This window comes from Hydra viridissima, unplaced genomic scaffold (assembly GCF_058129835.1).
Source record: "Hydra viridissima isolate aposymbiotic clone 2 unplaced genomic scaffold, HvirCarnegie_v1 scaffold_12, whole genome shotgun sequence".
Taxonomy (NCBI): Eukaryota; Metazoa; Cnidaria; class Hydrozoa; order Anthoathecata; family Hydridae; genus Hydra; species Hydra viridissima.
The window spans coordinates 2922824-3044719 of record NW_028324311.1 but is presented as its reverse complement, the minus strand read 5'-3'; the positions used below and the strand labels follow the sequence as shown (position 1 = coordinate 3044719).

General features: G+C 29.7%; 12 protein-coding genes, 1 long non-coding RNA gene and 1 pseudogene across 26 annotated transcripts; 5 read left to right on the top strand and 9 right to left on the bottom strand.

Moving 5' to 3' along the window:
* Positions 1-1440: 1440 nt before the first annotated feature.
* Positions 1441-11185, bottom strand: LOC145193720 (uncharacterized). Of its 7 annotated transcripts, XM_090068222.1 has the most exons (6): positions 8315-8444; positions 7995-8077; positions 5489-5883; positions 3908-4175; positions 3199-3692; positions 1441-3095 (listed from the first exon to the last, which is right to left on the bottom strand). In XM_090068222.1, the coding sequence occupies exons 3-6, from the start codon at positions 5871-5873 to the stop codon at positions 1852-1854; spliced, it is 2391 nt and encodes a 796-aa protein (XP_089924348.1). In that variant the 5' UTR covers positions 5874-5883; positions 7995-8077; positions 8315-8444; the 3' UTR covers positions 1441-1851. The 7 variants fall into 7 exon arrangements, with proteins under 7 accessions (XP_089924348.1, XP_089924347.1, XP_079927350.2 ...); XM_090068221.1 differs by lacking the exons at positions 7995-8077; positions 8315-8444 and adding an exon at positions 11069-11185; XM_080071224.2 differs by lacking the exons at positions 7995-8077; positions 8315-8444 and adding an exon at positions 8699-8818.
* A 1806-nt stretch (positions 11186-12991) lies between these two features.
* LOC145194548 (uncharacterized) lies at positions 12992-20938 on the bottom strand. The gene is made up of 6 exons (XM_090068226.1): positions 20722-20938; positions 20396-20551; positions 18923-19044; positions 18395-18486; positions 16080-16233; positions 12992-13391 (listed from the first exon to the last, which is right to left on the bottom strand). Exons 1-6 carry the CDS (start codon positions 20882-20884, stop codon positions 13314-13316), a joined length of 765 nt encoding a protein of 254 aa, XP_089924352.1. The 5' UTR covers positions 20885-20938; the 3' UTR covers positions 12992-13313.
* A 167-nt stretch (positions 20939-21105) lies between these two features.
* LOC145193836 (iron-sulfur cluster assembly factor IBA57, mitochondrial-like) lies at positions 21106-22160 on the bottom strand. The gene has a single exon (XM_080071366.2). The coding sequence runs from the start codon at positions 22158-22160 to the stop codon at positions 21228-21230; it is 933 nt and encodes a 310-aa protein (XP_079927492.2). The 3' UTR covers positions 21106-21227.
* Positions 22161-22247: 87 nt separating this feature from the next.
* Positions 22248-24423, bottom strand: LOC145193835 (ATP-dependent DNA helicase DDX31-like). Its single transcript, XM_080071365.2, has one exon. The coding sequence runs from the start codon at positions 24421-24423 to the stop codon at positions 22456-22458; it is 1968 nt and encodes a 655-aa protein (XP_079927491.2). The 3' UTR covers positions 22248-22455.
* Positions 24424-32596: 8173 nt separating this feature from the next.
* On the top strand, positions 32597-36519 carry LOC145193998 (RNA polymerase II subunit A C-terminal domain phosphatase-like). Its single transcript, XM_080071571.2, has 7 exons — positions 32597-32885; positions 33292-33381; positions 33468-33558; positions 34226-34351; positions 34430-34671; positions 34764-35116; positions 35324-36519. The coding sequence occupies exons 1-7, from the start codon at positions 32659-32661 to the stop codon at positions 36364-36366; spliced, it is 2172 nt and encodes a 723-aa protein (XP_079927697.2). The 5' UTR covers positions 32597-32658; the 3' UTR covers positions 36367-36519.
* A 4601-nt stretch (positions 36520-41120) lies between these two features.
* LOC149880768 (uncharacterized) lies at positions 41121-42777 on the bottom strand. The gene is made up of 3 exons (XR_016445332.1): positions 42582-42777; positions 41927-42046; positions 41121-41353 (listed from the first exon to the last, which is right to left on the bottom strand). It is a non-coding gene; the product is annotated as an uncharacterized LOC149880768 (long non-coding RNA).
* A 5647-nt stretch (positions 42778-48424) lies between these two features.
* Positions 48425-53440, bottom strand: LOC145194012 (eukaryotic translation initiation factor 2 subunit 2-like). The gene is made up of 7 exons (XM_090068056.1): positions 53292-53440; positions 52220-52474; positions 51912-51945; positions 50826-50887; positions 49183-49388; positions 48999-49084; positions 48425-48659 (listed from the first exon to the last, which is right to left on the bottom strand). Exons 1-7 carry the CDS (start codon positions 53310-53312, stop codon positions 48484-48486), a joined length of 840 nt encoding a protein of 279 aa, XP_089924182.1. The 5' UTR covers positions 53313-53440; the 3' UTR covers positions 48425-48483.
* A 527-nt stretch (positions 53441-53967) lies between these two features.
* Positions 53968-61534, top strand: LOC145194540 (UPF0489 protein C5orf22 homolog). Of its 2 annotated transcripts, XM_090068053.1 has the most exons (11): positions 53968-54118; positions 54387-54577; positions 56385-56594; positions 56878-57056; positions 57136-57177; positions 58372-58749; positions 59219-59537; positions 60036-60098; positions 60864-61040; positions 61146-61276; positions 61363-61534. In XM_090068053.1, the coding sequence occupies exons 6-11, from the start codon at positions 58406-58408 to the stop codon at positions 61493-61495; spliced, it is 1167 nt and encodes a 388-aa protein (XP_089924179.1). In that variant the 5' UTR covers positions 53968-54118; positions 54387-54577; positions 56385-56594; positions 56878-57056; positions 57136-57177; positions 58372-58405; the 3' UTR covers positions 61496-61534. The 2 variants fall into 2 exon arrangements, with proteins under 2 accessions (XP_089924179.1, XP_089924180.1); XM_090068054.1 differs by lacking the exons at positions 53968-54118; positions 54387-54577; positions 56385-56594; positions 56878-57056; positions 57136-57177 and having other exon boundaries at positions 57808-58749.
* Positions 54035-57450, top strand: LOC149880767 (protein-L-histidine N-pros-methyltransferase-like). The gene is made up of 5 exons (XM_090068057.1): positions 54035-54118; positions 54387-54577; positions 56385-56594; positions 56878-57056; positions 57136-57450. Exons 1-5 carry the CDS (start codon positions 54035-54037, stop codon positions 57342-57344), a joined length of 873 nt encoding a protein of 290 aa, XP_089924183.1. The 3' UTR covers positions 57345-57450.
* On the bottom strand, positions 59895-63029 carry LOC145194542 (dopamine receptor D1.L-like). Its single transcript, XM_090068055.1, has one exon. The coding sequence runs from the start codon at positions 62708-62710 to the stop codon at positions 61598-61600; it is 1113 nt and encodes a 370-aa protein (XP_089924181.1). The 5' UTR covers positions 62711-63029; the 3' UTR covers positions 59895-61597.
* Positions 63030-64976: 1947 nt separating this feature from the next.
* On the bottom strand, positions 64977-74186 carry LOC145193820 (uncharacterized). Of its 3 annotated transcripts, none has more exons than XM_090068051.1 (15): positions 73809-74186; positions 73409-73512; positions 72374-72877; positions 71712-71873; positions 71525-71615; positions 70838-71090; positions 70485-70560; positions 68775-68891; positions 68496-68639; positions 68088-68356; positions 67131-67260; positions 66344-66596; positions 65856-65963; positions 65613-65719; positions 64977-65465 (listed from the first exon to the last, which is right to left on the bottom strand). In XM_090068051.1, the coding sequence occupies exons 2-15, from the start codon at positions 73496-73498 to the stop codon at positions 65433-65435; spliced, it is 2337 nt and encodes a 778-aa protein (XP_089924177.1). In that variant the 5' UTR covers positions 73499-73512; positions 73809-74186; the 3' UTR covers positions 64977-65432. The 3 variants fall into 3 exon arrangements, with proteins under 3 accessions (XP_089924177.1, XP_089924176.1, XP_089924178.1); XM_090068050.1 differs by having other exon boundaries at positions 65297-65465; positions 66329-66596; XM_090068052.1 differs by having other exon boundaries at positions 65297-65465; positions 66329-66503.
* A 2734-nt stretch (positions 74187-76920) lies between these two features.
* Positions 76921-78070, top strand: LOC149880766 (uncharacterized; annotated as a pseudogene).
* Positions 78071-92163: 14093 nt separating this feature from the next.
* On the top strand, positions 92164-93927 carry LOC149880765 (uncharacterized). The gene is made up of 2 exons (XM_090067878.1): positions 92164-92855; positions 93204-93927. Exons 1-2 carry the CDS (start codon positions 92164-92166, stop codon positions 93925-93927), a joined length of 1416 nt encoding a protein of 471 aa, XP_089924004.1.
* Positions 93928-94872: 945 nt separating this feature from the next.
* On the bottom strand, positions 94873-118740 carry LOC145194208 (uncharacterized). 5 transcript variants are annotated; one of them, XM_090068553.1, is made up of 19 exons: positions 118637-118740; positions 118258-118394; positions 117666-117781; positions 109046-109175; positions 108744-108831; positions 107696-108542; positions 107393-107468; positions 106192-106308; positions 105489-105619; positions 105312-105387; positions 104751-104867; positions 104502-104645; positions 100560-100822; positions 100439-100474; positions 99794-99920; positions 97525-97774; positions 96626-96733; positions 95364-95470; positions 94873-95230 (listed from the first exon to the last, which is right to left on the bottom strand). In XM_090068553.1, the coding sequence occupies exons 2-19, from the start codon at positions 118321-118323 to the stop codon at positions 95198-95200; spliced, it is 2832 nt and encodes a 943-aa protein (XP_089924679.1). In that variant the 5' UTR covers positions 118324-118394; positions 118637-118740; the 3' UTR covers positions 94873-95197. The 5 variants fall into 5 exon arrangements, with proteins under 5 accessions (XP_089924679.1, XP_089924683.1, XP_089924682.1 ...); XM_090068557.1 differs by lacking the exons at positions 100439-100474; positions 118637-118740 and adding an exon at positions 114076-114125 and having other exon boundaries at positions 118258-118396; XM_090068556.1 differs by lacking the exons at positions 118258-118394; positions 118637-118740 and adding an exon at positions 114076-114125 and having other exon boundaries at positions 117666-117769.
* Between the last annotated feature and the right edge of the window lie 3156 nt (positions 118741-121896).

The following is a 121896-nucleotide window of genomic DNA, read 5'->3' as shown; positions in this document are numbered from 1 at the left end:
AATCCAGTTAAAAAAACATTGGAACGCCAAAAACTACGAATCCGCCAAAAGCTCGCAACAACAACAAAAGCAACAACAATAATAATTATAACAATAAAGATAACAACAATAGTAATCTGCAATGAATCAGCTGAGCTTTATGATAATTTAATAATGAATCGATTGTTTTTCAGTCTCAACCAGGAGAACGACATTATCATTAACAACAATCATCCAAGATGAGAAGCAGTTTCTGTTTAAAATATCGATTAGTTGTTAGACAAAGCTCAATGTCTGCTTTTTATCTTTTAATAAACTAAGGATAAACCGAGACAAGAAAGACGAAATTCTTAAGATATTATTCATATTAATAGGAATTAAATGATTTTTTTATTTATAGAAACCATTAATATGTTTAATTACTATTCTCCGAAATGTAACGTCTATGTTAACCAATAGTATTATGGGAAAACGTATCAATTAATTTTTTGAAGCAGAAAAAAAATATCGAAAGATTTAAAATGTTTAACATAATTGAACTAAAAATATTTTTACAAAAAGATGCAATGACAAATCTTCGTTTGATTTTCACCAATTTATGCCGTAAAATTGGTAAATTGGTTTTTAAGAGGGTTTTTACCTTTCTGAGCTTAACGTTTTACCATATTTGACTTATTTAGTGTGACATTCTTTTTTAAACTAATGAATAATTGGCAACCGTGAGCCAATCCTATAAAGCTGAAAATGCGCTATTTACGCAAAAAAAAAACAAAAAAACACAAAAACAGATTGCAGTTTACAAAATTTTACTTAGCAATGAAAAATTCTGTTTTTCAGCTTTATAGGATTGGGCCCATGTTTCTTTATACACAAGTTTTTTTGTCTTATAACTTAAATGTATCATTTTGTAAAGTTAATTAAGATTGGAGAACGTATTTTGTTTCAAGATTCTTTTGTCTAGCGTACAGTTTTTCCTTTAACTTATAAAACACTTAATAGACGAACTCGCGCTGCGTTCAAACCAGGGGGGGTCGTTTAAATTCTGAATGAAATTTAAAAACGCAATAATCGCATTCTTTTCAACTTGTTGTACGGAAATGGCTTAATTTGTTTGATCGACAATTTCGTCAGTGCCAAAAATCTAAATAAAACGGCGCTAAGTGCTAATCTGTATTATTTGCAGAATTAAAACTATGACGTAACGGCGTTGACTACCTTGAAACAAAAAATTAGTCTGCGTAAGAGTTTAATCGAAAGATGGTTTTATTTAAACAAAAGCTTTATTTGCTGCTAAGAATGTTGTAAGCAACTAATGTCTTAACTTTTGTTGGCATAAAAATTCGATAAAAGTGTATATTATAATAACTACAAAAAAAACTGAAAAATGATCGGCTAATCTATTCAAACGTTTTAATGATATAAATTTATTACTACCGAGAATCATGCAGAAAAAGCAAGCCGTATCACAATAAAGTTTATTCTAAAATCTGTTTTTTCTGGCCCAGTTACACTGTCACTAAAATGTTGATTTCTCTTTTTAATATAAAATAATAATCATACAAGTATCTAAAAACATCCGACAATAAAATAGCATATAAAAGCAACGCGAGTGGCATACAACCTTTAAAAATGAATAAAAACAACATCAAATATATTCACAAGTGTGCCTGTGAAATAGAAGGCTAATATATTTAGGGAAAAAAACAGACATAAATTAAAAGCTTCTTAACTCGTAGAACGTATGTTTTATTATTTTCCCTCAAAATTTCAATTACTTTTAAGCAGGAAGTTTCAAAATGACATTGTATCAAAACAATTCTAAAAGAATGAGACGCTTAATAGACGTTTAACTAAAAAAGTTTTAGTCAATCGCTAGGTTAATGCAATGTTTACATCCGAAATATTTTGATGTTCGTTGAAAGGTTCTGTATTCTCTTCGCAATTTTCATCTGTGCTGCTCTGCTTGTAGCCGGAGTCTGCTGATATAGAACGCGATGAACCCTTTTTTAACTGATTGGGCCATACATGTTTAGATAACCATAGCGCAGTCAACGAGGAATGAGAATGACAGTCTCCATCAGAAGAAGACTCGCTGTCTTTTTTTAAAGCTTTTGTAATTATAACTTGCTTTTGATTTCGAGGCATGACTTTTACACAATCGCATTGATTTTGAGAGCGTTTCTCTGTATTTTTTTCTAACGAAGATGTTCTTTCAGTCAAACTTATCTTTTGAGGAGTTTTTTCCTCAGTGTTATTACTGTCAATACAATTATTTTCTTGTGCTTTACTTACACCTAAACTGGAGTTTTTTTGAAGTGTTCCACTATCAGATCCTAAAGTAAATTCGCAATCATCTGAATTAGATATTGATGCAACTCCTTCATCATTTGAAGAACAATTAGACAAAATAGAATCTTTTTTCCCTGACACTGTGCATAAAGGAGTAACATTATTTGGATTAGAGTCATCTAAAGATTTGGACACAGTTTTATTCTTGTAGTTAAAGGATGAAGATAGACTTTCTTGAGAAACATTTACAGTTAATACAGGAGGTACATCCCCAATAACAGTGCGATAAAGCCCTGTGGAAGATTTAATAGATTGCTGTTCAGATATTGAACAACCTTGCTTAAACTTGGGCTTTGGATGATCTGTATGTAAAACTTGTGTTTCTTTTCCATCAACTTCCAAATTCACAGCAACATAAGGATAACAAACTTCTTCACCAGACAATAAACAAGCCCGAACAAAGACCATTTCAGAACATTCACTAGGCCTTCTGGGCAATTGAGATTCCAGGGACGCAGTTTGTTTTTTGAGCATAATGCGTGCATCAGGAAGAGAAGTTCTATCAAGGAGTAGAGATTTTGGTTTCAAGAAGTTTTTAGATTCATAATTATTCTGGAGAAGACTATTTCTTGACAAAATGGGGCTGACTGCACCAACAAAAACAGAACCATCTATAGCAGCATTTAGACCTTTTCTTTGTAAGAAGTTTTTGTCTTGGTATGTATCCTGATATACAGGTTCCTTTTTCAAATGAGATAAAAGTTTAGGTGAATATCCACCCTTTTCATTCAGCGATTTTTGAGTAGACTGGTTTGGTAAAATAAACACTGAAGACAAAAAAATTAAATGTTGAATTAAAAAAAAAAATCAATCATTGATCTATAAAAAAAAAAAAAAAAAATACAAAATTTGCTAAATTACTTCCATTACCTTTAAATGATGGGTGCCATGTGTACTTTGTCTCAACACTATCAGCAGTCTTAGCATGTTGAACTGCCACATCTGCAGCTGCTTTAGCACAATCTGCAACCTGCTTGGCAGCAATAGCCCGTTTAATTGCAAGGCTGACTTTAGAAGTTGCACAAGTAGAGGCTTCCATAGCAGCAAAAATATTATTACTGGTTTTTCCTTTAAAAAACGAGAGTCGAATATTTTTGAGCCGAGTTAGTAACAAACTGTCATTGAACCATTTACCTCCATTTTTTTTACCATCAGGACTAACAAATAATCCATAGCCATGACGCTTGTTTTGTTTCCAATGACCAATATATTGTGAACCATCATCATAGAAACATACACCAAAACCCTCTCTTTGGTCACGTTCCCAAGATCCTTTATAAACCTCAACTTTGTTGAAATTTTTACTATTGGTGCCATGTTTTGAAACGGCTGCAGTATTAGTGCGTAAAACAGTAGGCTGGTAGCTGGAAAAAATAATAAAATCTTAGATCTAAAATTTTATGAAAATTAACAATTTATTAACAGAAAACTCAATATAAAAGCCCAAGAGGAAACTTTCCTCAAAGACTAAATTTTATTTCTTAGTTAACCAAACTTTTTATCTTGTCTCAGTTTGATTGTTAAAAAAAATAAAAATAAAAAAAACACGGTGGAAAAACTTTAAAAATAATGTATATACCTCGCAAGATATGATCCTTTTGATAGATCAGATAATTCATGTTCAGCTTCATGTTTGTGGACTAAATCATTTTCAGCATTTTCATCAAAAGTCTCAAATACAGGACTTCCACAATTAGCTGTAGGTTTAGCAATAGTAGACAATGTTGGGTTTTCAACAAAAAGATGATGTAATGATGTTGAGCTGTCAAGAAACTGACTGATATCAGCATCAGCTCGCATACCAAAACCATGGCGCTGACCATCTTTCCATTGACCAGCATAAAATCCTGAATTATTTAGGATTATAAAATAAGACACTTTAAAAAATATAACATATAAATATTTAATACAATATTGTATAATAATTACTATATAAATAAAGATTTTTACTTAAAAACAAATAACTTTTTTGTGTCAGTTTTTAATGTCAAAATCAAATAACAAACTGTGATATTAAATTATTTTAATCAAATAAAAATATTGTTATTTATTAGCGCAATCTTTACAATAAGGCTTCTTAGTCCCAAAATAAATACTTACATAAAAACGTCATGCGTCAAGTTGTTTCTTTAAACAGAATCAAGTAGATGGCATTAAGTGATTAAAGTGCGTTTCTATTAAATGGCATTTTGTTTGTGTTTTACATTTTGTAAACATAATAGCTTTGTTTTTTCAAAAGTTTATAACATTTCAGAAGTTTATAGCATGAGAGGAAGAAACTTTTCTTCACAAAGATTTATTTATTTATTTATTATATATATATATATATATATATATATATATATATATATATATATATATATATATATATATATATATATATATATATATATATATATATATATATATATAGTTTAATATAAGAATATATAACCTAACCAGCTAAGAAATTTTATATTTGAAAAATTTACTATTACACACTATTTATTGGTTTAAAAAAAGTAGAAGTGTTTATAAGACTATTCATGTATAAAAAATCTGTGTTCAACAAACAAAATTTACCATACACTACAACTTTATTAAGTACAAGCAATTCTATTATATTTTAAAGATATATTGTTAGCAAAAAGCTTATTAACAACTGTCAAACAGTGAAGTCTTAAGTGGTTAATCCTATGCCTTCCTTCAATTCATTTTACTTTGTTTTCCCAGTACTTTGTTTTCCCAGTAACCTTTGGTGAATTTACAAGTATCTACCTAAATCCAATTTCAGTAGTTTAACGACAACTATTTAACAAGCTGATTTTTGGTATTAAGTAAAAATGTATCAAACTTAAACTGGGCAAATTAGTATTATTTCTCTTCAATGAAGCTCGATTTTTTTTTTAAAAAAAAAAAAGAAAAAACGAATAATAAAGAAAAAAGAATTAAATAGCTTCTATTCGGCGCGAATAAAGAAATTTGAAAATGCGCAGAGCGCTTCTGTTTTGGTTTTTTTTTTTCATCAGCTATAAATAAAACTTTAAAACTGAGATAATAATTGTTTAAATGATATAATTTTAATACAACGATTCCTGGTTTACAAAACCAGTAAATACAGCAGTCATTTTCGTCATTTGTTTATAACAAGAGTAATTAAAAAATAATCTTAGTTACGTACCACCGTCCTTGTAAATTTCAACACCATATCCATCTTGCAAACCGTTCTTGAAAGTTCCTTCATAACAAACCCGAGCGTTAGAAGTTGTCTGAATAACCCCACTTCCATGTTTTAGCCCATTCATCCATTCTCCGGAGTATGTGAAAACTTTCGTCTTTTCTTGGCCATATCCACATCTATATCCGTTTTTCCACTCTCCACTAAACGTTGTTCCATCAGGCCAAGTATAAACCCCTGAAACTTCACAGCCATTCTCCCAAAGACCTTCATATTTTCCTTGGGCAGATGGTCCGGTACAAACCCCGTGGCCATGTGCACTTCCGTTGAGCCAATCACCAACATAGTGACCTCCGTCATCAAATTCAAATCGACCTCCTCCAGTCATGGTTAATTAACTTTAAAAATAGAAATCAAAAAAATAGTTTTGAATAAATAATAAAAATGCAGTAAAAATTAATTTCTGTCTCTGTCAAATTTTTGCTATCACCAAACACTTTCTACGTATTGTTCGACGATTTTATGTTATATATATTAATTTGCTGATCAGATTGTGACGTCATGAAATATTGTCAATAAGAGTGAGGTGGGCTAAATAAAAATATTGAATTCCGTGTTATGTAAAAATAAATCACTTCTATCTCAAAAGTAAATTTTAATAAAATCGCTATAGGATTGTTCTAATACTGTTATATTGCATTATAGAGTTTTTTTTTCAGGCGTTTCTCTTGTGTTTGAAAGTTCGGCAAAAGAAATTTGCTTAAAAAAGTGTTTCTAACTAAAAATAATACGATAAACAGTCCCTACAATTTCTCGCGACAAAAGCCGAATTGCATTTCTTTCGGAGTTTTTTGAGGTTTTCATATATATCGGCTTTTGAACCACAGATGACAAGTTTCAATATCTGTTTAACAAATTGGGAACTTAATTATATCATTTTAGATAAAATATTTTTAATAAAAGCGAAAATAATAGTTTTAATTGAAACGGCACGTTGTTAACTTGTTCTTTTATTATGTTTTAAAATACCGCCTAAAAATTTTTTTGTTATATTTTTTGAGTTATGATTTTTTTGGTTTGTAATTTTGCTGCAATTAATTTTAGTCTACATTTTTACTTACGGAGCGCACAAAATGATACATTATAAAAAAAAAAAAATGATGAATCACACGAAAAAACGATACATCATACGAAAAAATGTTACACCATACGAAAAAATGATGCATCATGCGTATTTACCTTTTACCAAATGTTTTATAATTTAGTAAAGCTATTAATTTTTCAAAACTCTAGATGGCTTCTTGTTCCCTTTTAATTGGTATTAATTTTTTCTGCTGCAGCTCTTGTTATCACTGATCCTTGCTGTTTTCGTTGTCGTTGTTGTCCTCGTTATTGGTTTATTGATATATTAAAACTGCTATTGTTACTGTTGATGTTCTAATGTTACTATACTAATAGTTCTCCTTTTTTCCTTTTATAAGACCGGACTGTGCTTTTCATCATATCGGTTGCTCTTTGTGCAATGTTTGGTTGTTGTTTTGTGTTGCTTCGTGTTTAAGTTGTTTGATTTTTTTTTTTTTTTTTTTTTTGTCTAATTATGGATTACATTCCGCAGATAAAATCTTGAACTAATATATTTTCAATTACCAACAATATAAAGATGAATTTATATATAAATGCATACGTGCTTACAAGCTCATAAAATGACTTTGGTTTTTTAAGACAAACCTTTTTTAAATTTGTTTCCCTCTCAAGAAGCTGTGAACGCTTGAAACTCGATTTTAAAGTTTGTTTAATTGTTTGTGGCGTGCAAACACATGCTTAGGAAAATCCATTCTTCTCGCTTGCCTTTATTTTTGACCTCTTAAAATTCTTCTTCTTCGACACTTTTTTTTAAAAGTGTTTTTTCTGATTTTTATTAATTCCGTCATGACTAACTCTTCATTTAAAGTTTATAATTAATTTTTAAAGTTAATAATTAATTTTCTAATCTGGCTTAAAGTTCGAGTGTCTGGTTGAACTGATATATCATTTAGATAGTATTAAATCATCGGAAAAAATCTCATCAAAGAAACTTAATGCCTTAAGTGGTGCGTTCTTGTAAAAGAAGCAAATGGTGGTCTTGATGGTAAGAGAAATAAAGTTCTAACTCTTTTCAAATATCGCTATAAAAAGGGTAACAAAAATTAAATACACTTAGAATTGCGTTAAAACTAAAAAAAGAAAATGATTAGAAATGAAAAAACGAATACGATTACAAATGCAAAAGTACAACTTTAAAACCAAATTATAGAAGTAAATTTTTAAATGAAAAATCTACAGTTTAACAAAGGACCCTCTGGGATTGCTACGTTGCAAAGGCACTTTAAAATGAAAAAATGACTTAACTCCATTCTCAACCCATACAGATATTTTTAGATCTATACATATCAAGAAGGTGGCCTCAGACAACAGTATCAATTATCTTACAGATTTTTGCATAATGATAGATTTAAGTAATAAATCAAACCAAATTGACTTTAATCAACTTTTAAGTGGTGAAATGAACTGTCGAAAAATGCTGATCAATCGTGCTGACTTTTTTGCTTTAACCTGAATGACAGCATAATTTGATTGCAAATGAAATGTTAAGAAACAGATATTTTTTAATGAACAGTTTATAATAATTTATGTGACAGTCGTTTCGTCTTTAGCTAGCTTTCTAGATCAGTTTAGTCGAATTTAGATTTGCAAATAAATATCAGAAATTTTTTTTTTAAAACCACACAATAACAAAATGTAGGATCAAAACAAAATTATATCAGGTCTGAAAATATCTAAAGAATTTACCAAAAATCAAGCAGATTAGTTAACCGCAACTCTCATTGTATTATCACTTTCTCCGAAAATGTACTATTTGACCTAAATATCCATAAATACTTAAGTTTAATAATCGTACCAAAAAATTTCCATTAAAACGCGATTTAACAAAACACGACGACCGTGTCAAACATGAATTACTACCAAATCACATTGGATATCGCAAAGATTGTGTTTTATTTTCAGAAAAAGAAAATGTGTTGTGATCCGATCACGAATGTCACAAACAACGTGCTTAGAATTTGTGTTTGGCGCGAACAGAACGTGAATAGCCGCGGTTGTTGACAAGATTTTGTTGACAAAATATTTGCAGCTGCTTTTAACAAACTCGCTAATCTGTGAAAATTATATTACCTGAATCTCTCAAACTTTGTGTCTCGATCATTTAAAATTGCATTAAACATAGAGTCCTTTTTTTTTTTTTTTAAAGTAAAAAAATTAAAAAAAATAACTGTTCAGGCCAAGAGCTTCCGCTTATTTCTTTGAGTCTTGTAAAAAGTTATTTACTTAATGGTAACAACATCGAAAAGTCGAAGAAAAAAAAAGGTCGCAAACTTAAGCAGCTCAATTACTAAATCAATAAAAATATTTAACAGTTCTTGACTAGTGGGCGGATCTAAATAAAATTTTATGTGTCATAATGTTACTCTTAAAACTCTTTTTCTATTTTAGTTATTTTTTCTGATTCTCTTTTCGTTGATTTATGTGTAAGGGAATCGTTTTATCGCGGTTAAAACGTGTTTTTTTTTTTTTTTTTTTTTTTTAAAAAAAAAAAAATTCAATCGCACCCCAAACGCTCGCACGTGTCTGGTGGCATTTTTACGAATTTATATTTAAAACTCTGACATTAGTCAACACCAATAAACAATAAATTTACTAAACCAATATGGTAAAGATTAAGGGCAAAGTTTATGCTATTAATTATAATCTATGCTAACTAATATAATCTATGCTAATTTATAGTGTTACAATGTAAATCAACCATTCAAAAAAAATTTAAACTCTGTTTTTCCAGCATTTTTGTAAATGCTGCTCCAAAAATAACATTTACTTAAAAAAACATAATATAAAGCCCGACGTTTATCTGATATTTACGACTAAAATGTTCAAGCTTGTATCACTTTCGTTGGATTTTACTCCGTTGTGATTAAGTAAACATTATTATATAAATTGATATTCGACGCATTCATCAGGTAGATTTTTTGATTAACCAATTACTTTCGGACATATTTCATCAATGTTCGATTGGTTGCTTAGTAAAACACGATTTTCAGTGAGAAAATCAATACTTTTCAAGCGCTTGCGCATTCCTTTTTCTTTACTTTTACAAAATATGAAAGGTCACTGTTTAAAATGGAGAAAACTAGGATATCTTTTTTTTTTTTTTTTTTTTTTTTTTTTATGAGTTTGCAATGTGAAATTTGTTTTATAATAGTTTATGTCGTTTTTTTAGATTGATTTTATTTAGCTACAGCATTCTGGATTTCTCTACCTTCATAGAAACAACACTGTTTTTCTTTAACCCTAAAAATGCTTTTATAAAAGTTCTAAAAATAAATCCTTTGTTTGATCTGTTTACAAGCATTCAAAACTACTTTTGGATAAATTCCATAGCTAAAACTTTAAACTGAATTCCATAGCTGAAACTTGAATATCAAATAAGTTGATATTATTTGTTTACTTGTTTTAAAAAACTTCTTTTGCTCTCTACTTATTTACATTTTTGATGAAAAAAAAAAAAAAAAAAAAAAACACGTCGTGCGTGTAAGAAACGTAAAAATAAGTTCCAAGTCAATCAGTACACATTGAACACAAATTACAACAATCCTATATCTTCAATATCTCCAATGGCGCAATGTTCAAGCGCCAAGAAGTTAAGTTCCATGACAAATACTTCCCGAAGGATGGAGATCAAAAATGAAGATCGTGAGAGTGATTTTAACTTTATAACAGGTTGTTCTATCTTAAAAGTTATGTTTAGTAAGTCGAGTTGTTATTCTGAATTTGTAAAAAGTTGAGTTTATGCTTGCTATTGGAAGCATTTTAAAAAACTGCGATGAATGCACTGAAAATTTCAGTTATGAATATAAGAAGGAGGTAACACAAATTGTTGTTATTGCATTAGAAATAGAAAAAGGTTCCAATTTATTTCATATTTCCATAGAACCATTTATTGGTTGCATGAAAATATGCCTAGCTAAATGACAAAAAATTTATCATAAACTTGTCATTGTGTTTATGATAGGGGCACTAGAGTGCACCAAAGGGTATAGGAAGACATATCATGCCGAGCGAAAGATTCTTCCGTTGACCTGAAGTAACCTGTAAAGATTGTACTTTATTTGTGCAAGCTGTGTGTATGGAGATGGAAGGCATAGTCATTAAATGGGGAATGTATCCCTCCCTCTTATAAACACCTGTGTATATATCAACTTATATTATTTAATAATAACATATAATTCAATATATTTCTATTTTATAGGCAATTATAATCTACCAATTGTTTTTTCTAGCTATTTAATATAATAAATATAGTTAGGAATTAATAAATATAGTTAGGAATTCTAGAATTGTTGAAAAAACGTTCTTCATAGTGAAAGCATTTTTGTTGTTTAAACAAATAATTATTTGAGTTGTTTAGAATGAAAATAACAAAATTTTAATTTCAAAATAAGTTTAGAATTAAGAAAAAGCAGCGAATAAGTGGTTGTATAACCCACTTACCTTACGTAACCAAAGATTCTCCGTTAAATAACTGTCAAAAACGCGAAAGAAGCACATGTTTCAAAGATTAAAAATCAGCTTCCGACCGCAATTATAGAAACCACAAATAGATTTTTTTTGAAACTAACACGTGATATTTTTAAAATAAGCACGCTTCCTCCAACTTTATTTGATTTGTCTATTTTTACCTCTCCTATGTTTGTTACTTCTTTGAAAACTGCAATATAAATCAGTTGAAGGCGCCTGAAACTATTTTGTCTATTTTAGATAATTTATGAGTATAAATATTTTAGATAATTTATGAGAATAAAACCAGACGACAAGATAAAATTCCTAAGTCGGCAACTTCTGGTTGATATGATTGAAAAACAATGAACTTGTATAAGTCTTTAAGCAAAATCAATCAGCATCCGAAATTGCGATGAGTATTTTTTGCTTTATTGTAATGAAGGTAACTGAGTTAGACCGTTATTATAAACTTTTGTTTACGTGAAAACCGTAAACAATAAATTAATAAATCATTTTTGTCGACGTTGAAAAGAAAAGGTCTGAAATGAAGTAAATGTTTTTAAAATTTAGATTTGAAAAACGATTTTTTTAAAAAACAAAATAAACTTTTTGATGTAAAATATTTAGGTGGTTTAAAAATTTAAACGACTCTTTTGATAAGTATTTTCATACATACAAAATACATACGTATGGATACATATACACACAAAAGATTCATCATGGGATGATCTTTGTTTTGTTGTCAGGCAATTCCCCGAAGATTTGGAACTAGGATGATATACGGTATACCGATTCTTATAACGTTGTCATAAAAACATTTTGTAGTTTTTAAACTTCACTGAAAGTATCTGCAGTTGTTCAATTTTATTATTATTTTAGGTTATATTATTAGTGTAGTATACCGTATGAGTAACCAACGAAGTATTTTGTGTAAATATTCTAGAATTCCTAAGACGAACCGTATGAAATAGAACTCAAAACCCTATGAATAATTTTTATTTACTTCATTTACAGATCAGCTAAAATTTGGAAGAAAAAGAAGGGTTTATACTCTTACTTGACTCCCATTAAAATACAAGCAAGTTATGACCTTGAGCCGGCATACACACAAAAAAGCATTTTCATTTTAGTTTCGTAAGCTATAACTGTTTGATTTGTATGTGATACAAAACAAGATATCGTGTTTCGATTGCGACACGTTTGGTCAAGTTAATGACATTAATGCGATACAAAACTGAAGATTCCTGAAACGTATTTTCACTGGGAGAAATTTTGCGCGGTGTCCACTTTCGTGATTTTTCTCTCAAGAAATTCGTAGGAATTTATTTTTATAAAAAAGAACATTTTAAAAGACTTTGCTTTTGAAAAAACATCCCGAAATTTCACTGAAAACAATCATGAGTTTAATCATTAAATTATTGTTTAAAATAAAGACCATGAAATTAGAATTGTTGGCCTGTAGCACAGAAAGAACGAGAATAGGGTATGTCAGTTCGTTACTTTCTTCTCAGTTCAATGATTATTAAAAAAAAGAAAAGAAAAAAAAGGACATAAATCTCTTAAAGATTACTAAAATGAATAAACAAAAGGTTGCCGCAATACATTGGTAATTCCCGACAGTAGATAGCTTGATAAAACTCGTCTTCTTTTTTAAAAACCTGTTTACTGTTGCAGTTACATTTAAAAGATTCATTTGGACTGAGCTTCCTTTTTACGAAAATATTCTTTTAAAAGTCATTAGATCTGCTAAACTTGCGTGCAACATTCGATTGTTTTCACTCCAGAACTTTATTTACAGTTGCTTTCAATAACTCAACTGGCACAGAAATCTCGTTTAAAAACTATTTGAATAAATATAACAAATGAGTTGGCCAACACATGCCGAGAAAGATTTCATAAACTGCGCAGACAGTCTCTATGTAAAACTATTCTTTTCTAAAATAGATGCTTACAGAAATGCTTGGACATTTTTTTATAGTCTTAACAAATTTCAATCAACTTTTTTGCAGGTTCATGTAACAGTTAACATTAAAAAAAGGCAACAAGAAAAAATAAATCAATAAAAACTCAAAATTTAAATTTCTTCCAGCGTTGCTCATTTTAAGCATCTTAAAAACGCCACTATTAAAATTCAAAAAACAAGAACTTAATTTTCTATTGAAAACGAAAACCCACCACCTTCCTACACTTCTCTTATCGTATTTATAAATTTTTTAGCAGTCTTGTTAATCCAATTTTACTTTTTCATTTCCTCTACTTTCTTAGCGTAAAGCTCATCAATTTGGTTAATATGTGAATCGAGAAGCAATTGAATCTAGAATAAAATGATAGTTAAACGCAAGTTTAAGAATAAACACCTGAAATTCAAATTTAAAGACACAGAGAGGGGAGGGGCGGAGGAGGATAAGTTAAAACTGTTAAAGCTTTTTTTGATAGCCATGTGTAATTGGATGAAATTTCTCAATAAGATTAAGCATTGGTAATAACAAACAATTAGATTGTTGATAACTTTTAGTTTTCGCTAAAAAAACATTATTCATAAGCTCTTAATAGATATTATAATATAATCTTTAGTTAAAAAATCTCTTCAGAAAACCTTCACACGTGGCACGCATTTTTGTGGCATTTTATGACATTTCATCGGAGATTTCATTCAAAAGCTGCTTAAATTGTTAAAAATCCATACGTTTCAAACTAATCCTTTTTTCCAAACATTTAGCCACATGATAATCCAAGGAAGTCAAATCGGCAGAGCAGATTGCACTCAATTGATTTCAATTGAGTTTTTCACTTGCAAAACGCTCAGACTCCAATCTTTTACATGAGGACATTGGTTCGAATTAAAAAAGAAAGATATCTAAATGGATGGTTTAATGATCATATCTTAATTGATGGTTTGCAATTATTAAAAAACTAATGTTCAGTAATTACCAAAAAAATTTAAAGTTAAAATATTTAAAATTTTTTAAATCAAATATTTTAAAATTTTTCTCAACGACTTTTATGAATAATCAAGTAATTAAATTTTTATTATCTTTTATTATTTTTATTATTATTTTTTATCATTTTTGTTACTAAGTAATTTTTATCTATTATTATTATTTTTATTATCAATTATTATTTTTATCATTAAGTTTTTATTATCTTTTATTGCTTTTATTATCTTTTTTTAATTATTTTTATTACTAAGTAATTATTATCTATTATTATTATTATTTTTATTATTAATTATTATTTTTATCATTAAGTTTTTATTATCTTTTATTATTTTTATTATTATTTTTATTATTTTTCTTACTAAGTAATTATTATCTATTATTATTATTATTTTTATTATATATATTGTTAAGTATTTATTTTAGCAGCAGTTAGATTAGTAGTAGTAATTCTTATCATTAAATATTATTTTTTATTATTTTATTATTAAGCAAATATTATTTTTTATCATTTCTTTTATCAAGTAGTTATTTTAGTAGTAGTTAGTTTAGTAGTAGTAATTTTTATTATTATATAATCATTAAGGAATCATTAAGTATTTATTACACTTCCTACATATTTTGAAAACAATAATGTTCAAAGTAGTGCATAACGGCAATACCTTAACCATGGTTAAGCGATCTGCTTTAATTCTTACTTCATTTTTTAAAAAGTGTTTCTGACCCAAAATTGTTTGACATAGAAGGATTAGCATTAATTGCTGTTCCAAATACTACTACAACAATGATGCTAGATCAAGTGAGCAGTGTCAAATACTAATAAGCCTAACTTTCAATGCCAATATTATTATATGAGAATTATATGGAAATTGATTTAACAACTAGTAATACTGGTTTCAAAGATCAATCGAGAAGCTTGAATCTAATCTTTGGTTTCCTGCTTGCTTTCCAAGATTAATAGATTAAAAACTCAAAGAATTTCAAAAAAGTTATCAATAAAACTCATATAGCAAAAAAAAAAATGCAAAGAAGATTTTAACTTTTAAAGCTAAATTTTGTTCCAATCTATTTGCCAAATCTTTAAGTGCAAAACATCAGCATTTGGTTTTTCTGGTGATTATAAATAACAACAGAAAATGCAAACTTCATCAGTCTTTTAGAAAGAATTGAACCAATAAAAATTTATATACTTAGACATGCAAAGTTAAGAGTTCTGCAAAAGCATTTTAGACCTTCATTACAAACCATTAACAACACCAACATTGCATACCTTCTATAAAATCCTGTTTCGACTCTTGCAAATAGGTGATGCTAAGCTTGCACCATATGGGCTGGTAAAGAACATTCAACATCATATTATGACATTGAAATTATACTCAGTTCTTTTTTTCAGTGATCAGTAAAAAAATTAATAAAACTCTCTTGAGTTTTACTGGTTTACAGATGCACAGAATGATTCAGAATGATTACTGAATGATTACTGATGCACAGAATGATTACTGAATGATTACTAATGCACAGAAATGTTTACTTAATCATAAAACCTTGCACTGTGCACCATTTAACCTGCAAACCAGTGTACAAAATTGCTTAGAAATTTAAGATCAAGGTCTATGCACATATCCAAGTAATCTTAAACTAACTTTCATGAACTCACTTCCCTCTATAGTCAAAATAGGTTTATATGACCAGAATATACTACAGTTCTTTTCTCACCAGAATGCTTTACAATCACGAAAAATCAACTTCCAAGAGAAATTTACTGTTCATGTAATAAGTTTACTTAAAAGTATCTTTCAGGTTTTAGTAAAGGTAATTCCTCAATAATTATAGAGAACTAAATGGACAATCTAAACAGAGAAGAACAGTTCATATAATCCATTAAAAACCATTCTCTAAATATTCAAGAGAAATGTAGTCATTCTCTTAGAAAAAAAAGAGAACCAAAATCTCATAATAACTATGATAAGTACCATTAATCTCTCAAAGAATCTTTTAAACAAACAAACAAAAAACACAAACTATGAAGTTTATCCGTGCTGAAAGAGGAAAACAAATCTACTTACCATTTCTTCTATTTTCTTTATTGTATCAATACTGGCATTTTTTTTACGCAAATCAGTACTCGCTTTCTGACGAAGTTTACGAAGGGTAACTTTCACTTTTTCACCGCTAGCCTTTGCTAGCTTCAGTATATTGTTGCGATACTCAGTAGTACTTCTAAAAAAAAACAGAACTTGATAATTAATGTAGAAATCGAGTAATAAAATATTTCATTTGTTATGAAACAACCTATATTTTGATAACAATCTTCTGCAAAAATGCAGTATGCATTTTAGTTAAGAACTGGTAAAAATTTACCGGTAAAGCGTGATTTTTTTCTGGTAAAAAGTTACCGATTTTTTATATAATCACCGGTTTTACTGTCTGAAAAATTAAATAATGGAAGTGTAAATTACATTATTTTTAACAAAGATATTTATTTTTCAATGTTTTGTTCATATATAAGAAATAACCTTTCAGAAAGCAAAGATTATCAAGGAATTTAGCACTCATTTGTGACCTTCTCTTAGTAGCAAAGTAACCTGTAACACTAAATGCTCTTTTACTTTCAACAGAAGTTGGAGGAATTGTTTCAAGTGCCAATAGTTAAGTCTTTAAATTTTTTGTTCTTTCCCAATTACTTTCATACCGGTTGAACTTTTTGGACAATGACTTGAATTTATCAGTGCTAACCTTTCCAGCAAGAAACTGACTAAAGGTCTGATCTAATTCTTCTTCAAGTGACAGCTTCAGTTGACTCTCACAATTTGATGAACTGTTGTGAGAAAGCTCTAAGTCGGTAGTAATATTTTTATCTTTTTTATTACTGCAAATATGATTTAGTATTTCTTTAACTAATTTCACCAAGGTAGGCTTTGAAGGAACTGATGGAAGATCATCTGTTTTTCCTATTGAATCAGGTGATTTCGAATATCTAAATAAAGCAAGCAAATTGCTGTTGTCTTTCTCTGTATCATTTTAATACAGCTTCTTTTATGCTTCCTGTAAGATAGGAGTCATTATCTTCTAACTTGTTAATAATGAATTGGATAGCTCCATGTGCTTGAAGCAAAGTAGCTTCTCTACTACCAGTTTTTTTCGAAGCAACTTCTAATGGCTTAAGAATCAAAGCTATACTGTTCAAAAGTTCAATTTCATCACTAGTAAACTTCCAATCTCTTTAGAAACAACCTGAACAACTTTTAAAACCTGCATTAATCTCCTAATCATGATAATCATGCTATTCCATTTTATTTTTACATCTGTAATAAGAAATGAGAGATTTTTTGCCATAATTCTCTTGATTTTTACAGGGGATTTTCTTGCAAACTGACTTTGGATATAAGAACTTGAATATCTGGAGCCAAATGTCTAGGATACAATTCAGTCTCTTCTAGGACTAAAAGTACATTTGAATCCACATCATTTTCTTCTTCCTCCTCTACATCCATATCCACTTCTACCTTGATGTTATTGCTCTCTTCATCTTCTATTTCTACATGTTTCATATAAAACACATCAGTAAGTCCCAAGTGCCATCCATGTGCAAAACACAGTTCATTGGAACAAGGTAACATCTTTCCAAAATTGATCATAACAGATGTCCCATCTGTTGTGAGACAAACTACTTGCTTCCAATTTAAACTAAATTCATCTAGCTTTCCTGAAAGTAATTTTTTAGCCTCTTCAAATGGAAGGCTACCATTTACTTTGGTTAACCTTAAATTGTAAGATTTTCCATTCAGATGGGTATCAACATTTAGTAGCCTTTGATTATTCACACTTGTATATTCATCAGTCAAGCTAATGTATTTTCCATGTAAATCATGAGCTACTTTTTTTTCATTTCCACTGCAAAGTAACCAAAATATTCTGAAATTGTTTTGTGATCCTTTGGTAGATTAAGGTGTAGATTGATGAATGATTTTCTAATGAATTAAGAGTTAGCCTTTGTTAGTCCTGGGATATATTGATGCCATAATTTCTCTTTCCACAAATTCTGTCATCTTTCTTTGCTTTTTTACAGGTGATAATATATTTATCAGATGTTTTTTTAATATAATAAAATTTTTAAAAAATATTAGTAAAAACTGGTAATGGGATATAAATTTACCAAAAACCAGTAAACCAAAATTCCAGTAAAATTCCCAACACTTGTATATATGTAACAATAAAGATGCTATATATAAATGCTACAATGTAAAACAAATATGCTTTACAAAAGATAACATAAATATGCTACATTATATAGTGTTTATGTTACAAGATATATATGTTACAATAGAAACTCAAAAAAGTGGCAGCCTGTTAAATCTCACCATGAAATTTAAATACGTACGCAGGTGCAATGAATTTTATCATATCACCATCAATAGTTGGATTGAGATTCATTTCTGCATTTTGAAGGGCTTTTACTATAGAGCTTAAGATCTAAACAGAGCAATTGTACTCAGTTATCAACTAGACAAGAAATAAAAGTTTTTACATATAATATTTTATACCAGGGCTTAACGCTATTTTCAGTCCAAAGGAATGTTTTAAAAGCCTACATAGTAAGCTATTTAGAACCTTTATATATCTAGAAATATTACACCATTTTAGATTTTTTTATAGGTGCCTAAATTTTAACACTAAATTACCAAAATTAATGAGTTCTAGGAGTAATGTATTGGGAATAATTAAAATATTATTTCAAAATATTATTTCAAATATTTGAGAAAAAAAAATTAAACTTTAGGCATTAGAACTAAAAAAAACTCAATTTTCAACAAAGCATCAAAAAAATATTCTTTAAGCGAGACTAAAAAAGATACAAACCACTTGGGTTTTTTAGTCTAGAATATTTATATGGTGCTCTACCACTAACATTTTTACTTTCAACCATTGGCCGCACAATAAACTCTTTTTCTGTCACTGAAACTTGTGCCACTTTAGCTAATGGTAAACTTGAACCACTACTGTCTGCCACATAAATGTTGTCAACACATTCTGAAATAAATATAGTTAAAGTATGCTGCTTTTAAGAAACAATTTCTAAAAAAAAAATGTTTTAATGTTATAATTAATGTGTAAATAATTTATAAACCATAAAAGAAAGAAATATTGTAAAGGCAGTTTAGAATAATGGAGACTGCACACAGATTACATTTTCCTAAAACCTTGTCAAAAAATACTATTTGAAATCAACATTGCAATATTCCTCACAAAGAACATTGTAATTAAAAATCTGGTAACTAAAAATCATAAATACAATAGTACAAAAACAAATAAAGATAAAATAAATATCATAAAGTTCACATATGTCCAGAAGTCAGAGATGTTACCCTCAAATATGAATCAGAGGTTTGTAAAGAAATATTTTGAAAGGAATTTGGAACGTAGACACATGACACTGTTTTATTTTACAACACAATCTTACAAAATTTTTAATGTAAATAAAGCTGTTGTCCGGTTAAATAGGACTTCATGCTTCTCTTGACATAAACTTTAATTAGTTTTCAGAAAGAAAACCTTAATAAACTTTAACTAGCTTTTATAATGATAAACCATAAGTAATTTTGTAAGCAATAAGAAAATCTTAATTAGCAAAAGTTAGTAAAGATAACAAACCATAAAAGTTATCAAAAATAACAAACCATAACTATGTAATAAAAATAATTAGTACCATTGAAACTTAGCTAATAAATTTATTTTAATTTACTAATTTTAATCTATTTTAAATTAACATAAGGACAACAGGTAATGATAGGTATCTATATTAAGTTACTTTTTATTTATCCAGAAATTTAATACAGCGGTTTGGGAAGGTTTTACACAATTTTTTCCTTGTTTACTGAAAATTTAAATAGTGAGTTATTAAAATATGTTCGAAATTGGCACATTTATACCTTTTGGTGTCATAGTGATAGTCAACTTAAAAAAAATTAGCAATTTTACTTTTTTTTTCCATTTTAAAGTTGTGTAAAGTCACTCAATATTTATAGTAAATATACATATATATAATAAACACAAGATTTTTTGAAAATAAAAAGAAGCACACTAAACTTTTCTATAATATTTGGATATTGCATAGTTAGAAAATATTAGAGGTTTGACAGGATGTTGACATATTTCTTGTTTTAGATTTTCAAAATCATTTGTTTTATGATATCTAAATATTACAATAAACATGTTTACAACTTTTTATTACAGATTTTTTTCACTGATAAACCAATATGATTATAATTATTGACTGATAAACCAATAAGACAAAAAAAAAAATGAAAAAAATAAAAAGTTAGTCACCTACTTGTGTAAAGCCCAAATTATGTTAATGTTTAAAAAATGTTTTTTTTTTTACCTGCTGTAAGTTTTAAGGGATATTTTTGTCTGTACTCAATTTGAAGTTTATCAACTTTTTCCTGCATATTTGTTTTCAACTCTTGTAAGTTAAAGAGATCATCAGCAAAGTGCAGATCAATTTTTCCCCCAGTTGAACTCTTCTTTTTGGGCTTATCTTCAAATATTATGAAATTAGAAATAAAAGTTATGACCAACATCCTCATAATCATCACGATCATGATCATCATGATCACCAAGATTATCATAATCATCATAATCATCACAATCATGATCATCGTCTTTAAACTACCAAAAAAGATGTAAAAAAAACAACTAAAAAAAAACCTTTTGATGCTGCCATAAATGGCGTTGAATGCATCAATCTGATCATCACAACATTTGACCTTTGTCCATATACTTCATGCTTATTTACATTAAACATGCTAACATAATAGCTCAAATATACTCTAGATCTGCACACAGATCGTAGCTGTCGAAGAAAAATCATTATTGCCAACAGAGAAAAACTTCACATTTTTCTAAGAGGAAAAGTTAAAAACTTTTTAATTCCTTTTTTGTCAAGTGCGTAAAGAAATTTAAATACAAAATAAAAAAAGACTTTATACCATAAAAGTAGCTATTAATCTATTGTAACAATTTAGCATATTATCAAGTAATACTTATTTAATACTACTTTTTTTACACCAAATGTTCAACAACTACTATACTTGAAAAAAAAAACAATAACAACAGGTAAAAGGAAAAAGTATTAAAAAGATCAATTATTTTTATTTATTAAATATTATTTTAATTAAATGCATTCTTTATTAGATTTTAACTTATTTATATAGCTATTTATAATTCAGATTTTTTGGCCACCAGCTAGGTTTAAATGCAAAAACAGAAATGTCAGAATCCTTAATATGCAGTTTAGTTTTATCATCAAATGTCTCTTGCAGTCTCATTAAAGCAATTGCATTTTTTCCTGAAACACCCAACAGTTTTCCAACACGAGTATCTCCCTCATTGCAAACAGTATCTCCATCAGATAGAGAATGTATTCCTGACAACAATAATGGAACAACACGTTTTCGTATAACCCCTGTGTGGTGTGCACGTGCTACAAGTTCCTGTCCAACATAACACCCTTTAGTAAAACTTACACCATTAAGAAGTGCTAAATTATGTTCTAATGGAATACCATTAACAACTTCTGATCCTTCTGAAATTCCTAGTTCGTAACGACAGCGAGTGTAATGTGAAATCTCATCAACAGCATTTTCATCAACTTTTTTCATAGATAAACAGCGATAACCAAGCTTTGGTAGCCGTGGATCTACAATAACATGATCAAACATATCAGAATATACCAAAGATGAAGGTGTCAATAATGCATAAACATTTAAATCATCTCGATTTTCAATAAATACTTTAGATCGAAGTTTGTATTTGCTTAAGTAAGAAATCAACTCATCTTTAACAACAGCTTCACACTCCACTAAGTAACCATTTTCATTTTTATACAAAAAAATATCATATAAAATTCTCCCATGCACACTCAAAATCATTGAGTAGATGCAGTTTACTAGATCAGTATCCAACAATGCTACGTCATTAGTAACTAAACCTTGTAACAACTTTTTACTATCTTTTCCATACACTGAAACAACATAACGACTTTTGATAGGAACAATGTTTTTTTTTACAACTGTACTTAGATGTTGAACCAGAATATTTCTTAATTTAGTAGAAAATAAGTGCTTGCTACAAGTAGACAGTAGCATTCTAAATCAAAGTGAAAGATAGATAAACTTTTCCATGATAAGTACTTTATGATTTTTCTTAACTTTAACTTGAAAAAAAAAATTAAATTAACTTTACTATTGATTATTCATTACAATTTCAAACAAATATATGCTTAAATACAATATATTTAAAGAGAGATAGCTATGAAAAGTAATAAAAATAATAGCTGTTTCATTATTCAACAAATGCACATTTTTAAATAACTTCTCAAATATATGAACTTTTATATAAGAAAAACTGTTCAAGGTTGTTTTTGTTTTAATAAAAACAAGTTCACATCCTTATTTTTCTTTTTTTGGAAGAAAATTTTTTCTTCAAGTTTGCATTTTTAGTATCTTTTTTGGTTCTTGGACCAGATACAATTTCATCCTTCATTTTTAATAACTTCTGTTTCTTTGATTCTTTAAATATTTTCATTTCTTCGTCATTCTGTTGTTTTCGTTTAATACCTGCAGTTTGTATACCAACCTGATTTACAAGCTTGTTTGGTGCATCACGTAAGCCAAAACTTTTAGCAACATGTCCAAGATGTAAATGTTTTACATGGAAGATGTCTTTAACAACAGATGGATAAGTTGAGTAACTTTGAATAAAGGAGTTGTAAGCAGAAATAGCAACTTGCTTAAAATCTTTCAATTTAATACACTCAAGCTCTATAACATTCTGCAAATGAGTGACTTTTTCTTCTACCTTATTTTGAGTCTTACAAAAATATTTTTTGCCAATGAAATTTTTTAAAATACTAAAAACTTCAATTTCTTTCAAGGCAACAAATGAGTCATTTAAGAATTTAACATAACCGACCTCTGAAGGAAGTAAAAAGAGCAGGGATTGACCAGTTTCTCCAATTCTAGCAGTTCGACCAACTCGATGAAGATAATCTTCTAATTGAGATGGACAAGAATACTGAACTATCCAATCTACTTTTTTTATGTCTAAGCCACGAGCACCAACATCTGTGCAAAATAGAACTCCAAAACCTGATGCTTTGAATAAATCAAAATTTTTAAATCTTTCCTCTTGCGTCATGTCACCATGCAATATATGCACATTTTTAAATAACTGCTCAAAAGAATTTGGATCTATTTCTGCAAGAAAAAGTTTTACAGCTTCATTGTGAAATTGAACAGAATTTTTACTAGAAACAAATACAATAATCTTTTTCTTTTCCAAGAATACATTATCACAAATAAAACACAACAGTGTCACTAAACGAAGTTTAGCAGGAACTGTGACAAAATATTGTGTCAAAGAACTAGGGACAACATAACCATTAGATTTGTTCTTGAAGCCATCATTTTTACTAGTATCAACAAAAATATGATCTTTTAAACTTAATGAAGCCAAGTTTTCAATGTCCTTTGATAAAGTAGCAGATAACAAAACAGATTGTCTTTTAATACTGCAACGTTCATCCATAAGCTCTAAAATTTCTCTGATTGATTTTTCAAACCCCATACTTAAAAGCTTATCTGCCTCATCTAAAACAAAAAAACTAACTTTTGATACATTTAAACAAGATGTCTCTTTTAAATGATAATGAAATCGCCCTGGTGTTGCTATAATAATATTAATTCCTTTGCGCAACCTAGCTTTTTCTGACTTGCACTTTTCTCCACCAACCAACATTCCAGGGACAATTGAAATGCAACTTTTGCAAAGATTTTGTACAATATTAAAAGTTTGTTGCGCTAACTCTCTAGTAGGAACAAGTATGAGAGCATAAGGTCCATCTTGTCTTCCTATGGATGGTTTAACTTTAATCATTTTGTCAATGATAGGGATAGCATAACAAAAAGTTTTACCTGAACCAGTTGGAGATTTTATCATCGCATCCTTACCACTTAATAAAGGAGGTATTCCCATCATTTGAATCAAAGTTAAAGTTTTGAACTTAAATTGATCTTGTAAGTTTTTCCTTAATCTGTCTGCAATTGGTAAATCTGACACATTTTCAGAACTAAAAACTACCTCCTCTGTGCTACTAACAGTGCAACTTGAATCAATCTGTGGTATGTCTGGATTTTTATTAAACAATGAAGACACAGGGGTAAAGTGTGCTGGATCAATATATGATCGACTTTTTTTAGAATCTTTAGAGCTTAAATTATTTGAATTTTCAAAGTTTTTCTTTACTTTATGTACTTTTTCAACATTTTTAAACTTTAATTCTGTCTTTTGCCTATCTTTAGGTTGATATGGTTCCAAATTTAAAACAAGACCATCACTACTATCGTCCATATTGCTACTTATTAAAACTTTTATTTTTCTACAAGAAAAAAAAAAACAAAAAAACAAAACAAAACAAGAGTTAAATCTTTGATCAAATTATAAAATTTAATCTAAAAAGTTACTCTCTTGAATATCAAACAGTCAGAAAATAAAATCGTAAGCATTGCCAAAGTATAACCATACAATTAAAATAAATATTAAGTTCTAAGCATCGTAGCTGTTACCGTAATAGCTATTGTACTTTCTATTTACATTTATTATCTTAGAAACTTCTGCATAAAAATGTAGTTTCTAATTGGATTCTGAGATATAAATTTTTAAAGGATAAATATAAGATGAGAAAAAATAGCTTAGATCGGTCATATGCAACCATTTTGTAATCATGTGCCATATGGCATTTGAATATTTTTAAAAAAGGCAACTTTGGTATATGGAAATTAGTCCGTCACACAAAGGTTCGCATTTTTTAATCATTAAGAAATGTTTCGGCGTTTGGTTTTTTATTACTAAAAAGAAAATGCAGCCTAAGACATCTAAAATGTCTCTGAAATATATTTATTTTTAAAAAAGTTTAATAAAAGAATTATATTTCTAAACTTACTGAATAAAAAAGATTGTATCAATCCATCATATCAGTTTAAGTCTAGTCTTAGGAGACTAAAAAATCTGCATTCTACCAGCCCAGAGCTTTAACCACAATTTTGATATTGAGGGAGGGGGCGGAGGGGCTGGGGTTCCTTTGACTAAGAAAGTATGGTGTGTGTGTGTGTGTGTGTGTGTGTGCGTGTGTGTGTGTGCGTGCGTGCGTGCGTGCGTGCGTGCGTGCGTGTGTGTGTGTGTGTGTCTGTGTGTCTGTGTGTGTCTGTGTGTGTGTGAGTGTGTGTGTGTGTGTGTGTGTGTGTGTGTGTGTGTGTGTGTGTGTGTGTGTGTGTGTGTGTGTGTGTGTGTGTGTGTGTGTGTGTGTGTGTGTGTGTGTGTGTGTGTGTGTGTGTGTGTGTGTGTGTGTGTGTGGAGGGGGTTATGGTCAAGAAAAAATTTGAAAATAATAAACTTAAAATAAGTAAAACAAAGTTTTTAAAATTAATTTTCAAGGAAACAAAAATGCAAAAACTGAGTCAAAAAAAATGTTTATCTTGACAAAAAATTTAACTGAATTGACCAAAAGGATTATTCGTGTTTGAGATCTATTAATAAATTCATTTGCGATCTCGGCCAAATCAATTTTATCAACTGCTTCCTGGTGAGTACGAAAAGCAAGCAAAGTCATTGAGACGGGAATCTGTTGTTGTCGATCAAAAATAGATTTCGAGCCTTTTCAAAGCGGAGAAAGACCTTTCACTAAGAGAAATTGGTTGAAGGTTAAAAAAAATTTTCATCTATCTTTTTAAAAAAGATCACACAAATCTACCAATCCAGATTTGACATCATATACAAAGCTGTTTATCAAACACATGTCCATCATTTCAGCCTACATTTTGGGAAGTTCTGCTGTGCCTTTCTTATACACCATCATTTTTTTAACAACTTTGGCATTAAGTTTTAATCGATGTTCGACGGTCTTGTTTTCCCTGCTTTCAATTCCTATTATTTCATATGTTTTAAAACTTGTATAATTGACATACAATAAACATGAATTTGTCTTTACACAATAAGTTGGCATAACGAGAATTAGCTTTGTGATCTTAACAACTTCTGCTTTTACAACTTCAATTTTTATACAATTTTTATGCTTTTATGTAAAGCCTTTTTGGAGTGATCCAAACTCTTTAGACACGGGATGAAATCTCGATAGATATTTCATCTTGTTTCTCAAGATAGTGAATTTTTTGGTGTCGTAATCAAGTGATTTTTTGTAATATTTTGGAAAAGGGCAAAAAAAAAATATTTAATTTTTATCTAAAGAAAGAAAAAGTGATTTTTGTGTATTATTTTCACATGAATATGATACAAAATTTTATTAGAATAAAAGTGTTAAAAGTTATTGGTATTTGAAATAATATCTCTTTAAAAAAGGTAAGTTATTTGTAGATAATTAAATTTTTAAGTCTTAAATATATTAAAACATCCTAATATAGATATATTTTTATAGAATTTCGAAAGTGAAGAAACCCGACTAAATGGAGGCAACTAATTGCAGATTACTCAGATCTTAAGTCTGAATTAAAAATTTTTTTCAGCAACAAAAGTATAAAAATTTTGTTCTGTTTTAACAGAGAAAATATTCTCTGTCAAACACCTGCGAAGAGCATATTGAGATTTTTTTAAAAAAAAGTGAGATTTTTTAAAAGTGCTGGTGCTAAGTCTGCAGTAACACAGAGCTTAATCGGGTAGACAAGCAGTTCTAAGATATACACAGTTTCAGAGGGTTTGTGTGTCTACTTTGTAGCTGCAGATATTCTCTATATATAAAATTTAAAAAAAAGTATTAAAAAGTTCTGTGTAAAAGTGCACGAAGCTGGAAGTGCCATCTGAAACCACTCTTAGCGCAACTAATATTAAAATTTAGTAAAAATCATGCATCGAAACCATCAAAACAAAATGGTCTACATTTGTTGTTTATGGTTGTCAATTGATGAAACTACTGATGCTGTAGGGAGATATGTAGCAAATATTATTATTGGAATACTTTATTCCGACGAAGTTTAGCTTGTCTAGCTCATAGTTTATACAAAGTAAACGAGTAGAGCAATGTGAGCGAGCAAATACGAGCAAATACGCTCATCCCAATGTTAATCAACTTGTATCAAATGTAAAAAAGATATTAAAAAACCCCAATCAAGATGGATATTTAAAAAATATAGAACCTGGTCTTGCTTCAACATCCCACCTAATAATAAAACGATGGGGGCTTAGCTATCAACCGTCTATAATTAAACATACCGCCTATAATTAGATAATTAAATATATAATTAAATAATTAAATAAACTATTATTCAATCAGTTTTGAGAAAACTAAGCAGGCATTTCTTTCAATGTTCGATGAGGAGGTAACTTTAATCAAAAATTCAAAAAAAGTTTTAAGTGACGTGTAAATAAGAGCTGACTTGTTTGTCTCGACAAGTTAAAGATTTCTTGCGGCAACATTTACAAAAGTATAATCATTTGGGCAACTGCTTTGAAGCTAAAAAACAGAAGTTGCAAGTTCAATTAAAAATAAATTAAAAGTTATATAAAAAGAAATGGTTTTGACATGTTACAAAAGGACCAGGTGGTTAGCAAAGTTCATAAATCTAATCTCAATCAACCATGGACAAAAAAAAGTGTTTTAAATTGTGTTTAATGATGCCAGTGTTCTCTAGGGATTATTTCAGTGCCCTTTAGTCGTTTTTGATACAACCAATCGAATTAATCTTTAGCTGTAGTCTCGATTCCGAATATATTTGAATCAAAAATAAAACTGGTCGTTGTTATGAGAAAATAAAAAATTCTAAAAAAATATTTTTGTCCAACCACTGACAGTAATTTGGATATTCTTGTGAAATGTCTTTGAATGGTCAATAGGCCGGATCATAAAAATTAATTTTTTTTAGAATTTGTGAAAAGTGGCGTGATATAGTGTTGTTTAATATTTACAAAAAAAATATTTCTAAAGAATTGATTATACTTTGCATTTTTAAGTTTTAAGGTTTTATATGCTAAGTATATTTACTTTAGTACACGCATTACCTGAAACATGCATTTAACCCTTATACTAGATATAATCCCAAGGTTATGAAATTGAACCAAACCTATACCTACCTAACTAAATTAACCCTAATGATATGATTAACTCCAACGCTATTATAACTTTATATTATTATGTTATTATTATTATATTATTCTATTTTTATATGATTCTTTATTAATTTCTGCTTTTATCAACTGATTGCAGAATTTTCCGTCTCATCTTGTATATTTAGAAATTAACTGAAATTCTGATATGTTATAAAATTGTAAAACAATAATGATTTCAAGATCTAAAGCTTCAAAGAATCGTCATATACTTTTTGGAGAAGGTCGTGAATTACCCAATTTTTGCTTGCCAACCCACAAGCAAGTAGGCAAAGCATACTTGTCTGAGAAGAATTATGAAACTGAACCACTACGGACTGTTTGTAAGAGACTAGCAGAGAAACTTTCTCAGATTAAAGCACCAGTTCCTACTATAAGTCTTCGAGGCATAGAATTACAGCTGGAGAAGTACATAGGCAATGTTCAGAAAGTGATTCGATCAAAGTCTGCAACAGTCAAACAAGATGAAATAGAAAAAGATCTTGACACATTGTTTGACATTTGTTCGTGTAAATGCAAAGAACTTTCGTCTTGTTGCTGTCCAATGGTTCTGAAGGTGCCAGCAATTGAGCATGACTTCCTAACTGATCAACGCACTATACGTGTTGGCAGAATAGCTGGAATCGACAAGAAGGAATCCGCACGTGCTGAGAGGCGTTTAAAACGAAAATCTGTTTCATTATCAAAGGAAGAGACTGCAGTTAAGTGTGCCAGAGTCGTTGAAGCATCTGATAATGAATCAGATAATGAAACAGACAACAATTCTGACACCGAAACTTATTCCCCTTCCGTATCAGATGTCGATACCGAAGTCACATCTACTCGTCTGAAAAAACTGTTGTTTAAAAAATATTGCTCTACAAGCAGATGGTTTTGGCATATCAGATAGAGCAGTTGCCGCGATTGTATCAGCAACTCTGGTTGATTTTGGTATAGAGCATATGGGGCGAGTGGATCGGAATAAAATTCGCAGAGAACGAAAACTACTGAGAACATCCTGTAAAAATGCTGATTGTAGAATTACTGGATTGTATTTTGATGGAAGGAAAGATCAGACTTTAAAACTTGAGGGGGATAGGCAGACTGTGATTTCTGAGGAACATATTTCCATTTTATCAGAGCCAAATTCAAAGTATGTTGATCATTGTACGCCAACAAGTGGATCAGCCAAATCCATTGCAGATTCAATAATTGATACTGTTGACTGCACGAACCTTGTTTGTATTGGTTCTGATTCAACTAACGTTAATACTGGTTTAAACAATGGAGTTATACGCAGAATGGAAATTGAACTTGGTCGACGACTGCACTGGTCCATTTGTCTTTTACATCTGAACGAGCTTCCTTTGCGACATCTTTTTTACTCCTTAGATGGTGCAACAACTGGACTCCATTCATTTAATGGACAAATTGGCAAGTCTATTTCAATGTCTGTTAAGAAACCCATAGTCAGCTTTGCCATACTTGTTGGTGAACCTATTATATGCAATAAGTAGTTGTTAAGCAGTGATCAACTGTACTTTTTCGAAATTGTTAATGCGGTGAAGACAGGTGTTGTACCAGATAGATTTAATTCTAGAACACCTGGGCGACTAAACCATGCAAGGTGGTTGACACTAGCAAACCGTGTTCTACGCCTCTATATATCTACTGAAGATCCATCAAATGAACTAATACTTTTGGCTAAATTTATTGTGAATTCATATGCGGTTGTTTGGTTTAACATTAAGAAACATTCAAACTGCTGGAATGCTGCTCCACACTATTATAAAATGATAGAAACATCACGATTTCTTCCTGTGCGTTATCGAATAATTGTTCAGCAAGTTTTGAAGTGCAATAGCTACCCGGCTCATATCGAGAGCATTATTCTGGCTATGCTCAAAGACAACCGTCAAGTGATCCGTAAGCTTGCGTTGAAGAGAATTCTTCGTGCTCGTGAAGATGACATACCAAATCAAAAATTTCAACTCCCTGAGATACGAATTCAAGCGACTAGTTATGAAGAACTGATTGACTGGCAAACACAGCTCCGCTTGGAACCTGTTCTGACAAAACATTTTCCAACTGTACAAATATTGGCATGGCTTTCGTCAGTTGAAGACATAGTTATTGACATTGAGCCATTTCCATGTCACAATCAAAGTGTTGAACGTGTGATTAAAATTGTGACTGAATCACCATCTAAAGTTTATGGTCATGAAAATCGTGATGGCTATATTCGCGTTCAACTGGAGCGCCGCAAGTTGATGCCTCACTTTGACACAAAATCTGAATTTAAGAACATTTAAGTATAGTTTCTAATCAACGTTTGCTAATGATATATTGTTTTGACTGTTCAAATAATTTGAATTTTATTATAAATTCAATCAATAAATTATGTAACAAATGAGCGTTTTTAAGTTAATTTATTTGAAAACTTCAAAGGTAAAAATACAAAGTATAGCAAAGTAGTAGCGAAAAACGGTTTGCAGCATTGCATTCAGCGTATTTTAGAGCCAATTACTGGAAATTCCCGAAGAAATTTTCCAAATTTTTTTAAGTTATGATCCGGCCTAATGGTCAAAATCCTAAAAGTTTCCTTGTAATTTTTAACGTAAAAGAAAAAACTTTTTTTTATAAATTTTATCGATTATATCGATTTTATCGATTATCACCAAAGAATAAATTTTCTTGATTAGCGTGTAAAAATCAACGTCTATTAAAAATATATATTTTTATATAAATATAAATCGATATAAAGAAATGATAAAAAAGACTAAAACGATATTAACCTTAACAATTCATATGAAACGTGGATGGGATGTATCAAAAAAGATGCTGTTTGGATTATAGAGTTTAATTTTGAGCACTTAAATCCCTATTTCCATGAATACTTTCAAACTCTATTTTCATGAATACCACGTTTAGCTCAGACGTCCTTCTATTTTTAGTTTTATGACATTCTGACTGCACTGCGCAGCTTCAGATTCTGTAATAACAGATTCGTTTTATAATTTTAGAAAACACGTGTTAATTTCATAAGATGGATTTATAACTTTTTAATTTGAATTCATTTGTAAAATTTGTTTTTTTGTATATAAATTTCATTTTTTGTTTATAAGAAACGTTTTGGTGGATTTTTAGTTCAAGTTTCGCTCGCTGAAGACTTCATAAAACTGAAATCAAGTTAGTGGCTGACAAGAACAATGTTTTGATAATCTACTTTATGAATTCTGTGCACAAAATCAGAGATTTAATTTTAAAAAACTTTACGCAAAAAATTGAATCAAGTTGGTAATAGTTGACTTATTTAAACTAAATGAGGTTAAATAAGTAGAAAAAATGTTTTGATATACAAAAAATTATTTTTTTTTTTGTTAAGAATTTTTTTTTTGCGCGCTTTTCGTAATTCTTTGATCATTGAAAAATTGAGCTAAAAGCGGTGTGGATTCAGGACATTTTTACTCTATACGTTGCTTAAACTTTTTATGTAAATAGCGCTAATTTTGCTTCAAAGTGAGAATTGAAAGATGTTTATTAAAACCAATAAATATTCGGTTCTAAGTATTTAACGAATGTTTACCAACAAAATCATTACTGCGTTACCAACAAAATCATTACTTACATTATATTATGTTAAATCTTATTACTACGGAACCTATAAATGCAATTTATTAATGATCACAAGGTCAATAATTAAAATTATCCATCCCCTAATCCTTCAAAACGAACTATGGGCATCATACGAAATGCGTTATATGAAATGTACCTCCCAAATTTTGAGCGTTTTTTATGTTGAAATTGTATTTTTAAGCTGATGTTTCAAGTTCACAAGATGAAAATTAAAGCGCCATTGAGAATATTGCTTTCGAATTTTCAAGGAAGTTCGTTAAAAAAAAACACGAGTGAAAATTTCGATCAAAATTTAAGGAATTTGAGTTCAGCTTAAAAAGCTTAACGATGATGCAAATCGCATTTTGCTTACGTCACGTTAAGTTTGAGTGAAATATATACGGAACAACGAAAAAAGATTAATGAAGTCTTTCCTTAGAAAGAAAACTTATGTATCTGTTTTATATACAAACCAACATTTAACTTTTCATAGATGATGACGAGTTTTTTTTTTCAGTGTTGTACTTGTTCAGGGCGTTCGTGCTATTATTAAAAAAACTTCGTTTTTGGCATACTAAGCAAATATTTTTCTTAACTTTTGAACGACTGGAAGTGTTATGATCTTGATTTTCTCTGACCGGAAAATTTTTTTACAATAAAAATATGAAGTCCAATAAATTATTTTACTTTAGACGAAAAACATTTTCTTAAAAACTAAATTAATTTTTAAAGATTTGAAACTTAAGAAAACATGCGAAAGTAAACACACCATGGGGAGAGAGTTTCCGGCATAGCAAAACGTTTTTTTTTTGTCACCGAATTATTTATCTCCACAAGAATTATTAACTTATAGATAACTGAATTTTTATTCTAAAGAATATGGCGACGCGAGATCTTGTACTTTCTTGTATATCCAAGTCAAAAATCTTAAAATGGCACGTTAAACAAAATGATTCTGTTAAAAAAGATAACGTAATTGCAACGTACATTTTTACAGAAAAAGTTCCTGATGCAACAAGCTTTATAGTTCAAAGAAAACTAAAAGCGAAATTCAACGGAAAAGTTATAGATCTTTCTGTTAAACCTAACGAAGATGTTTTGCGTGGGTATGATGTAATTTTTTTAAACATTTTGTAATTTTTTTTTAGTAGCGCTATACTAATATTTTTGTTGTTGTCTTGATATTGTAAAGTTTTTTTGTTTTTTGTTTTCAATGTTATTGTATGCATAAGTTGCAGCAGTCCAAGTTGCTGGTAATTTTGACCTGTATGGTGATCATAAGATCGAAGGATATTCATATCATAAAACCTTAAAATACTTAATAGTTTGATTGGATAATGGTTTTTTTTGTAATTCTAACTTAACATAAAGATATTTACCATTTTATAGTTAAAAATATACCAAAATGCAGTTTGTACCATATAATTTATACAGTGTAGAGGCACACACAAGTTCTATGCACTTACTTTTTGATTATTCTACAGAAAATAATAATTTATGAACTATTTACAGACAGGTTGTAGCTCGTCTTTTACAGCAAGACTGTGAACATAACACCTTGATGAAAGATATGTGTTGTGATTGTGGAGCTGACTTGAGAAAGTAAATATTTTACTTAATTTTTTAGCTTAAATTTTAATAGTCAATATCTTTTGTAAAATTGTATCTTTTTTTATTAACCTGCTTAGAGAAGCTGGAGTACCAGGTAATCTAGTTGAAGCTTCTACAGCTTCTGTCCCAGTTGTTCACAACATACTTGAACTTAAAGTCAGTGTCGAGGTAAATTTTTTACCTTTTTTTTATAATGTTATACAATATTATATTAACAATTTAGTACACAAATTTTTTGTTTTTATTTTAAAATGTCTAGCATTAAGTTAAACAAATTTTTAATTCATATATAATAGTTTATGCTATGATCAGGTTAGCAGATGTTTATGTTATAACCAGACTAGCTCTATACATGATCATAAGTTGAATACTTAAACTTGTTTTATCTAAAAATAGAAAAGTTTTTCAATTAAAAATTTTGTAGATCATTTTAAAAAAAGCATCAGAGTAAAAATTTGTTTGAAGTTTGTTAATGTTTATACAGTTTCATTCTTTGTTTTTTTTGTTTTTGTTTTTTTTTTAATTTTAGTTTTTTTTGTTTTGTTTTTTTGTTTGCAAACTTAAGAGTCTGTTCTGAGACTGATTTTGTGATGGATTTTTGAGAGTTTACAAAAGAGGTAGTTAATTCTATTGTACAGATAACTTTGTTAGAGCAACAGTAGTGGACTTAAACAAAAAGTTTCAAAATATATAACAAAAGCAAAACAAAGTTTGTTTTTTCAGCTTTCTGTGTTAAGTTTGAGATAAGTCAATAAATCAAAATCAAAATTTTTTTTCCAGAATTCTCTTTTTTACTAAAGATCAAAATTCTAAAAAATCTTTTAAAAAAATGTAGGAAGCTGAAAAGTTGGCAAAATATGATGAGCAACAATTACTGCGAGCAAGAAAGTTGGTACTTGTGGTAGATCTTGATATGACACTCATTCATACAACAGTTGATCCTACTCCAAAAAATACCAAGGCAAGTTTAAAAAGACATTTTTTTTTTCTTTATTTTAATGCTCAGCAGTTGTCTGAAATAGTGTTGTTTTTACTACAGGATGTGTTTTCTTTCAAGTTGCCTGGTCACCAATATGAATATCACACTAAATTAAGGCCAGGTGCAAGAAAGTTTCTAGAAAGCATCTCTAAGTTTTATGAGTTACATATATTTACAATGGGTTCCCGTATGTATGCTCACACAGTCGCTAAGTACCTTGACCCAGATGGCAAGTTTTTTGCACACAGAATTCGCTCTCGAGATGAATTTATCAATAGCTTTTCAAAGTTTCATGATCTCAAGTAATATTCATTTTAATCATGTTATAAAATTTGATAGAAAAAATTTTTTTTTGTTGTTTTTATTTTTTAAATTACATATTTATTTTTTGTAGAGCTTTATTTCCTTGTGGTGATCACATGGTTTGTATCATTGATGACCGTGAGGATGTATGGAATTTCGCTCCTAATCTTATCACAGTAAAACCGTATAAGTTCTTTAAAGGAAGTGATGATATAAATGACCCCTTTCAAACACCAAGTCTCTCTGTAAACAGTGAGACTTGTGAGAAGGAAATTACGAGTAATCGAGAAAAGGATTCTTGTAATGAGAAAACTAAGTTAAATTCTAATATACAAGATAGTATTTCTACCGAAGATCTTCCAGTCTATGGTAGCAGTGAAAAAATCGACTTAGATAAAAAAATATCTTCTATAGAATCGTTGAATGAAAACGCTCTTGAAAAAGGTTAGTGCCTTATTACTTCCCTCTTCGAACAATCGCTCACATGGTATTTTTTTGTTTTAAATGGTAGTTTTAGGTCTTGTAAGAAATAAAATTAAAAAATTTCTAGGCAGCGACTCTATATACTTAGATTAAAAGTAGACTTAGTATAATAGCTGTAACTGTTCATCAGGAAATTTTTTGTTTTCGCATGTTATTTTTAATTTTTAGCGAGTTCTGGCGAAAATCGTGCAGATCATGATGATTACCTCTTTTACCTCGATGAGATACTTGAGCGTGTTCATTATTCTTTTTATTCCACGCTTGATGCTGTTAAGGCTAAAGGTGGTGCCGCTTCTAAGGACTCAGATATCACCAAGTTTTGTACCTACGGTACTATGAATCCAGACATCAGAGTTATTTTACCAGAATTAAGAAGACAAACACTTAAGGGTTGTAGCATTGTTTTTACAGGTGTCATACCAACAAATTGTCCTCTTGAGAAAAGTAAAGCATGGAAAACTGCTGTGAGTTTGGGTGCTCGAGTTACCTCACATATTATAGGCAAGGAAGATGACGGGTCCCGTACTACGCATGTAATAGCCGCAAGGCATGGTACTCATAAAGCTCATAAAGCGTATAGAACCCCTGAAATCCATTTGGTAAATCCAAACTGGCTTTGGTGCAGTAACGAACGATGGGAGTGGGCAGAAGAAAGTATATTTCCTGTTCCTGTTGAAGAAAATGGTTCACCAGTATCTTCTCGACAAGCTACACCTCAACATAACTCTTTTGAAATTTTTGGGAAAGCAAATAGTAAGAAAAAATTATCTCCTTTAGCCGAAGAAGGGTTCGAAATACCTGGTGGTTACAATCCAATTTTACAGAAAAATAACCCTTTAATCACTTTGTCTAAAAATGATCTCGATGCAATGGATAAGGAAGTTAATGAATTAATGTCTATTGACGATGATAGTAATTCTAGCTGTGCCGAAGTCAAAGCAGCATGTCTTTCTGATCAGGGAAAAAGGAAACGTCCAGTTAGTGATGAAAACCTGGCTTTTTTCTTAAGAAAAAAGCTATTGAAATCAGTAGACACCCTTGATGAAACAAATGACAATACTGCTGATCAATCTAGTTCCAGTTCTAGTTCTAATGAAGATGATAATGATTATTCTAGCTCAAGTTCCTCATCGTCAAGTGACTCTGACAGCAGCTCTGAAAATGGAGATCAGTTGAGAACATTGATAGATGCAGAAATGGTAGAATGTTGACATGTGTTCCCCTCAAACCATCTTCCAACTAATTCCTTATAAATTTTCCATAAAAATTTAATACCGGATTTTCAACTAAAATCCGTTTTCAGGAATGTTTTTATCCCACAAAAAAAATTAAAATCCTAAGCATACCTAATATGCTTCCAAAAATATTAATTCTTTTTCTATATGTTTAACATTAATTTATCTGTTGCCTTATTTTAAATATTGGCTCATCAAAATATGCCATTTTGCAGGCGTCAAAATGTGCGATCTTTATTTTATAAATTTGCTTCCTAATCAAAACACCCGTTTAAAAATTTCCCGCTTTTGAATTACGTTTAATTCGATCAAAGTTTCTACTTTCCTAACTATTTAGGAAAACCACAACTACTTTCCAAAAAGTCTACAGCAAAAAAAAACATACAAAATTTGTTTAACAGAGAAAGAACCATCCTCATTTCTACTCTTCGGTAAAATCACGGATCAATTTTATGAAACTGTCAGATTATTTCACAATTTCCACTTACCGCACAAGTGACAAGTTTACATATTAAATCTATACATGACAACTTGTGGTTTCATTATATAATGTTAAATCTCGGAGTTCATATAAATAATTTAAATCCGAGGCCTGGACACCGCTGTGTTGTATGTTAACGTTTAACTTTTGATTTTTAAAACTCATTTGTGGAATCTACTGACGTTGCTAATAACAATACTATGGTTATTAAAGAAGTATCAGATGAAAACACGAAAGCTGCATGTTACCTACCATCTGTATTCAAACCGCGCATTCTGAACCGTAATTACGATTGTTAGGGAAGAGGCCAGTAAACTTAGTTTGCAAATTGTATGAAATTTAGAAACTTGTGTTATGACTTTAAAGGAAATTTACTTCGTAAGTAGACACTCATCGTCAGTTTTAGTCCTGAAACTGACGGAACGTAGAACTTCGACTAATTCTGAAAATCAACCTGTTTTTTGGTAATTACCAATGATATATTAAGAATAACTAGATGTCTAACTGCCGTAAATCGGCATAAGAAAATGTGAAGCAAAAATCGGCCATTATGGGGGGCAAAATCTTTACGCTATTTATCAAAACAAATACGAAGCTTATGATTTGTTAAATTTGCCCTCCATAATGGCCGATTTTTGCTTAAAAAATACGCTGAAGTTAGACATCAAGTTAATTTTAATATATCATCGGTAATTACTGGGGAAATATTCAAAATCTGAGTTGTCAGGTTTCGTATTGATAAGTCTAGGCTTATTCATAGATCATATTCTAAGATAATCAATCTCAAGATAAGGAAGGATGGAGGGACTAATCATATATATTAACTAGATATCTAACTCGCGCTTCCGCAGTGAAACAAAGTTTTTGCCAGCCTGGAATGACGCAATAATAAATCAAAGCAAAACAAAAATGAACTATTGTCAGCTTAAATAAAACGGCTATCGACATTAAAAACTTTAAAAACTTGCTTCACTTTTTCTTACGGAATTTCTGTGAAGTTCATCTAGTTAATATATATCAATGGGAGGGACATACGGCACCCCATGTAGCTGCACATTTTTCAGCTGATCAAAATAGACCTTAATTACACATATTGAAGAGATAGTTAAAGGCTTCTGAAAATGTTTTGCAAAACTTTGATAGGCGGAAAAAGGAGCAACTGCAGAGCAGTCCAAATTTTTGTCAATTTCCTCTATCGTACTCAGAGAAGTTCAATATCTTATTAAAAATTAATTTAGTTGACTTTGATTTCGTTTGAATTAATTTAATCTTAAATAATCTTAAATTCTTAGTTTCCTCTGGGTATACTTTACTCATCTCATAATCTTAAATTTTTGGCATCAAACAACTCTTTACATTATTACTGATTTGTTTATCAGTTTTATTACATTAATAAAACTGTGATAGTAATATCAGCCCTAAAATCTCTTCATCCTTAATATTAGTTAATATAAGCGATCTCCAGCTCAGATTTTTTTGCTAATCCTAGTGACCAAAAAATACTCCATTACTGAGACATTTCATTCCGTGGTTGTGGCCACTAGGATATACTGTACTAAAATGAGAAGCTGCAATATGCATCGTTAGAGTTTGCCAAGGTAATCACCATTGGGTATACTGTGCTCGAACTTAACGGTGCGTTACATCTTTTACGCGCTAAATTTAGTGTAGCGGGTAGTAAGCAGGCAATCAAAGGGTGACGTATAAGCAGATACAAATTACAGCTAAAAGGGTAGCATGATTATTTGGGTGAGGGAAAAAAAAAATTAGGAATACGCATAAGTAATCAATTATTTAATTTGCAACAACAACAACAAAGAATTTAATTACATTTAATTTTATTTTTAATCAATTATATAATTTCCATCGTTATCAATGACCTTTTACCGTCTAGTTAGTAGAGTTTCAATTTTCCGTTCATAAAATTTTAGTTTCTTTTGAAGAAAAATATTCTTCTAGGTGAGTTCGAACATCATCGACATTATTAAAATTTTTATTCTTCAGATAATGTTCCATGGAAAGGAATAAATGAAAATAGGATGGTGCTTTGTCTGGAGAATATGGAGGATGTGGTAAAACCTCCCACTTTGGCTGCCATATTTTTTCTTGGGTTAATTTTTCTGCGTGCGGCCGGACATTATCATTTTGCAATTTTACTCCTTTTCGGTTGACCAGACCTGGTCGTTTTACCAAGAATTGGTTGTGCAATCTATCCAATTGCTGGGGAACTATTCAAACTGGATTATGCCTCCACAGTCCCACCAAACACAAAAACAAATACTTTCTTTAAAGTAAGGGATGGTTTAGGAGTGGGTATAGCTCGTAGATTGTTTTACAAGACCCATTTCTCGTCACCAGTAACAATCCTTCGTAAAAACGCCTCACTTTTTTTGTCTGCACAAAAGAAATTTGAAAATTGTACGCCGTTGATCTTTATTCATCTCAGACAATAGATGTGGGATCCATATAAAAATTCCCGATTTCTTGAACTGTTGACCAAGTAGTTTGAAGAGTGTAGCTATTTCCTGGATACTCAGTTTAAGATTCGTTTCCACCAATATTTTTAAAGCGTCATTATCAAAATTTACTGGGCGCCCACTTTGATCGCCACTAGACAAGTGAAAATCACCATTGGAAAATTTTCTAAATTAACGTTAGCACTTATTGACCTTAAATACGTCTCCATACACATCATAAATTCTTTTTGTTGCAACTGGTGCACTAACACCTGATCGAAAATGAAACAGCATGCAATGATGTAAATGTTCTTAAGTTGGTTTATCGTCCGCCATTTTACAGCAGAGTAATAAAAACTTTTAAACTCACTTTATTCACTAAGTTCAAGGTCACAATAAAACACGTCTGTATGCATTAACGCTCTGAGCTAACCTGAAACAAATATTCCACATAAATAATTGATTATTTGTGGGTACCCCTAATCTATAGCATAACCTATAAGATCTATTATAAGCATCAGCGTTTAGTTTTTCCGTTAACAAAAATCATCAAAAATTTTTTTGAGTGGTTTTTAAAAAGTGTTTTGTAGTAAAGAAAAATAAATTTAACGAATTTGATTATCAAATGGCAAAGATTGTACAATAATTTCAAAGGTTGTGCAATAATTTCAAAGAACAAAACTAAGTTATTGAAGGTATCGTAAATATTTTGTAAAATTTCATAACGCCGTTGACTATCTTTGTAAACGATGCTTTCGGTGAGCTCTGTGGCCAACTTTACCAGATGAAACAATTAAAAACGTGTTCGTAGCAAATGTAGATTAAAAAAAAGTTACCTAGTTGGTATTTTGATTATCACAATTTAATTTTTCTAAGGTCCGGTCGTCAGCATCAGACTTCTTCTTGGGCTTAACCGTTTTCAATCTTTGTAAAAAGTTAAATAATATAATTGAGTATTTATAGAGAGTAATTTATATAGTTTATATTATCTTTTTCTTCCCAGAGCAGGGGTGGGGATTACAAATAATCTTTACAGGGGTTGGTAAGCATAAAACTTACCTGCCCCTGTAAAAGTTGGATGCCGCAATAAAACCTGATTAAAACAATAGGTCCATAATTTTATTAAACTGATTTCGTGACTGTACGGGTCTGGTATCTTCCTACTTTTGGGAAGATACCAGACCCGTACAGTCTCGAAATCAATTTAATAAAGTTATTAAAGAGAATTGCATGAGAATAAATGGCAATTAGAAGAAAAGTTATACTATTATGTAGATATTGGAATGTCATGAGTCAGTAGGTGGAGAAATAAAAAATTTTTTCAGAAAAAACGATCACTACATTATATAAGTTGTTCCTGGTGGTCAGCTTACAACAGCCATATAATTGTCATAGTACAACGTTTAACAAATATATAGCAAATGCCTGTAGATAAGCTAAAGTGCCTGCGGATTGGCGAGCGGTGGAAGGCAAGGACCATAGCACTAGTTCTTAGCTTTATGCGATATCATCCTACTGTCAGCTAATATTTAAGAAATATTCTAAAGAAATTCTTCTTTACACTTTGAAAGATAATAAAAAACCTTAAACTGAAAAAAATCTTACGGACGTAAATCGAAAATTTCAAAAATTCTTGCTATGAATTCCTGTTGATATGCAGCATCCCCCCCTTTTTGGGGATTTTTTTTTTTTTTGATAGATATACCTATTCTGTAAATATAAGGAATCCTTTCCTTTATGTGCATTATTTCGTTTTCCATGTGTGAATTATGAAATTATAATATTAGTACAAGTTTCATAAATAAAGATTGTATTTTGCAACTTACAATAAAAACCGAATAAAATTGTAACAACAAAAACTACATTAATAAAACACGGAAGTGAGTCCTCGTGTAAATACTTGTTTGTATAGCACTTCTTGAGAAAATGAAAATACATTAACAAAAACAGGGAAATGTGATGCAAACGCATCTTCTTCGATTGAAGCGAATCCTTGGGAAAAACACAGGTGCTGGATCTTTCATCCCTAAAAATATTACTGCAAAAATGCACAACCATAAGAAAAAATAAAAAATCAATTAAGCAAAAACAAAAATACTAATTAAAGTGAAACTTACTCTTGAGAATTTAAAATCAATGTAATAATAGTTAGTATCAAAAGTTGAAGCTATTTGATTATATGAAAAAGTGGAAAGAATTCTTTTTTAAATTATCTTCACATGATATTTTAGTTATCAAGAATATGATGTCACGTTCTAAATTTTAGACTTATAAAGTTAGCTTTAAGTTTAAATTGAGAAAAATGATATATTGTGTTTTTGATTATATGAATCTGTTTTTTTGTCTGATTGCCCTTTTGAAATAAAATTGATTTTTTTTTTTCCTTTAATGTTGAAGTTTATTTTGTTGAGAGCTGGGATTTAGGAAAATAAATTTTTTTTTTTGTATTTTTAGTTACATAATTATAAGTTTGAATGTTTTTATTTTGCTGTTAATGGTTTTTATATCAACCCACAAATATTGAGTTGCAATAAATAAAAAAACTGCCTTTTACAAAATCGAATCTTTACTCAGATTTTTAATAGAAAAATATTAATACCTTCTTCATGATTATCAATTTCAACTTCACCAAGTTCGCCAGAGACTTCAAACAGGTCATTTAAAATTTCATCTTCCACTTCTTTCTGTAGTTCTTCCTTAAAATCCTTTCTAATGTCATCTAAGTAAAATTTAAAAAAGATTATTTTTAAAATAAGTTTTTAGAATTATTATGAATGTTAAAAAGAATCTATTGAGAGTAAAAAATGGTTTTCCTTGGTAGTACATAAATAGTTTACTCGTAACAACAGGAGCACGACTAAAAGATTGGAAATAAAGACACCTTGTTTGCATTTTGAAAAATATTTATCAAGTGTAGATGCGCAACTAAAATAAAACCTATAATTAGTAGATATAATTAGTATAATTAGTATAATTAGTATAATTAGTAAATGGCCAGAGTTTCATAAAGATCCCAAAGAAGCCGAGCCGAACAAAAAAAGCCCAAAGAAGCCGAACAAAAAAAAAATGGTTACGTAGTCTTAATTGATGAATAGGTTTGAGCCTCGCTTTTATGTTTTAATGCCTTAAAATAAGATTTGTGATTTATATTTGAAGGATCTATTTGACACGACAGAAAAATCAAAAAATGAATAAAATTCATTAAAATCAACGATGAATGTTAAAAAAAAATTTAAAAGTGTAGTTGTGTTTACCTTTGGCGCTGACCAAAGCAAAGTAGACAAGTAACAAATGTATAATTAACATATTGAAATAAGCTCGCTGCGATCTGAATCTGCTAATGTTTATATGTATATATTTATATATACATATATATCTTCCCTCTAATGCGTTTTAATTTACTTATATGCGTAGGCAATTTTTACCAAAGCCATTCTTTCTACTTCTGTCATAGTGACGAAAATTTCAATAATGTCTATGATCGTCACCATTTTCTTCAAACTTACAAAAACTTGTGACAAATTTTTTCACAAGTTTTTGTAATTTAGAAGAAAATGAAAGCTTACTTTTAGGACCATTTTTTTCATTCAAAACTTGTTTTAAAACAAATTTCCTATGATTATGTAATTAAATTCCTTTTTAAAAATGTGATTTTCAATTCCCTAAAGAAAATTTAAATTGGTTCTTTGTTCAAGTGCTCTATAAGTATTTGTTCTAATTTAAAAATAATTTGACACTTTGTCAAACAGTTATAAATAAAAATTTCTTTTATATATTTTGTAATTATGTATTTTCATATCATATATCTTATAATTCTGCATCATATATTTATATATTATATATGTATACATACATACATACATACATACATACATACATACATACATACATACATACATACATACATACATACATACATACATACATACATACATACATACATACATACATACATACATACATACATACATACATACATACATACATACATACATACATACATACATACATACATACATACATACATACATACATACATACATACATGTATAATATGGCATATATATATAATATATATGTATGTATGTATAATATGGCTAATCAACTTGTGACGTTTTGATGACCTATTTCCTTATTTAAAAAAGTTTGATGGACGTAGTATTTAACTCAAAGTGTATAAATTGTAAAAAAAAGATTTAATATTATAAAAATCTTTTGTTATATACATTCTAAGTGACGCACTGGGATTTGATTTATAAAGCAAAACTTGAAGATATTTTACCTTATATTAAAAAACCTTATAAGGATTATATCACTGCGCAAAATGTAGATCATTTACGGATTACTATTTACGTGAACAAAAAAAAACATAAGAATACATATTTGAGAATTCCTTTTTATTTTCAGCTTTGAAAAATGTTTTAAGATTTTTTTTTTTCAGACAATAACGTAAGGACAGATTTTTGAAATAAATAGCAGTTCAGACCATAAAGGTTTGAAACAATGCAATAAGTGAGTTATAAAAATCGAATTTACCATCAGTTATATCAGCGCACTATGAAGAACATTTGGTCAAATTTTGACATTCTCAAAATTTGGCATAATATTCAAAACATATGTATTAGCAGAACTATATATCTATATAAACATGGGCGCCGAGAGAGTGTTGGTGGACAGGGAAGATTCCCAGGGCCCCGTTTGTGTACAAATAAATTTTTAAAAAAATTTTTAAAAGATTTAATTAACTTTTATTTTTAACTTTCAATGACCAGAGCACGCTTCTATTGGTCCTGGGTATATAATTGATCATAATGAGGGCCCCTTAAGAAAACTTCCCCAGGGCCTGAAATTTCTCTTGGTGGCTATGTATATAAAATCCTAATAACCCATTTACATACTACTTTATTGACATGGAAAAGTGACTCTTGTTTTAGTAACACTTTCTCATTTTTTTCAAGTTTCTTGCGCAGCGAGCTGAGCTATCTATTTGATAAAAATATTGCTTTTCCAATTCAAACTCTTTGAATAAATTTCAAGAGCCTAATCCTTTTCTTTTTTTTTTTTTTTTTTTTTGGGGGGGGGGGGGAGGGGGAGGGGGGAGTTCAGAGTAGAAAGTTCTTGATAACTTTAACACTGTGGTGAAGAGCCAAAGAATAAGATAGTGCTAATTTACATACTTTAAAAAATGGTTTTTGACAGATTTACTTTAGTAAAGAGCACTCAAGCCCAACACTTAAGAATCTGTTATCTAAGTAGTGTAACTTCTAATTGGCAACAGTTATTTCTTGCATCTACTTGCATTATAAAAAAAAATTAAATACTTTGTAATAACTATAATGATAATAGTTGGCTGACCCATAAAAATTGTGAACCTTAGAAAATCTTGTTGTTAAGAAATATACTAATAGACTTTTTTAAATTTCGTGATGTAATTTCTGTGACTGCTGTATATAAATAGATATCAATTTTGTTTTTAGATTAAATATCATCTCGATTTCTATACAATAAAATAATATTTCGATTAAAAATATCGTAAAATTGTTTATTCATTTAAATTCTTTGAGTGGTCTTTTCATGTGACTCACGTGATTTTGAAGTCAAAATTTATGAACATTCGAACCTTAAATAAAATATATCTGAATTGACGCCGAAATATTTCTAAACAAATAGAATCATAATTGATTTGATATCCTCCAGGATAGGATAATCATTATGCAATTTTTTTACTCAAAAACATTACTTAATATGTCAAGATATCAAATATAATGCACCTGTTACAACCGCATTTTCTAAGACTTCTTATTGTTCTTGTAGCAAAGGTCGACCACCAATCAGTGCCATGCCAACGTAAATATGCCCCCCCCCCAACCAACCACCCCCATTCCTAACCATATTATTGGGTCCGCACAATAATATCGTTAAGGAATTGGGGTGGTTGGTTGGGGGGAGGGCATATTTACCAAGCACCATACCACCACCAAGGAACTTTAACAAAATTTGACTAATTTATGAAATATTCGTAGTGAATAAAGACCTTTTATTAAAAAACTCATAAATTTGTTAAATCATGAATTCATTTCCTTGAAGAGTTTTTATATTTAGAATGTTCCCTGACCCCCATCCGGTCTGGGGTTTGGGGGTTCTGCAACCAATTGCTGACTATCAACAGTACTTCACAAGAAATAGGTATCAGTGTTTTAGGAAGCTTCAGCCTAAACTATTAAGAAGAATTGCTGCAATTTGCTGCAAAATTTTAAAATGAATAAATAAAAGAAGAGACCTAAGCAAACAGGAAAAAATTTTTAAATTTGAATCTAGAAACATTCATAGTTTTTGGAAAATCATTAATACTTGATTCAAATAATATCCTGGTTACAAGTCAATCGCATAGAAACGCGGTAATTACAAACGTTAACATCTTTTTAATATCAAATAAAAAAAAACTTGTGTTTTGTCCTTAAGATGTAATTTTTACTGACTTCACTGCCAATGTATAACTGCAAAGTTTAAGCAACCTTACTGCACAAATACTTTAACAAATTATAATAGTGTATATAATTAAAATGATTGATAAATTTGAACTAGAAACTTTAAGTAGCAAAGTAAGCTTTGATGGCCAAAGTATTTGCAAACAGTCAATCTCGGGTGATTAAAAAAAAAGGGATTTGTTGTCCCTGGAACCAAATCATTTTTTAGAGGAACCCAATACTTTCATGTTTATATTTTTGATCTTTAAAATTAGAATTTGAAAAAGAATAAACTGTTTTATTACTTACTGAAGAAGAGAAAAAAGAGACTTCGATTATTGTAATCACTATGACAGATTCCATACTACGCAATTTATTTGACAAATCCAAGTTATTGTTAGGAAATTTATTGGTTGTTCATTAAAAGACGTTAGTAAGACAAAGTTGCGAAACATAATTCAACTTACAGTCTGCAATATGGATAATGTACATTCAATGTACAAATAGGACTTTACATGTGTCATAATGCATACAAGCTGATGATCAAGAAATGACAAGAGGATCAAGAGGATTAGAGGGCCGACGTTTAAAAAAAGGTGAACTAAGATAAAAGTTCTAGCAGAAATTCCTGAAATTACTTTGATAAATCAAGACTTCCGGACCTAATGAAGACTTCCTTGTAAAGCTGTGCATAGCTCTATCTTTTATATCAAGTGAATCTGAATTTGATGTTTAAATGTCTCGTCAACTTTACCTGAAAACCGTTCCAGAAGGTACCATTACCAATGAATCATGCCACAAAGTCTTCACAAGCCATAATTTATAGGCCAGCTATAATCGAAAGTATCGCTTTGCAAACAGTTCTTCGATAAGTTAGAAACTCAAAAAGCTCAAAATAAACAGTTTAAATTGTGAACGTTATTCGCGTGAGGCTTCGAAAAACGCAATTTCGATTAGCAGTAAACACAGTTTTATATCCGTAACTCGTAATAGTAACAATAGAGGCGGATTTTAGGGTTAAATAACGGAACTGGAGAATTAATAGTAAATCTTTGTGTTTATTAAAGTAGTTTTTACACTTAGTAACAAACTTTAATTTTTGCGTCCGCCCTCTGAATCATGATAACTGCTCATCCAAAATTTAATCAAACTAAGTGTTCAGTACAAAACACGTTGAATCAACCTCAAAATTAATCTTAGTAATGTTTTACGTTATGTTTAGAACATTGGGCTCGTGATATTATTTTTTGATATCATGGGCCCAATGATCTAAACAATGTAAAGCTTCACAAATTTATAATAGACTTCACATTCTTTTGATAATTACCTTTTACAGCACATCTCTGAATAGGTTTTAAAGAAATACAAACAAGATCATCTGAAGCTCACACACCGAAAGTTATTTCATGATGACAACCTGTGTTATTTATACTATGGTATTTCATGATGATAACTGATCGAATAATCTCCTAAATGAGATTACTAGGTCAGTTATCATTTAAAAATCCGATGCTTTCTATGAAAATGAGATCATGAAGTTGTTGCTTGATAAATTTATCTTATTTTTTTTTTTACTCAACTTTTATTTTTTTAGGATGCTGTAATTACAGAAATCTCCGTTTCCTGTTATTACAGGGGAGAATTTCTACTTTAAAGGATTTTTAAAAAGTCTGTATAGAAAACCGTCCATAAATGCAAATTATAAAAATTAAAATATTCATTTTGTTTGTTTTTACTAAATCTTACACTTTAAAAGGAATCATTAAAAAAGAACACATTCCATAGGTTGGAATTTAGAACTGTATTTCTTTTAGCCTTTGAAAATCTAGAGGCTAACTTCTCTAAATTCTGAAATAAGATACCAACCCCAACCAACTATCGGCATTTATCGCGATCGCGTACATTTCTTTGCAATTAAGATAAGTGCACATAAGTTGAATAACCATTTATCTTTTAATTCTTCATTTGGTGGCTTTTGAATTTAATTGTGTAAACAATACTGTGGACCTATAGAAACAATGGTCAAGTTAATGTAGGTTAATCAACTTTTGCTTTGTCAAATCCCTGTTAAATTATGTTTTCTTTACAAACATTAAAACAGCATGGTGCGAGATACTAAAGTCTTCAGCAATTCTAGGTTAAAAACTAGATTTTAAGAAAGACTTTAAGACCACCATTAATTTCCTTTGAATGTTTAATGCACCGTCAAAGTTGTAGGTCTCAGCTCCGCAAGAAGTACCCTTTGAGGATCAAATCAGAAACGTTTCATTTAAATAGCAACTTTTCAATTTATTGCAAGCGTTTCAATTCTGTGACAAATTTTCGGTCGACTTAGAATCGAACAGTAGAAATTAACGTAACCATCAATGATGTAACAAGTTTGCATTGAGCTAGAAGTTTTGTCTTCAATTTCCAATGAATTTCGGTCTTCTGATATTTCAATTGTTCTAGGAATATCCGATTCAACCCATCTCTTGCAAAGCTGTTTTAAACTCAATCATGTAGCAACATTTTTAGTTGATTTACTTTTTAATGGCGATTTTGAATAAAATTAATAAATCTTTTAGGTAATTTTACGCAAAAATCGATATTATTAAGTAACTAACGAAAGAAAAATTAAAACAAGCAAATAAATTTTTGCTTCAATGTTTGTGATGTATCTTAAAATACATTTATTACAAAGATATAATTATTGCTGCTTGTTCTTTAACTGTGCCCTCTTTGTCGTGACGGCCTGGAAACCAGATTTAATACTTTGTACAGAACAACGTGAGCCGCATGTTTCGCATTGTAAGAAGAACAGACGAGTTTCTTTATGTAAAATAGTTTCTGGTGAACGACAAGTATGACATGTAACATATTCCTCTAAAAGATAAGATAATCAAAACATTTTATCCACAGCATTCAAAGAAAGTAAATTCTGACCGAAAACTATCACACTAACCAGTTTAATTGTAATAAGGCACAGCAATTAACAGCTATAAAATTGTTGCATTTAAGGGTTAAATAATGGTTATATAACACGTTGATTTTACATTTAGTTTAAGCCATTTTTTAATTGAACGAAACTTAATTATGTCCAGCTTACTTATAAAACAGTGATTCTTAAGATTCTTAAGATTTATTCACTTTTTATCAAATTATGCTGGCATTTAAAAAGGAAAATAACTTTTTTTCAAAGTCATTTGCTGACAATCTACTTACTTATATATCTTCTGAGAACATTTTCTATGTGCTTTTGTTGGAATCTTCCTTTGATTATCAATTGGTTTGTGCCGTCAACAGTACCACTAAAAAAGACTTGGGTTTATATATAAATTTAAAGTATAATTCAGCCATTACAAAGCTTGCTTAACAGCTGCACAAAGGTTCAAAATGTTGTATATACCTTGTCCCCAATTCTGCTAATAAGAATGCAAGTAGATGTTTAGGCTGTCTATGGAGAATTTTACAGATATCAGTGAAGTTGACAAATGAGGTCTTTTTTGTACCAACACGAACAACTTGAGGAGGCTTCATAACAAATTTCCTCTTGCCACCTTCAATCATGTTTGGATTTTTAGCACGCATTATGTCAAAAACACGCTTCAAGAGCTGAAATGAAATTAATTTAAAAAATTATTTTTAGAAATAGGGCAAAAAACAAGTGATTTCAAGTCTAAAGGCTCAAACTTTGTAACTTGCTCTGGTGAAAAACTTTCATTAACAGTCAACAAAAATAGCAAAGACTAAAATTTTAAAAACAAACAAACGATAAAAATGTAACAAATTTTTTACTTAATTTTGTTTAACTTTTTTTGTTGGTAAATTTTTATTGCAGATTTTCTGATTTGAATTGATTTGAAGTATAGAGAGAAACTTTGTCTTAGTATGTTAATTAGGTGTTTATTTTTAAAAATTATATTAAAATGAACAAGTAATGAAGATAAATATTTAATTCATTTACGGCAGAAAGAAATAGGAAAATTCATCATTACAAATTGCACCAACAAAATTCAGCTACCTTATACCATTGATTACCTTTTAATATGATACATATAGGTAGATTTTTATTATTAATAGACATATAGCAATATGAAACAACTTGTAAAAACCTATAGTTTACTTTCTTTTTATCGGAAAATGGTATTGAGTTAAAATGGTTTGAAAGGGAAAAAAAAGTATTTCAGATTTAAAAATTTGTGGACTTTAAAATCAAATGTAAAAACTAAATATTATAAATGGCTAGAAATAATTATTGCTCTTTTCTCAATTTATTTGGATTGTGTTTAACGCGTGATTCAAATTTCTGTGGCAATATTTGCTTTTTTTTTTTTTATTTATTCATTTATTGTTTAAGTGTAAAAAAGCTTCAAAAAATTTGAATTAAATTATCTTATTAAAACAACTTTAATTGCTAGTAATTAATTTAGTTGATGCAAATAAAGTCAGCTAAAAATTAAAAGCAATACTTTACAAGAAAAATTTTTAAAAAATTTTTAAAAAAATTAAGACTAAAAGACTTAACAAGTTCAAAATTTTGTAAAATTAACTTTAAACAACCTTTTTCATAATTGATGTATTTTTTCTTTTCATTTCACTTTTTCATATTTTCTTTCAAAAATTCCTACGGGCAAGAAAATTGATTTAATCAATAAATCCCTAAATAAAGCATAAACATTTTATTGTCATGAATACCTCTGTAACCAATGGTTGTTATTTTTTTTCTTTTTTAATGCAACTTAAAATTTACCAGGTTTTGTTGCACAAATTTAGGAGCTTTATACTTTTGAGCCATAAAATAGCATCTTAAAGTCAAGAGGTATTGGCGTTTCTTGTTTCATGTTATAAAAACAGTTGTTGTTCTGTTGCTGGAAAACATTTCAACAACTGGTTTCTTAGATATTTCAATAAGTGCTTTGCTTGTATAAAGTAATATTGATATAAAAACATTAGTCAATCAATTTCTTTTAACAAATGTGAATAGGCTTGTTGCTTTTGATCAGTTAAATAAACACATTACTGAATTAATAATTTATGAAAAATGACCACCTCATCATATGTATATTCTCTCATTTCATCTTCAGCCACTTGCTTGGCAACTGCATCTTCCTCTAAAAATAAGTTTCAAAAAAAGTTACGAATGTTTAAATAACAAACATTGAAAAAAAAATTAAACAAAAAGTGTTCCTGCCAAACACTTTTCACAAGTTTTAAAACAGTTTTCTTCTTTTTCTCTCTTTTTTTTTTAAACTTGAAAAGTCATCGTAATCATTATCTTCTGCAATAGCTGATTATTATTATTATCATTATTATTACTATTATTATTATTATTACTATTATTATTATTATTACTATTATTATTATTATTATTATTATTATTATTATTATTATTATTATTATTATTATTATTATTATTATTATTATTATTATTATTATTATTACTATTATTATTGTTATTGTTGTTGTTATTATTATTATTATTATTATTATTATTATTATTATTATTATTATTATTATTATTATTATTATTATTATTATTATTATTATTATTATTATTATTATTATTATTACTGCTTACAAAAAAAAAACGGTATCAAAAAAAAAGAAGGGAAATGTTTATAAACATTTTTATTTTGCCACAGAACAAAACAAAATTTAAACCTAAAAAAAAATTTTTTTAAGAGGATTGGTGATTAGAAAGCTAACCATTAAAGCTTCACTTTTGTATATATTTTTAAATTATAGTTATAATTATAAATTATATCTATAATTATAGATAATATGTTTAACTATAAATTACATATATAATCATAAATTATATATAAAAAAAGATTTAAACAAATAAAAATGTCTGGTGTTTATTATATATATTTTTTTGAACAATAAATTTGAATAAAAATGATATTTAGAAAACTTCATACAAAAAATTTGGTGGGAAAAATGTTTGCTTTAAGATAAAATTATAGATTGACAGAAATAATACCTATTAAGTAGAATATTAGTAAAACTAGTTAGATTATTTGATTTTTAAATACTTTCTGAATATTACTTTACATTTCTATCTTGAATAATTTAACAACTTGAACATATTTTATCAAACAAATTGAAAATTCAATCAACATATTTAAGATTTACCACTTGTTTGAGCTTCAGTTTTGCTGCCAGCACTCTAAAAATAATACATAATTTTTATGAACTTTTTTGTTTTGCCCTCTTTAAGTATTTTTAAAATATTTTAATCAGTATAAGCTTTTTGATTACATCAATTAAAACATTTAATTAAACTACTGCTGAAGAAAAAGTTATACCTTCTAGTGGAAAACAAAATCACTGGTTTTTTTTATTTTTATAAAATCAGTAATTAACTTGATCTTTATAATCAAAAAGGTTAATAACAACAACAGAAACCCTGAAATTGGGACTATAAACAAAAGAAACTTTACTGGTAGAGCTTCACTAACACCATCCATATCAAAAACAGTTTTCTTCTTTTTCTTTTTCTTTTTTAAACTTGAAAAGTCATCGTAATCATTATCTTCTGCAATAGCTGATTTATCGGTTTTCTGTTTATCACTAGTTTCCACATTTTCTTCTGTTTTTGGTACTTCTATAGTAGTGGCTGGTTCTAGAGCATCCAGATCATCTAAATTGATGGGAACCTTTTTCTTTTTCTTTTTTTTCATAGTTGGATCAAAAAGCTAAATTTCAAAAGCATATGACAAAATTTTAAATTTTGTTCATTTTCAATAAACATAAAATAAAAATACAAAGTTAAGACTTTTTTCAACTTATTCCAATTCCAATATTCAAATATTCAATGAAATTTTTGTTTAATTTGTTAACTTTAAAGTCAACATGTATATTATTAATGAATATTATAATGAAATTTTTGTTTAATTTGTTAACTTTAAAGTCAACATGTATATTATTAAACAGAATATTTAGCTTAATCACTGACTTTCCTATGACTTAAAAGAACAAAAATGGTGTATTTTTCCTTAACTATATTAACTGATCATCATCATTATTATAATTTTTATTATCATCATCATTATCATTATTATTATTACTATTATTATTATTATTATTATTATTATTATTATTATTATTATTATTATTATTATTATTATTATTATTAGTAGTAGTAGTAGTAGTAGTAGTAGTAGTAGTAGTAGTAGTAGTAGTAGTAGTAGTAGTAGTACTATTACTACTACTATTATTATTTGCTTTCATAACTATTCAAAAATATTCCATCAAAATGTAATGTATTAACAACACTAAAAAGTTTTGAAGACATTTCTTGACTTTTCTCTGTACATAGGCTAGTGAAACTTGTGACAGAGACTAGTAAAAATTTTGACAAAAAAATCATGAAAATGGTGACATAGGTTTGTTAAACTTCCCAAACTTTTTCAAATTTTAGCCTGACTTTTACTAAAATCAGTCATTTCCCAGATTTTTCTAGACTACGAACACATAAAATCTAGCATAAAAATAAATTTCAATTGTACTTACTTGATCAGTATCATCTAACATTTTGTAATAATCAATTCACACAGAGGAACATGTAGTCACGAGGAACAGAATTATTGACTCGAAATAAATTTTATAAAGCGAATTTGCTCACAGAAACTTTGTCTCGATTATTATTTCGTGATGCCGAGTTTTTCATCATTATTAAGTCTGCGTTTAGTTTTTGATAAATCGAAAGATCGGTATTTTATGAACGAAATAATCGGTATTTCGAATTTTCAAAGAGAAGTTTTGCGAGCAAAGTAATCAACTTCAATAAAAAACTTCAGTTTCGAAAATTCAGAAAAAATACCGGAATTATCAGATAATCCGGAACGTTTCAAAAAACTCCCCATCCCTCTGAAATTAAATGTTTTTCGTAATTTATCGAAATATGTATTTTCTTGGCACGACTTCTTTTTCCTTTCATGATTTAAAGATAGTTAATGCTATTGATACCTTAAACATGAAATTATTTCAGATTGATCTATTTTTCAGATTTCAGATTGAAATTATTTCAGATTGTACTATTTTTATATACTATCTTGTTCAAGTGATTAAACAAGTCGATTGAAATTAATACTATTCTCTATTGTCATATAATCATTGCATATACCTAATGGTTCTTAATGAAAAATCATTTGGTACAAAAATTGTACTTAAGGCTTCTTCTTTTATATATTTAGGTATTGACACTTAACACTTGAGCACCTCAAAATACCTTTATATCGAACACACTTTTAAAAATGGCTCTTTATGCAAGAAATCCTTTGGTTCGTAACTATTTAGGAAAGCTTGCTGAAAGAAACCAACCTGTGGATTATTCACAAGTATAAAATTATATAGTTTTATTTCACACAGTTAGAATTTTTGACATTTCTATTTTGAATTTTTTTTTTTTATCATGGATTAGTAGTTCATTAGTGTTTCATATACCAGTAATGACAATCATTAAAGTTAGTATAGTTGATGAATTAACAATTACTTATAAATTAAAGTATAATTTATTGTAAGCAAAAAGCTGTAATTTATATGAAATGTAAGAAACATTTTTTAACCATAGTTCACAGAAACTTTGAATTTATTTTTTATTATTAGTGGTACAACATCAACACAGAGTTTCTTTCCTCAAATGTGGCATCAAAGTTTGAAAAACATAGTTTTGATGCTGGAACTGAGCAATTTTTAGAGAATTGCTACAAAAAATCTGATTATATCTTTACACAAGTATTTCATAGCTTTGCACGAACATTTTTAGGTTGGTTTATGTCAATGACAACTGTAAATGGGTAAGTTTATTACTAAAAATACTTTAAAATTTTTTTCTGAAAGATGAAAATTAACTTTAAAAAGTTGAATGCATTAAAATTTTTCAACTAAAGTTCCTTTAAAATTCTGTTACCTGTATTTTAGCTCTTTATTTTGTATTTTGTTAATTTAATTAGTTGTAGTGCAAAAAGATTTGAAATTAATGGGTTCAGTAAGGTTTCATACCTCAATGAGGTTAAATCCTGCAGTTTTCTCTATTTTTCCAATTCAAAATGACAATTTTGAGAATTGTTCTGTCTTCAGGCATCAGAACTGCAAAGCATTAAAAAGCTCCTTTGACATTAAAACAAGCATTGTTTTGTTTTCCTAAACCAGCCATTTACTGAGATCTCTCTCTGTCTTTTATTATTAAAATCTAACTCTGTTCTGAAATATATTAACCTGTAATAAAATGTTATAAAACAAATATGTTTTAAATGTGCATCAGGAGGACATTTGAGTTCATTAAGTTGTGACAGTGGTGAATGCTTTCAATGGTAGTTCATAAAAAAAGCTAGAATAGCTACACTATTTTCTTTATTTCAAGTAATCAATATCAACATATTTATGTTCCTTTACATCTGGACACATTCTTGAATATTCTTTACTAAGATAAAAAATTCAGTTGTTTTTAATTTAGTTGTATCTCCTGATTTTTTAGGCAGAATTTTTTTTCTCAGTGTAATTTATATTAATGAAATTTTAACTTTATTTTAATTAGCAACCATAAGATTAGCTCTTTAGCTCAAAATTTCTTTTTGTTCATTAAAGGCTTTCTCTACTAAAGATTATGTTTTTCTTATATAATCTGTTTAAATATTCAATCACTAACTGAAGATAATTTTTGTTTTGCTACTTCTCAAATATTTTAACCTTTGTTACTGTTATGCAACTGTCACTTTTTGATTGCTAAATCTAATTGCTTATTAATCATATTTATATTTTAAAGCACTTTGGTCAGTTTCAGATTGTGAATGCGTTTATTCTGTATGCTAAGTATTTAACACTATGTAAATAGTTCCTTTTTTTTTTCCACTTGTTTTATTGAGTCGAAGATATCATTCTAAATTGAAATAGCATTATCAACCCCTTTGGCAAAATGCAATCTGTCTTTTGACAAATCTGCATTATTAATTTCAAATTAATAAAACTCTTTTAACATTTTTACAATAACTTTTTATCAAGTTAATGTATCGATTTAAAATTTTGATTGGATATTTTAAAGTTAAATCTAACCGATGCAGATTTTCAACAAAATTAAAGGGGAAGTTTGAAGGAAGAAATGTTTTAGGAATTTATTGATTTGATTGAGGAAGAGCGATTAGTTTTTTTATTTCAGCACATTTAAAATAAAGTTTTAAGCTAAAAAATCTTTGATTTTTTGTCTTTTGCATTAAACAGCATATTCTGAAAACACCTCAATCAGCAAGATCTAAGGTTTTTCCTAATAAAATTTACTTTGGTTATTACTAACTTACACTAACTTACAGAGTAAATAAAATTCTGATTTCTCATTTAAATACAATAAAACATGGTTGGAAAAAGAATATATTTCAATAGTTAAGCTGTGAAAAATTAGTAAATTTTTGGAAAAAAAAAGCTGGAGTTTTTAATTTTCCATTTTTCAGGTAGAGGTTAAAAAATAAACAACAAAGCTTATTCCAAATGTAATGCATTAAGTTTGGAAAATATTTTGTCATTTGTTTTTAATTTATGTTTATTTAAAATTCACCATTAAAATTCATGTTCATTTTTTTATGGCTTTTTGTTATTTCTCTCTTGTTTAAGACTTTTAAATAGAGGATCAATGTTTGTATTTTCTGATAAACAGTTCCTGACTCTATTAAATGTGAGTAATACATGGCATGCAGAAACGCTGCTTGACCTTGGAGCTGGAGATGGGAAAGTTACAGAAAAGATATTGCATCGTTTTAATAAAAAGTATGCAACAGAACAATCTCCAACTATGCAATGGAGGCTGAAAGAAAAGGGTTTTATGTAAGCATTGGATTTTAGGAATTTCTGAGCTGCCATTTTTTCATATTACATTAGTTTTAGTTTTTTGTATTTCTGATTATAAATACATTCTCAGTAATTTTTTAATACATTTTCAGTAATATTTCTAAAATGAAAATAAATAGTTGAAATTTTATGGTAGAAGACAACTTTTAATATTTTTCATTAAAAATTAGAATTTGTTAATGTTCCTTCAATTAAAATAATGTATGTGAAAAGCTGTTCACATTTTTTTGAACTGTTAATTAAGAATTAATTTTTTCAGGATTCTTGATATTGACAAATGGCAAGAGAAGGAGAAGTACTCCATTATAACAGCATTGAATCTTTTGGATCGTATTGATGAACCAATAAAACTTCTGAAGGAGATCCATTATTCCTTACAACCAGATGGTGTTATTGTTCTTGCAATTGTGCTACCTTACAGTCCGTGCTATGAAAAAGGTAAGGATTTATAAATTTTTAATATTTTTTTTACTGTTAGTATTATTTAAATATTTGATTAATTTGTATTTATTTGTAGGACCAAGCTTTGGACCGCCATCTGAATCATTGCAGATAAAAGGTAGGACAATTGAAGCTCAAATTCAAAGCCTACATGATGATATTTTTAAAGCTGCTGGGTTTGAAGTAATTAAATTTACCCGTCTGCCATATTTATGTGAAGGGGATCTGCATAACAATTTCTTTGTTCTGAATGATATTGTTTTTGTTTTAAAAAAAGTTATTTAATTTATTAGTAGAAAATAGGAAACAAAGTCTGAAATTTTTTATCAAAGTTTCATTTTTTTTTTACAAAAGGTTCAAGAGAGTCTTTCCAAATTCAATTTTTTCATATAACCTGCATTTTTCTCGTTCAATTTAATCATTGTAAACATCTTATAATGTTCGTTTCTACTTGAATATTTTTAAATTTGATTCAATTTTAAAAGGCATTTGTCATAAATATTCTTTTAAAATTCATTTTTAAAAGGAATTCAGTTAGTTATGTTAATCTTAGGATTTTGTAATAAATTATTTTTAAGTAAAATATTTATTTTATCAATTATAATCTTTCCTTTTAGTCTTTTTTTGTTTTGTTTTTTGTTTTTTGTTTTTCTAATTTCTCATCTTTGTTTAAACCCCAAACTTGTTTAATTGTCATATGAAGCATAATGCAATACCACAGTTCAATAATTATTACATATGTTTGTGTTAGTAGGTTAAAGGTTGAACCTGTCATTGCCTATAAACAAAATGTAAAAGATAATTTCTAACAGAAAATATCAATGAGCAGGATCTTGTTTGAAACATGCTCTCCTTGTAGTATACTTTAGCATTTGTGCATGTAAATTGAGAAGTCGTTCCATGTGGTAGTTTAGGAAAGGTGATAATTGTTGTAGAGTGTGTAGTTTGTCAATACAAATAACTGAAAAAGTCATTTCTTGCTAAAAATTTAAACTAGCCATAAGAGTGAGCAATATACTTATGAACTAAATATTAGCTGCTGTAAAAGATGCTAAAGTAAATTTATTTAAGGGATCTTGGATTTGATATTCTTAAATTTGTTTGAGGATTCTTGTATTATGCATTTTTGTGATATACCTTGCATCAAGCAAGGTATATCACTGGTATGATAATTGTATGTGTGGTACTTGAAATTGAATTAGAAAAACATTTGAGAGATGATTTGAAGTATTTGGGTATTGAGTTTGTAATGAACTGGTAAATAAAAGTTTTACATATTTTATTAAATGAGTATTTTTATTATTTTACCAAGAAACATCAGACACAAACTGGTTTCAGTATAAAAGATGCCAAAACAAACAGTTCCAGTTGTTATTTGTGAATACCATCAGGAGGTATTGCAATACATACATCGTTTTATTGCCAGTAAAAAACTTCCTTTTACAAAGTTAAAAATGATACATTTGGACTCTCATCCTGATCTAGGATTCCCCAAAAATTTGGTTGCTCAAGATTGCTTTAATAAAGAAAAACTGTACAATAATCTTGAAATAGCAGACTGGATATTACCTTTGATGTATAGCGGGCATTTAGAGAAACTAATTTGGCTGAAACCACCATGGGCAGAACAAATTCCCAATTGCAAATCATCTTTTGCTGTTGGTGAGGAAAAAAACAGCAAAAGTTTAAGGTTTTTTAAATCTTTTTGTTTTCCTTTTTAATACTCACATTCTTCTGGTTTTCTAAAGAAGGTTATTATGCCACTATTTTTGCAATTGTTTATTCAAATTTTCTGTTAGTATATTAACATAAATAAAAAAAATATTTTTGTTAACCAAAACCCATTTTTGTTTAAATTTAAGTTTCATCTAGAAACTTCTGTCATTTATTTTTATATGTAGATTCAATAAGTATTAGAAAACTTAATTACCTTTCTAATTCTCAAATATTTTTGTTTCACTTTTTTAGTTAAAGAATACTTAAAATTAAAAAAATGTTTTTAAATAAATTTCTATTTGAATTAGCATTGAAATTAAAAAATAAATTTAAAATGGGTTTTAGTAATTGAACTGTTTAAGACTAATTGAGATATGCTCAGTGCTGATTTTAAAAGTGACACTTATTCTATCAATAAATTTCTAAAATCTTACATACTTTAGGGTAACATGTACTGAAGATTATTTTCTTGAAGATGGTCTTTATGCTTGCTCTGAACAATTGGATAATTCAAAGACCGTTGTTTTGCAAGTATGCAAAGTCTCTGATTTACATTATGAAATTCTCCAAAATTGCAAAGACAAATCTAGCTCTCTTCATTCCAGATTAGAGTTTTTAAATGATGGTGCCAAGAAAGTTAAACTTGATAATTCTCTTAATCATAGTAATGAATTGATACCAATAGATGACGAAAAATATATATTAGATATCGATCTGGATTATTTTTCTGTTATGAACCCTTTTTTGAAAGACTATACTGAGGTCAGTAATTTTTATCTTACAAATTTTAATGGGATAAGAATGTTTGATGAATACTTTAAATTTACTTGTAAATAAAATGGTGTTGTGCAGATGATGAAATGGAGAGGAGAGAGGGAGGGGGCAACTATTAGGTCTGTCAAAAAGTGTTTGGAAAATCAACTACTATAATTTGATTCAACTTCAACTAAATGCTGTTTAACCAAGAATAGTGCTATGCTCATTTCAGAAGATTCCTTAGTTTTGTAGCGATGCATCAATTGGAACTACAGTGTTTTTCATAAATTTAGACGCACTCATATTTGAGAATAGAAATTTTTAGTTTTTTACCAATGAAACAATAACGAAAAAAGATTTCGGTTTAGTTTTTTTTCTATTTATTAGAATACATACAGAATACAAAATTTTAAAAAAATTTATACTTCATCCAGTTTCTAAACAAGTTTAAAGATGATAATGAAGATGAAAATAAATCGATCTTTTCCATACTTTTCTACACAGGAAGAATATTCAAAATTAAAGCACATCTACAAAGTCTCATTCCCAAAAGAGAAGGGCTCAACAGTAAGTTTTTTTTTTACCATTTTGTTTTTTAATGAAGGTCCTTCAAGCTGTTTTTTTTTTTGAGTTGCCTTAAGATTAATTTCAGCAGAGCTTGAGTTGATGGCTCGATGTTAAAGTGAAAAAAAAAAAGCTTGAGTTAAGTAAAAAAAAATTTCAATTAAAAAATTAAAAGATTAATTTTACTCTAAAACAACAACTTTAATTTTTTGTTTCCCGTAATGAAAAAAAATTACTACGAAGTAACCAATAAGAGAATCGTAAAAATGCTACTTATTACTGATAATTAAATATTATAAATTTAATTTACCATTTAGTAGCATTTAAATGTTTGTTTATCAAACTTTATAAGTTATATTTAAAAGTAATAAGGAATTAGCTGTATATTTAAGGTATATAAGAATATGCAAATAGTTTTTTGAATGGCTTCTAATATCTTGAACCATATTTATTGTGTTAAAAATCCTGTTAATATAATTGCTTAGCAGCTGTTAATGCTTAAATCAGTTTAACTTACGTAATTCGATTCCTCTATGAGTCACAAAATAGGTTCGAATTACATGAGTTTTCGAATTATAGGAGTTCAGTGTTTACCAGTAAATCTTGACCGTAGAATTTGTTCGAATTACAGGAGTTCGAATTACGTGAATTCAACTGTACATAGTATTATCATTACTTAACTGTTGATTAAGTTTGGTTTATATTTGGTTTTACCATTACTTAATTATGAAGATTATGACTAATTATGTTGATTATGTTTTTTTATAGGAAGATCTAGTTACGTTTGTTGCCAAAACACAAATCAAACTTCAACAACTTGAAGACGTTATTAAAAAATTTGCTGCTAACAGTGAGATCGAAGAGACACTCGAAAACGAAGAAATCCTCACATTTTTAAGACAACTAAAAATTCGGAAGTCTGGTGAAAATATTGATTGGGATTTAGTGAGAAGTTCAATCATTTTCATAAATTTTGAATCAAGGATTTATAATTTTTGTCTGTTTTGATGTAAAAGCTTTTTTTTTATCGATTTGAAATGTTTTAATTAGGTACACGTAGCTGGCTTGACCACGGAACTACCTCATCATGTAAGTTCTGAAGAAAAAATAGATAATCTCGTTCAAGAAATGGTTTTGCTTCTTAAGCATCTACCGCCACCATCTTTAATAACTATTGCAAGGTAGCTATAAGTTTATTGACTTAGCATTAGGAATTATGTGTTTAAATTTATTTTTTTACGTAGATGTATCCCCATTTTTGTTGTAGGTCTGCTGAAGACGAGTACTGTCCTCCTAATCAAGTTGACATGATAGAGCGTGATGTCTTAAAGGCTTTGCAGAATGTATACAGCAATATGGATATAACATTTGATTACAAGGACTTAACAAGACTATGTTAAAAACGTCGCTTATGTTTTACTAAGTCTTTTTACATTAAATGCGTGTTTTACTGTGGAAGGATAAAAAGTTATTTTACTTGCACAATTCCTAGGTGGAAATGATTAACTAGTCTGGTTTCTTTTGCTGAAAGTTCGCAACGTATGTTCCTCGAGGTAAGGTTGTTTCAGGATTTTAAAAATTAGGACTTTGGTTGCTTTCCGGAACTGTTCGTTAAAAATTATATAAATGAACGGGTTTATGCAAGAATTTACAGGAGGAAGAGTTTCTACGAAAATTGCTATTATAATGTTGAACGCTTTCTTGTAGTCTTGAAGAAAACTTTGATAACATTTAGGGCATAAAATAGACGATATTGCTATAATGGTAGCTGGCAACCAGGATATAACGAACGCTCCGTAAACAATGGCTAGCGTTTTAGTAATTTTTATTTCTCTTCTTCTCCTTTCTCCCATCACCTTGGTTGCATCTTGTAAATCAGCTGGGACTAACGTTGCAATCGTTCGAACCTGCTTTAGCGCAATTTTCATTATTATCGTGTAGAGAACGGCCATAATGATCAGCGGTAGAATTGTTGCAATAGAGTATAAGCAAAAAAAATAAACGCTGTTGTCGTTTATACAAACCGAGTCATTTCCGTATTTATTTATGCTAAAAGTTGAGTTTTTCGGATTTTGCCAATTAAATGCACCTAGAGAAGCCCACACGATTGCGTACGCCCATATATATAACACAGAAATTAAAGCTACATTCTTATTTAAAGTGTGATAGAAAAACGGTTTAGCTATTGATAAGAATCGGTCTATAGCAATAACGAACAAATGCGTAACTGAAGCGACATTTGTAATAACGTCTGTAATGCTTTGAAGTTGACAAACCATAAGGTCAAAACAAAAGTTTCCATTGTGGATGTATTTGTCGATACGGATCGGAACGGTAAATAACACCACCGCCAAGTCGCTTATTGCGAGAGACACAACATATGTGTTCGTCTTTTGTCGACGCAGAGTCGGCGATAGAATAATTACCATTATCGCAAAGCTATTACCGATAATGGCAGTGACAAAAATAGTAATTAATAGAAAAGTGAAGAAATGATTTTTTCCATCTATTGTAGTTACTTTACAGGGTTTCTCGAAGGTTGTTATGTTAGAACCCAAAATAATATGGATTGAGTTTATCGCAAAGATTGTGAAGAGTAACGATCTTGACGCCATTAAAAAGAGCTTTTACGGTCTCTTGATTGTAGTTGTGTTTCTCTGTGAAGTTCTTCTTGGATAAGTTCTTCCCGATGAAGTTTTTTTTTTTTTTTTTTTTTGCGTCAGTTTTTTCTAACACAGCGTCGATTTTAGCGATAACTTTTGCTGTTCGTTTTTAATTTTCGAATTTTGAAATCTTTTGTTGTTGGTTTAGTGTAGACAGAGAACAAACTAGAAAGGGAAACACGTAAAAAAAGATAAAAGTTCTTACGTTTTTTTAAACTACAACATTGTAAAAAAACAAAACATTTTTTATCGTTTACTTTTTTTTTTTTTTTTCATTACCTTTTTTTATTTAGCAAGGTGGAGGACATGGCGGCACAAAAAACATATGTTAACTGGAATGTTTTGCAACAAGATGTATTTACTTCCTTCAACTTATTTAGCATTTGAAATTACATCGATTTCCATGGCAACTTTACAGAACTATTTAATGTGGGTCGCTCAGAGATGTGTTAATTGGAAATATTAAAGAAGATCAGTGTTTTTTTAATTTTTATGTGTTATTACAATTATGATGGAATTTTTTAGTTTGTTCGTAATTATTATAATTATTATAGTTTATGGACGGGAGTATTTTTTCTAAAATTTAAATTTGAAAAATAACAAAATCTCTTCGGTTTTGCCGAGTAAGCATTTTACTTACGTCAGCGAATTCAACAATTCCTAAATGAAGGAAAAACAATTAAATACTCAAATATCCAATTCAAAGGATTTAAGCAAAAAACTTTTAATAAAGCGATGTTATTTGCTCTCGACCATATGTTAATATACGAAAGAGTTTCACACCACAAGTATGCTTTGTCTTCTCTCCTTCTTAGAAAAAACTGAGAAAAATAATTCTAAAATTGCAGTCCTTTCTCTTTTTTTTTTTTCCTTTTTCTTATTTGACATTCCAAGAAGAAAAAACCTGCAGAGGAAACAATACCTTTTGAGATCTGCTTACATTACTTATATTCTTTTCCTCTTTTTCAAAACATTCTTAAATTACCGTTTGGAAAAAACCTTTTCCGCTCTATTTTGCAAATAGATTACCCAGTAAAGCAAAGCACTTGCACATTTCAAAGGAAACGGGGTTCGTGCATTTTATAAATTTCAGTGAAACGTTCAATGACGACATCAAAATAGTTTCAAATGTTTCTTTGCGTTAAACATGCAGAAGTGGAGAGTCGTACTCTACAGGGCGTCTCCTATTACGGACCACACCTTGATTTTAAAAAATAACGTGGTGGTCTATATAAAAACATTTTCTTGAGTTTTTAAAATTAAGTGGTGGTCTATAAAAGGAGACGGGCTATAGCGAGCGACTTGTCAGTGAGAGATGCTACTAAATAATATAGTAACATAAATACATTAATAATATAATGATAGAAATAGTATAAATATATAAATAACAAAAAGTGCATCAGAACTTTGTTTCGGATGATAATCCGAATTTTTATACAAAATAATAAAACAAACAACTTTTTTTCTTTTTGAATCAAAAAGAAATCTTAAATTGTGAATTTTGCTTTTCCGATTTTAAATTGCGGAGCACCTAAAAGAAATGGGTGCTAAATCAGAAGAGTTGTGGATTTTTATACAGAAAATCTGATGAGTTTTCAATGGGAAATTAAGAAGTCGAAAATTTAAGGTGCTAACTAACAGAGGATCAATTAGAAGATAGGGATCTTGAATCTTTACATTTCTAAAAAAATAAAACACCCTTCTCCAATCAGAGAATAATAATAATGATACTAATAATAATAATAATAATAATAATAATAATAATAATAATAATAATAGTAATAATAATAATAATAATATAAATAATAATAATAATAATAATAATAATAATAATAATAATAATAATAATAATAATAATAATAATAATAATAATAATAATAGTAATAATAATAATAATAGTAATAATAATAATAGTGATAATAATAATAATAATAATAATAATAATAATAATAATAGTAATAATAATAATAATAATAATAATAATAGTAATAATAATAATAGTGATAATAATAATAATGATAATAATAATAACAATAACAATAAAAATTGTTTATTCCAAATATAGTAAAGAAATGCACCAAGTAGAAACATGTTGAACCAGAGTGTAACGTACTTTAATCGTAAACTCTTCTGTTGAATTTAGGATTGAAGTATGTTATGCTGCTTCAGGAAATCATGCATGAGCAAACAAAATCATTACTTCCTTAAAACCATAAACTTCATAACTTTTTGAATTGAATTTTATTAAAAATATTTTCAACTGTACAAACTTTGTATATAAAAGTTTACCGTAATACTTTTACAAAACTGCAGATAAATTACAACTTTATCGCGTAAAAATTTTCTTTTAAAATTTATAAATATCAATAATTCGAGGCGAATTTAACCTACAATTATATTGAAGATAAGTTGGAAATTTAATTTCAATAAATAATTTTAAAATATTTCTTATAATGAACAAGAGAAGAGCGTTTAAAAGAAATGTTTACCACTACTTTTTTAAAACCTAATTTTCTCTATTTCTGAATAAAACCTCATGGTATTCTTTTAGCTGACACATGCTCTAAGTCTAGTAAAATCACAAAGTTCTCAAATAGCTAAGATTAAAAAAAAAAAAAAATACATCCACCAACTACATATTTAGAATTAAAAAAGGATACGTAGTGATCACAAACTAACTTGAGTTGAAAGACGATGGCCAAGTGTACTAAATGAAAAAGTATAAAATAGTTGTAAATAAAAAACATAATCATCAATTACAACTACATTTATACTTATATGCATATTTGACTTCAAATACGCCTATTAGTATAAATCACGTCAGCCGATATCAATCACGCTATAAACAATGTACCTGCATATCGTTAAACTTTTGAACGTCATCAAGGCGAACAAATCTTCCTCTACGTGGTTCGCAATAAAAGTAGCGTTTACCACCAACTTTTCCGTCAGTGTGTCCCACTAAAAAAAAACCCACAGAAATGAAGTTCAAAATTATTTACATTTACATCGCTGACAGTTTTTATGTTTAACAAGGGGGAAAAAAAGCATTTTACTATTAGAATTAAAAAACTTTAACAAAACAATTATCACGAACCTTCATCGTCCATTCTCAATCCGACATAAACATCAACATCATTACCATCTACAAATCCAATAAACATTACAGTTCCTGTGTGCTCTTCATAAGTTCCAGAATGAGAAGCTATAAAAAAATAAATTAAAAAAAAAAAAAAAAAAAAAAAAGCTAAAAACATAAATCCGCTATGACGTTTTTTTTACAATAATACAGTAAATTTACAAAAAACATCTGATGTTTTCTATTATTTTCATGGTTTGTCAAAAATCTTTGAGGAGCTTAAAATGATCATAGAGACACCTATTGGGATTAAATCAAAGCACCTGTTAGGAACAAAAAAATTATTTAGTTCAAAAATAGATTAAGAGTACTTGAAACAGATTTAGTTGATCCTTCTTGACCTCATGTAATTTTAAATATATATTACAGAACTTACTACAGAACTTGTGACAAGTCTATACAAGAAGAAAACTTACAAGAAGAAAACTTACAAGAAGAAAACTTACAACAATTGCATTTTAATTTAGTTAAAACACGATCACCAACAGCTAACAACCTCTTTCCCATTCCTTCTTCATTATTTCCTAGAACCAATATTCTTGGTGTTATAGACTTTTGTTCTTTAACTACTCTGTGTGCTTTTGGTGTCATCAAATGTTTGTACGACTGTAAAGAATCATTTAAGTAGTTGTTATATTTTGGCGTTAAATATCGATTCTCAAAAACTCTCTGCAAAGATTTTTCCTTTGTATGGCTTCCCTTGAAAAGTAAAACAATTTTAAGTAATCAACAAATAACAATACTTATAACAAAAGTAGCAATAAAAAGAATAGCCATACTAACATAGAAGTTTGAAAAAAGAATCACACAAAATTTAGAAACACAATTAGCTTTTCAACTAAAAATTTGCCATATGATTGATATATTAATAGTTTCAAAAAGAGTCACATAATGACTTTGAAATGAAAACATGAAAAATTTATTGTTTTATGGTTTTATGCCAACAAAAAACCAAAAATTGAGAACTTTGCAAGTGAAGCTTCCTCCTCCAAAATTTATTTCCTCCTCCAAAATTTATTTCCTCCTCAGAAATATATTTTTAATCAAATTTAAAAAGGTGTGAAAATTATTTTTTAAAAAAATTGTATATTACAGTATCTCCTTTAAGAAATCTGTCATAAAGCATTAGATGTCGGAGGAAATTTATAAATTTACCAATGATCAGAGGAATTGAACAAATCCTAAAGAAAAATATTTTAGCAATTTTGAAAGAAAAATAAGAAAGGTACTCACTTCATTACAAGTCTGGAATGTATTCAATGTTTGAACATTTTTAGGTTTCCTGTGTCCATTATTTGACCACCTATACTTTGATGAAGATGATGATGGAGGTCTGGGTTTTAAAAGCGGAGCACTCCTGGGTCTAAAATTAAAAATTTTAATACTTGTAGATTTTAAAAAGTAAGAAAAGCTGCTCTTAATGCGAGTTAAGATGTAATTAACTTAAACACTCTTCTCAATTATTTTTGACCAATTGAATTTTGACACATTTTTTTATAAATAAATATATAGCACATGTATGGAGATTTATTTATTTTTTTAGAAAATAAATGTGCAACAGCAGCTCTCAGGCAATTTAAAACAAAGCATGGATTAGATAAGAATCCATTCTCAGTATCCTCAATCAGTTGACAAAAGATAAAAAGATTAGTTGACAATATCTTAAAGCTAAACTTGTAAAAAATCATTAACTAAAATTTTTTACTGAAGATTTTAAGAAATTTGCAATAGCCTAAAAGTACACCAAGGGAACAACTATTCAATTTAAGTTCTTTCCAGCCATGACATCTAACTCATGCAACAGAATAAATTTTTCACAAAAAGTGGAACATTTCATTACACTATTGAGATTTGTATGATACCATTTTTATTTTTCTACAACTTATTAAGAAAAGAGGGTTTTTACAAATAAATAAAAAATGTGGTTAAGGCATTATTTATAACCTTTGAGAGTGAATTTTCTAACTATAGCTCTCCAGTAATTTTGGAAACAAATAAAGATTTATGCAACTAACATTTAGGTAGATTATTTACCAAAATTCATTTACGGACAATTAGTGTATTTCGTATTATGTCTTAACATTGAACTTAAGTCTGATTAATTGATTGTTAATTTTTTATACCAATTTTTATTTTTTTGATACTTAAGCTTGTTTGCTGCTTCTTTTTTGAAAATGTTTACATAAACACCTGTTAAAACTGTTGCTTAAAGGTGCACTTTCAGATAAGTCTTTTTCATGAGTACATACACCAATCCCAAGCATCTTACTTTCCCATTCTTCTTTTTTTTTTCTAGCGTATTCTTCTTTTTCCTGTTTTTCAAATGCTATTTGAGCTATTTTCTCTTTTTCTTTATATATATGATCCTCTATATTTTTCTCCAGTTGTCGCTTTTCCTCATCTAGTAAATCAATTTTTTTTTGCATTTCAGGGAGTAAAAACATAATTGATTCAGCTTTCTAAAAGAAATAAAAAAACTTATTAACAAATCATAAAAACTTATCATACTTTATGACAGAATAAAAATAGCACGCTGTATCAACTTTTATCAATTTAACAGTTCATGGACAAAAAATTGATAAAAAAAAAACTAGGAACCTCTTTTTGTTCATTTAATTCTTTAATTTCTTTTTTAAGAAACTTTATTTTCAATTTTTTCATTTCATACTGATGCTTCCATTGATCGATTTCATCTTCAAATTTATGTTTCTCTTGTAACAAAATTGGTAGTTGTTCCAGCTCCTATAAAAGTTTTGATTTAATTGGAAAAATGATGAAAACATAAAACAGTAGCAAAAAATGGAAATTTAAAACAGTAGCTAAGAATAGAAATATAAAATGGTGGCTAGTAAACAAAAAATAAACAATTAGACTTACCTTTTCACGTTTTAACCGCAAATCACGTTCTAATGTTAAAAACTCTGCTTCTTTTAAAAGCTGGTTACGTAGATCAGCAATCAGCTCAACTTTATCAGAAAGTGTATTATGAAGATTCTAAAATAAAATTATTTGATGTTTTCTTTATATTTCAGTTTAAAAAAAAAAGCATAATAAAATTAAAATAAATTTGAAAGTTTATACATTTTCACCTGAGGGGGTTCTATAGGAATTAACTCAAGACAATTGCTTAATTTCTTTAAAAAGACCTGTTTTTACAATCCTGTTTGAAATCTTTCTTTTTAAATATTTTGATTCATAATATCTTCAAAGAGGTGAATCAATCAAACTAATTCTCGCCTAATTATTCCATCATGGAATAATTAGGCGAAAATCAGTTTGATTGATTCACCTCAATTAAGATATTATGAATCAAAATCTTTCCTTTCAGAGGCATTTCAGCATTTAAAGTTGCAATGCTTTTACAAAGTTACAGTGCTCTTTTAAATCAGCTTACGCAAGTTAACAATTTGTCTTAAACACTTCCCACAGATTGAAATTTTTTTACAATTTGCATTTTACTGTGGCAAATAGAGTTTTACAGGAGGACCTTTTTTTGATTACAAATACAAATTTATTTACCTATTTGTTACTTTTATAGTTTCAGATTTTTAGGTTAAAATTTAGCTCCTTATTTTACATCCAAATAAATTTCCATAGTAATTCCTATTTAAATTTGAAAATCATAAAAAATGAAGCTGAAGCTTACAGAAAAGTGTAATGAAAAAGAAATCAATTATTTTACAAAACATTTTAAAATTTTCTAAAGCATACATTTCTCATTGTTAATTGAGAGAATTTTTAAAATTTTTTTAGTACAAATTGTAGTTTATAATACATTTTCAAAGAAATCAGACAAAAAGATAAAAAAAAAGAGAGAGAAAAACTTGTAAAGAAAAACTGAAAAAGCTATTCTTATTTAAATATCAGATAAGAAGCAAGAAATAAAAATATAAAACAAAGTAAATCAAAAAAACATTCCAAATCACAATTACAGGAAAAAAAAAAAAATATTGATTACTGAAAACATACTGAACTTAAGTGTAAGAATGCAATTTCATATTAACATTATATATAAAAACTACTAATTACTTTGATTGGATGTATTAAATAGGTTGTTAAGCAATTTGTTAAATTTGGATACTATAGACCTTATTAACTATTACAGAGTTTTAATACTATAATACTCTAATACATTTTAGATAAGTTGAGTATTAACGCTATAATACTCAACTTATCTAAAATGTATAAAACTACATAATGCTAGGTTTTCAATGATAGGCAATATATTTACACCTTTAAAAAAGTATAATGTAATGCATAATGTGATGTGTAGTATAACATATAATAATGCATAGTACAATGCATAATATAATGTATAATATAAATAGAGTAATAAAAAAAATCTTTAACAAAAGGATTACCCATCTAATCCCAATCTTTGCTTAAAAAATGATTGCCAATCCACAATCTTAAATATTGCTGTATCTTTCTTTTTAACAATAACAATATAAGGTTTAATTAAAAATTATAATTTGTAAATAGATCTATTCATTTCAAATGAAATTTGTTAAAATGTATTTATCTTTTACTAACGTGCTATCTAAAGAAATAAATAATAATCAAATAAATAATAAAAATAAAACATACAGTAATTTCACTGTTCAGTTCAGAAGTCTCAGATTTCAAAGTTTTCACCTTTGATAACTTTCGATCTAATGTGCTCCTAAAACATTAGAAATGTATGAAGCACAATAGACACCAAAGAAGAAAATTAAAAATTCAATCTGTTGAAATGCAAACAAAATAACTTAAGGTATTATTTATTTAAATTAAAATAATGAAAAGGATTTTTGTTTATAATATGTGATTAAAGGACTTTATAAAACAAGAATTTTACATTAAAAGAATAACATAAGTTTTAAAAAATTACAAATTTTATATTATCAAAACAATGTTAATCCATCATATTTTAATTTTAGTAACAGCATAAAAAAACTTACTTTGTTTTTTCAAGAATGCTATTTGTTTCCTTTATTTCTTCTTTAAGCAGTGCAATATTGCTGTGAAGTATCACTTTCTCATTGTTGCTTTCTTGTTTATACATTTTAAATTCTTCCGTTTCATTTTGAAACACAACTTTTTGTTTTTCAAGCTCATCTTCCAGTCGTTCTACATCTTTCTTATGAGCTTGCTTTAACCTTTCCAAAAGTAGGTGCGAATTAAGAGCATCCTGTCGAAGACCTTCAATCACTTCTATAGAATAAACTTTAATAGGTCAAAACAAACATTTTACTTTGTAGAAACAAACATGTTAAACTTAAAATTGTGTTATACAAATAATCCACTCAATAGTTGAACATTTTGTGACGTGAGTGATCAATTTGTCCTAAACTTTACTTAAAAAAATGAACTTTGAAGAAAAAAGCCAACTGAGTTCAATATAATCAAAAATAAAAATGAAAATTTATGCAATTGTTCTCCTTTTCAAAAAAAAACACCCTTTTTTTTCTTCCAACTAAGACCTGTTGTCATATATGATAATAGGTCATAAAATAAAAATGTCATTAAATAACAATAGGTCATAGAATAACAATAGATCATAAAATAACAATAGGTCATAAAATAACAATAGATCATAAAATAACAAGAAGTCAGAAGAATCACAAGGAAAAAAAATTATACTTTACTTTCATTTCCTTCAGCAGTTTGAAGTCGTTGTTGAAGCTCAAGAACTTCTTGTTTATAATTCTCAATAGTGACTGTCTTTATTTCAACATACTGTAACAAGTAAAAGTAATAAAATGTCTAAGAAAACCAAAAGTGCTGCATTTTAAAATGTAAATCAAGAACTTAATTAAAAAAAAAAAGACTTACTGCATCTTGGACCTCTTTCATTGTGCGTAAACATTCAGCATATTGCTGTTGTTGCTCAGAATAATCTTTATGCAGTAAACTAAGCTCCTTTTGTATGTGCTCAAATTTTTCCTCAAGTTTTTCTCGTTCATTTACTTCATTTTGAACTTGATTTCTTAAATGCTAAAAATATTTGAGTACAAAAACACAGTAAAGGTAAAATACTCTACACATTTTTTCAAACTAATAAAGTTTAAATCTGCACAAAGTTCAAAATCCATTTAATTTTGAAAGTTTATTCCTAGAAATTTTCAGATTAATCCAAAAATACTAAAAAAAATAAATAAAACAAAATAAAAGAAAGGCTGGTGAAAAGAAGACAAACAAGAAAAACTAATCAAAAGCTTTTTATCAAACATTTAGGAGATGGTAAAAGAAAGATATTAAAAGAAACTATGACTAATAAAGTATACTAAACAAAAAAAAAAAAAGAACATGACATCGGAATTAAACCCAAAAGTGAAGTATGAAAAAGAAAGTAATAATTTTGGAATTTCTGAAACAGAAAAACCTGTAATATTGAGTAAATGACAGCTGTAATGGTGCTTAGAAAGTACTTATTTCCAGCCACTTGATTCGTAGGAAGTAAATAATACTTAGTTGGTAAAAGTAATCAAGTTTACCTTGCTCATTTCTTGTTCTTTTGCTAACTTTGACTTAACTTCATGCAGCTTTGCTTTAATTTCTTCTTTTTTTTTTTTTCTTTTCTTTTCACCATCATTTTCAGATAATAATAATGATGAAGGTGTTGGATGAATTTCAAGATCTTTTTCAATTAAAGTCTGTGATTCAATATTAGGATTTTTCAAAGAGTTTTCAAAAGTATTTATTGAGGCAGTATCTTGTAAAATGTTAAACGACTGATCACCAACTTCAGATTCAATAAACAAAAAAGTTTTTTCACCTGTTGCATCAGATTGTGAGTCAACATAACTAATATTTTCGAAATTGGTATCAGATTTTATTTTATCCTGTAACACATCTTTTGTAAAAGTTTTTGCTGATTTGATATAATTTACTTCTGGATTGTATTCATCTTTTTCTTTTTGAAATAAATAAAGTTGCTCAGTATCATTGTCAGGTATTAGGTCAACTGCATGATTTTGCTCTTTGAATATACTATCACTCTATAAGCAAAAGGCATATATATATATACATACATACATATACATACATACATACATACATACATACATACATACATACATACATACATACATACATACATACATACATACATACATACATACATACATACATACATATATATATATATATATATATATATATATATATATATATATATATATATATATATATATATATATATATGATAAAAAAAAAACTAACTGCAATCCCCAAAATATTATCTATTTTATTATACCAACAGCAAATGACAGTCAAATTATGCAAGTTAATAAAATTTTACACATTAATAGTAAGTTAAAATGCAATAAAATAGATAAATATACATTAGATTACAACAACTGTATGTTTTTTTTATTAAAAAATAGATTTAAGAAAAAGCTAACATTTATATAGCAATGCTACCTATATCTGTTTGCCTTTTATTTACTTGAGCAAGAGTAAGGGTTTGTATGTATGTGTAGCATATGAATTATAGCTTTTAAAATATTAATATAAGCAAAAAGATTTACATATTGGTTAGGTAATTTGCTGTCTTTTTCTTCATTTGAAACTTGTGAATCAAAATCTTTTTTAGCTCTATGGATTTCAACTTGAATCATTTGAGTATGAAATGCTAAAATAAGAAAAAAACAAAGCAGGACATTTTGGGTGAACTTTGAACTGCTTGTGTCTCTTGTATCATGAAAAATGTAAAAATTATATATATATATATATATATATATATATATATATATATATATATATATATATATATATATATATATATATATATATACACACATAATGTAATTAAATTGCAAGAGAAAACAAGGTTTTCTCTTTGCTTTAAGTATGCATATATTATATAGCTACTGGTGGCTAAGTATAGCAGGTATGTAAAACATTTTTAAAGCTAAGGAGTCTGTTTACCTATCTTGTGTGAGTGAACTAACGCGTTTTATGGAAGAAGTACTGCGCAAGAATTACTTTTGCAATTCAGATTGCTTGGAAGTTTTTTTTTTTTTTATATCTGATAGTTTTGATACCATTTGGAGACATTTGATCATGCTTTTTCCACTTTTGTCTAGGTAGAAATTTGTTTTACTCGAAACATTAACTTTTATTTCGGATAGCAACTTTTATTTATTTGCCAACTGCTGAATATAGTTTTAAAACCTGACCATTAATATTTAATATTTAAGAAATACATAGAAACTTTTGACATTCAATTCGTATGCCTATTCAACTATTTGCATAAATATGGTTTTTTGATTTACGATTTCAAAAGAGAAAGCGTATTTTGTTGGTGAGTAACCACGTGCACGGATATTTCCTGATTTCCATAGCATTATTGTATTTTCAGAATAACGGATTGGGTATGGATCAATTTTTAAAATGTTAAGATGAAGACTGCAATCCCGATTTGAAGGAATCGATTTCCAGCTTGTTTCAAAAGTAAAGTTTTACCTGTCAAATGTTGTAAGAAAATCTTTTTGTTAAAGACAATTATTTTTAAGTTAAAGAAGACTGGGAGAAGGGGAGTAAAACAAGCAAATTGACACTTCAGATGCAAAAAAAGTACGAACTAAAGTTACATTTTTGTTTAAAACAATTGAATAGAAGTGAATATTAAAACGGATGAGATTTTCAAAGTCATGCATCAATTGTTAACAGGCAACATGCTTAACATATTTTGTTTTTGGATTACGAGGTATTGCCAATTAGCTATCGGTATGTCGAAATTCGAATTGATTGCATATTTTTCGGCATTAAATTAAATTTGCATGATGAAAATGCTCAGCTTATCAAAAATTTAAAAGAATACATTAGCGTTGCTGAAAATCATTTAGAGCATATATCCGACGGCTCTAATTTTAGTGTGAATTTCAAGTTTCAAATTAATCGTACTTCTGTGTTGAAATTTTGTTTTGTTTGCAAACTTATTTTTAGTTTTGTAAAAATTTATTCAACCGACCGAAAGAGAACACAAATGTTTTGTTATCAAGTATTGTAAACGAGTAGATAATGGAAAGAAAAGAAAAAAATACATTTAATTCCCGCCTAAGAAATATTTAAATTCTAATTATTGAAAATTTCAATGGAAGGAAGGCGATGTCTAGCGTTTTAGAAGCATAATTTTATTTCTAAAAAATGAAAAAGAAATAAATTGGATATTATTTATTAGTATATATATAGCGAAATGGCACCAATTATTGGAGGTTTTTGTTTCAAAGTTTACATAACGAAATGAGAAAACAGGAAGTTTAGAAAGTTTTCGATTGATATTAATCAAAAGCGGTTATTGTTTTTTTTTTTTTTTAAGTAGAAGAGTGGGAACGATTGTTTTTCTGAATTGATAAAAAAGCGCACGTCTTTTTTTTTAATTTTTTTATTTTATTTTTTACTGTCCAGATAAAAAAGGGAAGTTTGTTACAGATGAAGCTTTATTTATGAATGGGAAGCAAATAAATGTAATAACAAAATTTTTAATTTTACTTAAAGACCAAATTAACCTTTTGCACCCCAACAATTTTTTATTATGGATGTTCAGCTCTCCTACAGTAATTTTAATAAATACAAGCATACACTCTAAATTTATAATTTAAGGATAGTCGCTATGAATGCACAGAATTCTTGTGTTGTTATTTCTTTCCTGTTTATCTACATAGACTTTTTCGATAACTCTCTTTCAATTTACTATGTGCATATTTGTTTCAGTTACAATTGCATCAACTAGCTGATCGATATAAAATAATTTTAAAAAATACAATGGCTCCGTGACATTCCCACTAACATGCTGTTTTTTCACCACTTTTAAATTGTACTCTTTGATGTGTTTCTGTAGATTCAGTGATATCTTCCAATTCAGAGCTACCTTCCTTTTCTGTAATGTCGGAATCTGAAGAAAATCTTCAATCTGGTTTTCTAATATTTTTATTTTTTTTTCTTCCTGTACCAATTACTTCATCACACTCTTCATTGCCTCGATCACTATCATTGTCTCGATCACTATCTTCAATGTTTTCATTCAGAATATTATCATCTAAACATCACCGAGCCAAACTCATCTTGGCTGCTACAAATTTCGTTTATTGACTCTATTTTTATGAACTTAAGCGGACTAAATTGGAATTAGTAAAACATTTTGATAAGTTTACAATTCACTTACAATCATTTGGAAAATTATTTCAAAAAGATGTATTACACACAAAAAAAAGTTTTAATTACCAATGCCTAACATAATAAAAAAAAACTGGCAAAAAACCCCCTAAAAAAAAACTGGCAAAAAACCCCCTAAAAAAAAACAATTACTAGGAAAAAATAAATTGAGTTATAATGTAACTAATGCTACCAGAAAACTGAAATTAATTGCTTTTTGGTTAATTTTTAAGGATTTGCTAATATTTGCACCGCTTCCTTAGACACATTGTTTTATTTATTTTTTATTGCGAAACTTGCGCACAAAATGCTCGCCTTTGTATCACTCTTTTAAGGTTGATACGGGTAAAAACAGTTCAAAATTTAATTTGAAGCCATATATTTAAGATATTTGGTAACTATAAACAATGTTTTTGACAATGGATTTTTATTTTAGATGTCATTCCTAAGATCTTAAAAAATGTGCCCCATATAGATTTTTTTTATTTCTTTAATCATAAGTTCGGTTGAAAAACTTAAAGACTTTACAAGATTCCACGGTAATTTTAACATTTTCCCATTTATAAGTATATATGAAAGCAGAACAAAAAAAAATCATTTGCCCGAACTTACCCCGATTCAATATACAACCTTTTAAAAAAGTCGAATGTAAAATTTCGTACCAACTATTTTTCAAACATTTTCACACTACCTTAGAACTACGGAGGAAATTTGTTACAACTCAACAACCAACATCATAAACTTTTGCTCAAACGCATCATGCTAATTTTCAAACCTAAAAAACCGAAATTTACATGATTTGACGTTCAACTTCCGAATTAAACGTTTAAAAATAAGACTTGCGTACAAAATAACGAGTAATAGTTCATTACTTACATTCATTATGAAAGGAATACATTTAGTTCCCATTATTCAAGAGTTAGGAATTAACCATAATAATTTTGCTTGAAGCTCTTCTACTTGAGTTTAGTAAATTGGAGGGTGTGGACCTTGAAACTATTGATGAACCTGAAATGATAAATCTCAAGAAAACTCTATCAATATTTAAGTGTAAATTCAAATTTAAGTTACTAAAACATTCAAGAACCTTCTCTAGACTTCTGTAACATGAGCGAACCTGGTTGGATAAAGAATTTACAGTTAGCAGAAAAGACGTTGAAGGCAGTCCAGGTAGAAAAAATAAGGACTTCGAAGATCTAAGCGATAGAAGCCAAAGATCTAAGGCAGTATTATATCAATTGAATTCAAACCAATTCATAAAGTAATTTACTCACTTAAATAATAAATATTATCTTGTTTAAGTAAGGTTTCCAAGTTGGCTGAACATCCTGCTGAAGCATTAGCATTAGCTTCAATAAGAGAAGCCTCCGAAGATCCTACTAAGAAATATTTTGTCGTTATCATGAAAAATACCATAAATCCTGGCAAAGTTTAAGTATGGAAGTTAGTATTCCGATAAAAATGAAAATTAAAGATGCTTTTAACTTAAAAATTCAGTGTGATCTTTCTGATGAGCAGTATCAAATAATCAAAAATTTATCCATAATACAGAATGCAGATATTTATCCTTCAGTTCATGAAATTAAGAATGAAAGGCAGAAATGTTACCCTGAGGGCGTAGTTGTGACGAAAACATCTGCTTCAACTCCTCTACAGAGTAAGTTTAATCATACTCTGACAAGGATACTAACTTTTACTGAATGCCAAGACTCAATAAGAATATTCGCTTAGAGTAGGGGGAAAGTTTGAAGGTGTACTTCACTTTAAAGGGGGTTTTGATGGTGTCTCCAAGTTTGCATAAACATAAACAAAAATATACTGATACAAATAATGGCGAGTCCCAAGTTAACGAGCAAACTCTTTTTCAGACAGCTATTGTTCCACTTAAATTAACTTTAATGAAGAAAACAGTATGGTTGAATAAGAAGCCCTCTAGTACACATTACTATAAACACCTGGATCTCCAATATCAAAAGGAAGCGATAAAGGTGATCAGAAATGAAGATGAACATCTTAAAGCTGAAATGAATTGACTGGTCGAGTTTGAGGTAAAGTTAGAAGTAGCAGAAGGCAACCCCCTGAAAGTATCAGTTTCATTGACGCATTAGTTTTAAAAACCACAAAATCTGAAAATGGAAAACCACTTTCCCTTAATTTTAAGGTGAGTTTCCACTCATCCGTTTTAGCTACGAGAAAGTCAACCTTTCGAATTGTGGCAAAAGCCAAACAAACCAATGTCACTTCAAATGGTAACGTTTGATATTTAGCCGTAAACAACTATTGTATAATTACAAAATCCCAACATTGTTTTGCGGATAAGAAATAAACAAAAGCGTTTGTTAGGAAATCAAATTTTCATCGAAAGTCCATCACAGGAAAAATGTAGTTACTAAACGATTAGGTGGTGTAAACATGACCAAAGAAAGTTTTGTTAAGATTTGAAATAAACTTGGGTTCTCAAACGTCTCAGTTTTATGCAAGAGTGCGCAAAACAGACTTCTGTTAAAATTAATATTTTCATCGTGCTCTCTTCCGTAATATGCGGTAGCTTTTTCAGCTTTGTATTGGCTGATGCAGAAATCTCTGAAACCTAATTTACTTTTATAAAGCTATACTTATATTTATGTCGGTACAGTGATTAAGTTATCTTTGGAGAAAACACAATCTGTTTTAAAAAAGGTTCTACGTTGACCACCAAGGTAATAAACAAATTGATTAACTTGATAGGACAAACGTGAGGTTGCAAGAAGTTGCTTTTAAACTGAATTTTCCAAACACAATGACTTAAGTCAGTTTATTAGCACAGAAGTTATGAACGGAGTCTTTAGAAAATTAACTGAATCTCAAACTTGGATACTATCATATATAAGGAAATGCCGGTTCTGGCTCATGAGCACAAAAACGCATGAACAACTATTCAATTTTTTAATGAAAGTAGTGTCTCAAATGCATATTTTTAAGTATTGAAGGAGGATAATGATGATTTTTTAGTTTTTAAAAGCGTTCATCCTTTTAAAAATGGTTAATGACTTTAAAAAGGTTGTAGATGGTTAATGACTTTTGCTAATGGCTAACCAAGATGGCGGCTTCATTCTACAGTCCGTGTTTTGTAGTGACCGATGGCTAGTGTGTGATTTCCGTCTTCTAAGATAATTCTTTTATCATCTTTTGAGCTGAGTGCGACCTTGTTGATTTCTTCTGTGTAAACGTCATGTTGATGAGATCGAAAAACGTTCATGGCGGCAGTCACCACAAGGTGTTGATAATGCTTTGAAAGTCAGAGCCTTCATTCAAATTTTTCAAGACGTAAAGGCACAAGTGACCACAATAAGAAGTATCACCAAACTGAACTTGCTCGCTGTTGAAATAAACAGGGCTTTTCAAATAATCGACGAGCTCGACGAGAGGAGGCTGAGCATAAGAGTCAAAGCTGAATTTCTTATCACCGTCTTTATACCAACACACCCAATGAAATCCTCCTGTGTTTGATTCACCCGTGTTAACAATACCGCATTCTTTTCTTCTCGGTTTTTTCGGCAATGTATCTCTGTCAAAAACGCCTTGAAAGTTTTTTAGTTTTAACTGTTTAGCAGCATCTATTAATTGAAAGTTGGTAAGAGGCTTGTTCGGTAGTACAATTCCTTCGACGTTAATCATTTTTTTATTTTCGTTTTAAGTTTAATTAGAGAATGGATCCTAAAATGGGTATGCTATTAAAGGGTGAATTAGGACCGAGCAGTAAACCAGAACCGGAAACAAGAGTGGTTGCAAGAGTTCCTAATAAAGGTAAAAGGGCACCGATGAAACCTCCTGTTATTTCATGTCCTTTTCCAGTTTTAGCAAAGAGTCCTTTTCCAGTTTTAACAAAGAGCCCATCGCCTTGAGTATTTCCAGTCCAAGGTTTTAAGAATAAGCCAGAGCCAAATTTGGTTATTTTTATGCCTTTTCCATCTTTACTCAAGTAAAATGTTTTTGGTTTTTTAGTTGCTGAATCTTTGCTTGTACGATTGACACCTCGTCCAGCGATAGAATCAACCATAGCTGAACCGGCAGATGAAGCAAGTCCACCTAATAAACCTTTTGCAAGTACTGGAGCTGCACGAGAGGCAAGAGTTCCTAATAAAGGTAAAAGGGCACCGATGAAACCTCCTTCTACTTTTGCGTTGTATGCAATTTGTTTTTGAGGTCATCCTCAAACTCAAATTTGCAATTTGAGTTTGAGGATGACCCCTTTTCCAGCTTCATAGACCTTTCTAATTTGTTTGAGTTGGGTTTGAGTGACAGCAAGAACATGTTCACCGTTCAAGTCTTGATGAGTGAGTTTTATGCTGGTTTCAGTTTTATCATGTAACGCTTTTTTAGTTTTGTCAGCTTGTCCTTTTGAAATGTTGAGACTGATCTTTTGGTACATTTTATAGAGTAAAGAAATTTATTTATTTCACTTCTCGAATATGATTTCGTATTGTAACATCCTCTCCACGAAAATCAACCAAATCTCCATTGTTATCAATGATGCGAGTAACCATGGTTGAAATTTCAGGAACTTGAACAGGAAGATAAATTAAATGCATTGGTCTTTTAATGATTTTGTAACCAGGGTCAACTTGCGGGTAAAAGGAGTAGATGCAGTTTAATTGCTTACCATTAACGTAGGATGATCCGATGACGTTATTAACAATTCTAATGGTATTGATGCTTAAAATTTTAGCGATATGATCTGACTCGTGTTCTGAATTGGAGTTTAATTTTCTTTTAGTAAACCCTAAAACTGAAGCAATGCTGTTATCCACGTTAAAGTCGATTATATAATTCGCTCCAAGTTTAATGGTTGATTTTAAGGTGTTGACATTCACTGCAATTTGAAGGTTGCTTGATGAGTAGCTAATTTTATTCGCAATAATATAACTTCCACGTTGAGCCTTTTTTATGGTGGATGAAATTGACCTTTGCATAAACTCATTGATGTCTTTAATTTCGTAGCTTCCGTCAGGGATGATAACGGTTTCCCAATGAGCACCATTGTTCATGCTGTATTTGATTGAATTATTTTTGCTGTTTATGTTTGGAATACTGTTATAGGTCTCAAGTCCGAGAAAAGCCATTTCATAGCTTTTTCCTTTTTCAAAGACGATTTTGTCTAAAAAATTAGTCGTGATAACACTTGATTTATCATCTACATCGATTATAGTACCTGACATTTTTTAAAAATGGACGAAATTTTTTAGATCCTTTTTATTTGTCGAGAAAATAAAATTCATCCAGGCCTCTTCTGTATTTTCCATTATCTTTTTCAGAGGATAAATAAATGACGGCAAATCCACGAGGTTTAGACCAGCAATCTCTACAAAACTTTCTAAATTCTTTTATGTCCATACCACATGAGGCGTGTCTTTTATAAATTTCACCAACAGTTCCATCGTCTTGAGGGAATAGACAAATAAAATTGGCATTGGTTCTAATGGCATGTCCGTCAAGATCGAAAAAATTTTGAGCGAGATAAAAGCAGTCTGCGTTAGAGTGTCTTCCATGCGTGTAGTATTTTTCACACATGCTTTGTTTTTCTCCTCTTAAATCGTCGAAGATCATCAGATTGTTTTTTGTTCGATCAAGTTCGGAAGGGTCAGGCACGTTTTCTTCACTTTCGAAAAATTGACACTCTATACACTCGTTTTCAGAATAACTTTTTGAAAGTTCATCAATCACATCTTTAGGGTTTAAATTCAATTTTTTCATTTTGTTTTTATAAAGCAATTGGAGAATGAGTTCTTTTGGCAGTTTCTTTTCAAAGGCTTTTTTGAGTATTTGATATTCAGGTTGGAAAAGGGATTTGCCAAAGACTTGCAAGTGGTTATAATCCAGCCATCCAGGTCTTAATAACAGGTTTAACATCAATGTTGTTTTTCCACAGCCAGATTTTCCAACGATGAGTCCTCGAATGTCTCTTGGAAAGAATTTGTTATGATTTCTTGTGCTTTCTTTATCATATGACAAATCAACAATGTCCATTTTTATGTTAAAAAACTTATTTATATATGTTAAAATGTACTGCGTTAAATGCAAAAGAGAAACAGAGACCATTCACTTGAAAAAGGAGATGACAAAAAACAACAGACCTATGCTCAAAAGAACCTGCGACTCTTGCGGAACAACCAAATGCAAGTTTATTGCAAAAGATGCTGCCGAGACAACAAAAGGAGGTGACTTGGTGGAATCGATCAATAAGCTATCGAGCAAAATCAAGCTTCCATGGGCAAAATTTCCGGGAGATATGCACCTTCCTGGGATGAACTTTGCAGGACCTGGCACAAACCTAGACAAAAGGTTAACATCCACCGACATGTATCAAGAGTGGAGCAAACCGGTAGACAGAGTGGACAATGCAGCGTATCACCACGATTTGGCTTACAAATATTTAAACGACGTTAAAAGCAGGAATGTGGCTGATCAAATGATGCTTGAGGAGATGAATTCGATTCCTAACCCAACCCAAAGGGAAATTAACGAAAGAAAGCTCATTGCTCCCATCATCAAAGCCAAAGCTAAATTTGGATTGGGTGTAAGTGATTTGAAATGGACGGATCAGCTTGCAGAAGAGCTTCATAAGCCAGTGATTCATCATTTTAAAAGAAGAAGGGTGATTGTGAACGACATCGATGAGATATGGGCTGCAGATTTGGTAGACATGCAATCGTTTTCAAAATTCAACAATGGCGTGAAATATTTGCTCATGGTGATCGACGTGTTTTCAAAGTATGGATGGATGGTTCCTTTAAAAAGCAAAACAGGCCTTGAAGTGGCTGAATCGTTGAAAAAAATCTTCAGTGAAAGAAAGTGTATCAAATTGTGGGTGGATAAAGGAAAAGAATTTTACAACAAGCACGTGAGAGCGTTGGGTGTTCAATTGTACTCTACTGAAAACGAGGAAAAAAGCTGTGTCGTTGAGCGATGGAACAGAACGATGAAGGAGAGAATGTTTAAATATTTTTCAGCCAACAACACCAATAAATACATTGACGTTTTGGATGAGATGGTGAAAAATTACAACAATACAAAGCACTCTTCCATCAAGATGACTCCAGTGGAAGCCAGCGATGAAAAGTATAAAGGTAGGGTATGGTGGAATCTGTATGGAAAGGATCAAACAAAACCAGCAAAACCGAAATTTTCAATGGGTGATTAAGTGAGGATTACCAAAAAGAAGTCTCATTTTGAAAAGGGGTATACACCGAGATGGACTGAAGAGGTTTTTACCGTGTCAAAAGTTCAGTACACGGATCCTCCTACGTATAAAATTGCTGATGCTCACGGTGAAGAAATTCAAGGCACTTTTTACGAGCAGGAGATGCAAAAGACGCATCAGAGCATATTCAGGATTGAAAAAATCGTTCGCAAGACCAAGACCAGATCATTGGTGAAATGGTTGGGATATCCAGACTCGTTTAATTCGTGGGTGGACAACGATGAATTAATCAGTTTGCAAGAATGATTTAAAATTATTTTCTTCATCTTGAAAATGCATGTTCCTCACAAGTTTTTTAGAAATGTTGCCTCAGCTGAAGTTCACAGTTTGGAATTGTAACTAAAATTTTTAGAAGAGAGGATTAGAGAGTTGGAAGAGAGAAGACCGAGTAACATTGTTGTTTATACAAAAACGTTAGATCATCCACCTTATTACAACATGAACGAACAGTATGAGATTTTTGCTCAGAAAAATATTAAATTTGCTGCTCTCTCACATACAACGATAGCTTTATCCATTGGGTTGAAGTTTGAGAAAGGTATTGCAGTGGTGACATTAATGAACAAAATCACTGAGCAGTTGAATTATCGAAAGAACGAAGTCATTATTTCAGAGTCTGTAGATAACGTTATTATGGACGTGAACAGCAACAGCAAAGAGGACGTGATTGTTAAAAAGGGTGAAAAGCTCTGTACGATTACGCACATTGATTTAAAATAATCTTTCTTAATGAAAAATGGAGATATTGAATGAAAAAATTTATCCAGTTCTTCCATCAGCGCCTGCAGAAGAAGGACATCGTCTTCAAAAGATCGGTGAGATTCAGAAAGAGATTGAAACTGAAAGAACAAAACGAGTTCATCTCAGCAAAAAGTACCATCGCGTTTTCAGGATCATTTCGAATGCGGACAATGCGATGCAGGGATTGTGCATAACATTGGGTGCGACTGGAATAGGTCTTTTGTCAACGATTATTGCTAGTCCTGTAGCGATTGCTTTTGAAGGAGCAGCTATTGGAATGGGTTTTTTTATCGATTGTCGGAGGTCAAGTGAATAAAAAGATAGCATTGAAAGCGGAAAAGCATGAAAAGATAAAAGTGCTGGCAGAGTCCAAATTGAACACGATCAGCGGGCACATTTACAAGGCGTTGGTAGATGGAAGAATAAGCGATTCAGAGTTTCAGTTGATTCTTGGTGAGCTTCAAAAGTTTAAAGAAATGATGGAGGAGATACGAACCAAAACTAAAAAGGGTATTGATGAAGTGATGAAAGAAAACTTGATCCAAAAAGGCCGAGAAGACGCCATTCAAGCGTTCAACAATATGTTTAAAAAATCGTAGATTTTCCACAGATTCAAAGAATCTAAAAAAATTAATTTTTTCCATGGAACCAAAGGATCTTAAGAAACATGAATGAAGAAACCAACTTATGATTTTTTTCTCACGTATTTTAAAAAGATGACTTTTTTTAAAATATATGATGCTAATAAAAGGGACGAAATTGTGAAAGAGATTAATGAGAGAAGAAAGAGTATTTATCAGAACAGCATCAACGACAACATTTTAGATGCTGATTTTCAAGCTCATGCAAGCAAGCTGTTTAAGCCTCTCATTGAAAGCAACGAAAAGATGATCAACGGATCTGGAGTCACCAGCATTGCTCCCAAAGGAAAGTTTGTATCCAAAATGCCTTTTGAAGTGAATAAAGTTGATGATAAAATGTTCATCGGTAAAATGGAGGTTGAAATAGATGGAGATGACATTATTGTCGGTGATGAAAGGTATGAAAGAACAAAAGGTCTTTGGGAGCTCATGACCAAGTTTGAAATACCGAGCGAGTATACGGATGAAGACTTGGAAAATTATGAAAAAATTTTAATGGATAGTGATGCGATAAGATCTGATACGAAGCCGAATAAACCGAAAGCTTCAAGAAGACTAAAGTATCAGAAACTTATTGCTCCAATTTGGGAAAAAATGATGCGCATTGAAAAAGGTAAAAAAGGTCGTGGAGTGATCATTCTCCCAAGCGATCCGAATGCGTTGGTGGAAAAGCTTGAATTGAGTATTGCTTCCTGGCATGCTGGAAATACGGGATCGAGAAATGAGGCTGTTGCTATTTGCGATGAGTTGTTGAGACAAAAGGAGATTAATAAAGAGGAATACAAATCATTAATGAGGACGATTGATAAAATTTAATCATCAAAGGATTTAACATTAAAGGATCTAAAAAGAAAATGCTCATTGTGAACAAAAGAAGATATGTAAAAAAGAACGTTGTTGGAGGAGGTGGTATTCTAGACTTGATTAAAAATTTCATCAAAAGAGCAGCTGCTTCAAGTATGTCAAAAGCAACAATGAGTATGCTTAAAAATGCTGCATCAAGCAAAATTGGACAAGAAGCGATTACAGCTGCCAAATCAGCTGGTACTGAGTTAGCCCTTTCAGCCATTTCTGCTGCTAGAGATGCTGCTGTTGATAAAGGCAAAAAGAAAATTGAGAAATTAAAGACTGGTTCATCTATAAAGATGTCAAAAAAGAATGCGATTCGAATTCAAGACTTGGTGAAAATGGGAAGAGGCATGAAGATAGCCTGATGATCTGTAAAATGATATAAAAAAAATTTCTTTTCTATGAAAATGTTAACTACCGATCGATTAAGACTGACTGATAAACCAGAGTATGACACTGGCATTGAGAAATTGGATTTTTTTGAGTACCTTCCAACCAATCTTGATTTAAATTCTTCAGGCACAATCACTTTTGAGATTGACTGTCAATCCATTAAAACACTGCCATCAGAGGTTTATATTCTTATTGAAGGAGTGTTAAAAAAGAGTGATGGAACCTTTTACAAAGCCACAGACAAGATTGCGTTGGTGAATAATGCTTTGATGTATTTGTTTAACGACGTGACTTATGACTTGTCTGGAGAGCAAGTGGAAAGAGTGATTTATCCAGGTCATGCTACTACCATTCTTGGAATAGTGAAGTACCCTCACGGATTTCAGATGACAGATGGTATGAAGCAAATGTGGTTCATGGACACATCAAATCTTGTTGAAAATGACGGATTTAAAGTTAGACGAGACCATTTGTTTGTTGACACTACATCCGTTGGAGCTTTTTCGTTCAGGATCCCTTTAAAGCACATTTTTGGTTTTTGCGAAACATATGACAAAGTTGTTTATGGGTTTAGACACACCATCACCTTTACAAAGAAAGAATGCGATGATGCTATTTACAGAGCGGAGAGCGCTAGTATAGGAATGATTGACCTTAAAAAATTCAGGCTTTATATGCCTCGCGTTGAATTGAGTGTTTCAAGAAATGCTGAGTTCATGAGTTTAATTGCTCAAAAGATACCCATTCAAGTGGCTTACAAAGCAAACAAATGCGAAAGACAGCTTATTCCTGCTGGTCAAACAGAATTTACCTGGTCGCTTGGAAGAATCACAGACAAAAGCGTTCCTTTGTATATTTTGTTCGGTCTTCAAACAAACAGAGGTTCCAGTCAAACTGTTAATCCGTCACTATTCGATCATTGCGATATTAGCAATTTTTACGTGACCGTGAATGGAATAAAGTATCCAAATTTTAATTATGACTTGAACTTATGAGAAGAAAGTGACAATGGCTTATGCAGATACATTTTCTTTTGATGAAAAATATTATGGAACAAACGAACTTGTTTGCCAATCAGGGCTGAGCTTGTTTCATTATATAAAGCTCTATCCATTGTTCTTTGTTGATATCAGCAAGCAAAAAGAAAGAGTGGCTACAGAAACAGCTGAATTGGTGATTAACCTTAAATTTCGAACTTCAACTGTTGCAAATACTGTCATCTTTGCTGTGGTGATCTCTGATAAAATGCTTAATTTTGTTTCAGACGGGACTCACATGACTGCTGTTTATTGAGCAAGATCCATGGAAATGATTTTTTAACTTTTACCGTGTTAAAAAATTGAATTGACTTAAAAAAAAATCACGGCAAAATAAAATGTACTACACAAAAAAGTTTTTGAAAAAGTTGCTGGTTGAAAACGGCGTTACTAAAACAGCTAAAAATATGCCAACGTTGTTGATGCTTGCGATTGAAAATAACTTGATCAGTAAAGATGATATTTTAGAAAGAGCTGAAGAGTACAAGCCAGTTGGTCGACCAAGAATACGTCGTGAACCGAATGTTGCTCTAGTTAAGGAAAATCCCATCACTGTGAGAATGACCAACGTTGAAACGGGTGAGGTGACTGAATACAAGTCTCTTTACAAAGCGGAGAAAGCAACTGGTCATGGATGGAGATATTTATGGCGTAGAGATGGAAAGGTAGACAATGGAATCAAGATTGAATTTTTAAGATCTTTAAGAACCATGGAAAGCTTTTAAAAGAGAATTCTCTTTTAAAAAAAATTTCTTCCGTTAGTAAAATGAGATATACATCATCGTATTTGAAAAAGTTGCTGGTTGAAAACGGAGTCACCAAAACCTCAAACAAATTATTAGGTCTGATGATGCTTGCGATTGAAAATAACTTGATCAGTAAAGATGATCTTTTGGAAAGTGTGAAAGAGTGCAGACCAGTTGGTAGTCAAAAATGGGAATGGCTTCGTTCAGCAAGAAAAAATCCAATCACTGTGAGATTGACCAACGTTGAAACGGGTGAGGTGACTGAATACAAGTCTATTTACAAGGCAGTGAAAGGAACTGGACATAAATGTGAATATTTTGCTTATCGAAATGGAAAGGTTGAAAATGGAATCAAGTTTGAAATTCTTTACCCTCGTTGATTTTTTTCAATTCTTCAAAAAAGAGTTGAAAAATGAGCTCAAGATTTACAGCGATGACTTTTCATTTGATGATGATAAACACAAAAAATCTCGGATGGAAAAGAAAATCAAAGAGCACAACAAGGAATGGTGTCATTTGAACAAGCAGGAAAAGATGAGAGCGATCGACAGATGCGTTCTTGAAATGGACTGCGATTGGGAAGAAAAGAAAAAAAGATCAGCAAAACTGAAAACGGAAACGATGCTCCAAAAATTCGAATGCTTTCCTTTTGCTGAAAAAAAAATTGAATTCGAGTTAGAGAAATGACGCAGCAAGAAAATATGAATGATCAGAATGTTAATAAAAGAATAAACGAGTTGGATGAAAAAAGAAACGAGCTTTACGGTGAGATATCCGCGTTAAAAAGTGAGAAAACAGAACTGGTTAAAAAAAGAAAGGAGGTGTCAGCGGAAAGAAAAATGAAATTCCCTTACAAATACAAAACGTGGGAAGAAGAAAAAAGAAATATTTTGGAAGATATTGAATGGTCTGAGTTGAAGAAAAAAGCAAGTTCACCCGAAGAGGCTCAAAAAAGAAAAGAGGTGTTGGATAAAAGAAAAACTATATTGACTGAGGAAATGAAAGCTGAGAAAAAAAGAATTTTAGAAGGAGGCAGAGAGCTCTCGATGAAAATAAAAAAGGTGGATGAAGAAATACAAATGCTTCTTAAAAAAATAGATAAAATTAGATATGATATTACAAGAGTACATAATATTTACATGTATTTTCAATCTTCAAGGTGATTTAAATTTTTTAAGATCTTTTAGATCCATGGAAAATCTTTGATTTTTTTAAATTCTTTTTTGAAGAATTGAAAAATGAACTCGAGATTTGCAGCGATTAAAAAAGATGGACAGTCAGAGGCTGGAAAGACATTGCAGAAGGCTTGGGAAGATTTTGCGCTCCTGCTGCTTAAAGTTTGCTGAAAAAATTGAATTCGAGTTAGAGAAATGTTAATGGATATAAAAATGATGATTAGTATTGATGAATCAGGTCATCTGATTGATGTTCTTGGAAATCGATATGTGTTTGTTGACGAATATGATTTAATTGATGAGTATGGCGCTTCTTATACACTCGGCTTTGATAAAGATGGAAATCTTACTTTGGTCGATTTTGATTCCGTCTTTGAAGAATGGGAATACGATCAGCAGTTTGAAAAATTAAAAGATTTTTAGTTCCTTTTTAAGAATTGAAAGTTGCTGAAAAAATTGAATTAAGATAAATAAAATCTTTCAGTAATAAAAAGATGGAGAGGAAGTATGTGATTGAATTTGATGATATGGGTCGAGCGCATGTCTATGATGAAGACAAAGAAATTCATGCGGCTGGATGCGAGTTTACTGCACATGACAAGTGGGGAAGAAAGTACACGATTAGATTTGATGAAACGGGTCAAGCGCATGTATACGACTCCATAAGCGAAATTTTTGCAAATTATCTTGTTTCATAAGATCCTTTTTAATTCTTTTTTAAGAATTGAAAACGGTTGTCATGGTTACCATCATACTGATTTTCTAAGAAGAGAATATGCCGACAGTGTGCCGAGATTTTTAAAAAAATTGAATTGACTTAAGTAAAGTCACGGCAGAAATAAAATGAGTCTCCAATCTTCAGAAAAACTTAAAGAGCGAAAAGATGAAAGCGTCGAAAATTTTTTTCTTCCGTTAATAAAAATGGAAGATAAATCAAAAGTCTCAATGGCATCATTACGAAAAGATGCTAAAGGCAGGGCTATCAAAGGCTATACCAAAATGACAAGGGAACAGCTTGTTGAGGCCATAAGAACAACAAGGCCTGTCATTGGCCAAAAGCCTGTTAATGATCGAAAAGATCGAAATAAAATGACTGTGAAAGAATTGAGAGAGATGGCTAAAGGTCGTGATAATATCAAAGGTGCCTCAAGGCTGAGAAAAGCTCAGCTCATTGCAGCTATTGAAAATCAAAGCGTTAGTGATCCCATCGTTGGATCTGGTGCTCGTAGACGAACGACAGAGGCGAGACCGTTGCCTGCACCGAGACCTGCGATTGCTCAGAGTCAAAAGCCACCTATTGCTTCAAAGCCTCTGGTTATTCCACCGAGACCTGTTGTTTTGAAGCCTGTCATTGCTCCAAAACCTGCTCATTTGCAAAAACCGGTGCCTGTTCCTGCATCAAAAGATGGTTGGTTTTCAAGGTTTAAGACAACTGCTATTAATTCGCTAACTGATGGTCTAAACAAAATAAATGCTCTCGTTGATCCGTTCATTCCAACTGCTGTTAAAAATGCAGTGAGCAGCGTAAAAAGCGGAGTGGAAAAAACGATCAAGTCACTCGTTGCATTTCCTGCTTCGAATACAGTTAGTGAAAAGTCACCTAAACCGCGTGAAAAACCTTACACCATAAAGTTTGATGTGACTAAGCATTCAGCAGAAAGATCCACCAGAGTATTTTCATATGAACCATCTTCTCGATATCAAGATATTGTTCCTTTTTTCAACTTGGTGAGAGAGTCTGCTATTCAAACCATGCATGGAGAAAGAAACACAAAGGTAAGAATGACTTTTGTCTGTGAAATGACACGCGTAAGCATCTTAACAGGTGAAGAAACAACCCAGCAGGCTAGTTTTTCATCCTACACGACAAGATTACTAGAGGGAGATGATGTAGATGATGTGAGAGCGATGATGAGTCAAATGGAAGCTAAAATATTAGAAAGCAGTGTCAATTACAACAAGATGGGATCTAATTGCGTCTTGTCAAAGATTATAAGGATGGATATCAGTTTTGCTGATTATGAGCCCTTTAAAGGTTCTTCTTACATGAAGCTATCTCCTGACTTGGAAAACAAAAAGGCTATCATTAACATGAAAAACAACGACAATCAATGCTTCAAGTGGTGTGTCACCAGAGCTCTGAACATGAAAGAAAAAAACGGTGAGAGAATTGACAATGAGTTGATTGAACAATCGAAAAAGCTCAATTGGGAAGGAATAGAGTTTCCTGTAAAGACCACTCAAATTAAAAAGTTTGAAGCGAACAATCCTGACATCAGCGTGAACGTCTTTCACTATGAAATGAACAAGCCTCAGCCTATACAAATATCTAAACATCATAATCGAAAGGAAAATATCGACTTGCTGCTCATTTCAAACGAAGAAAACAGCCATTACTGTCTCATTAATAATTTCAGTCGGTTTGCTTGTTCTTCAGCAACAAAGAATCAACACAAACAATATTTTTGCAGAAATTGCATGCAAGGTTTTGGCCAAGAAGAAAAGCTTCAAATCCATCGAGAATACTGCTACGATAACGCTCCAATGAGAATCGATCTTCCTGAAGAAGGGACGACCGTTCAGTTTAAAAACTATAACAAGACCATGAGAGTTCCGTTTGTGGTAACTGCTGACTTTGAAAGTTTCATCCAACCCTTCGAGGACATTAAGCAACATTGTAGTAAAGAGTCGCATACCAAAAAATACCAAAAGCATGTTCCATGTTCGTTTAGCTACCATATCAAATGCTTCGACGAAACCATTTATAAAGAAAAACCTGTTAAGTACACAGCAGAAAGCGAAGAGGATGACGTAGCTCAAAAGTTTATCGACATGCTTGAAGCAGACAATAAAAAGATTTGGAAAATTATCGATTCGCTGCAAAAACAATGGAAGAAAAATAGAATAGAGACGGATGAGGATAAGAAGAAGTTTGAAGCAGCAACTCAATGTCACATTTGCGGAAAAGATCTTGACGGTGACAAAGTGTGAGATCACTGCCATTTGACTGGAAAGTACCGTGGTGCTGCTCATGATGCTTGCAATAAAAAATATCGAATTCCAAAATTTATTCCTGTATTTATACACAACTTGTCTGGCTACGATAGTCACTTGTTCATCAATAAAAAGTGGAAAGCTCAATTGTATACCCAACAATGATGAGAAATATATCAGCTTCTCTAAAAAAATCAAAGTGGGAGATTCGATTGATAAGAAAGGTGAACCAAAGGAAGTATTGAGAGAGATGAGGTTTCTTGACAGCTACAGGTTCATGCCTGACAAATTAGAAAAAATCTCAAAAAATATGACTGACGAACAATGCAAAAACGTGGCTGAATATTATCCTAAAAAGGAACAGTTCAACCTGATAAGAAAAAAAGGCATTTTCCCTTACGAATGGATGGACTCCATTGAAAAATTATCCGAAACGCAATTACCGCCTAAAGAATCCTTTTATTCTAGACTGGATGATAAACATATCAGCGAGGAAGACTATGCGCATGCGCAAAACGTTTGGAAAGTCTTTGGATGCAAAACCTTTCGAGATTACCTAGAAATTTATAACGTGTCTGACGTCTTAATTCTAGAAGACGGTATTGAAAATTTTAGAGACGATTGCATGAAAAATTACGGTCTTGACCCTGCTCAGTTTTACACCTGTCCTGGACTCGGTATGGAAGCCATGTTTAAAAGTACTAAAGCTGAAATTGAACTTTTAAGCGATCCTGATATGCTCAATATGGTTAAAAAAGGAATACGCGGTGGAATTAGCATGATCTCGAACCGACTTGGAAATGCAAACAACAAATACATGGACAAATATGATCCTTCAAAACCATCGAAATTCCTACAGTATTTAGACGCCAACAATTTATACGGATGGGCTATGAGTCAACCTCTTCCCGTTGGTGGATTCAGATGGATGACCGATGAAGAGCTAAAAAATTGGAAATCTATGCCATGCATTCTTGAAGTCGATTTAGATTACCCTGAAGAGCTTCACGATTTACACAACGACTACCCTTTGGCTCCTGAAAGATTAACCATTGGAAAAGTACCCAAGCTCGTTCCCAATTTAAACAACAAGGAAAAATACGTCATTCACCATAAAAATCTTAAACTTTATGAACGACTTGGTCTTGTCATCACTAAAATTCATCGAGGCTTTACCTTCAGAGAAGAACCCTTCATGAAATCATACATTGATGGAAACACCAAAAAGAGAGCAGAGCCTGGTCGAAACGAAAGTGAAAAAGAATTCTTCAAGCTCATGAATAACGCTGTCTTTGGAAAAACCATGGAAAATATCGAAAAGCATGTTGATATTAAACTGGTCACCACAAGAAAAGAAGTCTTGAAATTAACTAAAGAGACTCGCTATGATCGACATGTCATTTTTGACGAAAACCTTGCTGCGATTCACATGAAGAAAATACAAGTTACTTACGATAAACCTGTTTACTTGGGTATGGCCATCCTCGACCTGAGCAAAACTCTCATGTATGAGTTCTATTACGACTACATCAAGCCTAAATACGGTAATAAAGCCAAGTTGCTCATGACTGACACTGACTCGCTATTTTTTGAAATCGAAACAGAAGATTTCTATGAAGACATTGCTGACGATGTTGAAGCTAAATTTGACACGAGCGAATTCCCAAAAGACCATCCTGCCATTCAAAACGTTGGATTCAAAGTAGGTGAAAATAAAAAGGTTATCGGTATGTTCAAAGACGAAGCAGGTGGTAAGCAAATCACAGAATTTGTTGGACTTCGACCCAAGCTCTATTCATACTGCATCTCTGAAGATAAAGAAAGCAAAAAATGCAAAGGTGTCAAAAAGTGTGTGGTTGAAAATAAAATAAGACATCAACATTTTAAAGATTGCTTATTAAGTGGAAATGAACATCTTGCCACCATGAACGTTTTTCGATCTCATCAACATGACGTTTACACAGAAGAAATCAACAAGGTCGCACTCAGCTCAAAAGATGATAAAAGAATTATCTTAGAAGACGGAAATCACACACTAGCCATCGGTCACTACAAAACACGGACTGTAGAATGAAGCCGCCATCTTGGATCTTCTTGCATGATAAAGCCGCCATCTTGGTTAGCCATTAGCAAAAGTCATTAACCATCTACAACCTTTTTAAAGTCATTAACCATTTTTAAAAGGATGAACGCTTTTAAAAACTGAAAAATCATCATTATCCTCCTTCAATACTTAAAAATATGCATTTGAGACACTACTTTCATTAAAAAATTGAATAGTTGTTCATGCGTTTTTGTGCTCATGAGCCAGAACCGGCATTTCCTTATATATACTATCTTCTCAATCTCCTTTAACCTCTAATGCCAACATTTGCCATATCATATTTGCATCACATTTGGCGTGTTTCGCATAAAGGAAGTGAAACACGGCAAACTTTAAACTTAATTAGAATGATTTTTTATCATAATCATTAATTTCAATTCTTTTAGCTGCTACGATTCTGTAACTATATGTCCCTTAGAGAAATCAGAAGTACTCCCATAGTAAATTTGTTAAAGCTTTTGATTTGTCAAATACTGTGATTGTATCCGAGAGTTTACTTACATCTTCAAACCATTTATCATTTAATAGTGTTGTCATAGATTGATGAAATATTTGACAAGGCGCCTGAGATACAGTTCATTTGTGTAAAGAGCAGAAATAAACCAGGACCACTTTATTTCTTTTTGATTCTATAAATTATATAGCAATACACCCCTCCCCCCCAACCCCACTCCCTAACGCATCTACTGATTCAGATTTCTGATAAAAATCTGCATATAAATATATCCAAATATTTTTGTCTTTTTAAATTACCCCCCCCCCCCTCTCCAAAATGAAAAATCTAATTGTTCGATTGAGAAGGAGCATAAGTTTAAAGAGATTGAAACCTAAAAAACGTTGATGAAAAGACGGACTACCTGAGACTAAATTACCATCCAAAACCAAGTTTGCCCATAAAACTATAAAAATAAGACATTTTTTTGTATAATAAATATTTCGATTATGTAGTAATATAAAATACAAATTTCTACTCAAAATAACACAAGACCTGCAAGGATAAATAAAAAATTTTATGCTCTGTGTTTTATAAATATATATTTTATAGATACTTTATTACTGTTTATAAAAGGGAATGCGCAACCAGAGGGTTGCACACGTTTATTACATTTCCAGAATGAAGAACAAGAGTTAAATACACAAACACACAAACATTTCAGTAAACTCAAATAGTTTTTTAGGTTTAAAACATAACTTTTTGTGTAACCCTTGATGGGGATTTTCACAAAGCTCAAGATAGTCGTTAACACGTTTTTGAAAAAACTGGTTTTACATACTAAAAGAAAAAAAAATATCAATATATATATATATATATACATTCCTTTATTTTTCTTTTAGACAAATTTCAAAACAGATTAAAACAACAAAATAAAAATACTTTATAAAAGCTAACAATCTTAACAACTTACCGAAATATCGTTACATTTTTGGATATCATTTAAACGAACGAATCTTCCTTTTCGTGCTTCGCAACGAAAATATCGTTTACCGTCAATTTTACCATCTGTATAACCAACTAAACAGACAAATAGTACTTAAATACGTAGCATTTGTATATAGAATGTTTAAAAGTTAAAAGAAGAACATTTAAAAAAAAAAGCGAGCCATAATAAACGACCTTTTTAAATTGCACACTTAGGAGTTGTAGGATACAAAAGTCTTTGAGCACTTTTCTTCTTGTATTTCAACCCGACTTATATGATTTTTATAAATCTTCTGTTATTTTGAGCATTTGCTATTTCGAACAAAATTTTTGGTGAGTTCTTGTGAGTTCGAAATAACCGACATTTACCGTAAATATTATGAAACTGTTTGAAGCAATACCATGATTCAGACAGAATTGAATAATAAATATTTCTAGAAATTCCCTGAGTTTTAACATCAAAACAGATTTTCCTTGAATCAGGCTTTTTTTCGCAGAATCAGGTAAAATTTTTTTTCCCCCTGAGTATAACAATGAGTATATTTGTCCTATTTCAGCCAAAATTAAAATCTAAAAATTTTATATCAAATGGATGGGACTAAAAAATCTACAGTTCAAATATATTATCTGCTACATGAATGTATAAATATGATACCTGCTATACTAATATATGAAGATGATACCTGCTATATTTACGTATACGATAACTGATATATTTACGTATGAAGTTGACACCTGCTACATCACGTATAAAAAAATGATTTCAAAACAAACGATTCAAATTCTTCCTCTAACTTTTGGTTAAAATTTAAAAAAGATTTTTCCATTTGTACTTTTATATCAAAATTTCTACATGTGCATTCTTCATTTTATAAATTTTTTCTTTCTTTTTTGGCCTTTTGATTTTTTACCACTGATGTCTCCTTCTCAGCTCCAAAAGTAATGGATGATTGATTTAACTTTATCTTCCTTTCATATGAAAAGTTAACTGTTATGAATAGGTCAAACAAAAATTACAATAAAAAAGTGTTAAAAGTATTTTGACACCCAAGAGAAAAAATCAAAAACACAATAAAAATTCCTTGAGTTTTCCCTAATTCTCCCATATTTTCCCCCAAACTTTCCCCTCATCTACCTTGAATTTCCCTGAATTTATCTCAAAACCTTGTTTTCCAGGTTTTTCAAGGTCTGAACCATGAATTCAGTTAAAAGTAAAAAAGAAAAAAAAAGTAGAAAAATTTCAAATACCTTCATCATCCATTTTCAATCCAACATAAACATCAACATCGTTGCCGTCAACAAAACCAATAAATGCTACAGTTCCAAGATGCTCTTCAAAGGAACCATTATGCGCAGCTAGAGAAAGTAACAGCAATAGAAATAACACTTTCTTTTGAATGTTGTTGTGAAGTTAGAGACTTGCATTAGTTTGAATTATCATTAAGAATGATTTGTAAGTTTGAATTTAAAGAACAAAAGACCTATATCAGAAATAATTTTCAGCAAGACTAAATTTCTTTCATTCTTTTGTTTAAATAGCTTTGAAATAAATTTCTAATATTTTTCTGGGTAAACTGTAGAAGGATTATTGAAATTTTCAACATCTTTTTTACCATTAGAAGATGTTATAATTTTAGTGAATTACTTTGTGTATCAAAAAAATAAAGATACTAAAAACTTTGAACAAGTGATGCTAGGGAAATTACTTAAAGAATGAGAAGATTTACAGTTAAATTTTGAGAGGTAATCTTTTTCTTTATTACAGTTATGCAATGGAAACTGTTTCATGAGAAAGTTGCACTTTTGTTTTTGTAAAATGAGTTGTTTACTGAATTTAAATTACAGTTACTTGAGTAGCAATCGTGACCCCTATTGCATAGTTACAACACAGAAAACAGTTAAAATGTCACTTTAAAGGTTTATTGTATCTTTAACTTCAGCTTCAAGACAAAAGATGATTACTATTCCTCCCTTCTTATCAAAAAACGTCTGAGAGAGATTACCTAATAATTAATTAATTAGCAAAAATATATGAAAAAATGAAAAACGCAATTATGCGTATGTAATGGTGTGTTGGCATGAATTGTGATATCTGATCCAAAGTTAATGCAAGTTAAAACAAAGTAAACAAATTTTAACAAAATTACAGCAACTGCATTTCACTTTTGCTGAAACTCGGTCACCAATTGCTAATAACCTCTTCCCTGGTGTTTCTTCACCATTTTCAAGCAGTAATATTCTTGGTTGGACAATTTTTTGATCCTTTAATATTCTTTGGAATGATTGTGCTGATTTAAGCTGAGCATAAGCTGGAGTGTTGGGGAAAATACTTTCTACAAAGGAATTATTTTGAATAGGAGGCAAGCTTTTGTTATCAAGTACCAGTGAGCAACCAGCCTAAAATAATTAATAAAGAAATAGAAACAAATATAGAATTATTAAAAAAAAAAAAACAAAAAAAAAACAAAAAATGAAAAACATAAAACAGCAATTTGTTGAAAAAAAAAACCTTGAAATAACACCCTATAAATAAAATTTCGGACAAATTTTAATTGCATTTGTTATGTAATTTATTTCATGTACGCAAAAAACCTTTATACTTATTTGAAAGAGGATTTTATAATCTATTTAAATTTAATTTAATTAAGTTAAAAATATTATTTAAATATTGAAAATAAAATGGTCAAAGTAAAGGACCTCAAAAAAATTATGGAAATTTTTTCCAAAAAAATCGAGAAAAAGTGAAAGCGTTTGTTGCTAAGCAGTTTATGAAATTGGGTTTACCCAGATCAACTGCTTACAACAAAATTGTAAAATTGGAGAATGGATCTCTAAAAAGAAAAGTTGGAAGTGGTCGAATTGCTAAGGTAGCTACTAAAGAAAATATTCCAAAGATTGCTGGATTTTTTAAAACTTAAGTCAGGGTGCTCCCAAAAGAAAGTAGCTCAAGTTTTTAACTTTAGTCAAACTCGAATTTCCCAATTATTAAAAACAATGACTAACATTTGAACTTTCAAAAAAAACAAATCATCCAGATTGTAGCCATCAGCAGAAGAAAGCTATGCGTCCTAAATCTCGTAAATTGTACAAAAATTATAAAAACTTGGATTTTGTTATGGATGATGAAAGCTATTTTACCTTAAATAATAGCACATTAGATGGCAATGATAGGTTTTATGCTGCTGATCCTTCTCAATGTTCTGACCAAGTAAGATACAATTTGCGTAAAAAGTACAAGGACAAGCTCTTAGTTTCTTGTTGCATCAGCCCCCCGTGGAATAAGCCCTCTTTATATTCATCACAGTAATAAGGCAATCAACCAGTAAACTTATAAAGAGATACTAGAAAAAACTTTACTTCCTCTAGTATCAGAATATTATAAAAAAGACAATAAGTTTATCTTCTGGCCTGATCTAGCTTGATCACATTACGCAAAGTCGGTCATCGACTTTTTAAAATTTAAAAAAATCAAAGTTGTACCCAAAGATATAAACCCAGCTAACATTCCAGAAGCAAGGCCAATTGAAAACTTTTGGGGTGATTTAAAACAGCTAGTGTACGAGAATAATTGGAGAGCTAAGAATTTGGAAGAGCTTGAAGCAAGAATTAGATATTGTTATTCAAAGATGAATAAAGAAATTTTCCTTACTCAAATAAAACATCTTTCAAAGAAACTTTATAATATTGCTAAATATGGTATTTGAAATAATTATTTTAATATTTATAATATTTATAAACTACGTATACTAACATATCAACAGTTGAAATATTAAATAATAAAACTTATTAGTTCTTAAAATATTAGTTTTTAAATTTTGTCCAAAATTTTATGAGGTGTTAGTTACGTGTACCTTTGGAAACCTGCAAAAAAAAAAAGAAAGTCACAAAGGTTTTGTTAACAGGGTTTGTGTTTGTGTTAGCATAAAACTTTTCTCTGCTTCTTAAAAATTTAAGGCAAAAATTTAAAACTTTTTCTTTATTAGGTTTATCAATTTCTGTTAAGTAATCATTTAAAAACTTTAATTGATGTTAAGTATTTTAACTGAAAAAAATTATCTTTTTGAACATGAAATTGTTGTTAGAAAAGTATATATTATAAAAGAATACATGTAAAAATAAGAAAAAAATGTAAAAAAAGTAGGCAGTGGTACTAGATTTCTTGATTGTAATATCATTTCATTAGTTAGACAGTTTTAAAACTTTCTCCGAAATATTTGGGATATTGAACTAAACTTTTTTACAGAAAACCCCTTGAATATTTTAAAAATCCATATTTTAGAATTACAAAAACTTGTGATTTTACATGATTTGTAGGTTTTTATAACTAAGTATACCCTGCATGAAACAAAAGAACAGTGAAACAGTGAATTGATGTCAAAGTGTGTAAAGTCTATGAATATAAAATTGAAAACTTACTTCAGTAGGAGTTTGAAGAAATGATGGATTTAATGTCGGTATGTTCTTATGCTTTCGAAGTACACCATTAGAATATCTGTACTTGGAAATGGGAGGTCTTGGCTTTAAAGATGGTGCACTTTTTGGTCTGAAAAAGCAGATAAAATACAAACATTAAAGCATAACAAAAAATGACGTAGATAGAAAAAATACTCAGAAAATCTAAAACAACTGCTTAAGCTTGCTACAGCAACTTAAATGAATGCTAGAAGAAAAAATAGCCTTTTAAAGCAAAAGTCTTTTAAAATAAATCATTTGGAAGTTTACATGAAAATCTCAAACTTTCTTACTAATAATTTTTATTTTATTGACAGTTTTTATTATCAACTACGCCAGCATGGTTTGCCTAACTTTTTCCATTGTAAAATTATTCATTTTCTCTTTGAGTTGAATACAAAACTTTCTAAAACTTTCTAATTGATTTATATTTTGCTCCAGTTTTATTTCCATTGCAAAAATACAATGAAAATTTTTTTCAAATATTATTCAAAAAGAAAAAAAAAAAAAAATGTGAATAAATTTTTGTGAAGTTTGTCACTGAGGTTTTCTCATTGAACCATGTTATTTATCTATTTATTTTTTTTAAGACTTTAAAAAAATTGCTACCTTTTTTTTTCTTTAAAGTAGTAAAAAGAAAGCTCACTAAAAAAACAAACTTAAAGAAGAAGCCATTCCAAATCAACTCATACATAGAGAAAGAAAACAAAACAATTTATGAAATTTTCACCTGCTAGAAAAGTTTAATGGCATTTCATTAGAAAACTGGTCATGCAGACATCGACCAATTCCCAGCATTCTTTTCTCCCAATTCTCCTTTTGAATTTTTGCCTTCTCTTCTTCTTCTTGTTTTTCAAACTCCATTCGAGCAATTCTTTCTTTTTCTTTCTGAACTTGTTCTTCAATGTTCTTTTCTAACTTTTGCTTTTCTTTGTCAAGATGCTCAATTTTCTTTTGCATTTCAGGAAGCAGAAACAATACCGACTCTGCTTTCTACAATTTTTCAAAATTCATTCTTCAAAATAACATCTGCTTTGCTTCTTTCCTTATTTTTATACCATACTCTTAAACAATTTTTTATACCATACAAAAGATTTGAAAACTATATATTGGCATACAAAACTTTTAAAAAAACTTAAAAGTTTTGTTAAACAACTTTTAAATTAGTTAATATGAGAAATATTAAACCAACTTTTCTTGAACAAAAGGAATATTTTATATGTTAATTGAAGAACTTTCCTTGACAAACCATATTCATTTGAAAATGAGTACTAATAATAAAGAGCTAACTTCAACTGTAAAGGATTTCTTTATATGTTTTTTGATTATGAAAGTTCTTAGTAAAGTAGAATTGCAGATAATGTGTAAGTTTCAGAACTTAATTTAAATAAGTGTAATATAATATATAATAAATTTAAGACATAATGTAGTACTACTTTGCTATAAAAATTTTTAAAGGTCTTTTGTTTTTAAAGGTATGTATTGTCACCCTAGAATTGGTTTGTTCAACAGACCAATTTACAAATTGTTGGTAAAACGCGGTAAAAGTTTAGGAGGTTATTACTGCTCTCGTATTTAATTTAAAGCTAGTATAGATGTTTTAATGTACTATCTTTACTTTAAAATTATTGATAAATTAAAATACAAAGCTTGTTTACCTAAAATTAAAACGATATTAGCATGTCTCATTTGGACATTGAACAAAACTGCACTGAGTACAAAATCTTTGATAATTTTATTGGATATTGAACAAAATTTCAGGATAATGAACAAAGCAACACTAATCACAAATAATATATAATCTTGTTTTCTTTAACAATTTTACAAAATGAAATACAGTTTGAAGAACTATATTATGATTATAATATTATGTAGTATTATAATACTATGGTTTCATAGAGTCTTATAAGCAGTCTTCTTTCTTTTTTGGTTTTGTTTTATGGGTTTTTTAGTTTTTAAAATCAATTCATAATATTGTTTGTCAATTTCATGGGGAATATACTTCAGCATTTTGGCTAAATCTCTCTTTTTATTTTCCGATAGTGAAAATTGCTCAGTTTTTAAGGCCATAACTTTTGGCAATTGCAGTAATTCAGTAGATTTTTGTTTCCTTGTACTTCGTTTATATCCAATTCTAACACATTTAAAGTCTTCATTGAAAGATGTTCTAAAATTGACTTTTAAAATTGTATTTTTATTGTACACAATTTGTTTTATTTTCGTGTAAGGAATTTTAGAAAATAGAGAGGTTGCTGCTTTTTGATAGTCCAGAAAATCTGTGGTAACCATCTGCAGGATTTTGAAATTACTTGATTTAGTAGGCATGTTTTTTAACACTCTTATCAGGCCAATTGGACTGTATATTTCTAAATTTTTAGTGTAACGCTCTATAACACTGTGTGCTGCATCAATCTCTTGTAAGTTACCGTGTCCTGGCTCTGAAAATTTTTGCTCTATAATTTCAATCTTGCCACTGTCTTCTGACTTTAAAAAATTAAGTAATGCTAAACTCATTATTGAATTTTTATTTTGTGGAATGCAACTGTCCGACCACAGAATGATTTTACTTATATAAGGAATGTCTTTTACTATATTTTTTAATATTTTCACAACTGCACTAGCAATATCATTCCCAGATCTCCCGCTTAAGTATTCGGACCATATGCTGTTGTATACCCTTTTGTTAATATTACAATGACCAGTTAAATTGTAAACATTAAGTTTACTAAAATAATAAAAGCTTGATACATTAGCTTTTGGCAGATTAAAAACATTTTCAAGATCAAAAACTACAACTATTATACCATTAATTAACTGCCGGTCCTTCGTTCTTTCCTCAAATCCTTCTAATTTTCTTTGGATGTGCAATTCTTGCTGATACTTTCTTTCCTCTGATGGTTGTTTAAGGATTTTATACTCTTCACATTCATCACATCTATCTTTCTTAGGTTTAAAAAATGATAAATTAAACTCCTCATTGAAGACTTTTCTGTAAATATTTTCTTTTACAGAATTTTCATCTGTAACCTTGTACAGATCATACATTTTTGTTAAAGTTAAACTACCATCTAAATATTGCTTATTGCTTTTGGCACGGCAGTAATGTGATTCGACAACAGGAAAGGATTTAATGTGATTTCTAACCCTTTCTAGTTTTTCGTTTGATGTATGTTTTTTGACATTTCGACCTTTGAGTGGTGATCTTGGTACAGAAGTTGTTGCATTTTGAACTTTTTCATGAAAGTAATATATACGTTGTTGACTGATGCTCAGTGTGCCACAAAAAAATTCTTTACAAACTTGCACACGAGTATTGTTGTGCTCTAAATAATACTTGTACACATGTGATTTTCTGCTCTTTTCTTTGTATGTTCGCTTCCGAAATGGTTTACCCCTAATGGTGTACTTACTGTAAAAATGTAGCTTTTTCTCATCCGACAATTTATAAAATTGTTTCATTATTTGATTTCTTTCTTCATTGGAAAAATAATCACTGCATTTATGACTGCATTTCGGTTTACAGCCTCCTTTAACTTTTTTTGCAGGATGTAGTTATCCTTTAATATCAACATACTCTTCTCCCCTCTCTCTTTTTGTTTTCCTTACATTTTTTTGCCAATTTTCTGGGGTCCTTTTTCTTTTTTTAGTTAATGTTCCTTTACTTTCCGTTGTTGAAATCAAAGATTTAGATTTATTTGAACCATCTTCATTCTTCTCTGTAGATGTACTATTATTTTGTCCCACATGTTCAATGTTGTAAATATCCTCTGTCACACTCATGGTTTCAGTTTCATTTATAATATTATCATTATTTTCAATTACTAAAGATTTATCCAATATAAGTGTTTACAAACTGACAACAAACTTTTATGAAACAACTTGTCACGCGACCTCACCAGACGCAGTGATTGGCTTAGCTGGATATTAAACAGAGCAGAACTAACGACGATTTGGAAGTTAAACCACAATTACACACGCATTAAAATAACGTTCTGGTTTGTTCAATATCCGGATATTGAACAAAATGTAATAAATTGATGTTTTCTTTTTTGGATTTTGAACAAAAGAGATCTGAATATTTTGATAAGAAATGCAGATTCTGTATATTTTATAGTAGATATTAAACAAGCTTATCTAAAAATGAAATTCTGTAACAGTAACTCATTTTCAGTAAAAAGTGGATATTGAACAAACCAATTCTAGGGTGACGGTATGTATGTATGTATGTATGTATGTATGTATGTATGTATGTATGTATGTATGTATGTATGTATGTATGTATGTATGTATGTATGTATGTATGTATGTATGTATGTAAGTATGTATGTAAGTATGTAAGTATGTAAGTATGTATGTATGTATGTATGTATGTATGTATGTATGTATGTATGTATGTATGTATGTATGTATGTATGTATGTATGTATGTATGTATGTATGTATGTATGTATGTATGTATGTAAGTATGTATGTATGTATGTATGTATGTATGTATGTATGTATGTATGTATGTATGTATGTATGTATGTATGTATGTATGTATGTATGTATGTATGTATGTATGTATGTATGTATGTATGTATGTATGTATGTATGCATATATAAATGTATACATGTAACAATATTTAACATCAATAAATACACACCATTTAAAAATTAAAAAGACAATTAACCTCTTTTTGATCACAAGCATTTTGCATTTTATTTTTTAAAAATTTCAATTTCAAGTTTTTCATTTCAAACTGCTTTTTCAAGTGATACATTTCTTCCTCAAGGTTTTGTTTTTCTTGCTTTGCAATGGTCAATTGTTCAAGCTCCTAAAAAGAAACAAGATTAAGTTCCTAAATTATTAGCAAGAATAATTTAAAAAACTTGTGAAGTGAGTAACTGAGGTTTTACATAAAAAAATCTTTCGTTTTAACCTTTTCATGTTTCATTCGCAAATCATGTTCTTCTGACAGAAGAGTTGCCTCTTTTAAAAGTTGATTATGTAGACTGGTAATCATGGCAATATTTTCACAAGATTCTTTACGAAGAATCTAAAATAACAAAAATATGAAAAATTTTCTTAAGTAAGATTTAATGTTAAACTATTTAAATTATTGTTAAAATATTATTCTTATTGTGAAATTTTTTATAATAACCATTAAATGATCATTAAATTGTAAAGTCTTTATAAAAATGTCATTAAAAAATATAGTGTAAAATAAAAAAAAATGATACAAAAGAAAACATAAATAATATTTATACAACAGCCATGACAATAAACTAGGACAATCAGCCAGCAATAAGACTGCACTATATTGATTGTTGAACAAGCTAGGGAGGGGTAGGTAGAGGGAGAACCAACCATACTAAGACTAATTGCTAATTGCAAACTAAAATACTGTGTAAAAAAAACCCTGGCAAATACTATGGCTATGTATAATTTAATTACAAAATATTTTCAATTTTACTATAAAACATTATAAAAGATATTTTACTGTAACTTCGTTGCTTAATTTGAGTATCTCTGATTCCATTTCTACAATCTGTGAATACCTTTGGTCAGATGAATTTCTAAATTAAATGCAGAAACTTTGGTAGAATCATAGACAAAACCCAAGCCCAAGAAACCCAAGCCCAAAAAAGACAGCATAAAAAATACTTCTATAACTCACTTAGATGATTCTAGCAATTGATTAGCTTCATTTAACTCAATATTCACACGAGCCAATTGATCTTTAAATTGATTTAATTCTGCTTCAATGATACCTTTTTCATGACTCATAATTGCAAACTGTTCAAGTTCCTGGAAAAAGTTAAATATCATATAAAAAATTTTTTGTTATGTATATTGAAAATACTAAATATTGTGTAAAATGTAAAATATAAACTATAACAAAATGTAAAATATAACAACATGTAAAGTATAATAATTATGTCAAAACAATCACATAGATTACATCTAGTTGTTCTATCTAACTATCTAGCTAGGACTTTTCACGTTGTCTTTTATGTAAATAAAAATTCAAAGTTCATCAATATCAAATGTTCTTAACTTTTTTTGTTCCTTTTAGCCAATAGAGTGTAATAAAATGTAACTATTAATTTTGATTGAAGTTTTTAGTTTAATGTCTTCCAAGAATACATTTTTTGAAATTATCTGTAATTTGTGCATGAATTATCATTAACTTGGGCATGAGAATATCATAAACTGTGAGTTCTCTTTTCCAAATGTTACATTTCAGATTGCATATCTAGTAGACCATGATATGGTCTACTAGATATCCAGTCTGATATGTTAATAAAAAATATAGGGTCTACTAGATACACAGTCTGATATGTTAAAATTAAAATTACTTAAAAAACATAACAAAAAACCTTTTCTTGCTTTAGACGCAACTCTTGTTCTTTTGATAAAAAACCTTCATTTTGCGAAAGTTTATCACACAAAGTTATTACTAAATTAGATTTTTCTTCAATAATATTCCGAAGTGGCTAAAAAAAGAAATTATTATGGCATGAATTATCATGGCATATTATGGAATAGCTTAAACCATTTTTATTAAAATATCATCATCATCATCATCATTGTCATTGTCGTCGTCGTCGTCGTCGTCGTTGTCATCATCATCATCATCATCATCATCATCATCATCATCATCATCATCATCATCATCATCATCATCATCATCATCATCATCATCATCATCATCATCATCATCATCATCATCATCATCATCATCATCATCATCATCATCATCATCATCATCATCATCATCATCATCATCATCATCATCATCATCATCATCATCATCATCATCATCATCATCATCATCATCATCATCATCATCATCATCATCATCATCATCATCATCATCATCATCATCATCATCATCATCATCATCATCATCATCATCATCATCATCATCATCATCATCATCATCATCATCATCATCATCATCATCATCATCATCATCATCATCATCATCATCATCATCATCATCATCATCATCATCATCATCATCATCATCATCATCATCATCATCATCATCATCATCATCATCATCATCATCATCATCATCATCATCATCATCATCATCATCATCATCATCATCATCATCATCATCATCATCATCATCATCATCATCATCATCATCATCATCATCATCATCATCATCATCATCATCATCATCATCATCATCATCATCATCATCATCATCATCATCATCATCATCATCATCATCATCATCATCATCATCATCATCATCATCATCATCATCATCATCATCATCATCATCATCATCATCATCATCATCATCATCATCATCATCATCATCATCATCATCATCATCATCATCATCAAAATAAATAGTTTGGTGTGCATTAGACATTTTCGATGGACAAACATCAGATCACATCAAATTCAGACATGATAGTAATAGGCATTTATATTACAACTTTTGAAATTAAATCATAACAGCAAAAGTAAGTTTTCATCTCATTGTCAGTCTTAAGTAACTCAATAATCAATAATAAAATATTATTATAAAAGACATTAAAATGTGAAAAACAGTCATACCATGATTTCATTTTTTAATGCTACTATTTCTGATTCCATTACCATTATGTCCAGATTTCTTTGATTTAATGTACCTCTATAATATTTAGGTTCATAGTATTTAAATAATGATATGTAACATCAATGTTAAAATATTTAAATTTTTAATGACTCTTAAAGGTTATGAAACTATATAAGTAAAAAATTAAACTATTAGATCATCACTTTTGAAAATATAGCAACTTCTATTAAGACAACTCATCAAAATGACAGTATAAATACAAATGCAATAGCATGAGCTGTTTAAAAACTCTTAAAATTTACCTTGTTTCATCAAGCAACTCATTTGCTTTATTCAATTCTTCTTTTGCTTTACTAACAACAGTTGTTAGCTCTTCTACTTCATTTCCATTTTCTTTGAAATTTACCTCGTACTCCTGGAGCTGCTTTTCTAATGCAACTTGTTGATCTTCAAATTTTTTTGTCAAATTTTTAACACTTTTCTCATGCGCTTCTTTTAATGAAGCTTCTTGTTCTTTAAGTTCAATTTTTAAACTTTCAACATCTTTTTTGTGTGCTAATGTCAATGAAGCTTCTTGATCTTTAAGTTCACTTTTTAACTCGTTAATATCTTTCTCATATGCCATCTTTAATGAAAATTCTTGATCTTTAAGTTCCCTTTTCATCTCTTCAATTTGATTTTCATGAGCTAACTTAAATGAAATTTCTTGATCTGCAAGCTCTTTTTTCAAATTCTTAACATCATTATCGTGTGCTTCCTTCAACAAAACTTCTTGATCTTCAAGTGCTTTTTTTAACACTTCAACATCTTCTTTGTGTGCAAGTTTTAATGAGACTTCTTGATTTTCAAGGGCCCTTCTTAAATCTTCAATATCTTTATCATGAGCTTCCTTCAGCAATCTTGTATTATTATCATTCTCTATTTTAATATTTTCCACATCTTTATTATGGATTTCTTTCATTAATCTCTCTTGATCTTCATGCTGCTTCTTCATTGTCTCTATATTATCCTCATATGTTTGCTTTATTGAAAATACTTGATCATTATGGTCTTTTATCATTCCTTCCACTTCATTATCATGCTTTAGTTTTAAAGAATCCAAAAGTAAGTTTAATCTTTGAATGTCCTGATTCAAATCCTCAATAGTTCCTTAAAAAAAAATTATTGTAGACTTTTTAATTGTTTTGTCCCGTTACTTTAAAATTTTGCATTGTCTCTAAAATTTAACAGAACTTTGACCTATTGTTGTGATTTTAAAATATTCATGTTAAAAGCAACTCAATTACAACAGTTTGATTAGCTAATATATTTATGATAGGATTTGATTAAATAAATGGTTAAACCCATTACTTTCAAAATTTTCTAAATCCTTTAGAGCATCTTGGAGTTTCAAAATCTCCTGCTTGTAATTTTCTATAGATGCTGTTGATTCAACGTTCTGAAAATACAAGATGTAATGTATAGTAACAGATTTATACATTAGTTTATACAAAATTAAAGTATATTTGTAGACAGTATTATCTATAATAGAATAACAAATGTGTATCCACCAAGCCTTTAGCCCAAGCACCTTTTTTTTAAATATTTAATCAAGTTTTGGATATCTCCCAAATATAACAGATTTTTACTTTCAAAAAGCAAATATAACTTACAGCAGCTTGAGCCTCTTTAAGCTGTAAGGAGCACTCTTCATAGTTGTTTTGTAGTTCTTTATGGCTTTCCACCAACAAGTCAAACTCATTTTGGAGAGATTTTGATTTCTCTTCCAACTCATTTAAATTTCTATAAGATCATAAAGCTTTAATTTGTTTCAAAAAGAATTTATAGATATTATTTGGAAACTAAATCAAATGTACCCTGGAAATAAAACTTGCACGGCGCACAGTGGAAAATTGAAGAGCAACAGCATATCATAAATGTTTGTTACTAATGTCGCTACTATCATTAAATTTCAATTTTATTTAATAGTTTAATGGTCAATCATTACTATAATGCAGGAATTTCACATAACTTTATGTAAAAATAAAAGTTTTGAAGCCCTATTGTTTATTACTTTTGCGGATGTTCATTTCAAACCTGTTCGCTTCATCACTCTAAAAGTTAATTTTCTATAAAACTTTCTAGGAATAAGTATAAAGTATTATACATTTTTGAAAAGCTCATGTTATGGAGATTTTAAGAAAATTATACATTTTTACTTATAAGGTTCAGTTTAGGAGTAATTATTTGAACAATAAAATAAATAAAAAAAAAATATTCTTCAAGTTCACTGAGACTTTTAGTAGTTACCCACGCTTCCCCACGCTTTACATTTAATGTAGTATTGTAGCCTAGGTGTTTATTAAAAACATGTATAAGAATGAGTTGCAGAAACGTGCGGTTTCCGAAGTTATCGAGAAAATAGTGATAAAAGTAAAAAAACAGAAAACCGCTTTTTATCGTGGTTTCAAATTTTGTTCATTTATAACAATAGCTTGGTATATGTTTTTTAATTTATTATCAATTTTTTATTGATACCATGGCATTCTTTTATTTTTGCACTCCTTTTGTGGTGAATGTACACTGCCAATATATAAAGAATTGAAACATTTATATCAGTGTAACAAATTCATAGTGGAAATTAAATCGACTCGTTTGAGTATTGAATATTACTTAAGTTACTTTTGTGACTTGTTAAAATGACAACTTTTAAGTGTTTGAAATGTAAATTATTGCTTTCCAATATTGATGGAGGAAAGACAGTTGAGACACTGTCAACAATTTTAAAAGAAAATTATCAACTTTCTGAGGACAACTTGTGTTTCATCATTAGTGATATTTAAAGGCACATTGTTCCGTCTTTTAATAAACGATGGATACTGGCGTCACGGAAAAAGGAAGCTTTTTTATCTAAGAACAGTGATTGGTTGGATATTAAGTATCTTTACCTAACTCAGAAGAGGCAATTACCGACTCCACGCCATCTACTTCTTTTGAAAAACGCGGAAGGCCGTGGGTGTCTTATGGAGATTCGTCAGAATCCAGCAAAAAAAGAAAAAATTCCATGTTACTTAAGGAATATGGATTCGAGCATATCTTTAATACATATCTTCAGGCATTGCATTCAATAGGAGAAGAAGCAGAAGCAAAACTTGTGGAATCATTAAGGATTGCTGATAAAGACAAAAAAAAATTAATATCGAGTTTTATGGAAAACGCAAGCCAGAAAAATATGCTAACTGATGAAGAAGCACTCAGCGTGTTTATTGATTTAGATTTAACAAAAGCACAATATTTGTACATGAGGAAGGTGACAAATGAACGAAACTGTTCCATATTTCCACCATATTGTAAAATTCAAGAAATTAAACAGACCTGCTATCCACCATCTTCTGCAATAGAAATTAAGAACACACATCCGAAAATTCTGGAACTGCAAGATTTATTGGATCACACTGTAGCTAGAATTTTGACCATAGATTCCGTGTACAGTATTGAATTCAAGCATTTAATTTCATATAGTAAATGGGCCTGTGATGGTTCCTCTGGCCAAAGCCAATACAAGTAGAAACTTCCAGAGGAATCTGAACTTATTTCTGATGCAAATTTGTTTACTAGTTCTTTGGTGCCTATCAAACTAATTGATAAAGTAACTGGCGCAGTTGTTTGCCAGTCAAATATCAAAAATCCGGCACCTTCATATGTTCGTTTTTGTCGACCTATATGCATAGAATTCTGCAAAGAGACTTCCAAGAAAAATAAAGCCATTGTAGATGAAGTAAAGAGCCAAATAAATTCTTTGCGTGAAATGTGCAAGAACTTGATGAAGATACTCTGCAGCTTTTGAAAGTCAACGAACTGATTTCAGGAACTGAAAGTCCCTACGTAGTTATGATATAGTACCTTTAAGGTGGTACCAGGGTAAAAAACGGCTATTTTTGATAAAATTTTGAAAAATACCAAAATTAATGTTTTGAATTCTTAAATCTACCTATTTCAATAAGCGTTTTGCAAAAAGTCAAAAATCTTCTTAATTTTAATCAAATTTGGCCTTTTTTTAAAGAGCAGTTTGGTTCTTGCTTCATAACAACGACCTTAGAAACGCCTTTTTTCTCTCTAAATCTAAATTTTTCAGAAAAAATAACTTTTCATAGAAAATAGATAATGGGCTGAAATTTTACAGGTTTAAAGATGAACATATTACGAATGTTGTCTGTGAAGCAAATTTTTGTTATTTTTTATTTAAAACTCATTTTTATCATGCTTTGGTCCCAAACTACCCTTAGCTTTATATCTTAAAGTTCGAATGTCAACCTGATAAAATTAAAAATGTTTTAAAAAATTCTGTTTCATAGACAACATTCTTAATACATTAAAGAATTCATGTTCAAATCTTCAAGCAGTTTTGACTCTTTTTGAGTTAGTTATATTAGATGAAAGAATAAGCAGTTTTGGGGGTTACATTACACTAATTATGCGCATAATTAATGACGTCATCACTAAAAAAATTTTTTGGGCTACTGTTTTATATATTTTTTTTGTTCATTAATAGAAAAGAGCTAAAGTCTATTAATAGCTTTCAATTTCTTGTTAAAAAGTTACCTTTACCCTGGTACCACCTTAATATACCTATACATTATTTCGTCGCCTTAGAGGGCAGAGGTTCTATCTCCATGTTGTGCTCAAATTCAACTATGACTTTAAGGGACATCTTCAATGTTAATAATTTCAAAAAAGTTGAGTTATTCCAATCATGTTTGATAGTTCTAATTGATCAAAAAACATTAACACTAACAAAAAATGAAATTGCTGATTTATGCTTAATGCTCAAACTTTGTTTTTGTTCTCCTGCAAAACTACCCAAAATGGAGATAGAACCTCTGCCCTCTAAGGCGACGATTTCATAAAAGCAACTATTTAAAAATTGTTATTAAGAAACTGTTTTAAATATTTCTATAATTAGTAGGTAAGCACTTTATGTATTTTTCGTCGTTTATAATAATTTTAAGGTATTTTCATACATTTGTAAAGCATTGTGTTAAAGTGTAAATTAACAATCTGCCAATTTTGAAGTTTTTGATTTTTATTTATTTATTTTTGATATTGTATTACAAAAAATTCTTATAAAAAGTATTTCTCAAGAAGCGTCATATACTACTTTACATTTGTGCAAAATTTCAAATCTCTATTTTTAGTAACAAAAAAGTTATCGATTTTTGGTCCGAAACACACCTTTATTTTCCACTGTGCGGCGCTACTGCACTTCTATTCCCCTCTCCTCTCCCCTCCCCCCCCTTTCTATTTTGAGGATTGATTATAATGGAGAATTTTATGCGAATTAAGAAACATATGTCTCAAAATAAATGTAAAGTGCTCTAATCTCTGAAGTTGAAAGTACAAAAATATTATTACAATATTTTACAATAATATTTTTTTATTCTAAACTTCAGATTAGAGCAGTTATATTAAAATAGAACTTAAAATGGTTTTAAAATAGAACTTAAAGACAGTCCGGAATGAGAATGACCCATGGGATATTTAAAATATTTCAAAAAACACTTCATCAATTTCTATTATTTTTTTATTTTTTTAAAGAAAAATTATCTCCCTTTTAAATAGTATGAATGTATTTTTAAAAAAAGTTTATTCCAAATAAATAAAATTTATATGCAAATAGAAATGAGAAAATTCATTTTGGACGAGTGACTTGGAATTCGTAATGTTTCAATCAGTAGCATAAAGTTCAAAGTAAAACTGTAAATCATATCATCAAATTAAAGCAATTAAATTCAATCAAAAAAAGAAATTAAAATTAATTAAAATTTTGACTAGAAAGTTATGGCTTGGCAAGCCATGTGTTGGTATGGTTTCAAAACTCGATCATTTTTCATGAACGGAAACAGTTTACGTGAGGGTTTAAAAAAGCGTCTTATGCCTATGATCCGAAAACATGATGATTCATCCGTCTTCTAACTTATCTTGCATCTTGGAATTACTTAAGTAGTGTTATCAAATGGTATCAATAAAATGGCATCGATTTTTTCCCAAAAAAGATGATTCCAGCAAATGTGCCCAACTTCGTCCAATTGAAAATTTTTGGGCAAGTATAAAACTTGAGCTGCATAAGAAGGGTAAAATTTAGGGTGTGACGTCACGTACTTTTATGAAAACTTTCGTACAAAAAGCTCATGCAAAGTGTTCACAATAAATTGAGAAAACATTCTAATCAGCTCTAAGATTATGTTTTCTAAAAGCTTTACTGTATTTGGAGATTAATTTATTTTAAAACAATAAAAAAAATTATCAAAGTCAATTTAGTGGTTCTTGAAATATTTCAAAAATCCTATGGATCATTATCATTCACTAAAACAAATAGTTGATTTCTTCCCTAAAGGAATGTCTACTAAGAAAGATAAATATATCTAATCAACAAATCAGCTTCGTATATAAACTTAACTTGTGTATTAATTTGAGTATTATATTATAGTTTAATTTGAGTATTTATTACATACGTAAATGTTGGTAGCCAGTTATAGCTAGGGAGGGACAGTCAAAGTGGAGAGTTGAAAATAACAATTAATTTTTTTTTTTTTTTTTTAATTTTCAAAATGATAAAAATCAAATCGATGAGATTGTAATTAATTCAAATGTTATATTGTATGTTGTTAAATTCTTTTTTACATTTGTTTACGAAGATGCGTACCTATTTCCGCTCATAATTTTTCTGATTAGCAATCCCCAGAGAGGTATCAACTAAGAAACAAAACAAAGTTTAAAAAATGAACAATACCAAAGCTGCGTAACGAAGGTAATTTTTCAATAATCGGCTTTTATGGCTTACGGCTTTTACAGAATAAAAATAGATTACACGGTTAATCATCATCATTATCATCATAAATTATTGCAAATCCTCTCTATTACTTCAATTTAACTTAACAAATATGAACTCTTAACTAATATTAACAAAGTGAAATTAGATTTTGAAAAAAGTTTTTGTAAAGTGAAAATATCTCTCTGGAATGAGTGTAAGTGGTTTATACAGGCAACTAAAATTAACTCAAGTTGGTACCTAAAATTTTCTACATATTACTTATAGTATTTTAAACACAATGCCAAAGTTCACCATTGCCTATTTTATTTCTAGTTTTTGACATACTCTTTCTTTTTTTTATACTGATGCACCAGTTGATCCCTGGTTATAGCTTGATATTTATCAACACAGTACAATAGGGCATTTCTATTTGAGTAAAACGTTATGTTATGAAAAGTCATTACATTTAGAATAATATTTCATATAGCGAAAAACTCTAAAAAGAAACATTTAGGTTATAAATATTTTTTAGCTAGTGTATACACTACCTTCCATAATTATTCGAATGAATAATTATAGACCGTAATGTATACATTAATAAAAAAAATTTTTCTATTGTTTTCAATGTTTTACTTACAAACGAGGGAAAAAAATTAAAAAAGAAATTCACTTGAAATATATGCTCTATTAGTATTAAGTAAAGTTACATGAAAAATAAATTGGCAAATCAATTTAGCTTATAAGTTACTCTCTGCTATGGGCAATAACCTTTAAGGGCAGTAACCGCTTACATCTTCGTGGTTTCTGCATAACAACTTTTCTTTATTTTGAAAGTCTAGTGAGTGACATCACTTTTAAGTTTTTCCCACGCATCTTTTTCACTCTTGGGTATTAATATTTTGATATATCTGTCTAATTCATCCCATGAAAATTCAATTGGGGAAAGATTGGGTGATCGAGGAGACCAAATCATTCTTTCAATTATCATTTTCTAATTCACTTCCTACAAATTTTTGAGTAATGCTTTGGGTCATTATCTTCTTGAAAAATCAATCGTTCTCCAGTTGTCCGATTTCAAATACTCTTCTCTTCAAACGAAATATTTGGAATTTTGACTTACCGGTCAAATGTTTTCAATGATCAACAGTAAATTTTTCATATTGTTTTGCCCAATAGTCTTCTTTTCTTATTTTGGGGCCGAAGAAACGTTTTTCTTGCAGATATTCTACCACCAAGCCCTGCTCCCATCAGTCCCCTCTTCACTGCTGTTACAGATTTTCTGATTCCGTTAATAGGGTAAGGTTGTTAATATTGTACCGATGCCTATATTGTACTTTTAACATAACTCGCTATTTTTACAACCCACAAGAAATTTTTTAACTTATTTTTTATCTTTGCTGAATGAAATTAAGGAGTCAACTGTTTTTTTTGTCATCCAACTGCATTAAGGCCAGAGTAAGCTCTTGTTGGTTTGTTATTGGAAATTTCTTATTTTAGGGATTTATGGCTAAGCGTATTTCACTAAAGCGTATTTCAGTGTATTTATGTTAAAGCATAATTTATCTAAATTCGAAATAACTACCTAGAATTTAAAGTACTTTATTATTAGTTGTCAAATTTTTTAATTAACTGAATGTCAGATTAGTTGCGTAAATTGTATCTCAAGGCAGATCCTAAATTGTACCGACGCTAACATTTTGATTGCTAAAAAACGCGTGTAAAGTTTATCAAATCCCTTTTGAGATTCCAATTAAAAAAATATCCAAACTTCCAATACGAACTTCACCACTTAAACAAAAAAAAAGAAAAACTCCAGTATTACCCTTGTATTGACAAGTAGTCCTTATAAAGATGCACTCTCTAGTTCAGTTTTACCAATATCAGCAAAAAAGGTAGAACAGAGCAGAAAAAAGGTGTAAAAAGGTTCAAGCATGCAAATACATCTCTTCATAGTGAAAGCTGGTTTTGTTACCTTTGTGATAAAAAAGAATATGATAAAATGTCTTGCTTGTCAGGGCTGGTGTCACGTTGACTGTGCAGGTGTGAATCAATAACAGAGACAATATATCTGCAATTTTTGCCAAATATACTGTTTTTATGTATTTTATTTTACAATATTTACTATAACTGTTTTTAAAACAGATATAGCATTATTGTTTTACATTATTTAGTATAACTATCTTTGATATCTGCCTTCCTCCTCTATTCTAATCCTAGCTAACCCATTGTTAAACATATAAATTAAATAAAAATGTTACCATATGTGGTGGTACCTGTTTTCGGCATTTTTTTTAGAAGAAAAAAAATTCAATTTGCATAGAGTTTGTTAAATAAAAAACTTCATTTCGTTATATTATGGGTAATTAGATGTTATGTTATATAATATCAGAATATTTAAAATGGCTGATTTTATAAAAACCATTCATTTTAATCAGGTCTTTTAATCCCTTAAATCTAAAATCATAAAATGTTTGCGAAGTTGTAAAATATTTGAAATCAACAAAGTGGTACAATATTGGATTACAAATGGTACAATTAAGGATCTAGTTTCCTTAATTGTACTCTTAGCGCTATTTTTTTAATTTGATTCTTCGAGACTTTACGGTTTTTTAATTTTGAGTTTTTTTAACATCTTTACAACAAGCAATCCCTAAATTATGAAATACAATTGAAAATTCATGTTTCCATTCAGTAGATTGCCTAAATTTTAAAATTTGGTCTTGGGGGTACAATATCGGCAACCTTACCCTAATCTATGTATCCTATTACTAATGGTAGCAATTCTTCTGTCTTCATTAGCAGAGGTAATTCGCTGACGCCCTGATCGTTTCCGATTGACCACACTTCCAGTTTCTTCCTTCTTTTTTATAATATTCCGTACCGTTGAAGTAAAAACTTTATATTTTTTTGTAACTAGCCCATATGTAAATATTTCCGATCGTGTTTCTACTGACTATTCGCGTTTTCTTGCCATTTTTTTATTTAAAAATACCAACTTTAATAAAAATAACAAAATTACAATTATTATCGAACTTCCCTCATAACTTAATCTTTTGAAATGTAATACGAAGGAATAGCTGAATATTTATGTTTCTTAACGTCTGTAAGCTTAACATGAACATTGGTCTTGAATACTGCGGAAGTTGTCATAGTTTACTATATAGTATATTTAGGAAACCGTAAGCACCCACTTAAGACAATATGAAAGCTTATATTGTTAAATTTCTGAATTAGTTTTCATATATTTGTTTGTTTAAAAAATAGTTATGCTAATATTGAGAAATTAGATTACCAGAGAATCATTACAACTTTAATTATCACATGCAGTTACCACATGCGATTGCCATATTCAATTATCAATTGCAGCTTTCTTAGCTTTTTTACTATTCTATATAGTTTTTAAAAGTATAAATACTTTTAAAAACTATATAGAATAGTAAAAAAGCTAAGATAAAAAAGTACAGATGTTAATTTATATTAACCTCTTTAATTCTGAAATCTCGTTTTCAAACTGTGTGTTTTTCTCGATAAGCATATCAACTTCTGCTTCCAACTTGCCTATGTCCACCTTATTCTTTTTAATTTGGTTTTGCAATTCCTAAAATGAATTTGTGTTATAGCGTGTTGTTTAATGCAATTGTTAGAAAATAATATGGTAAAATTTTTGGATATTAAAGTTCAAGCTGACCCAATAATTCCATCTATATTGGGTGGAATTTAGGGTTTTGGGTCATGCAGAACTAACCCTAAAAAATAACCCTAAAATTCTTATGGTAGTTAGCAAGCCAACGAAAATTTGTATTTTTTACCGATTGGCAGCCGCCATTTGTATAAAATTGCAAGCAATCTAAAACTTAAATTTTGCTCATTTTTACTTGAAAAATTATCCAAAATTGAACTAATACGTAAAAAAGCAATTTATTTCAATAACCTGTTAGGTTGGTTTCAAAATTTATGTTTCTGGACACGGGAACATGCCTTACTTTACTCTATATAAATGGTGGTCTCGGGACAGCTTAAAACTCGCTATCCCAAAAATTTACAACTGTGAAAGGTTTTATTTTTTTTTTTTACCTTTGATTTTTTCTTCTCTGTTTCCAGCTTCTTTTTTTCTTCAAACAGTTTTTTCTTTGAAGGCATTTTTTTTGGATTGTTTTATAGATTGGGTAGATTATCGATTTCTATTTAGTTTTCTTCTTGCGTTATCTTTGCTGAAAAAAAAAATAGTTACTTGAGTTTTTTATTTCTTAAGCAAGAAAAATTTGTAAGACGTAAAAGTTGCTAAATACTATAAAACTAAACTTTATCAGGTAAAACAATATAAGAAAATTCATGAAGTCAGAAATAATATCAAAGGATCTATAAAAACCGTCCTGAGTTCATAAATGTCCCAGTACCCATCCTGATTAACATGTGCTATAAACTGGTTTTAAAATGTTGTTTTACCAGCTACCTTCATAGCATTACCCCGTTTCCTTAACCCGTCCTTAATTCCATAAAATAGTAGATATTTGCTCATTCTTAACAGTGGCCGACCTGACAAGGTTTGCGTTTTTTTTTGTGTTAACTCAGTAAAAATACTTTTAGTAAGAAATCAAAAGGATTTCCTCACATAAAGAATCGTCATCGCAACAAGTTTGAAATATTTAAAACTTGCTCAATAGATTTTGATTTTGCTTCATGAATGTTTGAAACTGGAATATAAAAAACTAATGATCTAAATGAATTATAAAAAATTCCTGAGAATTGAAACGTTATTTTTAGATAGTGGACGAGTTTTTTTGGAACTTCCAAACAGAGTTCTATCAAATAGGTTTTTTTGCGTTAAAAATTGCTTTTACTGAAATCTATTAAGCCCTGTCCGATAGTTAGTATGACCATAACTGAAATTTTGTGAACTCAAAACATATGAGAAAAAAATTGTAACAAGCTACAATGCAAGGACATAATCTCCTAGATATTTACTCTGTTGTAAATAAAATCTTTTGATTATCAGCGGTCTGTAAATAATGCTCTTCTAAATTCCTTTATATAGTAATTAATCGATTCTCCATATTTCCACAAAATTTTTTCTTTTCTTTTTAATATAAATATGTAGGTACTAGAAGTAATATTTCTAAGTAATATTTCTTCGTAAGAGGAAGCAAATATTCCCGCATGTTAAACATGGCGGAAGAATCAAATAATAAAATAGTCTTAACAATCTCTTTTTAGTGACGGAATATAATTAAGAGTGCCAAAACATAGGGGCGGTGAACTGGTTTTTATTTCATCTATTTCATATATCTTAAACTGAAAATATACGGTAAATAAAACAAAAGAGATTTTCCTAAACCTTAAGTGAATATCTTTATGGTGGTGCACATATGAACCACCATGAAGATATTTCCTTTATCTTCACAGAATATCTTCATGGTGGTACACATATCATTCAAGTAGTTTCTTCGGAAATTTTTACGGTTAACAATGCATGTTAAAATTAATTGTATATTTACTTCAAAAGGCCTTTTACGGCATAAAGTGTGTCAAAATCTTTTTAAAAAAGTCAAATGTAAAATTTCATATTAACTATTTTTCACGCATTTTTTACAGTACAGAGGTAATTTGTCATAACTCAATAGCCAACTCAAAAACTCAAACTAATGCTAATTTTTAAACTCAAAAACCAAAATTTGCATTATTTGACGGCCTACTCCCTGAATTAAACGTTTAAAAAAAAGACTTGCGTACAAAATAACGAATAATAGTTCATTACTTACATACATCATGAAAGGAATGCATTTAGTTCCTATTATTCAAGAGTTAGAAATTAATCATGATAATTTACTTGAGGCTCTTCTACTTTAAGTAGATTGGAGGGTCTGGACCATAGAAGTTAAGTAGATTGGGGGGGTCTGGACCATGGAAGTATTGATGAACCTGAAAGGCTAAATCTCAAGAAAACTCTATCAATATTTAAATGTAAATTCAAACTTAAATTGCTGAAACATTCAAAAAACTTCTTAAGACTACTAGAACATAAGCGAATAAAAATAAGTTTGCAGAAAAAACGTTGCAGCAGGTCCAGGTAGAAAGAACAAGGACTGGGAAGACCTAAGTTAGAGAAACAAAATATCTAAGGTAGTAATAAATCAATTGAAATCAAACAAATCTAAAATGTAGTTTTTCTCACTTAACTATTAAATATTTTCTTGTTTAAGGTTGCCGAGTTAGCTGAACATCATGCTGAAGCATTTGCGTTATCTTCAATAAGAAAATCCTCTGGAGATCCTACCAAGAAAGATTTTGTTATTATCACGAAAAATACTACAAATCCTGGCAAAGTTAAAAACATGGAGGTTAGTTTTCTGATAAAAAATGAAGATTGAAGTGGAGAGTTTGAAGGCGTACTTCTCCTTTTAAATGGGGCTTTGATGTTGGCTCCAGGCAAAGTGTGTATAAACACAAATTTACTGATACAAATATTATTGAGGCCCAAGTCAACGAGCAAAGTCTTTATCAAACAGCTATTGTTCATCTTAAATTAACCGTCATGAAGGAAAAAGTATGGTTGAATAAGAAGCCTACTAGTACACATTATTGTAGACCCCAACATCTTCAATATCAAAAGGAAACGTAAGAGTTCATCAGAAACGAATATGAACATCTTAGAACTGAAATCAAGAGACTGGTTGATTTAGTCAGAAATAGCTGAAGGCAAACCTAATATAACCATTCCTTTTAAATTCCAACTTGATTTAATTAACTTTGTTCTAACACTCTATCATCCCAATCACATAATGCGAAGCTCAGTGAATTTAAAAATCCAGTATTAATCAAATCTAAACGAGTCAATGAAAAGGCTTTACTTTTGGGACTTTCTTCTCTGGGTTGCTGGCTCAGATCTTTTGAGTATATTTTACATTTGGGATACAAGATGGACATTAAAACATACTTTGCTAAATCATCTTCTGAAAAAGCGTCAGTAAAAAGTAAAAAGAATAATAATCAACAGATGTTTAAAGATGAGCTAAACCTTATAGTTGATATGCCCAAACAGGGTTTTGGCAACACTAAGGTGGGTACACAGCCGGAAAGGCATATGAAAGTGCTAAAATCTCTTCTGATATAACAGGAGCAGTGGTAGATGTAATTATCAGATTGATGAAAATCCTAATACCAGTATGATTCTGTTATGAGTTGAACTCTAAAAGGTTTGGTCAGTATTGCTATGAAATTTCTGGTCCTATACTATTTTGGTTTTTACTCTGAAGAGTCACAAAAGGCTCTGAATAAGGACCAATAACTCTTGATCAGAAGTAATCGTGTAATATCTAACATTTCTTTCAAAAAACACAAATCTGAAAATGGAAAACCACTCCCCCCCCCCCCCCCACCGAAGTTTCGTCCTTATTAAAGACGTAATAACTAAACAAAGTTTTTGGTAATAATTTTTTTTTTTTCTTTTTTTGTTTTGGCCACAGAAAAGTAAGATAAGAAAACACGGTTTTTTGGTTTTTTAAATCCAAATTTTTTGTTTTAATTAGTAGATGTGTGCGTTTTGATTTGAGGAACCCAAATTTTTTAATTTAGATTAATCTTTGCGCGCGTAAAAAAACTTTAACACGCATATACGTGTGTAGAGCACGCCTTAGTTACACTTAAAATTTATTTAAAAAATACATGGTATTCTATTATATGGTATTTGGAATCGAGAAATCCAAACTTTTATTT

Bases quoted from the DNA above. Each gene is read 5' to 3' on its own strand.
- LOC145194548 (XM_090068226.1), bottom strand. From the start codon at position 20,884: ATGATTTTTCTTCGACAGCTACGATCTGTGTGCAGATCTAGAGTATAT. The intron at 18,487-18,922 runs GTTAGTGGTAGA...TGCTCTGTTTAG, and splicing joins CAATGGTTGAAAGTAAAAAT to ATCTTAAGCTCTATAGTAAA. The intron at 16,234-18,394 runs GTACGTATTTAA...GTTTTTTTTTAG, and splicing joins ATAAAATTCATTGCACCTGC to AAGTACTACTGAGTATCGCA.
- LOC145193836 (XM_080071366.2), bottom strand. From the start codon at position 22,160: ATGCTACTGTCTACTTGTAGCAAGCACTTATTTTCTACTAAATTAAGA.
- LOC145193820 (XM_090068050.1), bottom strand. From the start codon at position 73,498: ATGATTCAAGTTGAAATCCATAGAGCTAAAAAAGATTTTGATTCACAA. The intron at 70,561-70,837 runs GTAAGTTTTTTT...CTAATGTTTTAG, and splicing joins AGCATTCTTGAAAAAACAAA to GAGCACATTAGATCGAAAGT. The intron at 65,720-65,855 runs GTTCGTGATAAT...GTTTTTTTTTAG, and splicing joins ATTGAGAATGGACGATGAAG to TGGGACACACTGACGGAAAA.
- LOC145194540 (XM_090068053.1), top strand. From the start codon at position 58,406: ATGCCAAAACAAACAGTTCCAGTTGTTATTTGTGAATACCATCAGGAG. The intron at 59,538-60,035 runs GTCAGTAATTTT...TTTTCTACACAG, and splicing joins TTTTGAAAGACTATACTGAG to GAAGAATATTCAAAATTAAA. The intron at 61,041-61,145 runs GTGAGAAGTTCA...TGTTTTAATTAG, and splicing joins AAAATATTGATTGGGATTTA to GTACACGTAGCTGGCTTGAC.
- LOC145193720 (XM_090068221.1), bottom strand. From the start codon at position 5,873: ATGACTGGAGGAGGTCGATTTGAATTTGATGACGGAGGTCACTATGTT. The intron at 4,176-5,488 runs GTACGTAACTAA...TAAATAATTCAG, and splicing joins TGAAATTTACAAGGACGGTG to GATTTTATGCTGGTCAATGG. The intron at 3,096-3,198 runs GTAATGGAAGTA...TTTTGTCTTCAG, and splicing joins ATGGCACCCATCATTTAAAG to TGTTTATTTTACCAAACCAG.
- LOC145194542 (XM_090068055.1), bottom strand. From the start codon at position 62,710: ATGGCGTCAAGATCGTTACTCTTCACAATCTTTGCGATAAACTCAATC.
- LOC149880765 (XM_090067878.1), top strand. From the start codon at position 92,164: ATGACTGACGAACAATGCAAAAACGTGGCTGAATATTATCCTAAAAAG. The intron at 92,856-93,203 runs GCTTCACGATTT...GGTCACCACAAG, and splicing joins GATTTAGATTACCCTGAAGA to AAAAGAAGTCTTGAAATTAA.
- LOC145194012 (XM_090068056.1), bottom strand. From the start codon at position 53,312: ATGTTAGATGATACTGATCAA. The intron at 51,946-52,219 runs GTAAAGTTTCTT...TATTATTTTTAG, and splicing joins GTGTTAGTGAAGCTCTACCA to AGTGCTGGCAGCAAAACTGA. The intron at 48,660-48,998 runs GTAAGTAGATTG...CTTATCTTTTAG, and splicing joins TGTTCTCAGAAGATATATAA to AGGAATATGTTACATGTCAT.
- LOC145193835 (XM_080071365.2), bottom strand. From the start codon at position 24,423: ATGGACGATAGTAGTGATGGTCTTGTTTTAAATTTGGAACCATATCAA.
- LOC149880767 (XM_090068057.1), top strand. From the start codon at position 54,035: ATGGCTCTTTATGCAAGAAATCCTTTGGTTCGTAACTATTTAGGAAAG. The intron at 54,578-56,384 runs GTAAGTTTATTA...CTCTTGTTTAAG, and splicing joins TCAATGACAACTGTAAATGG to ACTTTTAAATAGAGGATCAA. The intron at 56,595-56,877 runs GTAAGCATTGGA...TAATTTTTTCAG, and splicing joins CTGAAAGAAAAGGGTTTTAT to GATTCTTGATATTGACAAAT.
- LOC145194208 (XM_090068553.1), bottom strand. From the start codon at position 118,323: ATGCCTTCAAAGAAAAAACTGTTTGAAGAAAAAAAGAAGCTGGAAACA. The intron at 109,176-117,665 runs GTTAATATAAAT...ATGATCTTATAG, and splicing joins GAGATTTCAGAATTAAAGAG to AAATTTAAATGAGTTGGAAG. The intron at 95,471-96,625 runs GTATTTGAAATT...TTGTCTGTTTAG, and splicing joins ATTGAAAATGGATGATGAAG to TTGGTTATACAGATGGTAAA.
- LOC145193998 (XM_080071571.2), top strand. From the start codon at position 32,659: ATGGCGACGCGAGATCTTGTACTTTCTTGTATATCCAAGTCAAAAATC. The intron at 34,672-34,763 runs GTAATATTCATT...TATTTTTTGTAG, and splicing joins TCAAAGTTTCATGATCTCAA to AGCTTTATTTCCTTGTGGTG. The intron at 35,117-35,323 runs GTTAGTGCCTTA...TTTAATTTTTAG, and splicing joins TGAAAACGCTCTTGAAAAAG to CGAGTTCTGGCGAAAATCGT.